Source organism: Dendrobates tinctorius, unplaced genomic scaffold (assembly GCF_039654945.1).
Source record: "Dendrobates tinctorius isolate UK_male_01 unplaced genomic scaffold, ASM3965494v1 ptg000008l, whole genome shotgun sequence".
Taxonomy (NCBI): Eukaryota; Metazoa; Chordata; class Amphibia; order Anura; family Dendrobatidae; genus Dendrobates; species Dendrobates tinctorius.
Genome location: NW_027361676.1, coordinates 50178662 through 50322840, shown reverse-complemented (window position 1 = coordinate 50322840; position 144179 = coordinate 50178662). Strand labels below are relative to the sequence as shown.

The 144179-nt window shown below is 45.1% G+C and overlaps 1 protein-coding gene across 1 annotated transcript; it reads right to left on the bottom strand.

Moving 5' to 3' along the window:
* Window positions 1-47676: 47676 nt before the first annotated feature.
* LOC141089299 (ecto-ADP-ribosyltransferase 5-like) lies at window positions 47677-111301 on the bottom strand. The gene is made up of 4 exons (XM_073575623.1): window positions 111121-111301; window positions 109956-110176; window positions 94769-95456; window positions 47677-47837 (listed from the first exon to the last, which is right to left on the bottom strand). The coding sequence occupies exons 1-4, from the start codon at window positions 111299-111301 to the stop codon at window positions 47677-47679; spliced, it is 1251 nt and encodes a 416-aa protein (XP_073431724.1).
* Window positions 111302-144179: the final 32878 nt, after the last annotated feature.

Below are 144179 nucleotides of genomic sequence, written 5' to 3'. Positions count from 1 at the left end.
AATTTACTGCGGAGGAGATAGAAAATGCCATAACAGACATGGCCTCCGGGAAGGCCCCTGGGCCGGATGGATTCCCTATAGAATTGTTCAGGAAATATAGGGATATATTAACGCCACTTTTGGTTAAAGTATTTCAGGGAATTTGGGAAGGGAAATCTATGCCTGAAACCTTTTACGAAGCTAATATCATAGTGCTTAAGAAGGAGGAGAAGGACCCTTTGGAATGTGGATTCTACCGCCCTATCTCGCTAGTAAATGCGGACTATAAAATTTTTACTGAGATTCTAGCTACCAGACTGAATTCGATTATATTGAGCCTTATACATTCTGATCAAACAGGTTTTATGCCTGGTAAGAGCACTTCCATTAACATCAGACGGGTCCAGTTAATAGCCCGATATAGCTCTCTAATGCCAGACAACAAGTGGGCACTGGCATCGTTAGATGCTGCCAAAGCTTTTGACTCTCTTGAGTGGCCTTTCCTCTCCGCGTGCTTACAAAGATATGGCTTTGGGGATAAATTTATAAAAAGGATCAAAATACTATATATGAAGCCCAAAACCCGTATTATAGTGAACAACTCCGTGTCTGAGTCTTTTCCATTGCATAAGGGGACTCGTCAAGGGTGCCCCCTCTCCCCGGCCCTATTTGCCCTTGCGATTGAGGCATTGGCAATACGTATTAGATCTTCCCCTGGTATTAAAGGTATAAATATAGCGGGTCGGGTAGATACCATTGGTCTATATGCTGACGATATGATGATATTCATGGATGAAGCGGAGGAGACTCTACCACAAGTAACAGCCATTATAGATAGATTCAGCAAATACTCAGGTTTATATATAAATTGGGAGAAGTCCGCTTTGCTACCTCTTTCTCACACCCCAATGCCCCAGCTAGAAGCTCTCTCCTCGCTGCCTATTGTATCTAGTTTTAAATATTTGGGTATATATATATCTCAAAATAGTACGCTTGACTCACAACTCAATATTCACCCACTGCTGGAACTAGTTAAAATGAAATTCACAACTTGGAGCAAACTCCCGCTGTCTGTGGCCGGACGTATAAACCTAATTAAAATGATATTACTCCCCAAACTTAGCTACTCCCTTCAGCATAGTGCTGTAATAGTACCCAAATCCTTCTTTATAAATCTCAAATCCCAGATCATATCTTTCATCTGGGGCAAAACTAGGCCCAAACTTAAATTGACCACCCTGCAGAGACCAAAAAAGGGAGGTGGGGCAGCGTTACCAGATTTTTTCTTATACTATTTGGCTGGGCAAGCTAAAGCTTTAAATAAATGGATGCCAGGTGGTTGCCACCCCAATTCGGAAAGCCACCTACTTGATGCTGCGCAAACTGACTGCCCGCTAGGTTTTCTTGAGTTGGAGAGGACTAATGTCCCTCGTCTACTACCCTTGCTCCGAGTGGCGCGATTAGTATGGAGACAGATTAAGAAAGCGTTTGGGTTTAAAGATTTTATAGCGGAAATGCCCCTATGGAATAATGACTATTTCCCAGAACTACTGAACTACCCATCCACTGTTTTCTGGATGCAACATAATGTTTCATAGATGGGAGATTTATATAACCAGGGGACCTTGGTGTCTTTTGAGCAATTACAGGTTGCACATGATATCCCGAGATCCCAGTTTTTCCGTTATTTATAGCTGAGATCGGCTCTTCAATCATACATGAGATGTGGGGGTGTGGACCGTACTAGTTCATCTCTGCCTCTGATAGGAATCTTTAATTTGCAGGGTCCCCAGGGTCTCATCTCCTCTCTATACCCGTACATGCTGTTGGTGGGAACGGAATCTGCTATAAGCTCTATTAAAAGGAAATAGGAAGGACTCAGCCCTGATGCTCAGGGAGAGGAGTGGGAGGAGATCCTGGAATCTCCAATCGGAGTATCACCATCTATTAATAATAGAATGATATAGCTATATATAATTAATCAATCATACTTAACTCCGACACGACTTTTCAGGATGGGTCGACTTCAATCATCAGAATGTCTGCGACATCATTCACCAGATGCAGATTTTGTTCAAATGATCTGGCAATGTCCCATTATTTTACAGTACTGGAAAGAGGTGACCCTGCTTTTGTCATCCTTGATGCAGGCCCCAGTTCCTCTTGTACTACTGGTCTGCTTGTTTGTGGTATGGGATGAGGAGAATTGGGGTCATTATGACGGGATTTTTCTGCGTGAAACACTATTTATGGCACGGAAGGTGTTGGCACTATGGTGGATGGGGGGTTCATGTCCCTCCCTTAGAATGTGGATTGACCTGGTGAACTCGATTATTCCATGCGAACGCATGCTTTATCAAAATAGGAGATGCCCGGGCAAATTTGATCTGGGAGAGGTGGAATTTCTCTCACCTTACTTTGCAAAATTACATCATATGTGAGATAACATGACATAAGATATTAGGCTGCGCAGTAGTAGGCACCAGTTGATATAGTTGTAGTTGTAGTTTAGGAATGTTCTTTATTATCTGAATGAATAATATGATAACAGCTGGTGAAAGTCAACTGATATGCATGCTTCACAATGTATAACCGGTTGGCTGTTTTCTGTATACTTGAAAGGCTAATGTTCTTTATTATCTGCATGAACAATATGATAAAAGCCTGTGAAAGTCAACTGATATACAGTGGGGCAAAAAAGTATTTAGTCAGTCAGCAATAGTGCAAGTTCCACCACTTAAAAAGATGAGAGGCGTCTGTAATTTACATCATAGGTAGACCTCAACTATGGGAGACAAACTGAGAAAAAAAAATCCAGAAAATCACATTGTCTGTTTTTTTTTCATTTTATTTGCATATTATGGTGGAAAATAAGTATTTGGTCAGAAACAAAATTTCATCTCAATACTTTGTGATATATCCTTTGTTGGCAATGACAGAGGTCAAACGTTTTCTGTAAGTCTTCACAAGGTTGCCACACACTGTTGTTGGTATGTTGGCCCATTCCTCCATGCAGATCTTCTCTAGAGCAGTGATGTTTTTGGCTTTTCGCTTGGCAACACGGACTTTCAACTCCCTCCAAAGGTTTTCTATAGGGTTGAGATCTGGAGACTGGCTAGGCCACTCCAGGACCTTGAAATGCTTCTTACGAAGCCACTCCTTCGTTGCCCTGGCGGTGTGCTTTGGATCATTGTCATGTTGAAAGACCCAGCCACGTTTCATATTCAATGCCCTTGCTGATGGAAGGAGGTTTGCACTCAAAATCTCACGATACATGGCCCCATTCATTCTTTCATGTACCCGGATCAGTCGTCCTGGCCCCTTTGCAGAGAAACAGCCCCAAAGCATGATGTTTCCACCACCATGCTTTACAGTAGGTATGGTGTTTGATGGATGCAACTCAGTATTCTTTTTCCTCCAAACACGACAAGTTGTGTTTCTACCAAACAGTTCCAGTTTGGTTTCATCAGACCATAGGACATTCTCCCAAAACTCCTCTGGATCATCCAAATGCTCTCTAGCAAACTTCAGACGGGCCCAGACATGTACAGGCTTAAGCAGTGGGACACGTCTGGCACTGAAAGATCTGAGTCCATGGTGGCGTAGTGTGTTACTTATGGTAGGCCTTGTTACATTGGTCCCAGCTCTCTGCAGTTCATTCACTAGGTCCCCCCGCGTGGTTCTGGGATTTTTGCTCACCGTTCTTGTGATCATTCTGACCCCACGGGGTGGGATTTTGCGTGGAGCACCAGATCGAGGGAGATTACCAGTGGTCTTGTATGTCTTCCATTTTCTAATTATTGTTCCCACAGTTGATTTCTTCACTCCAAGCTGGTTGGCTATTGCAGATTCAGTCTTCCCAGCCTGGTGCAGGGCTACAATTTTGTTTCTGGTGTCCTTTGACAGCTCTTTGGTCTTCACCATAGTGGAGTTTGGAGTCAGACTGTTTGAGGGTGTGCACAGGTGTCTTTTTATACTGATAACAAGTTTAAACAGGTGCCATTACTACAGGTAATGAGTGGAGGAAAGAGGAGACTCTTATAGAAGAAGTTACAGGTCTGTGAGAGCCAGAAATCTTGATTGCTTGTTTCTGACCAAATACTTATTTTCCACCATAATATGCAAATAAAATGAAAAAAAAAAACAGACAATGTGATTTTCTGGATTTTTTTTTCTCAGTTTGTCTCCCATAGTTGAGGTCTACCTATGATGTAAATTACAGACGCCTCTCATCTTTTTAAGTGGTGGAACTTGCACTATTGCTGACTGACTAAATACTTTTTTGCCCCACTGTACATGCTTCACAATATGTAACCGGCTGTTTTCTGTATATTTGTAAGGGCTATGCGTGTATTTTATTTTCATAAGCCAATATGTATGTTGTTCTCCTTTTTGTTCAAAAAACTAATTTAAAAAAGAAAAAGACAGAGAGTAGGACTGCCCCTTATGAGAATGCCTTGACATGGCGGGGTGGCTCAAAAAATTGATCAATTATTTGCTAAATGTCTCATTTTAAAGTACAGTTAGAAATTCATATGTGTATATGCACTTTATGTATTGCGTTCTTACCTTAGGCAGCGCTGGCTTCTCTCTCTTTTTTATTTAAAGCTCAACACAGCAGCCAGTTTCTCCAGACCTTAGTGGAAAAAGTTCTGCAACATTATCAACTCACAAAAGAACAGGTTCTTGCTATTGTAACTGATAATGCTTCAAACATAAGTACAATTAAACTGATGAATGAGATTAAAGAAGATGAACAGCAGCTAGAAAAACATTTCACATTCAGTATGTTGGAGATGGAAGGTATGACGAATCTCACAGGGGAAGGGAGGTCGACGTCGCTCACATCGGGGGAGGGGAGAGAATGACTTAGCAGGGGTTGGCTCTCTGGCACCACCACTTGCCCCAGGCCAGTCAGGGAACTTCACAAGGTCAAATAGTTGCCAGAAAGTCTTCCCTTATAGGTGCGAGTTATTGAGGTGCTCCCAGTGAGGGGAGATATATATAACCAGTCTAGGCTGAGGATATATATATAAACCTCCCAGCCATCACTGCCAGTTCCTCAGTAACACAGTATGGTATTCTGCCACCAGTTCCTCGTTCAAAATAAGAACCCATCCGCAACAGGCTTATATCAGGTCAGAAACCAACATGGGTAGTAGCGTATAATGTAACCAGTCGAGCGTGTGGACGTGGGGGTTCGTGTATCGAGATAAAAGAGAAGCCCAGGATTAATTTTATATTAGATTGCCGAAAAGGTGCACTAGAAATGTATAGGCATATATATACAGAACAATATACAAGTTTACAGTCAAGAGTGCAGAACACAGGTAGGGTATAGATAGGTTTCAATTACCATCTTATGTAGCATGTGACCACAGGGAGGTGCTGATGGATCACAGGTCCAAATCGTAGTTACGTGGTTTTCCTGGCTGCATCAGCTAACGTATTCTCCTGCCAGTAGAAAAGTAAGTCTAAAATGAGGAACTGCCTTATATCTCCTAGGCTGTTCCCTCCCACACAGTGCTGCCACCCCTGGGTTGGGCTGCTTCCCTCCTTCCATGTCTGAGAATATGATTTTCTGTCTAGAATCATGGATGGCCCATAACTTTCCGCCCAAAGCTCTGAATGGGTCTACAGCGATGTTGCCACTGGGTTTCTCGAGCAGCGCCTGTTGACCATCTGCTGAAAAGTGGCAGGGGCATTATTCATGTCGAATGGCATCACAGTGGACTCGTACAGTCCAAATGAAGTGATAAAGGCAGTGTGCACCCAGGCCTCGTGGGTCAGAGGGAACTGCCAATATCCTCAGCTCAGATCCATGAAGGTCAGGTACTTAGCCCTGGTCAACTGATCGAGCAGGTCATCGGTGCGTGGCATAAGGAAGACATTGGTGACTGTAACAGCATTGAGCCAGCGGTAGTCCACGCAGAACCGGGTTGTTCGGTCCTTTTTGGGGATGAGGACTATGGGTGACACCCACGCGCTGTTGGATGCCTGGATCACCCCCAGATTCAGCATTTCGTCAATCTCCTGGCAAATCTGCTACTGCACCTCGAGAGAAACCTGATTTGCTGACCGCCGATTGGGGTGGTGATCCCCAGTGTCCATACGATGGACAGCCAACTCGGTCCTTCTGGGAAGGCTGCTGAATAGCTCTTGGAAGGGGCAAAGAGTATACATAAGCTGAGACCGTTGGTCCTTGGTGAGCTGGTGGACAACCTCTACATCCTCATGGATCCGCCCGCCTTCACTTGGATGAGCAGATCCAAGAGGGTTTCAGCCTCTTCTTCCTCAGGAAGGTTACACACGGAGGTCGCAGACTTCCCGCTCATCATGGGCCTTCTGTTGTGAGTTCATTTTTCGGTCCACCAGTTGTGAGTTCTCCTTCCAGGCTCCCTCTGGTGGTAACTGGAGGTAGTGAGGCTGATTTAATCAGTGAGAAATTTGCCACCTGATAATGAGGATGACGATTGGACCTTAGGAATCTCAGACTGGATTTAAGACAGCTGACGCCCTAGTCTGGTGCCGGTGATTCCTTCTGGCTTGTCAGGTCCTGGTTTTCAGCTCTGTTCCAGTCATCTAAAGCTAAGTTTTTCTGCTAATGTTCACACTTGATTTTGTGGGTCTATTCAGTTTTTTGTGTGGTCAGCCAGCCCTGTCTGGGGCTGCGCTGAATTTCCACTCTTATTTATCTGTATTTGCCAATTTGCTTTTTGTCCCTTATTAGATTGGCCTTTTTTGCTCTGTCTCAGAATATTTCAGAGTGCTGATATAGTGGGAGAAGTCTACTGACTTCAGGGTTAATTTTGCTATCAGAAGTGTTGGACTTTATTTTTGTAGGGTTTTTTGCAGACTGCAGACAGTGTCTTTCCTTTCCTATCCTTTCTAGTTAGTTTGGGCCCCATTGTTTGCTCAGCCTATTTTCCTGCCTGTGTTTGAGCTTTCATCTTGCTTCACCGTCAATACGTGTGTGGGGGCTGTCTTTCCTTTGGGGTCTGCTCTGGGGCAGTTAGTTTTCCCCTTTTCTTGCTTCAGGCTTATTTAGTCCTCCGGCTGTGACGAAGCGTCTAGGACCATCGTAGGTACGCTCCACGGCTGCTGCTAGTTGTGTGGTTAGGATCAGGGATCTGCAATCTGCATAGTCTCCAACCACTCTGGTTTTCTGTGACTTAGCTTGTTTTGTTTTTTTTTTCTCCTCGGTGACCCATTCATAACAGAATCACCAGCCATGCCGCAGATTCTAGGGTACTCAAAAGCAGGAAAAGGTTGTTAAAAAAAAAGTGTCAGAATTTTTTTTTCTTTTATATTTTTTCCTCTTTTTTTTTCTGGGGCCGTAGGAGGATTTTTTTTTCTATTTCCTAATGGAGATTAAGCAATTGTCTGATTGTGTGGAGCAGCTTGCTGCTGAAGTGCAGGGAATTTCCACCTACCTCATTCAGTCACATGCTGCTGAACCTAAGATCCCTACTCCTGATGTGTTTTCTGGGGATCGGTCTAAATTTCTGAATTTTATGAATAATTGTAAATTATTTCTTGCCTTGAAGCCTAACTCATCGGGGAGCTCTGTGAAGCAGGTTAAAATTGTCATCTCCTTGCTGCGCGGCGATCCCCAGGATTGGGCTTTTTCTCTGACACCTGAAAATCCTGTTCTGACTAATGTGGATGTATTTTTTCAGGCCTTGGGGTTGTTGTATGATGAACCTAATGCTGTTGATCAAGCTGAGAGAACCCTGTTGGCATTAAACCAGGGTCAGGATTCTGCAGAGTTATACTGTCAAAAATTCTGAAAGTGGGCAGTGTACAACCTAAGTTCCTTTTGGCAATTACCGACACCCGGTACAGCCGTCCCTGGTCCCAGACCACCCGCTCAAGGTCTGAGTCTGTGAAAGGCTGTGGCATCTGCTCCTTAAGGGCCTTCAGGCTGTCATTGGCCTCCAATGCTGCCTGAAACCCCTGACTAGATGTGTCCAGAATAGACGAAACTGCCACCTCTTCTGTCAGTTCTCCGGGACTCGTCTCCATGCCTCCCTCTGGCTCAGCCGCCACTTGGTCGGAAGGGAGAAGTGTTGTGAGTTCATTCTCTGGTCCACCAGTAGTGAGTTCTCCTTCCAGACTCCCTCTGGTGGTAACAGGAGGTAGTGAGGCTGATTTAATACCACCTGATAATAAGGATGACGATTGGACCTCAGGAATCTTAGGCTGGATTTAAGACAGCCGACGCCCTAAGTCAGTGCTGGTGATTGCTTCTGAGGTCTTGGTTTTCAGCTCTGTTCCAGCCTTCTCAAAGCTAAGTGTTTTTGCTAATGTTCACACTTGATTTTGTTTGTCTATTCAGTATTTTGTGTGTTCAGCCAGTCCCAGCTGGGGCTGTGCTGAATTTCCACTCTTATTTATCTGTATTTGCCAATTTGCTTTTTAGTCCCTTATTAGATTGGCCTCTTTTTTGCTCTGTCTCAGAATATTTCAGAGTGCTGATATAGTGGGAGAAGTGTAGTGACTTCAGGGTTAATTTTCAGAAGTGTTGGACATTATTTTTGTAGGGTTTTTGGCAGATTGCAGACAGTGTCTTTCCTTTCCTATCCTTTATAGTTAGTTTGGGCCCCATCGTTTGCTCAGCCTATTTTCCTGCCTGTGTTTGTGTTTTCATCTTGTTTCACCGTCAATACATATGTGGGGGCTGTCTATTCCTTTGGGGTCTGCTCTGGGGCAGTTAGTTTTCCCCTTTTCTTGCTTTAGGCTTATGTAGTCCTCTGGCGGTGACGAGGCGTCTAGGTCATCATAGGAACGCTCCACTGCTACTGCTAGTTGGGTGGATAGGATCAGGGATCTGCAATCTGCATAGTTACCAACCTCTCTGGTTTTCTGGGACTTGGCTTTTTGTTGTCCTCCTCGGTGACCCATTCATAACAGAGAAGGCCGTCAGACCTCCGTGAGGCCTTGGGCTACAGCACTCCCACTCCTGGTGACAGAGGCCACGACCGCTGTAACCCTGGGTAGTGCCTGCCTCCCCTTGACTTCCACACAAGTCACCGAGTCAGTTGGACCAACCTGGTCTCCTGGCATCCCGGGTGTGGGGACTTTCTGCCCTGGGGCCTTACCTGGACTCTCCACCTCTCCTGTGACAGCCCCAACCCCATTGGCATGTTCCCCTTCTTGCAGCTGCGCAGAACCCAGCAGTTTGGACTCATCTAGGGCCCCTACAATCCCTGCGGCAGCCCCTCCCACCAACTCTGGTTCTGGCCTTGCAGCTACCTGCCCCCCACCTGTCCCTCCAGAGCACACTGTCTCATCACACCTGGGGGCATTCTCAAACCTTCCTGTGTCTTCTGGTTCTGTCTCATCTGCACGTGTTGCATGTGTCCTGCCAGCACAGGAGTGACTCTCAGCTCCCACCTCAACCCCTTGATGCAGAGGGAACAGGCAACACACTTAAAACATTACTAGCAGTAGACAAATCAAGAAAAAGTGGAGGACCAGAACTTGGGGTCTCAGTAGCTACATACTGTGACACTAGCCGCCCCAAATCAGTCGCAAGTAAAACATTCTTGGGAATATTTGCCAACACTCCCACCTCCCTCATTCCCCTCCCAGCACCCCAGCCCGGATGAACCCCGGCGCTACCTCCCAGGATGAAGCTAAGGCGAAACGCGCGTCGGGGACTGCGGTATCTCAGGTCATATGTGCTTTTCACTCAGGGGGGTTGCTCTGCATCTCAAATGGGGGCTTATATGCCATGGACACACTTGTGTCATTTATTGCACCCATGTTTTTGACATGACAGTGTGGGTATATACTACCTTCTGAACCCTAATTTGGTGTCTAAGATTGCTAATACCAGCATATTCATAAATATTTAATATTTTGGCCATTTTTTATGCACGTTTGCTTAACGTTACAGCTATGACAACAGGTCAATATGTGTACCATTAGCACTTTTTTAGGACACGGTTTTTGTCCAAATTATTATAGCAGTGTTGTATTATAACAGTATGCACGTTTGCTTAACGTTATAGCTGTGACAACAGGTCAATATGTGTACCATTAGCACTTTTTTAGGACACGGTTTTTGTCCAAACTATTATAGCAGTGTCGTGCATCTAATTTGACCATATTATTACATTAGCTGCTGAGAGCTCCTTTCTGCCATGTGGGGCATATATTTTTGGTGGTGGCTATCTCACTGTCATGTCATATTGGATGCCTTCAGTTCTTTCTCTTGCTAGTACCGCTACTACAGCATCCTACAATCTAGCCGCTTAGGAATGCACATGTGTTGCATACCCCTTATACCTCATACTGATACGCTTTGTTATGATTTTTTTGATATCTCATTATTAGGTGTACCATTTTCTGTGTATCTGTATACGTTTAGCACATTTGTACCAGTGATATCCATTGATACATCCATCTCTTTTATTATGTCTATGTTTGTTGTACGTATTTCAATAAAGTAATTTATATTTTATGGCATTATGCTTCCTTGATCTTTTTGGTACGACTGGATATAAGGCAGCCGACGCCCTTCTGAGTGGCTGGTGATTTCTCTGCTGGATTCTTTGAGACCAGTCTGATTCCTGCTTCCCAAAGATAAGTTTTTGCTCTGCTATTGAACTTATTAGTTTTGGTTTTGTTTACCTTGTTTTGGAGTTCAGCCATCCCCAGCTGGGGGTGTGCTGGATTCTTATTCCTTGATCAGTGTTCTCTTTTGCTCTGCTTTCAGAATATTCTGAGTGTTGATATAGGGTTTGAAGTCTAGTGACTTCAGGGTCCTTTTTGCTTATCAGTTGTGTTGGTAATATTTTTAGCAGGATTTTCTCGGATTGCAGACAGCAGCTTTTCTGTCCTGTCCTTTTTAGTTAGCTTGGGCCCCATCGTTTGCCCATCCTATCTTTCTGTCTGTGTTAGTGTTTTCATCTTGCTTCACCGTCATTATATGTTGGGGGCTGCCTATTGCTTTGGGGTCTGCTCTGGGGCAGTCAGTTTTTCCTTTTTCTCTCTTTAGGCTTATTTAGATCTCCGGCTGTGTCGAGGTGTCTAGGATCACCATAGGAACACTCCACGGCTACTGCTAGTTGTGTGATAGGATTAGGGGTCTGCAATCCACTAGTTTCCAACATCTCAGATTTTCTGGGCTGAGCTTGCATTTTTGTTTTTTCCTCCTCGGTGACTCAATCATAACACTGTTGCATTTTTGGGTCCGTCCAATGGCGTAAAAAAACGCATGCGCACGCTTGCGCACAGAATGCGCAAAAATAACATATTGCAGTCTATGGGAACGCAGGCGTGCGCATGGACATGCGCACGCCTGCGTTTGAAATCGCATGCGTTTTAAGAGTTAACATGGCTACAAACTGGTTAAAACGCATGTGCCTAAAAAACGCAAACGCTTGCAAACACATGATGCTTTTTTTGCATGTGTTTCTATTGCGCACGAAAATATTTGGACGGAGAGCATAGCCAAATTGATGATAAACACCAATGGGTTCACCAAAGATATATTCAAAAATGTCATGCAAAAAACAAAATGGAAAGCAATATATCTAAATATGGGAACTCCACAATATATGAGAAAAGGTAAATTTTAATGATTCATAAATACCTGACACATACACAAAACAGCAAAGAGGACATTAAAAACAGTTAAAAGATGCAAAAAGATGCAATCATGTCAAATCATGAGATAATGATATGATGATACTCCCACAACAGGGGATCCCCACATGACAATAATAGCATAAAAATGAGTATCAAGCAAACCACCTCAACATATTAGATATCACAAGCAATATATATAAGACAGTATAGTCATGCATAGACCAGAAGGTCTGTATATAAGAGATGCAGAAAACCGCTATTCACAGCGCCATGTAAACCAAAAAGGGGGAGGCAAAGAAATAGGCCCAAAAATAAATCCCTAGATGGAACACACAATAGCCCAAAAAAAGTCAAATACCTGACCCACAATGAGAGGCAAAAAACCTTGGACCCTGTAGGTGCACAGGGACCAAAAGGTATTCAACATGCAGATGTATAATGCCAAGAAAGTGCTGGGAGTAGCTAGTGGGGTAAAGAAGTGGGGGGAGCAAAGCCCCATGCGTATCACCACACGCTGTGTGGCTTCTCCAGGGGTGGATGGAGCGCTGAGAGAGTTTATGTGCCACATGTTTATATAGTACAATCACACATGATGCATAATTAATTGAATAAACCAAGAGCCGATACTGACCCACGAGGCGGAAGAACGCTGCATGGCCGCTGCCATCTTGTCAGTGTTGCTCACAGGATAATAAAGTTGTTGAAAATCAATGATATCACCGGGCGAGATGAGCGCCTGCGCAATGGAGACAAGGAAAAACAGGCAGACACAGCGCATGCGTCCAGGATATACCAGACGTAGTATAGTAAATAACATCACCGAGCGGAGTTAGCGCCTGCGCAGTGGAAGCAAATAAACAAATGGACACAGCGCACGCGAACCCGGATATACCAGACGTGATGTAATCATTGCTAACTTAATCGCATGTTTAAGTAGCAAGTGTGGTACGATAGCACTATCAGATAGGGGACTCCCACGCAGTAAAGGCACAGAGGATGAGTGCGTGCATTTAAAATATAAAGGAGCCACAAATAGCACTGGCCAACCTATTGGCATGGTAAAGCACAGATGAGATAATTAATAAGATCCATGGAGTGCCCCCAGTGCCACATATGAGGGAGGCACCTATCTGAAAGAAGTGCCTGTATAGACCTGAAGCATGTGTAATCGCATGAAGTGTGTATGAGATCCAAAGGATACGCTGAGGAAGTCATGTCCAAAAAAGACCATTGCAAAAAATAATATAATACAAATAGTGTTGAGCGTTACCACCCGATATTGAAAAATATCGGAAAGGATTGGATCGGCTAATATAAAAAAAGTATCGGGTATCGCCGATTCCGATCCCGGAAGTCCCATTCAAGTCAATATAAAGGATGGAATCTCCAGCGCTGGACTTCAGTTAAAAATACATCATTTATTGTAAATTCTTAAAATCGAACAGAAAAAAGTGTGGATAAGGACATACAGGCAGATGGGGTCTCTGTTCGATTTTAAGAATTTACAATAAATGATGTATTTTTAACTGAAGTCCAGCGCTGGAGATTCCATCCTTTATTTTGCTTCAGTCAACACCCCTGATCAAGGTGACTCCGTGCGCAGGAGGATTATGGATCGCAACCGAGACTGGTGAGCTGACCTCCCTTCATTTTCCCTATCCTTCTATAATTACATTCAAGTCAATGGAACAGAAATATCGGAATACAAAAAAACCCTTTCTTTCCTTGTAGTTTAATTCTACATGAAGAAAAACAACTAAGAATAATGTAGAATGTATAGGAGGAGGTGGAGGAGACATTAAAGGCATAGAGGTTTAGCCCAATCAAATGGAATAGCAGGAATAAAAATTTTTTTTAAAGATGTTCGGAGTTACAAAGATATTGACTATGTTAACCTTTTGTATATTTTGTTAGATATGTATGTTTCACTACTTCCATGCTCTTCACCTTCTTTTTTACTTCTCCAACACTTTCTCCTTCATCATCCTCAGCAGCAGCATCTTTTTCATCAACTTCTTCGTCACCTTATTCATCTTCTTCTTCTTCACCTTCTTCCTATTATTCTTTTCTTTTACATTCTTCATATTCTTCTTATTCAACTATTATTCTTCTTCATATTCTACTTCTTCATCTTCTTCCTATTCTTCTTCTTCATCATCATATTCTTATTTGTGACAGGCATTCCTGTACTTGTTATCTATAAAAGTTTGAAGATTACACCTTCCGTTCTGCCTGTCACAAAAGATTTACAACAGGATTTGACCGCGTTCAGTTTGGCCTGCAGCAGCAGGCATTTTCCAGGGGCACCATGAGGAGGAACGGACTCACGCCCATACACTGCTTAGTCTTCTTTTGCTTAGAATTTAGATAATATCTTTTGCTCTGATTTTTAGTCTTATGCTTAATGTTCTTCTGCTTTTGGTCCTTCTGCTTCTTGGTCTTCTGTCTCTTGTTGTTCTGCATCTTGGTGGTTGTCTTCATGGTTCTTTGTCCTCTTGGTCATCTTCTTCAGGGTCATCTTTTTGGTCTTCTTCGGTGTGGTCTTCAGGGTCGTCGTCTTCATTGTCGTCGTCAGGGAGATCCAGAGTGAGAACCAAAAAACCAAAAACCATTTCCACAAGCGTGAACTTTGAAAAGTAGCAGAAGGTACAAGAAGGCTGAGGAACTGTCGAGAACCAGCTGATGGTACTGGAACCTGGATGGGCAGCAGAAGGAACAAGAGCCAATGGCACAACCGTGGACCAGCTGACGATGCTGGAACCCGGTTACTAAGCAGGAGGTACCTGTGCTATAAAGCACTACCAAGGACCAGCAGACGTTGCTGGAACTCGGATACCGAGAAGAAGGCACCTCAGCCAAAGGCACTGCCGAGAACCAGCTGACGGTACTGGAACCTGGATGGGTAGCAGAAGGAACAAGAGCAAATGGAACTCGCGAAGACCAGCTGATGGTGCTGGAACCTGGATGGGCAGCAGAAGGAACAAGAGCCAATGGCACAACCGTGGACCAGCTGACGGTGCTGGAACACGGTTACTAAGCAGGAGGTACCTGTGCTACAAAGCACTACCAAGGACCAGCAGACGTTGCTGGAACTCAGATACCGAGAAGGAGGCACCTAGGCCAAAGGCACTGCCGAGAACCAGCTGACGGTACTGGAACCCGGATGGATAGCAGAAGCTACCCCTGAAACAACGTTGCAAGGCCGCGAGCCGGCCGCAGTCACCGAAACACACAGTCCAACAGGGGGTGCTTGTCCTATTGGCACTACGGAACCAGCCTTTATTACCAGAACCCGCAGCCCACATAGGAATCACCTAAACTGCAGGCATCATAGACTTGGCAAACCCCACCGTAACACGACTGGACTATGTATTGGTGGCAAAGTGACGTTGACAATCCCCGGAAACAGCAGGCGTGCTGGAACCAGGCTGGGCAGGAGGGAGTACCCATGCCAAAGACACTTCTGATCAGCAACTGGCGATGTTGGAGCCCAGGGTCAATCATGTAGCAGGCTGAGGCCTACTTGGAGCGAGTAGTAAATAAGATGTAGTGTGATTTTGGAGGCAGCAGGAGACTTTGTCGTCCACACAGCAGGGGAGCAGCTGGCGTTACTGAACCCCACTAACACTGGAGCATGTGTTTTTCTCTGTGCAGACGGCACTTCCGAGCAACAACTGGCTGTGTTGAAGCCCAGGATCAATCATGGAGCAGGCTGAGGCCTACTTGAAGCAAGTTTTATATCGGTTGTACACTACTACTAATTGTAACCGTGCTCCAATTAGGCCTCTGGCACTACAGTCTCTAGTATTTCCCCTGGCCTCCAACCCCGCCAGTTGCTACTCTGAAGTGGCATCTGCACAATACACACTTGTTCCTGCGTTACAGGGGCTCAGTCACATCAATTGATCCCCTGATGTGTGTCCGGCAAGGTCTCCTGCTCTGTCCACATTCCCACTACTAGTAATGGGAATGTGGACAGAGCAGGAGACATTGCCCGACACACATCAGGGGATCAACTGACATGACTGAGCCCCAGTAACGCAGGAACAAGTGTGGATTGTGCAGACTCCACTTCAGAGCAGCAACTGGCGAGGTTGGAGGCCAGGGGAAATACTAGAGACAGTGGAGCCAGAGGCCTACGTGGAGCGCAGTTAAAAATCAGTAGAAGTGTGATTGTGTAGGCAGCAGGAGACTTTGCCATCCACACAGCAGGGGAGCAGCTGGCGTTACTGAACCCCACTGACACAGGAGCTAGTATTTCTCTCTGTGCGGATGGCACTTCCAAGCAACAACTGGCTGTGTTGAAGCCCAGGATCAATCATGGAGCAGGCTGAGGCCTACTTGGAGCGAGTAGTAAATAAGATGTAGTGTGATTTTGGAGGCAGCAAGAGACTTTGTCATGCACACACAAGGGGAGCAGCTGGCGTTACTGAACCCCACTAACACTGGAGCATGTGTTTTTCTCTGTGCAGACGGCACATCCGAGCAACAACTGGCTGTGTTGAAGCCCAGGATCAATCATGGAGCAGGCTGAGGCCTACTTGAAGCAAGTTTTATATCGGTTGTACACTACTACTAATTGTAACCGTGCTCCAATTAGGCCTCTGGCTCTACAGTCTCTAGTATTTCCCCTGGCCTCCAACCCCGCCAGTTGCTACTCTGAAGTGGCATCTGCACAATACACACTTGTTCCTGCGTTACAGGGGCTCAGTCACGTCAATTGATCCCCTGATGTGTGTCCGGCAAGGTCTCCTGCTCTGTCCACATTCCCACTACTAGTAATGGGAATGTGGACAGAGCAGGAGACATTGCCCGACACACATCAGGGGATCCACTGACATGACTGAGCCCCAGTAACGCAGGAACAAGTGTGGATTGTGCAGACTCCACTTCAGAGCAGCAACTGGCGAGGTTGGAGGCCAGGGGAAATACTAGAGACAGTGGAGCCAGAGGCCTACGTGGAGCGCAGTTAAAAATCAGTAGAAGTGTGATTGTGTAGGCAGCAGGAGACTTTGCCATCCACACAGCAGGGGAGCAGCTGGCGTTACTGAACCCCACTGACACAGGAGCTAGTATTTCTCTCTGTGCGGATGGCACTTCCAAGCAACAACTGGCTGTGTTGAAGCCCAGGATCAATCATGGAGCAGGCTGAGGCCTACTTGGAGCGAGTAGTAAATAAGATGTAGTGTGATTTTGGAGGCAGCAAGAGACTTTGTCATGCACACACAAGGGGAGCAGCTGGCGTTACTGAACCCCACTAACACTGGAGCATGTGTTTTTCTCTGTGCAGACGGCACATCCGAGCAACAACTGGCTGTGTTGAAGCCCAGGATCAATCATGGAGCAGGCTGAGGCCTACTTGAAGCAAGTTTTATATTGGTTGTACACTACTACTGATTGTAACCGTGCTCCACTTAGGCCTCTGGCTCTACAGTCTCTTGTATTTCCCCTGGCCTCCAACCCCGCCAGTTGCTGCTCTGAAATGGCGTCTGCACAATCCACACTTGTTCCTGGGTTACAGGGGCTCAGTCACGTCAGTCGATCCCTTGATGTGTGTCCGGCAAGGTCTCCTGCTCTGTCCACATTCCCACTACTAGTAATGGGAACGTGGACAGAGCAGGAGACATTGCCGGACACACATCAGGGGATCAACTGACGTGACCGAGCCCCAGTAACACAGGAACAAGTGTGGATTGTGCAGACGCCACTTCAGAGCAGCAACTGGCGGGGTTGGAGGCCAGGGGAAATACTAGAGACAGTGGAGCCAGAGGCCTAAGTAGAGCGCGGTTAAAAATCAGTAGTAGTGTGACTGTGTAGGCAGCAGGAGACTTTGCCATCCACACAGCAGGGGAGCAGCTGGCATTACTGAACCCCACTGACACAGGAGCTAGTGTTTCTCTCTGTGCGGACGGCACTTCCAAGCAACAACTGGTTGTGTTGAAGCCCAGGATCAATCATGGAGCAGGCTGAGGCCTACTTGGAGCGAGTAGAAAGTAAGATGTAGTGTGATTTTGGAGGCAGCAGGAGACTTTGTTGTCCACACAGCAGGGGAACAGCTGACGTTACTGAACCCCACTAACACAGGAGCTAGTGTGTTTTTCTCTGTGAAGACGGCACTTCTGAACACCAACTGGCATTGATGGAGCCCAGGATCAAGCATGGAGCAGGCTGAGGCCTGATGGTTTTTGAATGTGGAGGCAGCAGGAGACTTTGTCGTCCACACAGCAGGGGAACAGCTGAAGTTACTGAACCCCACCAACACAGAAGCTAGTGTGTTTTTCTCTGTGAAGACGGCACTTCTGAACACCAACTGGTGTTGTTGGAGCCCAGGATCAAGCATGGAGCAGGCTGAGGCCTGATGGTTTTTGAATGTGGAAGCAGCAGGAGACTTTGTCATCCACACAGCAGGGGAACAGCTGACGTTACTGAACCCCACTAACACAGAAGCTAGTGTGTTTTTCTCTGTGAAGACGGCACTTCTGAACACCAACTGGCGTTGTTGGAGCCCATGATCAAGCATGGAGCAGGCTGAGGCCTGATGGTTTTTGAATGTGGAGGCAGCAGGAGACTTTGTCATCCACACAGCAGGGGAACAGCTGACGTTACTGAACCCCACTAACACAGAAGCTAGTGTGTTTTTTTCTCTGTGAAGACGGCACTTCTGAACACCAACTGGCGTTGTTGGCGCCCAGGATCAAGCATGGAGCAGGCTGAGGCCCGATGGTTTTTGAATGTGGAAGCAGTAGGAGACTTTGTCGTCTACACAGCAGGGGAACAGCTGACGTTACTGAACCCCACTAACACAGAAGCTAGTGTGTTTTTCTCTGTGAAGACGGCACTTCTGAACACCAACTGGCGTTGTTGGAGCCCAGGATCAAGCATGGAGCAGGCTGAGGCCTGATGGTTTTTGAATGTGGAGGCAGCAGGAGACTTTGTCGTCCACACAGCAGGGGAACAGCTGTCATTACTGAACCCCACTAACACAGAAGCTAGTGTGTTTTTCTCTGTGAAGACGGCACTTCTGAACACCAACTGGCGTTGTTGGAGCCCAGGATCAAACATGGAGCAGGCTGAGGCCTGATGGTTTTTGAATGTGGAGGCAGCAGGAGACTTTGTCGTCCACACAGCAGGGGAACAGCTGATGTTACTGAACCCCACTAACACAGAAGCTAGTGTGTTTTTCTCTGTGAAGACGGCACTTCTGAACACCAACTGGCGTTGTTGGAGCCCAGGATCAAGCGTGGAGCAGGCTGAGGCCTGATGGTTTTTGAATGTGGAGGCAGCAGGAGACTTTGTCGTCCACACAGCCGGGGAACAGCAATTGTTACTGAACCCCACTAACACAGGAGCTGGTGTTTTTCTCTGTGCGGACAGCACTTCCGAGCGACAACTGGCTGTGTTGAAGCCCAGGATCAATCATGCAGCAGGCGGAGGCCAACTTGCAGCAAGTTTGATATAGGTTGTAGAATACTACTGATTGTAACCGTGCTCCACTATGGCCTCTGGCTCCACTGTCTCTAGTATTTCGCCTGGCCTGCAAGCTCGCCAGTTGCTGCTCTGTAGTGGCATCTGCACAATCCACACTTGTTCCTTGGTTACTGAGGCTCTGTCAAGTCAGTTGATCCCCTGATGTGTGTCCAGCAAGGTCTCCTGCTCTGTCCACATTCCCAGTACTAGTAATGGGAATGTGGACAGAGCAGGACACCTTTCCGGACACACATCAGGGGATCAACTGACGTGACTGAGCCCCAGTAACACAGGAACAAATGTGGATTGTGCAGATGCCACTTCAGAGCAGCAACTGGCGGGGTTGGAGGCCAGGGGAAATACTAGAGACAGTGGAGCCAGAGGCCATAGTGGAGCACGGTTACATATCAGTAGTAGTTCGATTGTGGAGGGAGCAGGAGACTTTGCCGTTCACACAGCAGGGGTGCAGATGGCATTACTGAACCCCACTAACACAGGAGCTAGTGTTTTTCTCTGTGCAGACGGCACTTCTGAGTGACAACTGGCTGTGTTGAAGCCCAGGGATTACAGTTCAGGTGGTAGAAACATGAACACAGCAGGAGACCTGGATACTGTTGCCAACCAATTATTTATTCTGGAAGAGGACTGGCAAATTCTGGCGAGATCCAGGCCTTGTTCATTTTCAGAAAAGTAAGCCGGTCAACGTTATCGGAGGATGGTCGCGTGCGACGGTCTGTTAGTACACCACCTGCGGCACTAAAGACGCGTTCCGATAATACACTGGCAGCAGGGCAAGCCAGCACCTCCAATGCATACTGGCTAAGCTCTGGCCATGTATCCAGCTTAGAGACCCAAAACTTGAAGGGGGAAGAGCCATCTGGGAGTACACTGACAGGGCAAGACATGTAGTTTGTCACCATCTGACGGAAACGTTGCCTCCTGCTGAGTGGCGCCATCTGTGATGGTGTAGACATTTGTGGTGGACACACAAAACTTTGCCACATTTGGTACATAGTGGTCTTGCCTTGTGCTGAGGTGCTACCTCTGCTCCCTCTTTGTGCCGAGCTTCCTCCACTGCCTCAACGCACAGAGCTGCTTTGTAAAGCACTAGCAGCACTGCTGTTGGGTGGAATGGAGAACATGATGGACTGCACCAGTGTGTCTTGGTACTCCCGCAGTTTACGCTCCTGGTTCAACGGTGGTATGAGGCTTTGTAAGTTGTCCCGGTAGCGAGGATCTAGGAGGGTGTACACCCAATAACCAGTTGTGTTGAGAATGTGGGCGATGCGGCGGTCCTTTCTCAGGCACTGCGGCATGAAATCAACCACGTGCTGCAGACTCCAACGTGCCAAAGAAACGCTGTCCCCTGCTTGAGTCGTCATCTCTGCCTGCTCTGCATCACCCCACCCTCGCTGTACATACTGACTAGAGCATTGTGTACCTCCCTCCTCTGGAGAGATGTCTTCCTTCTCCACTGACTCCTCCTCATCCTCCTCACAAAGTGTCCCCTGCGTAGGCCTTTGTGAGGAACCACGTAGCGCAGACTGTCCAGAAGCAGATGGCATTTGTGACTCCTCATCCTCCACCTCTTCCAAAACCTTCTCCCTTAGTGCTTGCAGTGTTTTTTGAAGCAGGCAGATAAGGGGGACAGTCATGCTGACTAGTGCATCATCTGCACTCGCCATCCGCATGGAATCATCGAAGGCACGCAAAACGATGAAGATGTCCTTCATAGAGGCCCACTCAGTGGTGCTGAAGTGTGACCGGCGCACAGTGCGACTTGTTTGCGCCTGATGCAGCTGGTACTCCATTACTGCTGCCTGCAGAGCAGCAAGGCGTGATCTTGCCGTGCTGGAACGCCGCAAGTGAGTGCACTCTATGCGGACCTTGTGCAGTAGTGCATCAAGATCCGGATAGTCCCTCAGAAAGCTCTGCACGACCAAGTTCAGCACATGTGCCAGACATGGGATGTGAGTGAGGTTGCCTAGGCCCAGAGCTGCCACCAGATTTCGGCCATTGTCACACACTACCAAGCCCGGCTGGAGATTCGCTGGCACAAACCACAAGTCGCTCTCCTGCTTGATGGCATTCCAGAGCTCCTGCGCTGTGTGGCTTCGATTCCCCAAAGAAATTAATTTGAGTACGGCCTGTTGACGTTTGGCCACGGCTGTGCTCATATCGGTCGTAACAGGCTCCTGCAGCGCTGTTTCTGAGGAACTTGAGTAGGAGGAGGAGTCAATGTGTAGAGACTGGATTCCTGCAATCCGTGGAGTTGGCAGAACGCGTACAGCGCCACTCACCAGATCTGTACTCGACTCTACAACATTGACCCAATGGGCAGTGAGGGAAAGGTATCGGCCCTGTCCATGGTTACTGGTCCACGCATTGGTGGTCAGGTGGACCTTGTTTCTGACGGCGTTTAGTAGCGCATGTTTTATTTTTCCCTCCACATGTTTTTGCAGGGCAGGGACGGCTTGCCTGCTGAAATAAAAGCGGCTGGGCACGGTGTATTGTGGGACTGCCAGTGCCATGAAGTTCCGGAAGGTGTCAGTCTCCACCAGCCTGAATGAGAGCATTTCAAGGGCCAGTAGTTTGGCAATGCCAGCATTCAGAGCCTGTGCTCAGGGATGGTTTGCCGAGTATGGCCGCCTTTTATCCCATGCCTGTGCTACCGATGGCTGTAGAGTGGCCTGGGAGTGTGAGGATGACTGGGAACATGGTGCTGTGGGTGGAATGTCACTGGGTCTCCGGACAACAGTGCCAGAGGTTCTTCCTTGGCGATCCTGTGAGGAAGCCGAACCAGCTGTGTGTGAGCTGGAGCAAGAGGCCCCAACACGAGCTGAAGAGGTGGTAGGTGGTGCTGCACGTTGGCCTACGTCTTCAGTGTGTCTGTGTAACTCCACCTCGTGCTTGGTCCGCACATGTTTCCACATATTTGTGGTATTGAGGTTGCTGACATTTTTCCCTCTTTTGACTTTCTGATGACACAGCTTGCATTTGACAAAGCAAATGTCATCTGCAACTGTGTCAAAAAAGGACCACGCACTGCAAGTCTTGGGAGCGCCCGTTTTGGCTTTTGAAAGAGGAATGCTCCTAACGGGTGCCGAAGTGGAGGCTACAGGCAACCAAGTCTGCCCCCTCCCTCTCCCTCCTGTTTTGGCTGTTCGGGGAATCTCTTCCTCAGAGCTGCTCCCACCACCTTCCTGTTCCTCACGCCATGATGGGTCAAGGACCTCATCATCTACACTCCCCTCTTCAAACACCTGCTTCTCCTGGGTTGTCTCGCCAGCACCGTATGCACCAGAAAGTGGCACCTGAGTCTCGTCATCATCTGATGCTTACTGAGGTGTGCTGACCATCGGCACTGGCCCACCCGCCTCTTCATATTCCGAGGGACAAAGAAGTTGCGCATCACTGCATACTCCCTCTTCTTCACATTCTTGAATGCTGCTTGGCTGGCCCCATCTTTTCAAGCCAACAGAATCAGAGAACAGAAGTAGAGACTGTGATGGCTCCTGTCCAGGGCTCTCTGACTGCCTGGGCACTTTGGCAGGTGGTGAAGAGACAGATGGTTGCTCTTCAGTGCTCTGGCCCTGAGAGGACGTGGAAGTCATTGAAGTCGATGCGTTAGCTGCCATCCATCCGACAACGGCTTCAATTTGTTCCTACCGCAGCAGTGGGGTACGGCGAGGTCCTACAAAGCTGCGCATAAAGGACTGTTGCCTGCTAAAACTGGGGGATGCTGACTCACTGGTGCCCGCAGCAGGCACAGTATCCCCACATCCTCTCCCTGCAGAATCCCCACGTGCTCTCCCTGCAGAATCCCCACGTCCTCTCCCTGCTGAAACTCCACGCCCACGCCCACGTGCCGTACTCCCTGCCTTCTTCATCTTGGTAGACTGATAAAGATAGGCAGAAAAGTACACAGGGGGGGCTTAGTGTGCTTATTCCTGAACAGCTGGTAACAGGTATAAGAAACACTAATTTTACGAAGTGTGTGTGTGGACTACACTTTAATAGGAGCTAATGTAGCCTACACAACTGTGAAATGGAGTGTTTGGTGAACTTTATTTTGTTTGTTTTTTTTGAAAAAAAACGAAAAGGATGTGACCAAAGATTTGAAAGCGATAGTATCACTAACTTTTTGGAGCTATTACAATGCAGGAAGGTAACCTGCAATGCAAAAGATGAGGCTCCAAAAAATAGGGTAATACTTATCTGGCTGCAGCTGAAGGGCACAAGCCAGAATAAAGGCTCCTCTATCTGCTCCTATATAGTGTTTGCAACCAACCAATGTAGATGGATACGGATGGATGCACACTAATAGGAGAATAAAAAATGAGCTGCAATAAAAGAAAAATATGTGTGAGGCAGTGACGCACGCTGAGCGGCCTACAAACAGACGTAGCTGCAGGACACACTACTCAGCGTGAGCTGCACTCAAACACAGTCAGAGACCTCTCAGACAGCCGTGAACAGTGCAGCAAACTGGGCACTAGCACTGAAAGGCTGCAGAGAGGGTCCGCTGTCTACTCCTATAGTGTTTGCAACCACCGTATATGGATACGGATGGATGCACACTAATAGGAGAATAAAAAATGAGCTGCAATAAAAGAAAAATATGTGTGAGACAGTGACGCACGCTGAGCGACCTACAACCAGACGTAACTGAAGGACACACTACTCAGCGTGAGGTGCTCTCACACACAGTCAGAGACCTCTCAGACAGCCGTGAACAGTGCAGCAAACTGGGCACTAGCACTGAAAGGCTGCAGAGAGGCTCTGCTGTCTAGTCCTATAGTGTTTGCAACCAACGTATATGGATACAGATGGATGCACAGTGCACACTAATAGGAGAATGAAAAATGAGCAGCAAAAAAAGAAAAGTATGTATGAGGCAGGGACACACGCTGAGTGGCCTACAACCAGACGTGGCTGCAGGACACACTACTTAGCCTGAGCTGCACTCACACAGACCTTGCAGACAGCTGTGAACACTGCTGCAAGGCAAAAGAAAGCTACAGTGGTGGATTATGTAGCCTGGGTAAAGCACACTATGATTGTGAAAATCGCTATCTCTAACTGTCCCTCACAGTCTTGAACAGCAGCCTGTCCCTAACTTAATTCATAGCAGAGTGAACCAGAAATGGCGGCTGCGGCGGCTTTTATAGTGCATCAAGACATCATTTCAGCAGCCAATCACAGCCATGCCATTAGGTAAAATGCCTACATGCCTAACAGGATGTGCCCACACTTCTGAGGATTGTCATTGGCTGAATCAAATCAAACTGGCTCATAGCATTATGGGAACTTCTGATTCCAGTATTCGATATGCTAAAAGTATCGGAACTCAGTTTCGGAATTCCGATACAGTGAATATCGGCCGATACCCGCCACTTGCGGTATCGGAATGCTCAACACTAAATACAAATAAACTCAAAAAATGATTTAATCCACCATATTAAAAAGGGAAAATAAATGAATTTAAATATAAATAGTGCCTCAGAATATAATCAGGCATTTGACACATGTACGATAAGCTTAGAGTTGAACACATAAAAGCAACTGTGAGTAGACAAACTGCTGCCAGATAATGTGAAATAAAGTCGCATATGTATACACAATTTAATAATAAATCTAAGATGTTACATCCTGTTTACAGTTGAAACACATATTTGTGAATGGCACATGGGAACACCATGTCCATGGGCAGCGCATATCACAAAATAAAGGCAAGTTTCCATGGGCACAAAACATTGAGTCATTTTGAGGTGAGTGCCCATGGTATATCTAAATGGTGCCATAGAAAGCAGGTTGTTGACACATGCAGAGTATGAATGGGGTCTAAGTAAAAAGTATGAATTCTATCTAACAAGGTAAGAACACAGACTTATAAATGACACACATAGGTATCTTGTCCTTGACAATGCATGTATTTTAGAGTAAAAACACATATCCATATTACATTTTGTGCTTTCCAATAGTTATTTCACATTTGACCGGGTGTTCTACAAACAGGTCTCTGGCACCGCTATGGGTGCGCGCTGTGCACCCTCCTATGCCAACCTCTTCTTGGGTTGGTGGGAGGAGACACAGGTGCACCCCCTGGCGGCTTTTCATACCAACATTTTCTGTTGATTCAGATATATTGACGATATTCTGTTTTTTTGGATCTGCTCTAAGATCGATTGTCAGTCTTTTGTGGACCAATTAAACAATAACAGTTTGAATATCTCTCTAACAGCCTCCTTTTCAGATGAATCAGTGGACTTCTTGGACTTGAAAATTGTGAAAATTGGTACTGGGATTCAGACCAAATTATTTTGCAAATCCACTGCAATGAACAGTTTGCTCCACTATTCAAGCTTTCATCCCCAACATCTATGGAACAACATACCCAAGGGACAGTTTTTGCAGGTAAGGTGCAACTGTAGCACTGACTTAGACTTCCGAGAGGAGGCTAAGGATCTCTCTTGCCACTTTGGTGATAGGGGTTATCCAGGGAGGGTCATTTCTAAAGCTTTTCAGAATTCCTTGAGCAGTGACAGACTATCCCTCCTACAGCCTAAGGCTCGGGCCATGTCCAATACCATGAATCTTATCACGCCATATAACAATCAATGGTGGGAGATCCACAATGTGTTGGAAATACATTGGGGGGATCCTATTAAATGAGCCAAAATTAAAACCTTTCCTGTCCGAGAGACCTCGATTGGTCGCCAGGCGTGCAAAAAATCTAAAGGACCACCTTACTGCGAGTCATTTCAAGAGACCTACAGTTAGAATTGGTTCTGGCCATTGTCTGCAGGGCTCCTATGCTTGTGGGAACTGTACTATATGCCCCTTTTTGATTGCCTCTGACACTGTCACTCTTCCTGTGCTCCCAGGTTCCATTAAGTAAAAACATTACTCTAACTGCAAATCTAGAAATGGTATCTACGTTTTGATTTGTCAATGCCCGAAGCTCTACGTAGGCCAGACTGGCCAAGAACTCAGAGGCAGAATTCAACAGCACATGTTATGATGAGTCACCGAAGGGGGAAAAAACAAAATACCAGCTAAGTCCAGAAAAACCAGAGAGGTTGGAAGCTATCGGATTGCAGACCCCTGAACCTATCCACAACAACTAGCAGTAGCCGTGGGGGGTTCCTACGGTGCCCTAGACCCCTCGATCACAGCCGGAGAGCTACATAGCCTAAAGACAGAAAGGGGAAAAACTAAACTGCCCCAGAGCAGACCCCAAAGCAATAGGCAGCCCCCAACATATAATGACGGTGAAGCAAGATGAAAACACTAACACAGATAGAAAGATAGGTTGAGCAAATGATGGGGCCCAAGCTAACTACATAGGACAGGATAGGAAAGCTGCTGTCTGCCATCCGCAAAAACCCTATCAAGATGAGCCAACCGACTGATAGGAAAAACAGGCCCTGAAGTCGCTAGGCTTCAAAAGACTATATTAGCACTCAGGTATATTCTGAAGACAGAGCAAAAGATCAACAGATCAGAGACAAAAATGGAATTCAGCTCACCCCCGGCCGGGGATGGCAGAACTCCCAAAAAACAAGGCAAAACTAAAACCAAAACTGAAGAGTACAAAGCAGAGCAGAAAAACTTAGCTTTGAGATGCAGGAATCAGACTGGTCTCCAAGAATCCAGCAGGAAAATCACCAGCCAGGAAGAAGGGCATCGGCAGCCTTATATCCAGTCCTCAATTCCAGCCACCCAGTTATCATCTAGCTGCCCAGGTGTTTGGTAATCAGTCTCACTACCTTCCTTCACCAGAGGAGGGAGTTCATCAGACCTCAATGATGAAGGGAAAAATGAACTCACAACAGTACCTCCCCCTTGAGGAGGGGTCACCGAACCCTCATCCATGCCACCAGGGCGATCCGGGTGAGCCCGATGAAAGGCACGCACCAATCTTTCGGCATGAATATCAGAGACAGAGACCCAGGAATTATCCTCCTGACCATAACCCTTCCACTTAACCAAATACTGGAGTCTCTGTCTAGCCAGACGGGAATCCAGTATCTTCTCTACCTCATATTCCATGTTACCTTCAACCAATATAGGGTCAGGAGGTGCCACCACAGGAACTACTGGTTCAACAAACCTCTTCAACAAGGACTTATGAAACACATTATGAATTTTAAATGTGACAGGAAGAGCCAACCGAAAAGAGACTGGATTAATAATCTCCAAATTCTTGTAAGGTTCAATAAATCTAGGCTTAAACTTAGGAGAAGCCACCTTCATAGCGATATTTTTTGATGACAACCAAACCATATCGCCCACCTTAAACTGGGGACCAACGGTCCTACGCCGGTTGGAAAACTGCTGGGCCTTTTCCTGGGAGAGAGACAACTTATCCACTACTTGGTCCCAGATCTGGTGCATTCTCTCCACCACAGTGTCAACACCTGGGCAGGCAGAAAGCTCCACCTGCCCTGAAGAAAATCGAGGGTGAAAACCAAAGTTACAAAAAAAAGGTGACATCAAAGTGGCAGAACTAGCTCTATTATTTAAAGCAAATTCGGCCAAGGGCAAAAATGAAACCCAATCCTCCTGATCGGCAGAAATAAAACATCTCAAATACGACTCCAAAGTGTGGTTTGTTCTCTCCGTCTGCCCATTGGTCTGAGGGTGAAACGCAGAGGAGAAGGACAACTGAATTCCCAGCTTGGAACAGAAAGTCCTCCAAAATCTAGACACAAACTGAACTCCTCTGTCAGATACAATGTTCTCAGGAATCCCGTGCAAGCGAACCACCTGCTGCAAAAAACAAGGGCACCAACTCAGAGGAAGATGGCAACTTAGGGCGTGGTACAAGATGGACCATCTTAGAGAATCTATCACAAATCACCCAAATAACAGTCATTCTCTGAGAGACAGGCATATCAGAAATAAAATCCATTGAAATATGGGTCCATGGCCTCCTGGGCACCGGCAAAGGCATCAACAAGCCACTAGAGTGAGAACAAGGTTTAGACCGGGAGCAAGTCCCACAGGACTGCACAAAATTCCTGACCTCACGAGACAAGGCGGGCCACCAAAAAGACCGACTCACCAGATCTCTAGTACCAAAAATACCTGGATGACCAGCCAATGCAGAGCAATGAACTTCAGACATCACTCTCTTCCTCCACTGGTCAGGAACATACAACTTTCCACTGGGACAACGCTCAGGTTTGTCCTCCTGAAACTCTTCCAGAGCACATCTCAAATTGGGCGAGATGGCAGAAAGAACTACCCCCTCGCCTAAGATGGTAGCAGGCTTAGTCACAACAGGAGAATCAGCAAGGAAACTCCTAGAGAGGGCGTCTGCCTTGACATTCTTAGTGCCCGGAAGAAAAGAGATCACAAAATCAAAACGTGTGAAAAACAAGGCCCACCTGGCCTGTCTAGGATTCAAGCGCTTGGCCGACTCCAGGTTAATCAAATTCTTGTGGTCAGTGAGGACCACAACTTGATGTCTAGTTCCCTCCAACCAATGTCTCCACTCCTCAAATGCCCATTTCATGGCTAGCAGTTCCCGATTCCCCACATCATAGTTGCATTCAGATGGGGAGAACTTTCAGGAAAAAGAAAGCACAGGGATTCATTTTAGATGTTACCGGATCTCTTTGGGACAAAACAGCTCCTGCACCAATCTCAGAAGCGTCCACCTCCACCTGAAACGGGAGTGAGACATCAGGTTGCCGCAAAACCGGAGCAGAAGTGAATCTTCGCTTCAGCTCCTGAAAGGAAGAAACAGCCTCCGGAGACCAGTTCAGCACATCAGCACCCTTCCTAGTCAAATCCGTCAATGGCTGGGCAATACCAGAAAAATTAGCTATAAATTTCCGATAAAAATTAGCAAAACCCAAAAACTTCTGGAGGGCCTTCAAAGAAGTGGGCTGAACCCAATCATAAATGGCCTGTACCTTGGCCGGGTCCATTTCAATAGTTGACGGAGACAAAATAAATCCCAAAAATGAAACCCTCTGTACCCAAAAAGGCATTTCGATCCCTTGACATACAGGGAATTCTCCCTCAAAATCCGGAACACAGTCCGAACATGTTCCACATGAGAGTCCCAATTCTTGGAGAAGATCAAAATATCAGCCAGATAGATAATCAAAAATTTATCTAACAAGTCTCGGAATATATCGTTCATGAAGCACTGGAAGACAGAAGGGGCATTAGTGAGCCCAAAAGGCATCACCAGGTACTCAAAATGTCCCTCCGGAGTATTAAACGTCGTCTTCCATTCATCTCCATGCTTAATGCGAATAAGATTATACGCCCCCTGAGGTCAAGCTTGGTAAACCAGCAAGCACCTTTAACTCTGGAGAATAGATCAGAAATCAGGGGTAATGGATACTGATATTTAACAGTAATTTTGTTGAGGGCACGATAGTCAATGCAAGGCCTTAATGAACCATCCTTTTTAGCCACGAAAAAAAACCCAGCACCTAAGGGTGAAGAGGATGGTCTAATATGACCCTTCTCCAATGCCTCCTTAATATAAGATCGCATAGCCTCGTGCTCGGGTACAGATAAATTGAAAAGCCGACTCTTGGGGAATTTACACCCCGGGTTCAGCTCAATTGCACAGTCATAACTCCTATGAGGAGGCAAAGACGCAGACTCATTCTCACTAAATACATCATAAAAGTCAGCCAAATAGTCAGGAACATCATGCGACTGGGGAGAGGTGGAGAAAACAGGAGCATCACTAAGGGCACACCGACAACCCCAACTCACCACAGACAAAGATTTCCAATCCAGAACTGGATTATGGATTTGCAACCAGGGAAACCCCAGAACAATGGTATCATGCAAATTATGCAACACCAAAAATCTGCAATTTTCTTGATGGTCTGGGGCGACCCACATTACAACCTGGGTCCAAAACTGAGGTTTATTCTTCACCAAAGGAGTAGCATCAATACCCCTCAAAGGGATAGGCGTCCGCAGAGGTGTCATAGGAAATCCACAACGTTTAGCAAAATCCAAGTCCATCAGGTTCAGAGCTGCTCCTGAATCCACAAAAGCCTTGGCGGAAAATGTGGACAGGGAGCAGATCAGAGTAATTGCCAGAAGAAACTTAGGTTGAACACCACCCACTGAAAACGTGTGTACACAACGTTTCTCTCGTTTAGGGCAGACAGAAATAATATGCGAGGCATCTCCTCAAAAAAAACACAGCTTATTACGCCTTCTGAACTCCTGACGTTGCACCCTAGACAAAACTCTTCCGAAAGAGGGCTGCCAAGGCACCATCATTCCAGATAGTAAGGACCGCCCACTTTCGGAATTTTTGACAGTACAACTCTGCCGAATCCCGACCCTGGCTTAATGCCAACAGGGTCTTTTCAGCCTGATCAATAGCATTAGGTTCATCATACAACAACCCCAAGGCTTGAAAAAATGCGCTCACATTATTCAGAATAGGATCATCAGGTATCAAAGAAAACGCCCAATCCTGGGGATCGCCGCGCAGCAAAGAGATGACAATTTTAACCTGCTGCGCGGAGTTCCCCGACGAGTTAGGCTTCAAGGCAAAAAATAATTTACAATTATTCTTGAAATTCAAGAATTTAGACCGATCCCCAAAAAACACATCAGGAGTAGGAATCTTTGGTTCAGCAGCATGTGAATGAGCAAGATAGGCGGAAATTCCCCACACTTCAGCAACGAGCTGCTCCACACGATCAGACAATTGCTTCATCTCCATTGAGAGAAAAATTCCCCCTACGGCCTCTGAGATATAGAGGAAAAAATATGCACACAAAAAAAAAAAATTCTGACACTTTTTTTTTTTTTTTACAATTCTCTCCTGCTATTGAGTACCCTAGGATCTGCGGTATGGCTGGTGATTCTGTTATGATGAGTCACCGAAGGGGGAAAAAACAAAATACCAGCTAAGTCCAGAAAAACCAGAGAGGTTGGCAGCTATCGGATTGCAGACCCCTGAACATATCCACAACAACTAGCAGTAGCCGTGGGGGGTTCCTACGGTGCCCTAGACCCCTCGATCACAGCCGAAGAGCTACATAGCCTAAAGACAGAAAGGGGAAAAACTAAACTGCCCCAGAGCAGACCCCAAAGCAATAGGCAGCCCCCAACATATAATGACGGTGAAACAAGATGAAAACACTAACACAGATAGAAAGATAGGTTGAGCAAATGATGGGGCCCAAGCTAACTACATAGGACAGGATAGGAAAGCTGCTGTCTGCCATCCGCAAAAACCCTATCAAAATGAGCCAACCGACTGATAGGAAAAAGAGGCCCTGAAGTCGCTAGGCTTCAAAAGACTATATCAGCACTCAGGTATATTCTGAAGACAGAGCAAAAGATCAACAGATCAGAGACAAAAATGGAATTCAGCTCACCCCCGGCCGGGGATGGCAGAACTCCCAAAAAACAAGGCAAAACTAAAACCAAAACTGAAGAGTACAAAGCAGAGCAGAAAAACTTAGCTTTGAGATGCAGGAATCAGACTGGTCTCCAAGAATCCAGCAGGAAAATCACCAGCCAGGAAGAAGGGCGTCGGAAGCTTTATATCCAGTCCTCAATTCCAGCCACCCAGTTATCATCTAGCTGCCCAGGTGTTTGGTAATCAGTCTCCCTACCTTCCTTCACCAGAGGAGGGAGTTCATCAGACCTCAATGATGAAGGAAAAAATAAACTCACAACAAGCACATTTCCAACATCAACAAAGCTAAGACGGATTGAGAGAAAGGTAAGCCTATCACTTCGGTAAAAAACCACTTTCTCGACCATCAAGCAAGTAAATATCATGATCTACGTGTCTTAGTAGTTGATCAAGTGCTGGGCAATATCCGGGGTGGAAATCTTACCAAGGAACTCCTCCGTAGATAATCACGATGGATCTTTAATCTAAAAAGCATGGCTCCACATGGCCTAAATGAGGAAGTTTTGTTCCCGGTTTTTATGGCTAATCTGAGGATTTTCTTCTTTTTTCTTCTTTCATAGGTGCTTCTTTGTGCCCATTTGGAAAGTGAGCAATTGGTCATTGCATTTTCGGACCTTCATTTCAACTTCCTCCTCCATTTATGGCTTAATGATGTTTCTTTGGACTTTCTTATGGCTTCATCATGGCCCAGCGATATCTCTTGGACTCTCATATTTAATTGATTAAATCACCAAGTGTCTACTCCTTGAATATTTATAGGACTATGTTATCTCTTGATTGGTGCATCACCGTGCCGCTTTGGAAGCATCACTAGATGTACCATGGTGCTATCTTTGGAGTGTGCATGGTTGGCCCTTTGTAATTTTGGATCATCAGTATGACATTTGCTTTCATCCATGGCTCATTAATGTCACTTCGGCCATCCTTTGGGTACGGCACCCATTTTAGGGTGGTTTTTGCATCTACACCTTTATGTGCACTTTCATCTTTTTGAGACGGCATTAATTGAATATAGCAACATGCGCTTTTGTTTGACTATTCACAGCATCATGTTATTTTTTGTTTGCTGTATTTTTCAAAATAAATAATCGTTATCATGGAAATGGAAATTTATTTTTTTGCTCTATGGAAATTCTTCTCCACTTCAGAATTCCGTATTGTTCATGACAGTTTCCACTTTTAGGTGATTCTACATATCGTCTTATGCCTGGACGAACTAGCAGTCATTTGTATGTTACATACAAATGTGCTCTATTTCTAAAATTTTGCAATACATCGCTTTTGAGTTAACAGCTTATTTAATAACTGTTATTGGGATTTATGTCCGCTGTTCCTTATTGTACGTGTATCAAGTCCTGCATATTTTTATAGACACTATCTCTATACTTCATGTGCTTGGTTCTTAACAACAGTGCAGCATCTCAGATACGTTTATCTCGTATGTTGCCTATGGATATGTGTTTTTACTCTAAAATACATGCATTGTCAAGGACAAGATACCTATGTGTGTCGTTTATAAGTCTGTGTTCTTACCTTGTTAGATAGAATGCATACTTTTTACTTAGACCCCATTCATACTCTGCATGTGTCAACAACCTGCTTTCTATGGCACCATTTAGATATACCATGGGCACTCACCTCAAAATGACACAATGTTTTATGCCCATGGAAACTTGCCTTTATTTTGTGATATGCGCTGCCTCATGGACATGGTGTTCCCATGTGCCATTCACAAATATGTGTTTCAACTGTAAACAGGACGTAACATCTTAGATTTTTTATTAAATTGTGTATACATATGCGGCTTTATTTCACATTATCTGGCAGCAGTTTGTATACTCGCAGTTGCTTTTATGTGTTCAACTCTAAGCTTACCGTGCATGTGTCAAAAGCCTGATTATATTCTGAGGCACTATTTATATTTAAATTCATTTTATTTCCCTTTTTAATATGGGGGATGAAATCATTTTTTGAGTTTATTTGTATTATTTATATTATTTATTTTTTGCAATATGTCTTTTTTGGACATGACTTCCTCAGCATATTCTTTGGATCTCATACACACTTCATGTAATTACACATACGTCAGGTCTACACAGGCACTTCTTTCAGATAGGCGCCTCCCTCATATGCGGCGCTGGGGGCACTCCATGGGTCTTATTAATTATCTCAGCTGTGCTTTACCATGCCAATAGGTTGGCCATTGCTATATGTGGCTCCTTTATATTTTAAATGCACGCACTCATCCTCTGTGCCTTTACTGCGTGGGCGTCCCCTATCTGTTAGTGCTATCGTACCACACTTGCTACTTAAACATGCGATTAAGTTTGGAATGTTTACATCACGTCTGGTATATCTGGGTCGCGTGCGCTGTGTCCGTTTGCTTATTTGCTTCCACTGCGCAGGTGCTAACTCCGCTCGGTGATGTTATTTACTATACTACGTCTGGTATATCCTGGACCCATGCGCTGTGTCTGCCTGTTTTTCTTTGTCTCCATTGCACAGGCGCTTATCTCGCCCGGTGATATCATTGATTTTCAACAACTTTATTGTCCTGTGAGCAACACTGACAAGATGGCCGCGGCCATGCAGCGTTCTTCCGCCTCGTGGGTCAGTATTGGCTCTTGGTTTATTCAATTAATTATGCATCTTGTGTGATTGTACTATATAGACATGTGGCACATAAACTCTCTCAGCGCTCCATCCTCCCCTGAAGAAGCCACACAGCGTGTGGCGATACGCGTGGGGCTTTGCTCCCCCCCACTCCTTTTCCCCACTAGCTACTCCCAGCACTTTCTTGGCATTATACATCTGCATGCTGAATACCTTTTGGTCCCTGTGCACCTACAGGGTCCAACGTTTTTTGCCTCTCATTGTGGATCAGGTATTTGACATTTTTTTTGGCTATTGTGTGTTCCATCTAGGGATTTATTATTGGGCCTATTTCTCTGCCTCCCACCTTTTTGGGTTTACATGGTGCTGTGAATAGCGGTTTTCTGCATCGCTTATATACAGACTTTCTGGTCTATGCATGACTATACTGTCTTATATATATTGCTTGTGATATCTAATATGTTGAGGTGGTCTGAATGATACACATTTTATGCTATTATTGTCATGTGGGGATCCTCTGTTATGGGAGTATCATCATATCATTATCTCATGATTTGACATGATTGCATCTTTTTTCATCTTTTAACTGTTTTTAATGTCCTCTTTGCTGTTTTGTGTATGTGTCAGGTATTTATGAATAAATAAAATGTACCTTTTCTCATATAATAATAATAATAATAAATTTTATTTTTATAGCGCCGACATATTCCGCAGCACTTTACATTTCATATATTGTGGATATTTAGATATATTGCTTTCCCTTTTGTTTTTTCTATTGCGCACGAAGCGCAGCGCTAAAAAACGCTAATTTGAAACTAGCCTAAGTCCTGGGAAGACACCATCTCAGGCCACACCATGGTCATCTTGGTGCCAGTGTCCCGCAGTCCCATAGCAGTGGCATGGTTTATGGTGACGGGCTGGTAATTGTCACAGGACCTCTCACCCCCCACCTACACACATGACAGGGTATGGCTTTGGAAATGAGGATGGGGCATTGGGGTACTGGGGACACATGACCTTGAAGTGTCTGGGTTGTTTGCAGAGGTGACACCACCTTGGTTTTACCCTTGGCCTGGAGAGTGAAGCAGAGTCTAGGGGCTGGGGAAACAGGGGCAGGATGAGTCATACCCCTCTCCAGGTGCTATGGGCAGCCCACTTGGCTTCAGGGGCCCGGTTATTGGCATAGTCATATGGCAGGGTGGCTGTAGCAGCTGCCCCCTGTGGTTTCCGGTCACGGAGGTACTGCTGAAGATCCTCTGGGCAGTTCTACAACAACTGCTCTATGACAAACTCTTCCCGGATCTCCTGGCCAGTGGTGGGCTCCAGACTCTTGGTCCAGTGCTCTGCAGCTCGCATAAGGGCCCACATGTGGTTGGCCCACGTGTCCTTGGGGCCTTTTTGCAGGCTTCAGAACTTCCTGCGGTAAGACTCCGGGGTGAGGTTGAACTGCTGGATCAGGGCCTGTTTGATCCTGTCATAGTCCTGTTCCTCCCCAGCAGATAAGTCCCCCAAAACTTCCAGGAACTTACCTCTCAAGCTGGGGATCAGGTTCTTGGCCCACTCATCCAAGGCCAGATGGTGCTGTCGGCAGGTCCTCTCAAAGGCCTACAGAAAGGAATCCAGGTCTCCGTCCTTCTCCAGCAAGGGGATGTCCTTGGCTCAGACCTTGGCTGTCTTGGATTCCAGAGATGCTGTGGTGGGCGGTAGGAGACCCTGTTGAGTAGAGTTGAGCGACTTTTGGTTTTTTAGGGTCGCGTTTCGTTTCGTGAAACCCGACTTTTCCAAAAGTCGGGTCGAGCAAGATCGTCCGATTATAGGGAAAAGTCGGGGTCGTCCCGAAACACGAAACCCAATGTAAGTCAATGGGGAATAAAAGTCGGCAGTGAGAGGAGGACAGGAAACACACCTACAGTGCCCATTTGAATGCCAAAAGCATCAATTCTTCTTACTTAAGCTTGTCAACCTTAATTAACTTCATAATACAAGTTACGCACTGAGAAATGGGGGTTATTTGGCTAGAGTTGTGGGGGGGGGCTGGCTCCAGGTTTTCATGTGCCCTGGGCGAAAGAGCGCCCCTTTAACACATACCACAACTCATCATGCTCCGATACGGCAGAGAAATAGCGGTATAGTACAATGAAAAATACTTCACTTTTTACATCTCATGACAAGGCCCATCTATTTCTCCATACAGAATCATTGGTCCCATATAATGTTTGAAACAGTATATGATGAGCTCCACATAATGATACAGTATATGTTGGTCCCCATGGATGAAGCTCCACTGTCTTATGGGCCCAAATAATGCTCCAAACATAATGGGCCCCATTTCTAATGCTCTAGTGTATAATGGGCCCTGTAAATGCTGCTCCAGTGTCTGATGTCCACCTTTGGAATGTTCCAGTGTATGGTGGGCCCCATCTATCATTCTCCAGAGTATAGTGCTCCCCAAAAATTGCTGTCCCAACATTGAAAACAATCAAATAAGTCTCCTCGCTAGGGAATCCCTGTACTAGTTTGGACTCCTCGTCGTCCCCATCTTCCATCTCACTGCACAGTATTTCAACCTTGCAAGTGCTGTGATCCTGAGCAAGCAGGGCGGGCACACTCGTTGGCGACGGCACTGGCACATGGCCTCTGATAGTACGGTGGTGTGTCTGATGGCGGGTGGGCCGAACCTGCACTTTCATCTGCAGCTTCCTCTTTGTCACCGTGTAAGATGGTACTGTATATGGGAATGGTAACCTGAGTTTCATCAGGGTCAGATTCAGGCCGTGTAGCATCGAGCAGTGGCTGGGCATCAGTGCACTTGTGTCGCCCCCAGGAGTACGGTCGCCACAGTGGCATTACCTTCTTCCTAGGGAGTGTGATGTCATGCTTGGGAGCAACGAACGATCTCTCTAGCAGGTTAACTGATTGGGCGGCGTTATTCCCACGAGTCATGACCCTCCAAACAGCGTTCATGAAGGCAAAGTGTTTGTTTTACGTGGGCAGTATGGTTGCAAAGCTGAACCTTAAAGGAATGTCCAGAAGGGCACCACCAGGAGTGGAGCCTACGGTTAAATTCAACTCCACCTGGGAAACCTCAACCATGCCAGCTACAGAACAGATGCACACATTGCAAGCTTAATTCCGTTAACGAACGAGACTCCGTCATGCCCCGCGGTCCGAGTCCGGCTTACTAGAGGGACACGTGAGGCTCTGGAACATGAGATTGGCCAATAACTGGTGTGTCATGCCCTTACATGTCCGTGGCTGCATGTGCGCTACACTGAAAAGGCCAGCGTTTGTCGCTTACAGGTGCAGATAACCCGCTGAACAACGTTAGTGATGGGGATCACTGATTACAATTATTACCCGCGAACAATGATTTCCCAGTAAGTGCAGGTCAACTGCAGTTCCGGAATTAGGCCTAACCGTCATTCCTGAATAAATGAAAAACTTACGTGTGCAAACCACAGGTGCTGTAGCTTGCTTAACAGCTCGCCAGCCGTTCTCACGCCCAGTATGGATTACACGTGATTGCACAAAGGTTAGAAAGGGTACCGTATCCCCAGATAACATGTATGGATAGCGTACACATTCAAAATATATGTCTCAGGAGGCAGGCTCAGACGGTGTTAGGCCCAGTATGGATTGCACGTGATTGCACAAAGGTTAGAAAGGGTACCGTTTCCCCGGATAACATGTATGGATAGCGTACACATTCAAAATATATGTCTCAGGAGGCAGGCTCAGACGGTGTTAGGCCCAGTATGGATTGCACGTGATTGCACAAAGGTTAGAAAGGGTACCGTATCCCCGGATAACATGTATGGATAGAGTACACATTCAAAATATATGTCTCAGGAGGCAGGCTCAGACGGTGTTAGGCCCAGTATGGATTGCACGTGATTGCACAAAGGTTAGAAAGGGTACCGTATCCCCGGATAACATGTATGGATAGCGTACACATTCAAAATATGTCTCAGGAGGCAGGCTCAGACGGTGTTAGGCCCAGTATGGATTGCACGTGATTGCACAAAGGTTAGAAAGGGTACCGTATCCCCGGATAACATGTATGGATAGCGTACACATTCAAAATATATGTCTCAGGAGGCAGGCTCAGACGGTGTTAGGCCCAGTATGGATTGCACGTGATTGCACAAAGGTTAGAAAGGGTACCGTATCCCCGGATAACATGTATGGATAGCGTACACATTCAAAATATATGTCTCAGGAGGCAGGCTCAGACGGTGTTAGGCCCAGTATGGATTGCACGTGATTGCACAAAGGTTAGAAAGGGTACCGTATCCCCGGATAACATGTATGGATAGCGTACACATTCAAAATATATGTCTCAGGAGGCAGGCTCAGACGGTGTTAGGCCCAGTATGGATTGCACGTGATTGCACAAAGGTTAGAAAGGGTACCGTATCCCCGGATAACATGTATGGATAGCGTACACATTCAAAATATATGTCTCAGGAGGCAGGCTCAGACGGTGTTAGGCCCAGTATGGATTGCACGTGATTGCACAAAGGTTAGAAAGGGTACCGTATCCCCGGATAACATGTATGGATAGCGTACACATTCAAAATATATGTCTCAGGAGGCAGGCTCAGACGGTGTTAGGCCCAGTATGGATTGCACGTGATTGCACAAAGGTTAGAAAGGGTACCGTATCCCCGGATAACATGTATGGATAGCGTACACATTCAAAATATATGTCTCAGGAGGCAGGCTCAGACGGTGTTAGGCCCAGTATGGATTGCACGTGATTGCACAAAGGTTAGAAAGGGTACCGTATTACACGGATAACATGTACGGATAGCGTACACATTCAAAATATATGTCTCAGGAGGCAGGCTCAGACGGTGTTAGGCCCAGTATGGATTGTAAGTGATTGCACAAAGGTTAGAAAGGGTACCGTATCCCCGGATAACATGTATGGATAGCGTACACATTCAAAATATATGTCTCAGGAGGCAGGCTCAGACGGTGTTAGGCCCAGTATGGATTGCACGTGATTGCACAAAGGTTAGAAAGGGTACCGTATCCCCGGATAACATGTATGGATAGCGTACACATTCAAAATATATGTCTCAGGAGGCAGGCTCAGACGGTGTTAGGCCCAGTATGGATTGCACGTGATTGCACAAAGGTTAGAAAGGATACCGTATCCCCGGATAACATGTATGGATAGCGTACACATTCAAAATATATGTCTCAGGAGGCAGGCTCAGACGGTGTTAGGCCCAGTATGGATTGCACGTGATTGCACAAAGGTTAGAAAGGGTACCGTATCCCCGGATAACATGTATGGATAGCGTACACATTCAAAATATATGTCTCAGGAGGCAGGCTCAGACGGTGTTAGGCCCAGTATGGATTGCACGTGATTGCACAAAGGTTAGAAAGGGTACCGTATCCCCGGATAACATGTATGGATAGCGTACACATTCAAAATATATGTCTCAGGAGGCAGGCTCAGACGGTGTTAGGCCCAGTATGGATTGCACGTGATTGCACAAAGGTTAGAAAGGGTACCATATCCCCGGATAACATGTACAGTGGGGCAAAAAAGTATTTAGTCAGTCAGCAATAGTGCAAGTTCCACCACTTAAAAAGATGAGAGGCGTCTGTAATTTACATCATAGGTAGACCTCAACTATGGGAGACAAACTGAGAAAAAAAAATCCAGAAAATCACATTGTCTGTTTTTTTTTTCATTTTATTTGCATATTATGGTGGAAAATAAGTATTTGGTCAGAAACAAGCAATCAAGATTTCTGGCTCTCACAGACCTGTAACTTCTTCTTTAAGAGTCTCCTCTTTCCTCCACTCATTACCTGTAGTAATGGCACCTGTTTAAACTTGTTATCAGTATAAAAAGACACCTGTGCACACCCTCAAACAGTCTGACTCCAAACTCCACTGTGGTGAAGACCAAAGAGCTGTCAAAGGACACCAGAAACAAAATTGTAGCCCTGCACCAGGCTGGCAAGACTGAATCTGCAATAGCCAACCAGCTTGGAGTGAAGAAATCAACTGTGGGAGCAATAATTAGAAAATGGAAGACATACAAGACCACTGATAATCTCCCTCGATCTGGTGCTCCACGCAAAATCCCACCCCGTGGGGTCAGAATGATCACAAGAACGGTGAGCAAAAATCCCAGAACCACGCGGGGGGACCTAGTGAATGAACTGCAGAGAGCTGGGACCAATGTAACAAGGCCTACCATAAGTAACACACTACGCCACCATGGACTCAGATCCTGCAGTGCCAGACGTGTCCCACTGCTTAAGCCTGTACATGTCTGGGCCCGTCTGAAGTTTGCTAGAGAGCATTTGGATGATCCAGAGGAGTTTTGGGAGAATGTCCTATGGTCTGATGAAACCAAACTGGAACTGTTTGGTAGAAACACAACTTGTCGTGTTTGGAGGAAAAAGAATACTGAGTTGCATCCATCAAACACCATACCTACTGTAAAGCATGGTGGTGGAAACATCATGCTTTGGGGCTGTTTCTCTGCAAAGGGGCCAGGACGACTGATCCGGGTACATGAAAGAATGAATGGGGCCATGTATCGTGAGATTTTGAGTGCAAACCTCCTTCCATCAGCAAGGGCATTGAAGATGAAACGTGGCTGGGTCTTTCAACATGACAATGATCCAAAGCACACCACCAGGGCAACGAAGGAGTGGCTTCGTAAGAAGCATTTCAAGGTCCTGGAGTGGCCTAGCCAGTCTCCAGATCTCAACCCTATAGAAAACCTTTGGAGGGAGTTGAAAGTCCGTGTTGCCAAGCGAAAAGCCAAAAACATCACTGCTCTAGAGGAGATCTGCATGGAGGAATGGGCCAACATACCAACAACAGTGTGTGGCAACCTTGTGAAGACTTTGCCAACAAAGGATATATCACAAAGTATTGAGATGAAATTTTGTTTCTGACCAAATACTTATTTTCCACCATAATATGCAAATAAAATGAAAAAAAACAGACAATGTGATTTTCTGGATTTTTTTTTCTCAGTTTGTCTCCCATAGTCGAGGTCTACCTATGATGTAAATTACAGACGCCTCTCATCTTTTTAAGTGGTGGAACTTGCACTATTGCTGACTGACTAAATACTTTTTTGCCCCACTGTATGGATAGTGTACACATTCAAAATATATGTCTCAGGAGGCAGGCTCAGACGGTGTTAGGCCCAGTATGGATTGCACGTGATTGCACAAAGGTTAGAAAGGGTACCGTGTTACCCGGATAACATGTATGGATAGCGTACACATTCAAAATATATGTCTCAGGAGGCAGGCTCAGACGGTGTTAGGCCCAGTATGGATTGCACGTGATTGCACAAAGGTTAGAAAGGGTACCGTATCCCCGGATAACATGTATGGATAGCGTACACATTCAAAATATATGTCTCAGGAGGCAGGCTCAGACGGTGTTAGGCCCAGTATGGATTGCACGTGATTGCACAAAGGTTAGAAAGGGTACCGTATCCCCGGATAACATGTATGGATAGCGTACACATTCAAAATATATGTCTCAGGAGGCAGGCTCAGACGGTGTTAGGCCCAGTATGGATTGCACGTGATTGCACAAAGTTTAGAAAGGGTACCGTATCCCCGGATAACATGTATGGATAGCGTACACATTCAAAATATATGTCTCAGGAGGCAGGCTCAGACGGTGTTAGGCCCAGTATGGATTGCACGTGATTGCACAAAGGTTAGAAAGGGTACCGTATCCCCGGATAACATGTATGGATAGCGTACACATTCAAAATATATGTCTCAGGAGGCAGGCTCAGACGGTGTCAGGCACAGTATGGATTTGACGGCCCAGATTACACAGCGGAGGAGCAGGGAGAGGTAAAGATTGCAAATGCTGGGGCCCTGCCCAAGCAAGGGGGGCCCACTCGTGGGCGTCGGTACTGGCACTGGGCCCCTCATAGTTCAGCGGTGTGTCTGACGGCGGGTGTGCACCACCACCGTAAGAGACACTTGATTGCACTATGAGGGACCCTGTGCCAGTGCCCGCGCCCAAGAGTCGGCCTACCCACCTGTCCAGGGCAACGGCACTCGCACGGTGTCGTGCGCTAGGTGGTGACCCCGGCCATGGGGGGGAGGCAGCACAGTTAGGGAGTTTTAGAAAGTGGCATATGTTGATGTTGGACATTCAGCTGATGCAAAAGGCGAAATAGGTCAAGTCCCAGGAAGAGGTGGACCAAAGCAAGCCATTTTTCTGTCACCCTATGTGTCATCAGGGGAAGGTGGGACAAAATCCTTGGAAACCCATGCATGGTTCATTTTAATGAAGGTTAGATCATCCACATTTTGGGTAGACAGACGGGTCCTTTTTTCTGTCATGATTTATCCAGCTGCACTGAAGACTCTTTCCGATAGCACACTTGCAGCTGGGCAAGCGAGCTCCTGAAAGGCATATTGTGCCAATTCAGGCCAGGTGTCCAGTTTAGCGGCCCAATAGTCAAAGGGGAATGACCTGTGTGGGAGAACATCGATATGGGAGGAAAAGTAGTTTGTAACCATGGTTGACAACTGCTGTCTCCTGTCACTTTCCATCGATGCAGTATTACCAGTTGTGTGAGCGGTATTTGAAAAATCAGTCCACAACATTGTCATGAAACCCCTGTCTCCAACGCCACTTCTGCTGTGTGCACCATGAACACCTCTGCCAAGCTGCCCCCGGCCCGTACGGCTCGTGTGAGAACCATCACCGCTGCTGTGTGCTGGGAATGCCTCAAGCAACCGATTTACCAGAGTTGCTTGTTTATTAGCCAATATTAGGTCAAGGTTCTCCTGTGGCATGATGTTTTGTAATTTGCCTTTATAGCGTGGATCCAGGATGCTGGCCAACCAGTAGTCGTCATCGTTCATCATTTTGGCAATGCGGGGGTCCCTTTTTAGGATCCGCAAGGCATAATCTGACATGTGGGCCAATGTTCCCGGTGTCAACGATGCACTGCGAGTGCTGGTTGGAGGAGCACTTTCTGGCAAATCCACATCCCTCCAGTCACGCACAAACCCTGTACCAGACCTTGCCATGCCAACATTTTCACTTGCCCCACGAGATGCATCCTCCTCCCCTAAGTAATCATCCCCATCATCATCCTCCTCCTCCTCTTCTTCCTCCACATCGTCCAGGAGAGGTCCCTGAGCAGACAATGGCTGAATGTCATCAAGGATTCCCTCCTCCTCTTCCTCCTCATCAACATTGGCTGCAGACGCCTGCTCCTTAAGGTGCGTCAAAGTTTGCATGAGCAGACGCATAAGTGGGATGCTCATGCTTAGGATGGCGTCGTCTGCGCTTACCAGCCGTGTGCATTCCTCAAAACACTGAAGGACTTTACAGAGGTCTTTCAGCTTCGACCACTGCACACCTGTCAACTCCATGTCTGCTCTCAAAGTGCCTGGCCGTGTATCCTCCCACAAATGCATTATGGCCTGCCTCTGCTCGCACAGCTGCTCCACCATGTGCAGGGTGGAGTTCCACCTTGTTGCAATGTCGATAATGAGGCGGTGGTTGGGAAGGTGGAGCAATCGCTGCAGCTTCTGCATACGAACGGAGTGTACAGGCGACCGGCGGATGTGCGCGCACAGTCTTCGCACCTTCTGGAGCAGGGCTGTTAACTCCGGATAATTTTTGAGGAAGCACTGCACCACCAGGTTCAAGGTGTGAGCCAAGCAAGGTATGTGGCTGAGTTTTGAAAGGGCTATGGCTGCCACAAAATTACGGCCGTTATCACTAACTACCTTGCCTGCCTCAAGATGTACACTGCCCAGCCATGACTCAGTTTGTCGCTTCAAGTACTCGACCAGCACCTCGGCGGTATGTCTGTCGCCCAAACACATCATCTGCAACACAGCCTGCTGACGCTTTCCACTAGCTGCTCGATAGGGGGACACATCGTGTGCAACAGTGGCAGCTGCAGATGGAGTGCTCGTACGACTGCGCTCTGTGGACGAGCTTTCGCTTCTGGAGGAGGAGGAGGAGGGTGGAACGCCTACAGCCAACTGTTTCCTATACCGTGGGCTAGGCAGCACTGTCCCACCACCGCTGTCCCCTGTGGACCCTGCATCCACCACATTAACCCAGTGCGCAGTGATGGACACGTAACGGCCCTGGCCATGCCGACTGGACCATGCATCAGTTGTGAGGTGCACCTTTCCGCTCACTGACTGCTTGAGTGCATGGACAATGCGGTCTTTCACATGATGGTGGAGGGCTGGGATGGCTTTGCGAGAGAAGAAGTGGCGACTGGGTAGGTCATAGCGTGGTACTGCATAGGCCATGAGTTCGCGGAAAGCTGTGCTTTCCACCAACTGAAAGGGCATCATCTCAAACGAGATTAGTTTGGCAATGTGGGCGTTCAAACCCAGTGTACGCGGATGAGAGACTGAGTACTTTCTTGACCTACTCATAGTGTCTGGGAGGGTAAGCTGGACTTGAGAGCTGCATATGGTGGAAGTAGCGGTGGACAGGGCGGACTGAGAGAGGGTTGATGATGGTGATGGAGTTGGTGTTCTTTCTGATGGCCTAGAATCAGTCTTTCGTTGATATAACAGTGGGATTCCCTGACTGCTGTGGCCTTGCAACGACACCTCAACATTTGCTGCTGTGCTAACCGGTGGGCTTACAGTGGGGGAAACAATGTAGCGTTGCTGACTATCTTCGTTGTGATCAGTTGCACATGTGGCACTTGAGGTTTGGTGTTGTGTCCACGCTTGCAAGTGCATGCTGGTTAAATGTCTAAGCATGCAACTGGTATTCAAATTTTTCAGATTTTTCCCTCGGCTAAAGGTCTTTGCGCACTTCTTACAGATAACCTTGGCCTGATCATGAGGATTTTGTTCAAAAAAGTGCCACACTGCACTCTTCCTACTTTGGCAGACATTTTGCGGCCTAGCACGCTGTGATCTTTTGACCCTCTGGACAAGCTGTCCAGCAACTCTTTTGATGTTTGTAACCTGTCTTTGGAGTGCTCCGGGCCTGCCAGATAACAGCTGTTGCGATGTCGATGTCTGCTGTGGATGCTCCTCATCTGAGCTATTGGAAGCAGCACCCTCTTCCCCCAATGGATGCCAATCTGGGTCAACAACTGGGTCATCCATCACCTCCTCTTCTATGTCATGTGCACCTTCCTCTGTGTCACCGTGTATGGTGGTATAGTGTGCGGGAAGGGGCACCTGAGTCTCATCAGGGTCAGAATCTGGCTCTGTACACTGCGAGGACAATGTAGTGCTCTGAGTGAATGTACCAGCAGAATCATCCATCAGCGGCTGTGCATCAGTGCACTCCATGTCAGATTCATCTTGGCCTGGGTAATTCACCATTTCACTTGATAATCCAGGCATGGTATGTGAAAACAGCTCCATGGAGTAATCAGTAGTATGGCCTGCGTCATCCTTCAATCTTGGTTGGGGTGAAGGACACAAGGAAAGGTGTGGTTCATGAACATGAGCCTCCAATGACGACTCAGTGCTTTTAATTTTTACAACTGAAGAAGAGGAGGCGATAGAGCTGGAGGCTGAGTCAGCAATGTAAGACAAAACTTTTTCCTGATGCTCTGGCTTTAAAAGGGGTTTGCCAACTCCTAGAAAACTAAGCGTTCGAGGCCTTATGTAGCCAGATGATGACGCAGGCTCAACACCTCCTGCATTCGGTCCTATTTTGCTCTTGCCACTACCATCAGATCCACCACCAACACCATCATTACCAGCTGCCAACCCCCGCCCAATTCCACGGCCTCTTCCACCAGCCTTCCTCATTTTTGGTAGAAATGTAGACAAAATCCAACAAACTATATAGTAATGTAAAACAAGGTACAAGGTGTCTATAGGACAGGGGAGATTTTGAATTTCTGCAGACACTTGTGGACACTGGACACTTTTGGATTGTGTGAGGCCCAATGAATATCTGAGCGCTATGTGACAGGCTCGATGGCACAGCTGTGACCTAAGTGACTAGAGGATAAGTGAGATTTTGAATCTCTGCACACACTTTTGGACACTGGACACTTTTGGATTGTGTGAGGACCACTGATATCTGAGCGCTATGTGACAGGCTCGATGGCACAGCTGTGACCTAAGTGACTAGAGGATAAGTGAGATTTTGAATCTCTGCACACACTTTTGGACACTGGACACTTTTGGATTGTGTGAGGCCCACTGATATCTGAGCGCTATGTGACAGGCTCGATGGCACAGCTGTGACCTAAGTGACTAGAGGATAAGTGAGATTTTGAATCTCTGCACACACTTTTGGACACTGGACACTTTTGGATTGTGTGAGGCCCACTGATATCTGAGCGCTATGTGACAGGCTTGATGGCACAGCTGTGACCTAAGTGACTAGAGGATAAGTGAGATTTTGAATCTCTGCACACACTTTTGGACACTGGACACTTTTGGATTGTGTGAGGCCCAATGAATATCTGAGCGCTATGTGACAGGCTCGATGGCACAGCTGTGACCTAAGTGACTAGAGGATAAGTGAGATTTTGAATCTCTGCACACACTTTTGGACACTGGACACTTTTGGATTGTGTGAGGCCCACTGATATCTGAGCGCTATGTGACAGGCTCGATGGCACAGCTTTGACCTAAGTGACTAGAGGATAAGGGAGATTGGATTGCTTTTAAAAAAGCAGTTTGCGGAGCAGTGGGTAAACAGCAATGCCAGCCTGTCAGGAAGCCTTAAAAGGCAGCCCAACAACCAACACCACTGATACACCACAATATAGCCTCCCCTTGCACTGCACACACAGTGACTGGTGTGTTGTGCAGGCCAAATTGCTATCAGCAGCAGAAGCAGTTTTTTTTTCTTCTCAGCAGGACAAAAAAAAAATATTGGGATTGCTTTTAAAAAAGCAGTTTGAGGCCCAATGAATATCTGAGCGCAATGTGACAGGCTCGATGGCACAGCTGTGACCAAAGTGACTAGAGGATAAGGGAGATTGGATTGCTTTTAAAAAAGAAGTTTGCGGAGCAGTGGGTAAACAGCAATGCCAGCCTGTCAGGAAGCCTTAGAAGGCAGCCCAACAACCAACACCACTGATACACCACTATATAGCCTCCCCTTGCACTGCACACACAGTGACTGGTGTGTTGTGCAGGCCAAATCGCTAGCAGCAGAAGCAGTTTTTTGGTCTTCTTCCCTGCCTAACGCTCTCCCTACAGAATCAGCAGCAACCTCTCCCTATACTGAGATCGGCAGAAGTAAGATGGCGGTCGGCGTGCACGCCCTTTTATACCCCCTGTGACGCCCACCAAAGCAAGCCAATCACTTGCATGCCCTTCTGAAAGATGGTGGTGACCCGTGCCTATGTCATCACGTTGCCCACAGTGTCCGTGGATCCTGATTGGCTGAAAAAGAGCGCAAAACAAACTTTTGAAACGTGACTTTGGCGCGTAAGTCGTCGACCTCGTGGCTGACCTCATCCTAGGGTCGGGTTTCGTTTCATGAAACCCGACTTTGCCAAAAGTCGGCGACTTTTGAATTTTTTCAACCCGTTTCGCTCAACTCTACTGTTGAGCCAACTCCAGCTAATGCTCTCGCTCTGCTTGGCATTCTGCCCCCTCTCACTCCTGCTCTGCTTGGCATTCTGCCGCCTCGCGCTTCTGCTCTGCTTGTGCCGCCTCTCGATCTGCCTGGCGCTCTGCTGCTTTCAGGAGGGCTGTGTAGGCTTCCTCGTGCCCTCGAGACTCGCCAGGGCAGCTTGAAAGAGGGCCTCTGATCTGAGCTGTCAGGGGAGAAGGGCAGCATGAGGGCAGGGTAATGCACTGGCAGTGAGACACTTGGGGAGCCTGGGCGGGACTCCCCCTGGTTTACCCATTCTTCAGAACTAGTACAGTCATTCTCCTAATTATGGGCTAGCTCCTCGGCCATCATTCTTGTCTGGCTTCAAGTGCTTGAATCCAGTCTTTTCAGCCCTCAGTCACGGACACAGCGGCACCCCGAGCACCCACACACCTCCAGTTCTTTGCACTCGGACTGTCTAGTGCTGAGCTGATCTTAAGACCCCAGCAGTAAAAGATACTGCTGCTAGTCCTTAGTGTCTGGGAGTAGGGATCCCATGCACACTATTATCTCAATCCCACTGCTCTGCCACCAATCTGTGACAGATCTCACAGGGGAAGGGGGTGTCAACTTAGCTCACCTCAGGGGAGGGGAGAGAAGGACTTAGCAGGGGTCAGCTCTCTGGAGCCACCACTTGCCCCAGGTCAGTCAGTGAAATGCACCGAGGGCAAATAGTCACCGGAAAGGCTTCCCTTATAGGTACGAGTTATTAAGGCGCTCCCAGTGAGGGTGGATATATATCACCAATCCAGTCTGGGGATCTATACATAAACCTCCCGGCCATCACTGCCAGAGTTCCTCACTTGCAAAGTACGGTGTTCTGCTACCAGTTCTTCGCTCGAAATAAGCCCTGTCTGACAACAGGCTTATATCAGGTCAGAATCCAACCCGAGTAGTAGCGTATAATATGACTAATCAAGCATTGCAGACGTGGGGGTTCATGTATCAAGATAAAAGAGCAGCCCAAGATTAATTTTATATTTAATCACCGATAATGCGCACTAGAAATATACAGGCATATACTGTAGATACAGAACAATATACAAGTATATAGTTAAGAGTGCACTACACAGGTAGGGTATAGATAGGTTTCAATTACTGTGTTATGTAGCATGTGACCACAGGGAGGTGATGCTAGATAAGTGGCCCAAATCTTAGTTACATGGTTTTACTGGCTGCGTCAGCTAACGTATCCTCCTGCCAGTAGAAAACTAAGTCCAAAATGAGGGACTGCCTTATATCTCCTAGGCTGTTCCCTCCCACACTGTGCTGTCACCCCTGAACTGGGCTGCCTCCCTCCTCACTAATCTGAGAATATGATTTTCTTTCCAGAATCGTGGATGACCAATAACTTTCTGCCCGAAGCTCTGAATGGGTCAGCGGCGCTGCCACTGGGTTTCGCTGGATTTTATCTGTGCATAGAGACTAAATATTCCTACCATATGTAATTCCTGGTAGCTATGCTTTATAACTCAATAAAGCAAAGTGCTACAGTTGGCTGCCGGGCAAGAATTCAATTTGACTGTAGCTGCAGAGAGCTCACACCCAGGTGCTAATTGGTGGGGACAGAGCTTCAAAGAGCTTTTTCCTGGATTTTTAATTAAAGAAAAGCATTGCGTTGCTTTTTATGACCTTGGGAAATGCATGCCAAGGGAGGGGGCCATTCCAGGAGTGCACGGAGATGTCCTGAACCTACAATCCAAAATGGATTCTCCCTCGTCCCTTACAGAAGGCCACAGCCCTGTTCCCATAATGGAGGAACAAACAGATATTACTACAGAACAGCAAAATGATTCTTTACAATTTGATGATCTTGTTGAAGCTGCTTCACACCTCTTTCCTATTCATCACATGCAATGTGTTGTGCACACGCTGCAGCTGGCAATAAGAGACAGTCTTCAAAAGGAACATGCTGGAACTCTGATTAGCAAAGTGAGGAAATTGGCTATTGCTGCAAGAACCTCTAAAATTGATTCGATCTTGAAGTGATGTACTGGAAAATGGACAATTGTGGTTCAAGCCACTCGGTGGGGCAGCACCTATTTAATGATTGAGCAATTGCTTGAGCTGAAACCTTTCCTTATAGATATGGCCAACCCTCAGGTAACACTACATGAAGGTCAATGGACACAGGTGGCTGAATTGAAGGAATTGCTTGATTACCCATTTACAGTGACTAAAAAGTTACAAGCTGAGGATTTAACTCCCAGATGGCCAACCCTCAGGTAACACTACATGAAGGTCAATGGACACAGGTGGCTGAATTGAAGGAATTGCTTGATCACCCATTTACAGTGACTAAAAAGTTACAAGCTGAGGATTTAACTCATGGCATTTTTATAAAGGAGTGGAAGAACTTGTTGTTTTGCCTGTCCCAAACAGGAGGTTTAATCGCAGATGGCATTGCTACCTCAATGAAATGGAGAGAGACACTGCTATTAGAAAATAAAATTCTTCTGGAAGCTGTTTATGTGGACCCGAGTCATCGTATATTGCAGGATGATCAACAGCTTACTAAAGGAAAAGAAGCTCTGATTGAGCAGTTAGGATGAGTGGGCAACAGGACGACCAAAAGAAAGAGGACTTGGGTCCTGCCCATGCTGCTGCTGCCGTTTCTTCATCCTCATCAGATGAGGAGTTTGAGTTCGAAAAGTATTTGGATGACATGGGGATTCCACTCCCATAGAAAACAGATTGACCATATTTCAGCAAGATTTTTCAATTGCTCTTAAAGAAGTAGAAGAGTTCAATTGTTCATCAAAACTGACTGTGCATGAGGCAATTCCTTTACACCCTGAAATGTTAGAGATGTTGCCCATGTGGTTACTGCTTTGCCACCAACTTAAGTTAGTGTAGCGAGGTTGTTCTCTAGCCTTAACATAATTAGGTCAAATTTGAGGTCATCTATGAAGAAGGATCTAATAGAGACGATACTATTTCTCAGAACAAATTCATAGACCGCACAAATGTTATTAAGTATGTTTTTGTTGAAAACTGTTTTTTTTCCACTTACTGCATAGTGTATAATAAATTGTAAATATGCAAAAAAATTGTGTTCTAAAGTTGTATTCCTATAAATATATTTTTTGTAAATGGATTGATTATTGTATCATAATAATTATTAAAAGCCTGATGTTACCATTTTACTACAGTAAATTAATCACTTAAACTTAAACATGAACCATGTATGAGCGAGTCGGAGTTGTGGAGTCGGAGTTGGCGTCGGAGTCTTTGTCATGGAAATTGAGGAGTCAGAGTAGGAGTCGGAGGATTGGCTTACCAACTCCACAGCCCTGTTGCGCAGTACACACTTGATTTCGTTTGGAACTTGTTTGTGCAGGGCAGGGATAGCCCACATGGAAAAGTTGTGGTGGCTGGAAACAATATACTGAGGGACAGTTACCGACATCAGTTTTTTAAAACTGTCTGTCTATATAAGCCAGAATGGCAGCATTTCAAAGGCACCTCTTTTTTTTAAGAATTTGGGGAATGGAAAGCTGAACACTACCAGCTACACTACACTAGGAGGAGGTTCAGATATTTCATGCTTTTCAAGGTGTGTACTTCACTGCACCTCGTGCCTGGAATTCAAATGACTCATCATACAAGTGGTGCTCAGGTTCAGAACATTTATGCCTCGCTTCAAGGTTTGATGACACAGAGTGCAAACCACCTGTCGCTTGTCGGCAGCACATTCCCTGAAGAAATGCCCTGCCAGGGAGCTTATTTGAGCTGTCTTTGGTAAACTTATTTCAGAGGTGCGGTGGGCAGTAGCAGCCGACGTACTGGCTAGGGACTGCCCGCTGTGCCTTTGCACCCTGTTCCCGCTTTTGCTGTGCTACTGTGACAGGATGACCAGCTCCTCTTCCTCCAAACTGCGCATGTCACATGGATGGCCTCTGCGCCATGTGGGGTCTAGGACCTCATCATACTACGCATAATCTTCCACTGACTCCTTAACACTTCCCTCCTTGCCAGTCTACACACTGCAGAAAGACGTTATGGTTGGCAACTGAGTTTCGTCATCATATGACATGTGCTGTGGTTGTCCACTGACCATGTGCACCAACCCTCCCACGTACTCATCTTCCAACTTAACAAGTGCTTGGGCATCAGTGCATGCAGTCTCTCCCACTTCTGTAGCATCAGGTATATGGGCCGTGGAACCCCCAGCCATTGAAGTAATCAAAAAGCAAAAGAGACTGCTGCATGACTAAGGATTCCGACTGCTTGGCTGATTTGCAAGGGGGTGAGGTGGAAGTTGGATGACCATGGTCCTCCCGTTCCAACTGTGCAGTTTCTGCACTGGACTGGAAGATAATGCAAAGGAAATAGAGCTACTCTCAGCCATCTAATATAACACCTTTATTATATCTTGTGGCTTCATCATTCGTGCAGCGGTATTCAGGCCAGCAAAAATACGCACCAGAGGAAGGTGTTGTATTTGAGCATGTAGCAGGTGCAGAACAACTATGTACTCTCCTTGCATCAGCTACACCACCACCATGATCAGCAAGTACATGAGCACAAACACAGGCATGTCCATTATTTGATGATCTCCTCATTTTTGGAAGTTTATTTTCTAAACACTACTTGCAAAGAGATGGTAGCAGAGTAGATTTATTTATTTGCAACAGTACTAGAAAAAATACAGAGTTCCTGAAAATTTACTTCTTTGATCTAGAAATGGCAAATAGATGGCTAGTACCAATTATTTATTTCTCAGACTACTAGAAAACACACACCAGTCCAGAGAAATTATTTTTGGGACCTAGAAATGGCAACTAGACGGCTAATGCGATATATTGATTTGCAAAACTACTAGAAAACACTTGAGCTTGTGGTACAATGTAAGGCTGCTGGCTGCTGTCTCCAGAGTGGAGCTATCACAAGGGGGCATTCTCTGCATCTGAAGGAGAGAAGGTTTTTCCACCAACATAGAAGAGGATTCTTTACTGTTAGGGCAGTGAGAATCTGGAATTCCTTGTCTGAGGAGGTGGTGATGGCGAACTCAGTCAAGGGGTTCAAGAGAGGCCTGGATATCTTCCTGAAGCATAACAATATTGTATCTTACAGTGATTAGGTTCATTAGAAGGATGTAGATCTGGGGATTTATTTTGACGGAATATAGGCTGAACTGGATGGACAAATGTCTTTTTTCGGCCATGCTAACTATGTTACTATGTAACACACACCGATCCTGAAAAATTATTTATTTGGCCTACTAATAAATGAGATGGCTAATGCCACGTATTCATTTCTCAAGCTACTAGAAAACACACATTGTTCCGGAAAAAATATTTCTTTGACCTACTAATGGCAATGAGATGGCTGATGCCAATTGTTTATTTCTCAGACTACTTAAAAACGCACACCATTCCTGAAAAATTATTTATTTGGCCTACTAATAGCAATGAGATGGGTAATGCAAATTATTTGTTTTTCAGACTACTAGATAACACACACCATTCCTGAAAAAATATTTTTTGGGTCTAGAAATGGCAAAGGGATGGCTGATGCCAATTGTTTATTTCCAAGACTACTAAAAAACACACACCAATCAAAAAAAAATATATCTTTGGCCTACAATTTTCAACGAGAGAGTTGAGTGATGACAATTATTTTTTCACCAGACTACTAGAAAACACACACCGGTAATGAAAAATTATTAATTTGGCCTGCTAATGACAATGAGATGGCTGATGCCAATTATTTATTTCTAAGACTGCTAGAAAACGTACAGTGGCTTAAAGTAACCGAACTCCCACAGGTGGAGGTTGCTGAGCACACACAGTGGCTTAAAGTACAGTATTCCCACAGGCAACGGGTGCAAACTACACACATCTGCTTAAAGGACTGTATTCCCACACACAGGGGTTTGCAGAGTTCACACAGTGGCTTAAAAGGACAGTACTCCCACAGGCAGGGGGGTGCAGAGTTCACACAGCAGCTTTTAGCACACTACTATCAAAGATATGTGTTGAAGAGTACACACAGGAATTTTTTGTAAAGTGTGCAGTCACTATCTGTCCCTCACTCCAGCTGCATCCTATCCATAGACTAATCATAGTGTAGTGGTGGCCGGCCTTTATACAATACCTGGCATGGATGTGATGGCTCCAGAAGTACCCACAATCTAAAAGCTTCAACAAGCTTTATTAGACTGGCGAACCCGAACAGGAATACAGACTTGCAAAAAAAGTTTGTGTTCAGGGTTCGGTACCGGAGACTAGGTGTCCGGTACGAACCCCAAACTTTTCAGTTCGGGTTCTCTCGTCCGTAATCAGGGTCACTGTATGTCTATAGAGTAGATAGGTAATTGTCCTGAACTGCAGATAAGAAGTTGCAGCTTTTAGCACAACCAGAAGATTCTATGTCTTACTGAATGTCTGGATAATTAAAATCCGCCATAATAAGGACAATATTATTATTTGCTACCTTTTTCATTTGTTGCACCATTTCATCCACTACCTATTTAGCTATATTAGGAGACTTGTAGCAAACTCCAATTAGCAGCTTTCCATTATTTCTATCCCCATGCATCTGCTGACTACATTGTCGCAGCATCCTCCAATGTCGTCATTGAGCACAGGTCTTAAATTGGATTTAACAAAAATACACACCCCTCCACCTGTAGTGCGAATATAAAAATGACTATTTTGAGTCCATATTGAAATATACAGAATGCATTCAAACCATTGCTTAGCTGCATTTCTGGTCAAACAGTTACAAACAAGACAATGCTCACAGTGACACAATCTTGAGAACTGTTGTTTCACAAACAGTTCTATGTTTATCTATGTTTGTTTGTCATTGTAAAACATTAAGGTTTACTTAACCTCTGTCTGTGGTGGGTTTATCTAAATCCTTGTGACTTTTATATTCTAAGGGTTTACGACTCATTGTCTGATGATTCCATGGTATCTGTTTCATCCAACCTTGAAATCTGGCCACTTGAAGGGTGGGATGAAACTAGAATTACACATAAGTGTAAATTACTATATAAGATCAGAGAAACATGAAGACAGAAGCAAAACTGAATACCTCTATGTGTACAGTGTTGATACCTGCATAACTGGGGACCCCGTGCAGTGTTGTGAATCTTCCAGGGGTTCTCTGTCTTGACGTTGCTTCTCTGATGTTCCAGAAACCACTGGAGCCATAGGCGGAGGAGGATATGACTTGGGGATGGGTGGACCTTTACTCCTGCAGCTTTTTGGTATAGTGGTGTAGATATTAAGCAAGAGTGATGTTGCTTTCAGAGTAAGAAGCACAGTATGTATGTGCCTGGTGGGTTACTGTGAGGAGGGTGGGGCTTATATAGAACAGGAAATCTGTTTCTCTCCCTCTTTCTTACACAGGATGAACAGGAGGAAGCATGTCTGCAGTTTCAGGGAGTATAATACTGGGGTTATCACATCACATTACAGATGATAGAGCACATTCACCTCAGACATCATGTACTAGTGTAGTATCAGCTCCTACATTAACCCCTTCCTGACATCCGACGTACTATCCCGTCCATGGGACCTGGGCCCCTATGCCCATGGATGGGATAGTACGTCTACCGCGATCAGCGGCGCCCACTTGGTGAGCGCCACTAATCGCGGCCTGGTGTCAGCTGATTATCACAGCTGACACCCGGCACAATGTGTCAGGGGCGGTCACGGACCGCCCCCCGACACGTTAACCCCTTCCATACCACGATCAAACATGATCGCGGTGTACCGGGGGTTAAAGGGAAGCATCGGCAGGGAGGGGGCTCCCTCCGTGCTTCCCTGAGCCCCCCACGGCAGCGCAATGTGCAGCGCTGCTGCGGGGGGCTCCTTTCCTGCAGGCCCCCGAATCCAAGATGGCGACGGGGGCCTTCGGGGGCATGCAGGAAGCTGGCTTCCTCAGTGCCTGCAAAGCGCAGGCATGAGGAAGCCTTCTGCACTGCCTGTGACAGATCGCTGATCTGTCACAGTGATCTGTGATGTGACAGATCAGCGATCTGTCACAGGACAGTGATGTCCCACCTGGGACTATTTAATAAAGTTAAAAAAAATAAAAAAAAGTGTTAAAATAATTTTAAAAAAATCGCCAAATAAATTAGGAAAAAAAAAAATATTCCCCCAATAAATCCATTTTTTGGAAATAAAAAAAAACAACAATAAAAGTACACATATTAGGTATCGCCGCATCCGTAACGACCCACCCTATAAAACTGTCCCATTAGTTAACTCCTTTAGTGAACCCTTTAAAAAATAAAAATAAAAAACGAAGCAAAAAATAATGTTTTATTATCATACTGCCAAACAAAAAGTGTAATAACGCATGATCAAAAAGACGCATATAAATATCCATGGTACCGCTGAAAACAACATCTTGTCCCGCAAAAAACGAGCCACCACACAGCATCATCAGCGAAAAAATAAAAAAGTTATAGCTCGCAGAATAAAGTGATGCAAAAATAATTATTTTTTATATAAAATAGTTTTCATTGCATAAAACCGACAAAACATAAAAAACGACCTAAATGAGGCATCGATGTAACCGTACTGACCAGAAGAATAAAACCGCTTTATCAATTTTATCACACGCGGAACGTTGTAAACGCACCCCCCCAAAAGAAATTCATGAAACGCTGGTTTTTGTTCGTTCTGCGTCCCAAAAATTGGAATAAAAAGCGATCAAAAAATGTCACGTGCCCAAAAATGGTACCAATAAAAACATCAACTCGTCCCGCAAATAATAAGACCTCACATGACTCGGTGTGTCAAAATACGGAAAAATTATAGCTCTCAATATGTGGTGATGCAAAAACTATTTTTACAATAAAAAGCGTCTTTTAGCGTGCGACAGCTGCCAAATATAAAAACTGCCATAAATAGTAAATCAAACCCCCCCGTTATCACCCCCTTAGGCTGGTTTCACATTTGCGTTTTTTTGCGCTTGAAAAAAACGCATACGTGCGCATGCGTTTTTCCCCCTATATTTAACATGGGTGCGCATACCTGCGCGCTGGCATGCGCACGTATGCGATTTTCATGCGCTGCGTTTTTTTGGGGTGTGCGTTTGTATTTCACAGACGCTACATGTTGCATTTTTTGGTCCTGGAAAAAAGCGCATGCGCACGTATGCGCACGTTTTGCGCTAAAAATAGCCATTATAGCCTATGGATGCGCATACGTGCGCACTGGCATGCGCATGTATGCGTTTTTTTAGCGCTGCGTTTTTTTGGTGGTGTCCACTTGTTGTACTAGTTCTAAACTTCTAAAGTCAAAAAAAAAAAGTCTATATAAAGGAGGTGCCTGCCAAAACTCTGCCACTACTACACTGACAGATTGGAGAGCAGACAGTCACCAAGGAACACATCTTCTATCAGCGCAAGAATGTGAGTATATTACATTATATGCCTGTCCTTTTAAATTATGTATGTACTAATGATTTTTATTATTTTTACATGCAGTATGTCTTCAGAATCCGAATATTCCCCATCGCGGCAGGAATTGGCGCAAGCAGACCGTGAGGTGATTATTTTCGTGCATCTGGTAAGTATATCTGCTGCTACTCCAAATCTCTTACGTTTTTTTCAACTTTTTTAAGACATCATCATCATCATCTTCTGCGGACGGGACTTCTGAGGGCGAAGAGCAGGAGCAGCGAAGCCAAGTCCCGGTGGTGATACGGAATGTATGTATCAAATGATTTGTAATGTTCTTTATTTTTTATCTTCTATTTTTACTCTTTTTTATGTTTCTTTTTTTTGTAACTTTTTATTCAATTTAAATTTGATTATTCTAATGAATGTGTTTTGTCTAGGTTCCACAACGGGATGAAGACGTCTACCTAGATAATGAGCAGCTCATCAGCCTGGTCCAGGAGCGTGCGCCATTGTGGGACAGCCGTGACCGGCTGTACAAGGACAATGTAGTGACCCGGCGGCTATGGAATGAGGTGGCCGCAGAGTTGATGGATGGCTGGGACAGCGCCACAGCATCCTCCAAAAAAGGCGTTTAGTGAGTATTTCCCTGCTCTGTATTGTGCCGCAGTGACTGTTGTCCTTGACGGCACTGTTGGGTTTCGTGCTAGGTATATTCTAGCAGGAAACCCAACAGTGTCATCGGGCTCTACAGTGACTGCTTTGAGTATTGTATTGCTATATTGTGCCGCAGTGACTGTTGTCCTTGACGGCACTGTTGGGTTTCGTGCTAGGTATATTCTAGCAGGAAACCCAACAGTGTCATCGGGCTCTACAGTGACTGCTTTGAGTATTGTATTGCTATATTGTGCCGCAGTGACTGTTGTCCTTGACGGCACTGTTGGGTTTCATGCTAGGTATATTCTAGCAGGAAACCCAACACTGTCATCGGGCTCTACAGTGACTGCTTTGAGTATTGTATTGCTATATTGTGCCGCAGTGACTGTTGTCCTTGACGGCACTGTTGGGTTTCGTGCTAGGTATATTCTAGCAGGAAACCCAACAGTGTCATCAGGCTCTACAGTGACTGCTTTGAGTATTGTATTGCTATATTGTGCCGCAGTGACTGTTGTCCTTGACGGCACTGTTTTTTTTTTCCCAACAGTGGACAAAGTCCGAACACGTTGGCGTTCGATCAAGGACCGCTTCAACAGTGATGTTCGTGCTGAGGGCCAGGTTCGCAGTGGATCTGCGTCAAGGACCAGAACTAGGTACCGTCACTATCACGCGTTGCAGTTCCTAAGACCGGTCCTTGCCACGAGATCGTAAGTATTATAAATTTTGGGTTTTTATTTTTATTAATCTGTGTTTTTCTAATCCACAGCTGATGCTTCTTGTAAAGGCATGGTAGTAATGATTTTCCTTTCTTCCACAGCACCTGGAGCAGCACCCTGCAACCTGGCCCTGGAGCGGTCCTTCCTCGGACGTCCTCTGACCCGTCCCAGCCATCCGACAGCCAGGAAGCACCTTGCAGGTCAGCCACACACACAGCTGGTGACCAGGAAGCTGGGCCATCAGGTGTTCCCCTGTCCCAGGTCTCTGCCACTGGTTATGCGGGCACTACCCGCCAGCGGCAGAGGGCCTTGGACAGGAATGTCTTGCCCGAGTTTATGCATTTGAGCGAGGCCTTTAATTCCAGCCTCAAGTCGCTGTCCGACAGAGTTGAAAGCGGTTTTGCACTCATGGAACGTGGTTTTAACCACTTTGAACACCGCTTCAATTCTGTAGAACAGCGCCTTGACCGTCTGGAGGCCGACCTCAACAGACCAGCACACCATTTTTTTAGTAAGATTGAAAAGGGCATGGCGGAACACCTTAGTCCTGAGCAACAGCTGAATGTGCTGCAGGCCTGCAACAATGCTTTCTTGCAGGCTATGCAGCATAATCGGTACGGTCAGCAGTCAGTGGTGTCATTTCCACCTGTGCCACCATTGACTCACTTCACCTCACTACCGACTTGTGCTGCATACCACTGCACGGACACCTCTATTCAAAGCCAGGACACCCACCGTTACACCACCACAAGTCTGAGTGCAGCTGGTCACTTCACCGACACCACCATGGCAAGCGCTGCTCCTGTCTGGAGCACCACCGCCACTCCCATGCATGCGTGGAGCTCAGCCACCACAAGGCAAACATGGAACAGCCCTGCCGCTACAACAACATGTAGTAGCCCTGACACCACCACTCCGCAAACCTGGACTATCACTGCAGCCACCAGTCCTCCTGCAAGGACGAGCACTGCCAACCAAGAGCAGCAGCAGCCACCTCAGCAGCAGCAGCCACCTCAGCAGCAGCCACCTCAGCAGCAGCCACCTCAGCAGCAGCAGCAGCCACCTCAGCAGCAGCAGCAGCCACCCCAGCAGACGGGGGACCTACACTCAATATTTGCCCCAAGTTCAAGGCGAAATCAGCCACCTCAGCAGCAGCAGCCACCTCAGCAGCAGCAGCAGCCACCCCAGCAGACGGGGGACCTACACTCAATATTTGCCCCAAGTTCAAGGCGAAATCAATCAAGGCAGGCATTGGGCCAAAGTCGGTCCAGGCACACAAGCCTACGGCGACATGCCATTACAACAAATGTACCTGAACAGATTTCCTCTCCTCCAAGTGTTCCTAGTTTAATTCCCTTAACTGGACTACCTTCCCCCACAAGTTTTGTTGCCCCTTCCCCTCAAACACCGTCTTCAACTGCAAGTGTTGCATATTCCCTGCACACCCCCAAATTGAAACCATCTGCCCCCAAACGCCGGAAAAAATAATTTTTTGGTTTATTTTTGTGATTAAAAATAAATTTACATTTGTGGTTCACCATTACAAAGTTTCATTAATGTTGTTTGCGCCGCTCACACACACTGATGGGTAAATACATGTTAAAAACCAACCCAAGGCCTAGTATAGTCATATGTGAAATAACACGGACTAGTATAGTCATACCAAGGCCTAGTGTAATAACTCGAGTTTTACCAACTTGGATCTGGTTTCATGAAAAACAAACTGTTGAAACTTGTCTAAAAAATAAGTTTCTTTCTTAAAAAGTTTCACCAGTTTGTTTTTTGTGAAACAAGATTCTAGTTGGTAAAAATAGAGTTATTACAGTAGGCCTTGGTATGACTATACTAGGCCGTGGTATTTCACATATGACTATACTAGTAGGCCCAAGGCCTACTATACTCATATTTGAAATACCACGGCCTAGTATAGTCATTCCAAGGCCTAGTGTAATAACTCTAGTTTTACCAACTAGAATCTGGTTTCATGAAAAACAAACTGTTGAAACTTGTCAAGTTTCACCAGTTTGTTTTTCGTGAAACAAGCTCCTAGTTGGTAAATATCGAGTTATTACAGTAGGCCTTGGTATGACTATACTAGGCCGTGGTATTTCACATATGACTATACTAGTAGGCCCAAGGCCTACTATACTCATATTTGAAATACCACGGCCTAGTATAGTCATTCCAAGGCCTAGTGTAATAACTCTAGTTTTACCAACTTGAATCTGGTTTCATGAAAAACAAACTGTTGAAACTTGTCAAGTTTCACCAGTTTGTTTTTCGTGAAACAAGCTCCTAGTTGGTAAAAATCGAGTTATTACAGTAGGCCTTGGTATGACTATACTAGGCCGTGGTATTTCACATATGACTATACTAGTAGGCCCAAGGCCTACTATACTCATATTTGAAATACCATGGCCTAGTATAGTCATTCCAAGGCCTAGTGTAATAACTCTAGAAACTTGTCTATTTCTATACTACAAGTTGGAATTGAGCTGATTACATTCATCCACTCAATGCTGACTTGTATTCCCCATTGACTTTCATTGGGGTTGGGTTTTGAAAAAATCACATACTTTTTTTTCAACTAGTTGGACAATTTTCTCTTGCAAAAAATTGGTTTACTTATTCATGGCCTGCATCTTTGCTCGTTCCAATATATTTCACGCAGACTAGCAATGCTGCATTTTAACTCATATGTGTATTTACCTGCCCAGGTGTGTGAACATCAAAAAATTCAGTTATACATGGGAAGTTTTTTATTTAATTGGAGTTTAAAAAATATAGTGCACTCAGTAATGGTATCAAATAAGGTTTTTTATTACCATAAACAAACAAAAACATTACACCATTTCATCTTGCCAGTGCACCCGTCCTTCATCAGAAATAAAGTAGGCAGCAAATTGGTCCCTCATTTGGCCAACTTCAACGGATGACCTGAGAGTGTGCTGAGTGAATTCAGGCAATGGGTTAGGAGCATCATCGTCCAGTTCAAAGATCGGGTGCTCTTTAGCCATCACAAAGTTATGTAGAACCACACAGGCCTTCACCACCTCATCGACTGTTTCAAGTTTAAGATTAATGGCCGTGCCCAGAATTCGCCATCTGGAGACAAGAATCCCAAAAGCACACTCGACAGTTCTTCTGGCCCTGGTCAGCCTGTAATTAAATATTTTTTTGGTGTGGTCCAAGTCCCGGCTGGAGTAGGGTTTCAGTAAGTTTCCGCACATTTGAAAAGCCTCATCGCCAACCATTACAAAGGGCAGTGGTGGAGCTTCGGTGTGAGGAAGAGGCCGTGGCATAGGGAAATTAAATTGGTTGCCATACAACCTCCGGCCCATGTCTGAGTTTTTAAAAGCCTGTGAGTCATTACCACGGCCAAATGCTCCAATGTCCACTGCTACAAACATACATACGGCATCCGCAATAGCCATGAGTACTATTGAAAAGTACTTTTTGTAATTATAGTACTCAGATCCCATTCTTTTGGGTTTGATGATCCGTATGTGTTTACCATCAACAGCTCCCAAACAGTTGGGAAAATTGCATACTGTCCAGAATTTGTCAGCAATTTCCATCCACTTTTCAGCGGTGGGCAGGGGCATAAATTCTGGACAAAGAACATTCCAGAGAGCCCGGCAGGTGTCAGCAACAATTCCACACAAGGTAGAGATTCCAATACGGTACTGGAAGTGTAGTGAAGATAGGGTTTCTCCAGTCGCCAGGAATCTGTGAACAGACAAAGAAGTAAAATTAATATTTATGTATATTATTTTAAAAAACTATAAAATAAAATATTAGTACATTCACGAAAACTAATTACCCAAGGTTTTGAATACTAAATTTAAAAAAAAAACATCAGACCGCACCCCTTGGTTTTTAAATATTACATACCATAATGTCACCAGTAGCCGTTCCTCAGGAGGAATCGCACGACGGAGCTGTGTGTCCTGTCTCCGGATGGATTGTTGGACACGAGCAAGCAAATCCCTGAAACTTTCTTGGGACATCCGGATATAATCTGTAAATTTCTCCGGGTTTGCCTGGAGCTCGCTGTAGAGGGTGTGGTATGCCCCACGGCTCTCCCGGAGTTCAACAATCGGATGTATCCACATACGCCGCCGCTGCCGTCTTCGCTGCCTCTCTCTCTTCCTTTGTTCATGGCAAGCAACTGCATACGCCTGAGCCATCGCGATGTCCAAATCCAAGTTGAAGTGAAAACTCTTCCAGCGCAGATCCATGGTCACGAGAAGAATCAAGCAAATGTGAAGAATACTGTAGACAGGGTCTATATATTAACATACCACACCCACAATGAAGTCCCATTGGTCTTGTGTGTTGTTGAATGTTTTTTTTTTCTTTTTTGGGGGGTTTTTCAAAAATCTGTAAAAAAACGCAAACGCACAAAAAACGCATACAAACGCACAAAAACGCTGCGTTTTTTTCCTGCATGCGCATAAAAATGCTTGAAAAAAACGCAGCAGTTGTATGCTTTTGTATGCGTTTTTTCAATGCGTTTTTTTGCGGGAAAAACGCGCTGCAAAAAAAAGCAAGTGTGAAACTAGCCTTAGGTAGGGAAAAATAAAAAAAATGTATTTATTTCCATTTTTCCATTAGGGTTAGGGTTAGGGCTAGGGTTAGGGTTAGGGTTAGGGGAGGGTTAGGTGTTGTGAGTTCATTTTCCCCTTCACCACTCAGGCCCGATGAACTCCCTCTGCTGGTTAAGAAAGGTAGTGAGCCTGATTATCAAACATCTGAGACTAATGATGATGACTGGCTGAGTGGAGTTACTGACTGGATATAAGGCCGCCGACGCCCTTCTGCCCTGCGGGTGATTTCTCTGTGGGATCCTTGGAGACCAGTGTGAATTCCTGCTCTTCTAAAGCTAAGTTTTCTGCTATGCCTTTTGCACTTTTGCATTGACTTTGTTTTGCTTTGTTTTTCTGGATTTCTGCTATTCCCTGCTGGGTGAGCTGAATTCCTTTAGCTCTGTCTTCAGAAAATACCTGAGTGCTGATTTAGTTTTTGAAGCCTAGCTGCTTCAGGGCCTTTTTCCATTTCAGCCTGTTGGCTTTGTCTTTTATAGGGTTTTGGCAGATTGCAGACAGCAGCTTTCCTATCCTGTCCTATTTTTAGTTAGCTTGGGCCCCATTGTTTGCTCAGCCTATCTTTCTATCTGTGTGAGTGTTTTTTCATCTTGTTTCACCGTCATTATATGTTGGGGGCTGCCTTTTACTTTGGGGTCTGCTCTGGGGCAGTTTAGATTTCCTTTTCTGTCTTTAGGCTATTTAGTTCCCCGGCTGTGATGGAGGGGTCTAGGGCACCGTAGGAACCCCCCACAGCTACTGCTAGTTGTGTTGTTAGGTTCAGGGGTCTGCAATCTGATAGTTGCCAACTTCTCTGGTTTTCTGGACGTAGCTTCTATTTTTGTGTCTGCCTCCTATGGTGACTCTCTCCATAACAGTTAGGGTTAGGGCTAGGGCTAGGGTTAGGGTTAGGGCTAGGGTTAGGGCTAGGGTTAGGGCTGAGATTAGGGTTAGGGGTGTGTTGGGGTTCGGGTTGGAGTTAGAATTGGGGGTTTCCACTGTTTGGGCACATCAGGGGCTCTCCAAATGCAACATGGCATCTGATCTCAATTCCAGCCAATTCTGAGTTGAAAAAGTCAAATGGTGCACCTTCCCTTCCAAGCTCTGCCATGCGCCCAAACTGTGTTTTACCCCACATGTAGGGTATCAGCCTACTCAGGACAAATTGCAAAACAATTTTTGGGGTCCAATTTCTCCTGTTACCCTTAGGAAAATAAAAAATTGGGGGCAAAAATATCATTTTTGTGGAAAAAAAATGATTTTTTTATTTTCACGTCCGAGCGTTATAAACTTCTGTGAAGCACTTGAGGGTTCAAAGTGCTCACCACACATCTAGATAAGTTCCGTGGGGGGGTCTAGTGTCCAAAATGGGGTCACTTGTGGGGAGTTTCAATAGTTTAGGTACATCAGGGGCTCTCCAAACGGACATGACACCCGCAGACCATTCCATCAAAGTCTGCATTCCAAAACGTCACTGCTTCCCTTCCGAGCCCCGACGTGTGTCCATACAGTAGTTTTCTCCCACATATGGGGTGTCAGCGTACTCAGGACAAATTGGACAACAACTTTTGGGGTCCAATTTCTCCTGTTACCCTTGGGAAAATGAAAAAATTGGGGACTAATTGATCATGTTTGTGGAAAAAATACGATTTTTTTATTTTCATGCCCGGGCATTATAAACTTCTGTGAAGCCCTTGGGGGTTCAAAGTGCTCACCACACATCTAGATAAGTTCCTTAGGGGGTCTCGTTTCCAAAATGGTGTCATTTGTGGGGGGGGGGTTTCCACTGTTTAGGTACATTAGGGGCTCTCCAAAGGCAACATGACACCCGCAGACCATTCCATCAAAGTCTGCATTCCAAAACGTCACTACTTCCCTTCCGAGCCCTGACGTGTGTCCATACAGTAGTTTTCTCCCACATATGGGGTGTCATCGTACTCAGGACAAATTGGACAACAACTTTTGGGGTCCAATTTCTCCTGTTACCCTTGGGAAAATGAAAAAATTGGGGACTAATTGATCATGTTTGTGGAAAAAATACGATTTTTTTATTTTCATGTCCGGGCATTATAAACTTCTGTGAAGCCCTTGGGGGTTCAAAGTGCTCACCACACATCTAGATAAGTTCCTTAGGGGGTCTAGCTTACAAAATGGTGTCATTTGTGGGGGGGGTTCCACTGTTTAGGTACATCAGGGGTTTTCCAATTGCGACATGGTGTCCGATCTCAATTCCAGCCAAAAACGTCAAATGGCGCTGCTTCCCTTCCGAGCTCTGCCATGCGCCCAAATAGTGGTTTACCCCCACATGTGGGGTATCAGCGTACTCAGGACAAATTGCACAATAACTTTTAGGGTCCTGTTACCCTTGGAAAAATAAGAATTGAGGGTGAAAAGATCATTTTTGTGGAAAAAATATGATTTTTTAATTGTACGGCTTTATGTTATAAACTTCTGTGAAGCCCATGGGGGTTCAAAGTTCTCACCACACATCTAGATAAGTTCCTTAGGGGGTCTAGTTTCTAAAATGGTGTCATTTGTGGGGGTTTCCACTGTTTTGGTACATCAGGAGTTTTCCAATCGCGACATGGTGTCCGATCTCAATTCCAGCCAAAAACGTCAAATGGCGCTGCTTCCCTTCCGAGCTCTGCCATGCGCCCAAATAGTGGTTTACCCCCACATGTGGGGTATCAGCGTACTCAGGACAAATTGCACAATAACTTTTAGGTCCTGTTACCCTTGGAAAAATAAGAATTGAGGGTGAAAAGATCATTTTTGTGGAAAAAATATGATTTTTTAATTGTACAGCTGTATGTTATAAACTTCTGTGAAGCCCTTGGGGGTTCAAAGTTCTCACCACACATCTAGATAAGTTCCTTATGGGGTCTAGATTCCTAAATTGTGTCATTTGTGGGGGGTTTCCACTGTTTTGGTACATCAGGGGTTTTCCAATCGCGACATGATGTCCGATCTCAATTCAAGCCAAAAACGTCAAATGGCGCTGCTTCCCTTCCGAGCTCTGCCATGCGCCCAAATAGTGGTTTACCCCCACATGTGGGGTATCAGCGTACTCAGGACAAATTGCACAATAACTTTTAGGGTCCTGTTACCCTTGGGAAAATTAAAATTGGGGTGAAAACATCATTTTTGTGGAAAAAATATGATTTTTTAATTGTACCGCTGTACGTTATAAACTTCTGTAAAGCCCTTGTGGGTTCAAAGTTCTCACCACATATCTAGATAAGTTCCTTGGGTCTAGTTGCCAAAATGGGGTCACTTGTAGGGGGTTTCCACTGTTTAGGTACATCAGGGACTCTCCAAACGTGACATGGCGTCCAATCTGAATTCCAGCCAATTTTGCATTGAAAAAGTCAAACGGCACTCCTTCCATTCTGAGCTCTGCCATGCGCCGAAACAGTCATCCCCCCCCACATATAAGGTATCAGCGTACTCAGGACAAATTGCACAATAACTTTTGCAGTCCAATTTCTCCTGTTACCCTTGGTAAAATAAAAAAAATTGAACCTGAAGTATTTTTTTATGAAAAAAAGTTAGATGTTCATTTTTTTTTAAATATTCAAAAAAATTCCTGTGACGCACCTAAAGGGTTAATAAACTTCTTGAATGTGCTTTTGAGCACCTTAAGGGGTGCAGTTTTTAGAATGGTGTCACTTTTGGGTATTTTCTATTATATAGACCCCTCAAAGTGGCTTCAAATGTGTTGTAAAAATGAGAAATCGCTGGTCAACTTTTAACCCTTATAATTTCCTAACAAAAAAAAATTATGGTTCCAAAATTGTGCTGATGTAAAGTAAACATGTGGGAGATGTTTGTTATCAAGTTTATTGTGTGCCGTATCTCTGTGATTTAAGGGCATAAAAATTAAAAGTTGGAAAATTGCAAAATTTTCAAAATTTTCACCAAATTTCCGTTTTTCTCACAAATAAACGCAAGTTATTTGAATGAAATTTTACCACTAACATGAAGTACAATATGTCACGAGAAAACAATGTCAGAATCACCGGGATCCATGGAAGCGTTCCAGAGTTATGACCTCGTAAAGGTACAGTGGTCAGAATTGTAAAAATTGGCCCGGTCATGAACGTGCAAACCACCCTTGGGGGTGAAGGGGTTAAGTATGGGATCAATATTGCCTCAGAAATTCATGTAGCTGCCATGTCCTTCATGTGCATGCTACATTTTCCTCACAGACTGAGACAACTTCTGTGTGACCTCCCTACAGACATGTTTGATATACTACTCTGCATTCACCTCAGACACTGTGTAGTGTGTACTAGTGTAGTATCAATTCCTACATGATATCTGGGATCAAGATTACCTCAGAAATTCATGTAGCTGCCATGTTCCCTCACTTATTGCAGAGGCAGCTTTTGTGTGTCCTCCCTGCAGACATTTCTGATATACCATATTACTGCTGTATTATACAGAGTCTTCATGAGTTCTGGGTTTATGTATGATAGGACAGAGCAGGGACACATACAGTGTCTTCCATTACTATGGTGGAGCTGGGCAGTCACATGTATTAGTGAGAGGAGCAGTCGGGGGATGGTATATGTATGATGATGAGAGGCTGCACTTCATGTTAGTGCACTGTATATTGACCCTGCTGTGTGCTTATTATCCCCCTTCCCAGTCATGGAGTCTGATGATCTGTATGTGACCTCATCTCTGTTACATACTGTGAGGCTGGGTGTGCAGATCCAGTGTAACCAGGTTACTCACTATATGTGGTATATGTGTAAAGGCTCTATTTCTGTGCTGTATACTTAACCTGTACCACAGGTCTGTATACATGATATCACTCCTCACTCTGCTATATACGGATCATGCTGTGTAAAGACATCCTGTGTCTCCAGGTTATTTTCCTGGCTGTACATATAACCTGGACATGACTTCCAGTTTAGTGCTTTATTTCTGTAGCAATTGCTGCCTTTATTCCTCTTATGTTACATGCTGTCCTGCCGGATATATCCATCCTCTTTCTGTATATTGTCTCCCTCGTATGTTGCAAGATCAGAGTATACCTACCAAGAGCTTATTTTATATTACCTAAGATGGTTGATAGCACAGGCCTGAATGGATTATGTTTTATTGTGTGTAAAATAAATAATCGTGGAGTAACTCGGCACATTTGAGTGGGCACTAATAACAGCACATGGCGGCCAGTGAGTGGGCACTCCTAGTGTGAGGCTGCACATTGCTCTGGAGGACACATCATGGGCCCAGTTTTCAGCCCTGTCTCTCGTCTATTGTAAGTGTATGTAGTAGAGTGACTGACTGGGATACAGAACTTGCAGTTTTCTGCTCACACACCTATGGCTGCAGGCAGCTTATATTAGACCTACATATTTCTTACCATTTATGCGCAGCTGGTGATTAGAGTCTGTCTGTATCTGCTGTAGAGGAGCAGGCGGCTTCTCATTTATTGTTACAGCATATAACACAGCATTGCCATCTCTGTCTATTTCTGGACCTTACAATGGGATATTTTCCATTATTAACCTGTTGTATACCTTGGTTGTAAACCTGCATGGTTTTCACCCTCACTTATCCGACATCTTGTGCGCTTGGAGGGGTCCTTGAAGTTGGTTAAGTATGGTCTGGGGGATCCAATGGAATATGGTTTCCTCCTTTTGGAATTTAATATGGTTCTGGATCTGGTGAAAGGTGGAGGGGAGTTTCGGTAAGGGTTTGCCGGATCCCCAGGAAATTCAAGTGAACATTGGAACCCTTGTGGTTATGGTGCTCCTGAGCTAGTGGGGTAATGGCTGGGAGTAATTGTTGGTACATTTTATGTTCACTTTATGTTTGGTAATCACCAGATTTTGGGAGCTTCAAGGACTCCTACCAGCGTGCTAATATTATTTATGCTTTGATTTTTTATTGTATGTTTGTTTTAATAAAGGAGTGAATAATAATAATAAAAAAAAAAAAAAAAAAAGGGATCGGTGTATACCCACCAAGTGCTTATTTTATATTACTTAAGATGGCGGATAGCACAGGCCTGAGTGGATTACCTGGAGCTTGGTGGTTGGGGGGCTCCTTGAAGTTGGTTAGAAATTGTTCTGGGGGATCCAGTGGGACATGGATTCCTCTTTTTGGAAGTTAATATCGTTCTGGACCTGGTGAAATGTGGAGGGGAGTTTTGGCAAGGGTTTGTTGGATCCCCAGGAAATTCAAGTGAACATTGGAACCCTTGTGGCTATGGTGCTCCCAAGCTAGTGGGGTAATGGCTGGGAGTAATTGTTGGTTCATTTTATGTTTGGTAATCACCAGATTTGGGTGCTTCAAGGACTCCCCCCAGTGTGTTAATGTTATTTATGCTTTGATGTTTATTTTATGTTTATTTTAATAAGAACATGAATTAAAAATGTAAAAAACAAAAAAATAAAAAAACAAAACAAAACAGTTAATTGTTTTCCTTTTAGTGGGTCCTTGAAGTTACATATAAATTGGTCAGTAGGGGTAACCATATCAAGTATGGACCTCTGGTTTGGGGTGGGGGTGTTCATCACAGTATGACCCCCTGGGTTTGGAAGGGTAACCATTTCAGGTATGGCACCCTGGTTTTGAGGGGTAATCGTCTCAGGTATGGCCCCCTGGTGTGGAGGGTAACCATCTCGTGTATGGCCACCTGGTGTGGAGCGGGTAACCATCTCGGGTATGGCCCCCTGGTATGGACGGGTGACCATCACGGTAAGACCCCCTGGTCTCCAGAAGCATTTATATTTTATAGGACCCTGTTAGGGTAAAGTCATGGCAATCATATTTTGCATGCTACAGAATAAATTGGCTCCTCTGAGCCAGGAACAGCGGCTGGAGGGGAGAAGAGAACAAAGTAGGCATGCTTTTCAATATAATCTATAGCCTCAAGGACCCTCTCTTATTTTTTCATATGACTTAAGAATGCCGAGGCATGGTTTTTGACTGTTTATATTGACCAAACCATGTTTCTTTCTAGGTTGTCATCTGGACAATGCAGTTATCTAGTGCATGAAACTGAAGAGCAATGTACCTAATCTGTGTGCACTTGAGTCAGTGGGAGTGACTAAGGGTAAATCAAGTCAATTGCATTAACATGAAGTGCATTAACATGAAGGGCAATATGCCTATTCCCAATGCCCTTGAGCTGGTGGGAGCGCCTAAGGGTGTAATCTAGTGCATTAACACAAAGGGCAGTATGCCTATTCCTGATGCCCTTGAGCCAATGGGAGCGGCAAGGGTATAATCAAGTGCATTAACACAAAGGGCAGTATGCCTACTCCTAGTGCCCTTGAGCCAGTGGGAGCAGCTAAGGGTAAAGTAATCAAGTACATTAACACGAAGTGCAATATGCCTATTCCCAATGCCTTTGACCCAGTTGGAGGGGTCAACCGTAAATGTTATCAAGTGCATGAAAAACAATTAACAATGGCGTGGCAGGGTTATTAATAATGCCTTTGTAGACTTTTTCTTCTTTAGGTTTATTTAAATTACTACTTCAAGATATTCTGAATGTTATTTTATGGTCGGTTATAATGTTGATGTTATATTGTGTATAGTTTTTAATTACTCCCTATTTATAATATCTTTCTATTGATATGTTCATCACTTTTCGGGTAGTGATAGTAAGTGGGTTTAAGAAATTTTACTGCACAGCTACTGTAAACAATGGTGGATTCTAGAACTAAAATCTGTGAATTGGTGAATTATTAGAGCTGGCTACAATACATGCAGTATAATAGTTTTTGAGGCATGACAGATGTCATTATACAGGTATTCAGATTGTGGCTACGACCTTAATTATGGTTTACTTTCCACATTCCCCATTATGGGATCCTCATTGCAGGATGTTTAGCAACTGTTATTTTGCTGTAGTTACCGTATTATCGATCATAACTTGGTAGCATGGCATTGATAAAATTAATCTGTCGGAGATCTGGAGTTTTATTTATTTATTTATTTTACTTGTGTGCACAGTCTTTCCATAGCATGTAGAAATGGTTGATGGCTTTATTAGGCATGGTTGATGGGGGTCGAGTCCATTTAAGGTGTCAAATGGCCTCTCTGGTGGCGGTTTAGGAGTCAAGTGGAAGTTGCAGACAAGTTAAGGAGGACTCATTTTAACTAATAGAGGATGTAAAACCTCATGGTGGTGAACAGGCTCGGCTTTGGTGGCCAGCCTCAAGGACGTTGTAATGGTAGCGTCAATCAGGGGCGGGCACAGTGGTTAAGCACAGGAGTGATGATAATAGGGTCAATGGTGCCCTGAAAGTTTACTGGCTCTGCTTGAATGGCAAGCCAGTGCGTGCCGCCCCTTTATGGCTGTCTGTCCTGGTTCTGTATGTCGGACAGCTGGGGATATCACAGTACTTGTGAATCCCAATGTACTAGCACTTCACCTGACTCCTACTGTGATTGTTTTAATCCTGTGATTTAAATAAAGCTGTGGCCATTTTGACAACCAAAATAATGTGTTGTGTATTTATTCTAGTGCCTAGGTTTACTGCAGCTATGGTGGTTGTAAGATGGAGTAGGGGTCCGTCCCATGTCCATAAGTCAAGAAACCACTGGAGCCATAGGCGGAGGAGGACATGACTTGGGGATGGGTTGACCTTTACTCCTGCAGCTTTTTGGTATAGTGGTGTAGATGTTAAGCAAGAGTGATGTTGCTTTCAGAGTAAGAAGCACAGTATGTATGTGCCTGGTGGGTTACTGTGAGGAGGGTGGGGCTTATATAGAACAGGAAATCTGTCTCTCTCCCTCTGTCTTACATAGGATGAACAGGAGGAAGCATTTCCCGCCCTCCCACCCTGTTTATAATCATTGTCCTAAAACGTTTTAATTATTGCTTGTATGATGAATGCTTTATTGTATTTTTGAAATTACCATTGTATATTTTGTTCCAGGTTCAATTTTATCATGGCTATAAAGAGTTAACAGCATTAACCTTCTAAGCCCAAGGGAAGGGCCAATCTTCAGCCATGGTTCCCTAGAGGTTTCCTCCACGGGGGTTTTTTCCTCTCCTGAGCGCTGTAGGATGACTCTTTGTGAGTCGGAGGTTTGCCAAGTTAGTCCCCTTAATGCTTTTGCAGGGAATTCTAGTTTATAAGTTTACTAAAGTGATTTATTAAAGAAAGAAAAAGTGTCAAATGTGAATTTATAACCCGTCACAGCTTTGTTTTTTAGGAGTCAGGTGGAAGTTGCAGACAAGTTAAGGTGGACTCATTTTAACTAATAGAGGATGTAAAACCTCATGGTGGTGAACAGGCTCGGCTTTGGTGGCCAGCCTCAAGGACGTTGTAATGGTAACGTCAATCAGGGGCGGGCACAGTGGTTAAGCACAGGAGTGAGGATAATAGGGTCATGGGTGCCCTGAAAGTTTACTTGCTCTGCTTGAATGACAACCCAGTGCGTGCCGCCCCTTTATGGCTGTCTGTCCTGGTTCTGTATGTCAGACAGCTGGGGATATCACAGTACTTGTGAATCCCAATGCTCTAGCACTTCACCTGACTCCTACTGCGATTGTTTTAATCCTGTGATTTAAATAAAGCTGTGGCCATTTTGACAACCAAAATAATGTGTTGTGTATTTATTCTAGTGCCTAGGTTTACTGTAGTTATTGTGGTTTTAAGATGGAGTAGGGGTCCGTCCCATATCCATAAGTCAAGACGGATGATGTTTAAAAGCCTCTTGGTGATTGATGATGTGAGTATACTGTATATAGTTAATCTTTATACAGTGGGGCAAAAAGTATTTAGTCAGTCAGCAATAGTGCAAGTTCCACCACTTAAAAAGATGAGAGGCGTCTGTAATTTACATCATAGGTAGACCTCAACTATGGGAGACAAACTGAGAAAAAAAAATCCAGAAAATCACATTGTCTGTTTTTTTTTCATTTTATTTGCATATTATGGTGGAAAATAAGTATTTGGTCAGAAACAAAATTTCATCTCAATACTTTGTGATATATCCTTTGTTGGCAATGACAGAGGTCAAACGTTTTCTGTAAGTCTTCACAAGGTTGCCACACACTGTTGTTGGTATGTTGGCCCATTCCTCCATGCAGATCTCCTCTAGAGCAGTGATGTTTTTGGCTTTTCGCTTGGCAACACGGACTTTCAACTCCCTCCAAAGGTTTTCTATAGGGTTGAGATCTGGAGACTGGCTAGGCCACTCCAGGACCTTGAAATGCTTCTTACGAAGCCACTCCTTTGTTGTCCTGGCGGTGTGCTTTGGATTATTGTCATGTTGAAAGACCCAGCCACGTTTCATCACCAATGCCCTTGCTGATGGAAGGAGGTTTGCACTCAAAATCTCACGATACATGGCCCCATTCATTCTTTCATGTACCCGGATCAGTCGTCCTGGCCCCTTTGCAGAGAAACAGCCCCAAAGCATGATGTTTCCACCACCATGCTTTACAGTAGGTATGGTGTTTGATGGATGCAACTCAGCATTCTTTTTCCTCCAAACACGACAAGTTGTGTTTCTACCAAACAGTTCCAGTTTGGTTTCATCAGACCATAGGACATTCTCCCAAAACTCCTCTGGATCATCCAAATGCTCTCTAGCAAACTTCAGACGGGCCCGGACATGTACAGGCTTAAGCAGTGGGACACGTCTGGCACTGCAGGATCTGAGTCCATGGTGGCGTAGTGTGTTACTTATGGTAGGCCTTGTTACATTGGTCCCAGCTCTCTGCAGTTCATTCACTAGGTCCCCCCGCGTGGTTCTGGGATTTTTGCTCACCGTTCTTGTGATCATTCTGACCCCACGGGGTGGGATTTTGCGTGGAGCATCAGATCGAGGGAGATTATCAGTGGTCTTGTATGTCTTCCATTTTCTAATTATTGCTCCCACAGTTGATTTCTTCACTCCAAGCTGGTTGGCTATTGCAGATTCAGTCTTCCCAGCCTGGTGCAGGGCTACAATTTTGTTTCTGGTGTCCTTTGACAGCTCTTTGGTCTTCACCATAGTGGAGTTTGGAGTCAGACTGTTTGAGTGTGTGCACAGGTGTCTTTTTATACTGATAACAAGTTTAAACAGGTGCCATTACTACAGGTAATGAGTGGAGGAAAGAGGACACTCTTAAAGAAGAAGTTACAGGTCTGTGAGAGCCAGAAATCTTGATTGCTTGTTTCTGACCAAATACTTATTTTCCACCATAATATGCAAATAAAATGAAAAAAAAACAGACAATGTGATTTTCTGGATTTTTTTTTCTCAGTTTGTCTCCCATAGTTGAGGTCTACCTATGATGTAAATTACAGACGCCTCTCATCTTTTTAAGTGGTGGAACTTGCACTATTGCTGACTGACTAAATACTTTTTTGCCCCACTGTATATACTTAATCATTATATGTATTCAATCTTTATATGTACTTAACCTTTGTATCTTAAAATATACAAAAGTGTACACAAGCATACTATTCAATCATACTATTTCTTTAATTTTGTACTTTGAAATAAAATTGCGTTATATCGCAAGTAGTAGCCTTCTTTAAAGCCGTATCCGAACCTTAGCGTTAAAAACTTGGCAATAGACCACCTTTTTTGTCTTTTTTGTCCTTTCTGAATGTAGTGTAACCCTCTACATTTGTCACCCAGCCATGGCTTTTGTCAAGCCAGGCTTTCATAATGCTCACCACATCATATTTTGTGCCTGACATACTGTAAGTCTCCAATTTGCAAGACTTCTTGCGTTTGCCAGCAGACATTTAATGTTGTTAACACATATATTACTCCTGCTCATCTCACTATTTTACTTGCATATCCCAGCACTCGCTAAATAGACCCATACTGTCTGTCTTTCGGTCTACTCTCTATATCCCTTTATTTGCCCAGCTACCCTTCTTCCTCCGGGATTTTAATTTAAAAGCTTAGCCATCTGTCTGACCAATTTTCCTACACACAGCGCTGCATACCCCCATTGGGGTGTAGCCCAATCCTACCTTAGAGCCTGTAGCCGACAGAAAAGTCAACAGAGTTTTCCATTAACCCAAACCCTTCCTTCCTGCACTAATTTCTAAGACACTTATTTATCTCTCTAAGCATCCACTGTCTTTCTAGTGATGCTCGTGGCATTGGCAGTATTTCTGAAAACACCACCTTGGATGTCCTGGTCTTTAACTTTTTCTTCTTGTTTCTGTAATCATTTTTAAAGACCTTCCACCATCCTCTAACTTTGTCACTGGTACCGATGTGTACCATGACCGCTGTGTTTTCCTTAGCCCCACCCAGCAATCTGTCTCTCCGATCTGGAATATGTCAAACCTGAGTACCCAGCAGACAAAACAGTGTTTGGCATTCACAGTCTCGGCTGCAGATGACCTTGTCTGTCCACTTAATTATAGAGTCCCCTACTACCAACATGTGTCTGGATTTTTATGCACTCCTATTTCCCTCCTTCCTATAGGAGTCACTTTCCTGGTTCCTAGGAGCAATGCCCTGCTGTAGTGATCCCAGTCCTGGGCTCGCATTCCTAATATCAGCCAAGAAGGCATTTATACTAGGTTGTGCCAGATCAGGACTGGGCTCCCTAGCACTTTTCCCCCTACCTCTTCTTCTGTTACCCAGCTGTCTACTTCTGGGTCTTGATCTTCCCCACCTCCACCCTCCTCAATATCACTGGATCCAACCAGTGCATGCTCAGTGAGTGCTAGACTCCTTCAGGTTTGCAATGCTACTGAATGTTGCAAGCTGCATATTTACATCCATTACCTGAACGTCCAAACATATAACATGCTGACAGCTGTGAGGAAGTGACTGGTTTTGTTTGTGAGGGTCGCTATGTGTCCTCCAGGAGGCGCTCAGAAGCATATTAGACCCATTGGAGTGCCTTGTGGTCACAGCAGAGTGATTCCTGGCACCCCACAGCGGGATACGGTTGTGCAATTGCCCTCGGTAACCGGTCGCATTTATGGACTGTCTTGTTTCCCGGCTGCGATCCGGAGGATACTGAGTGCTGTACACTTGTGAGAGTTTGTGACATTAAACATGTTTTGCTGTGAACTTCCCTGTGGTCCCTGCCTGTCCCACTGCACCCACCCCGCTGCACTACACAGCGATATATTCACCCTCAAATGGTTGCTCAAGGCGTGCACACCTAGTAGCACTGTCCATGGAGCACAAAATATATGGGGATAAACAGCACAGATAAAAGCAGAAAAACAATTAAAAACTAGTAAGGAAAACACTAAACTATGATAATGTGTTAAGCTATATTATTGTGTTTAACTTTGCGCTTGTCTGCAGCTCCATACTTAAAATGCAGCCCTCGCTCAGCAACTATACTTAGTGTTAGGCGTCGGGTTTCTTCCCCTGCACAGGAGCAATCCCGAGCCTTGCCTTCTGCAGTCTCCTATTTACTCCTGGCCGCAGAGTAGGCTGCTCAGCAGAGATGTTGATCCTGGCGTCTTGCTCCGTCTAGTATTGTCGGTTTGGTTGCTACTGCCACCCCTGGTTCAGCTATGGCAACCCACACTAGCCAGCAGTGAGCAGCTCCTTCTTTCGGCCTACTGAGCATGCCCGTGGGACCACCTCTCATTGGAGGCTGGAGGTCACATGCTTAGGTCCTGTTGCGGATCCGATTGGATCACTAAGGAAGGTCCCGGAAGGCTGCAACTATAAAAGGTTCGCATGGCTCCCGGCCATGCGCTAGTATAAAAAACTATACTTGTGTGTGTGATGATGGATGCATGTTTCTGGTGACTGACTCCTTATGACTCCCTCCCTCTGGTTGTGCATGCAATAGGGTCTTCAGCTGTCTAGCGCCAGACTGAACCATCCAGTACTTGGCACGAGCATACTGCATTGAGTAGCAGCAATCGCCAGTGCGGCGCCATGCGCAATTAGTGCGCTTTTCTAGCCCCACTTAGAGCAGTACTGTACGCAAGCAGCGCGCTAATCTATTAGCGCAGTTGGCACCACAGTTGTGGCGCCGTGCGCTGGTGGGTCAAGAGGGACTCCAGCCCCGTGTCTTTGGAGCAGAGTCCTGTGACTGCACACCAGTGCTCTCTCCACCGAGGTCTGTGAGTCTGAAACAGGCTACGATATTTATGTTCCACTTCAGGCATACTCTGTGAAGTAACAGAGTCCACCTCAGTACACTCTGGGTGACGATAACCCACGTGCGGTCTACTATTACACCGCCATATAGTGTCCGCTATTACCTGGCAGCAGGTAACATCTCTGCGTGGTGGACCCCGGGCTGCAAACGCACCCTGTCGCTATGTTTTTATTATTTGGTGCGTTCCGTCATCCCCCTAACACTTAAAGCCTTGGAACTTGTAGTCCTCCAATCAGCAAAGAACAAATGATTGCAGGTCACATGAAGAGTACGTGTTATGCCTACACTGATGTGATGGTGAGCAATCTGGCAATAAGATGCTGCCAATTGTGTGTGTGAGGTGCATGGCCTGAAGAAAAACATACTGCATGTGTGCAGAAGTCTAGGCCTGAGCCATCCAGCAGCATGTCAGTGGGCTGTAAGAGTGTGACGGAGAGAAAGACATCAGAGAGCAGTCGAGGTCCAGAAAACAGCTGTGGTGACACACAATGTACGCTGTCATGGGGTTTTATGGCTCTGGAGAGATCATGAGTGACCGTGAGTATGTGTGACTTTGGATAAGTTACTGAAGGAGATCTAAGAACTTGTAAACCTGAAGGAGAGACTGTGTCATACAGAGACGAATGGTTCTGTAGTGTGGGCACATGGTATCACAACATTGGAAAGAAGTACAGTTCATACCGAGGACTGGTTGCCTAATGGATTGACGAAGGGTCATAATATACAGCTCTTGAAGCTTATGTGTAAGGACTGCAGCGCTAAATATGAAAGGATTTATAACTGACTGAACCAGAAACCAGAGTCCATATTGATTATACTCTTATGTCTCACCAAGTGTGGAGGATACTGGAATCTCCTGGATCCAGATGAGCATTAGTTACACAACATGAACAGATGTTGGGGCAGCATGGTGACACAGAAGGAACAATTAGGACTTTTATAGTAGGATGGCAAGAAAAGGAGCAGAACTAGAACCTATGAACCGATTAAGCAGAGCTGAAGCAATTGCAACCAATGTAGGGAAGGCTATGTGATGTAGAGGAAAACTCAATTCCTCTACATCACTGAGCCTTCCCTACAAAGTCCAATGTGTAGTTGATGCGGTAACATATCATCATATCAGCTGAGATAATTAGGGAGACCTTGTGCAGAACTGGTTGACCAATAATACTCCACAGTATTGATGTGGGCACCAACTACCTCAATTCTCAGGCGCCATTAGGCCACCTTAGCCAGCCTTAATAACCCAGGATGAGTAAGGAGAGCATGACACTGGATCCAACAGTAAGGCTAGGTTCACATAGCGTTAATGTAGTCCGTTCAACGCATAGCATTAACGGACTGCATTAACGCTACTCCCTAACGCTCCATCTGTGCTAGCAGTGACGGACCCCCAGACTCTGCAGACCGTGTGTCTAGGGTCTGTCATAGAATGACGGCACATCGCTAACGCAAGCCGATTATGACATGCTTTAGCGATGCGCTCGTCTATAGCAAGTCTATGGGTGCGTTAACGCATCCGTTACATAGCGTTAATGCCGCTATGTAACAGATGCGTTTAATGCACCCCTCTAATGCAATGTGGACCCAGCCTAACACCTACTGCAAGCTGTATAAGGTGTAAACGTTACTGATAGAGATGAGTGAGCACTAAAATGCTCGGATGCTCATTACTCTAATCAAGCAATCTCCAATGCTTGGTTGCTCATTTTGAGTAACGAGTATAATGGGAGTCAATGGGAAATTTGGGCATTTTTCGTGCAAGGAGGTCTGGAGGTCAGTGAAAATGTTGAAATGGATGGAAAAAGTGCTGAATGGAATGAGAACAGCATGGGGAAGATCCCTGAAAGCGTCTCTGATTCCCAGATCATTAACAGCAATGGTGCCACACTTTTACTCCACGTTCAGGACTGACATTAAAACATTCAAAATTGATGAGAAATTGGAGTTTACAGGAAAAAAAATATGTTGAGAAACATTTTTTCCAGTATAATGACTTGTATGAAATGCAAAATTTTAAAAGGATTTAAGAAAAATTTAATTACTTCAAAATTTCATTGTAATTTATGAAGGAAGCAAGAAGTGACAAGATTAGGGACTAAGATGGACTCAGAATACACCGTGTAATAGATATAAATTAGGGCCTCATATACATTCTGTTCAAATTGTAATGTAGTGGTACTTCTAGACTCATATAGGCCAAAAATTACAAGCAAAGTTATCCATACACCTTTTAAGGCACCAACTGTAGTGCCTTATTCAAATATTGTGAATAAAATGTAGTTATGCTACTCCTACACTCATAAAAGCTGTACACAGAGTGCAAAGCCTGCCAATAATTACAAGCAGGGTCATCCATACACCCTTAAAGGCACCAACTGGAGTGCCTCATACAAAGTTGCAAAAGTGTGGTTGTGGTACATCTACACTCTTAAAGGCTTTGCACAAAGTGCAAAGCTGGGAAAAAATTATAAGTAGGGTCATCTAGTCATCCATAGACCATAGAAGGCAACAACTGGCAGGCCTCATTCAAAAATTGAACATTAAAATCATTTTATGTGCTGCTGTCATCTTGTGGTGTGGAAAAGTTGAGTCATATCCTGGCTTTGTTTATTGTTATCAGAGTGCACCTATCAGCACTTTCTGTTGACAGGCGAAAGCAACTGTCTGGTATGATCCTCACGGTGGTACTAAAAGCCGGGCAAACAAGACAATAGCTACAGAGCAACACAACACCTCCAAGGCATAGAGGGACAGCTCATGCAAGGTGTCTAGCTTTCAGAGCCAATAGCTGAAGATAGCAGAGGAATTAGGGAGTGTGCTCGTTTTGTCGGCCAGGTATTGCTTGACCAGCTTTAAAAACTTTTCCTTCCTTGTCAAAAATGCTTTGTCATCAGGGCATGGATGCTAGGAGGGTGTCATGAAAATGGCCCAGGCCTTTGATAGTGGACCCCTGTCTCTGTTGTACTTGGTGTGTGTCTCCCTCGCTTCTCCTCCTTGGTTGAGCAAGCAAGGAAGCTTGTCCCCTGCCGCCAGCATTGTCTAATGGAATTTTTTCAACATATTTTCCATAATGGACTTATTGTATAGCACCATTTTAGAAGACCTCTTCGCCTCAGGAAGAAGAGATGCAAAATTCTCCTTGTAGCGTGGGTCTAGCAGTGTAAACAACCAGTACTCTAGATGAATGTAACGTGAGGGTTATGGGAAAGGCAGCGCTACATAAAGTCTGCCATATGTGCCAAGGTCCCTACAGCCAACACTCCACTGTCTTCACCATGATGACTACTTTCCATGTCCTCCTCCATCTCTTCCTCCTCATTCCCCTCCTCAGCCCATCCACATAGAAGACACAGGACACAGCTTGTGTGGGTACTAGCCTCTTTTGCCCTATCAGCGAGCTCCTGTTCCTACTCCTCCTCAGTCTCCACCTCCTCATTGTTACCCAATCTGTGCTGAGCAGATGAGATGATGATGGGCTGGGTAGTACCTACCTGTCTCATGTATTCGTCCGTCTCCACATGGTCCACATGCAAAGGTTCATGTTTAATTGTCAGCAGCAACTGTTTAAGTAGGCACAGAAATGGTATTCTTGTGCTGATGATGGTGTCATCACCGCTCGCCACCTTTGTGGAGTACTCAAAGTCTTGGAGAACTGCTCAAGTGTCAGACATCCATGCCCACTCTTCAGTTGTTATGTGTGGTGACTGACCAGAATACTGAGGACGTGTTGGAGCTGGTATTCCACATCTTGTCTCTGCTGCTCACATACCTTGCCAGCATGTGCAGTGTGGAGTTCCAGTGCATGGTCACATCACTTGGCGAGCTGGCACTTACATGCGCTGTTGCAGCTCTGTCAGCTGTAGCTGACTTGCAGAAATGTGTGATGCAACATATCTTGGCCAGAAGCTCTGTCAAATCTGGGTAGATTTTAAGAAACCACTGAACTTCCAAGTTGAGCATGTGGGCCAAGTATGGTACGTGTGTGAGTTTGCCAAGCTTCACAGCTGACACAAGGTTACGCCCATTACCAAAAACGACCATACCTGGTTGTAGATTCAGCGGTAAGAGCCACAGATCTGTCTGGTCTATTATTCCTTTCAATAACTCTGCCGTGATGTGCAGCTTGTCTCCTAGAAACATTAGCTTCAACAGAGGCTGTTGACGCTTCGCTGAGGCAGTGCTGCAGAGCTTGCGGTTTTCGGCTGATGTGGATCACGTGCTCTGAGATATTACCTCGGAGATGGACGATGAAGTGAAGCAAGAGGGGGTGCAGGAACTGGTGTAGGAGGTAGAGGAAACAATGATAGAAGTTGGTGCAGCAAACCTCTGCATTGGTAGCACATATGCCATGCCAGAGTGGGCCTCAACACTGTTCACCCAATGTACCATAAAGGAAATGTAGCATCTCTGGCCACAACCGCTTATCCACGGGTCGGTCAATAACTGGACAATCCCAGTAACCACATTGGTAAGAGCACAAGTGTTCCTGGACACGTGCTGTTACAAGGCGGGGATGACACAATGGTAGAAATAGTGATGCCCTGGGGACTGAGTACCGAGGAATCAAATTTGTAAACCTGTAGCAGGACATTTTTTGCTTTTTATTCCAAATCAATGAAATTTAACACAAAGCAAATTCAAAAGTATATTTGACAATAGTCAATTTTCGAACAGCCAAATTTCTACACCTGTAGCAGGCCAATTTAGGTTTTTATTTCAAACCAACGAAATTTCACACAAACCAAGTTTTAGAGGATATATGACAATAGTTAATTTTTGAACAACCAAATTTTTACACCTGTAGCTGGACAATTTTTGGTTTTATTTCAAACCAACGAAATTTCACACAAACCAAGTTTTAGAGGCTATATGACAATAGTTAATTTTTGAACAAACAAATTTTTACACCTGCAGCTGGACAATTTTTGGTTTTATTTCAAACCAACAAAATTTGACACAAACCAAATTCTACAGTATACAGTGGGGAAAAAAGTATTTAGTCAGACACCAATTGTGCAAGTTCTCCCACTTAAAAAGGAGAGAGGCCTGTAATTGATATCCTAGGTAGACCACAACTATGAGAGTCAAAATGAGAAAACAAATCCAGAAAATCACCTTGTCTGATTTGGCAATAGTTGTGGTCTACCTATGATGTCAAATACAGGCCTCTCTCATCTTTTTAAGTTGGAGAACTTGCACAATTGGTGGCTGACTAAATACTTTTTCCCCACTGTTAATGACAACTGACCCATCTTTTTTATCTTTTACTGAAAATATTGTTAACTAATAGAAAATTGTGTGACAAAAGATCTTTGTTGTAAAAAATAAACTAATTAACCATCTTCATGGTAATAGTGAATTTTTGAATGAACAAATTTCAACACCTGTAGCAGGTCAATTTTCTTTTTTGTTTCAAACAAACAAAATATCACACAAATCAAGTTCCAGAGTATATATGACAATAGTAAATTTTTGGGCAACCAAATTTATACACCTGTAGCAGGCCATTTTTGGTTTATATTTTAAAGCAGTGAAATTTCACATGAAGCAGGGTCTGCAGTATATATGACAATAGTCAATTTTTGGAAAAAAAATATTTTGTGAATTGTACCATGCCACGTGGTTTTTAAAAATTTTAACCCACCGTAAATTTACACAAAGCACGTTAAACTTAATGGATGACTAATTGAATCCAGAAAATGTTTTGGACTCATAAACGCATTGTATAAAATGCAAAGCCAGGAAAAAATTATAAGTAGGGTAATACAGTAATCCTGTTCAGGTTTCCACTTCTTGTTTCCATTCCTTTGGAAGGCAGGGGGAACTGCTTACAGCTGCTTCCTGCAGCCAGATTCCCAGTGCCTGGGCTGTAAGTGACTTGGCTTTGGGTAGTGCCAGAGCCTCCGACATGTAGAAATGGGTGACATCCCCCTGTGTCACCTGCACCATCACCTGCTCCTGCATAGAAGGTGAGGAACCCCTAGGACAGTATGATCACTCGATAGTAGCAGCCCCATTTTGAGCTCCCTCGAGGAGCCTCTCCCAGGCCTGGTCATTTGTCAAGAAAGGTTCATCCTGCTCACTTGCTTCTCAGATCACACCCACCGCATACCAGCGATGTTTACCCTCCATTTTGAGGAACGTGACCTTGGTTCCTGCCTTGAGCTCTTGCAGTAAGTGCTCTGTCTCTACTGCTTGCTGGCTGAATGAGATGTGATGACGGATCCCAAACTTTTCGATGGACCCCATTTCTGCTGCCAGTCGTGCGTAACGACCTCCCCCCGGGATACCAACTGATGGCACCTTACAGCTAGAAGGTCCCCTAGCATTTCTCCAGCCCTGGTCCCCTCACTTCTGAACAGCCTAGGCCTCGCAGACTACTCACTAGTTGCTGGATCCTAGCTCTCCCATCTGCAGTCCGCAAGAACCCCAGTGGTAAAGGCTGCTGCCTGGGTTCGGGCCTTGGTGGCTCTGGGAAAGATGCTGGTTCTGGACCACAGGCTACTGCCACCTCTGGTCTCATGTCAGCTTGGTCTGGCAAAGATATTCCTTCAGTCGCTTTTGCCATCTTTGTTGCCTTTTCACCAATTAAGCACATTACATTGGAAGGATTACTAATTCAATCCAGAAAAAATTTTGAATGCTTTTTTGGAGTGTTATACACAGTGGGAAAAGTATTTAGTCAGCCACCAATTGTGCAAGTCCTCCCATTAAAAAAGATGAGAGAGGCCTTTAATTGACATCATAGGTAGACCACAACTATGAGAGTCAAAATGAGAAAACAAATCCAGAAAATCACCTTGTCTGATTTGGCAAGATTTATTTTGCAAATTATGGTGGAAAATAAGTATTTGGTCACCGAAACACATACAAGATTTCTGTATTCTAATTGAATACTGAAAAAAATTTAAACACTTTCTTGAACTGTTTTGTAACACTGAAATGTATAAGGATGAGTAAAAGATTTTTGGGAGTGTTATATGACAGTGAATTGTGCCACAGAGAATGTAATAGTACAGTATATAGATGAGTAACTAACTACAAAAATTTTTTACAATGATTTTTTGAACTGTTATATAACACTGAAATGTACAACAGAGCATCTAATAGTATATGGATGATTAATTGAATGCAGAAATATTTTACAATTGTAGTGTTGCATGCCACCAAAATGTACCACAGAGAACTTAATAGTATATGGATGAGGAATTGAATACAGAAAAAGTTTTCAACACTTTTTGGACTTTTGTATAACTCTGTAATGTACCATAGAACAGGTAGAAGTATATGGATGAGTAATGGAATTCAGAAAAATGTTTTAACACTGCCTCCTTTTTAAAATTCTGTGCCTCTGCAATCGTTATGTGGGCGGCATGTGCGCAGTGGGAGCCGGCATTCTGTGTGCAGGACTTCAATAAAATGGCACCAGAGGAAGCACATGCGCATATTGAGATTTTGACTCTAAAATGAATGCCCTCACAATAATGGCGGCAGTGTGGAGTTTTAAAAAGGAGGCAGGTCACTGAATAATCAGTGACCTGCACAAGAAACAGAGGAGGCTGGTGGGGGGGCGGAGAATTAGAAGAAGAACCTGCTCCTATGTCCTGTCCTGAAGGAAACTGGAGCACAGAAGACATAATTTTCTGAAAACTTCAGAAGGTATTCAGCAGCTATGAGCGGATCCCTTCACATCAGATATCATATTAATCAGAATCACAGTGCCATTATTGCCATGCCTTTAGTCTATAAGGCTAAAGCCTACTGACAGGTTCTCTTTAATAAAGAGACCTTCTTTTTCAAAACTGAGGTATATGTGTGTTCTACCACTGATTCCTCAATTGCAATTTACCACAAAGTGTTTGTAACTAGTTTCACTTAAAGTGACAGTAGCCACTATCTGGTTGTGTCTTTGTATGAGGAAAAAAAACTTGTTCTGCAACAAAAAGAGTCTCTGACATTCCATTTTAAATTAAAATTTGTATGAGTGTTTAAACAGAAGTGATGGTATTAGCATTGCTTCTTATTTCTTGAATGTTATGTACACTTATGACACAATTCACAAAGTAATTTTGTACGAAATCTGACTTAAATTGTATTGAAAAGTTGGAAAATCTTTAAAATTTGGAGTTTTGCAAAAATGTTGCGACTTTTGGTATTCTTACACCAGTTTCTCCCAGCTCTGTTAACAAGGGCAGAACTGGAGCAGGATGTGGGCACAGCAGAGATGTGATGCCACAGCTCATCTAATTCATGACAAGCTGTGGTGTTACTTATGCCAGAAATATTACACTAGATTCCTGGTGTGGCACACAGAGGCGCTTCTCAATGGTGAGACGCTCCTGATTTATTAAGAGGCGTGCATCTGTTTATGAATCAAGAGCATCTGACTCCTTCATGCCCCCTGATCAAGACTGGAGAGAAAACTGCTGGTCTTGATGAATCTGGGCCTTATTTGTTAATAATTTTGATAATACTGGAATTATTCTATTCAGTGTCCTTTTTGGTTCACTTACTCCTGGTCCAGAATGAATGATATGAACATGTATTTATTGCAAATGTTTTAATGGCATCACTATATGAGATTTTAAAAATAAAGCTTTTGCACAGCGCTAAAAAGCTTGGCAAAATATTGCATTTATTTATAATAGTTTTATGTGAAATAAAAACTTGGAATATTTCTAAAGTAACAATCTGCAACTTTCTAAAATACTTTATGATTTAATTTCACACCATTTTAGGATCTCTGTTTCCTGCCTTAGAATTGGAACAGCCATATTGCTACTATCCATAGGCTAAAAGACAGCACAGAATTAAAGCACCAATCCAGTTTTTTTTTTTATTTCACTGGTGCTTCTAATGTAAGTTCCCTGTCCCTACACTCATACTTACCACCCTGTCCACACACTCATACTTACCAGCCACCATCTTCACCTTTTATCTACGCCACACCAGTCGGTTTTCAGCAGTTTCGGGGTAAGTGGGAGATCCCTTTTAGGACCCGAAGGTAAGCCTTGTTCTGGTTCTCTTAGACTTGCAGTAAGAGCTTGTGATCGTTACTTCTGACTTCTTGTCTTGGTGGTGTGGGACCAAAGCTGCGCCAGGAAGAGCTGAAGACAACATCTGGTAAGTATAATACTACAGGCAGGAATCTTTTGTTAGCAGCACTTTTCCAGTGCTGAATAAAAAACCCCACTGGAGTGGTGCTTTAAAACTGAGTTCACAATACTGTCTGTATTAATGAATTCCTGATGAGTTTTGATGTATTTACTTTGAAAATTTACATTGAAATTGCTGTTTAATCCTGATACTAATGTCCGCTAGATTTGGACTCATAACTAGAGATGAGTGAACCCAATCTGTAAAGAGAAACATGGAATGAATTTTACATCACCAAAGTTCGGGTGCCCATTGACTTCAATGCGGTTCATCAGGTTTAAGGTCAGGTGGATACCAAGCTTTCAAATAAAGTTCACTCGAACCCAACGAACATCCACGGGTCCACTCATCCCTACTCAACATGATCATTTTAATATGAGACAGATCAAATTTTAGTAGCTGACATCACTAAAATAAACATCTAGCCTGGGCAAACCCCTGAGAGTTATCACACAGGCGTAACTATAGATACACTATAATTTGCATTACTGATTTATTTTGTTCATACAATCCCTACAGTGTAGAATATTCTCAGCTACGAGAAGTAGGACTTACTGAAACAGATGAAATGAGACTGTAATGATTCCCTGACATCAAGCAGAGATCTTAAAATGGGTGAGAAATCAAAATATTTGGATAAGAAATTATCAAAGGCTTTGTGTCACTAGCGGCATAGAAAAGATGGAAATTATGGGGCAGGCTATATATGCACTAACATTTGCTTTTGGAAAATGATCGTGCAAGTACAGTCAAAGATGCGCCAAATGTATTAGAAGTGCAGCTCTGAAACATCTCTCTATATAAATTCCTCCAAAGTATATTGGAAAGTTATATGTTTGCAACCAGAAACCCCCATTAATGACAAGGATTCAAAATTAGAAAGCAAGTATGCAGGCGTACACTGAAAGCTTGCTTGGATTGTTCTTATGCTTTTCTCGTCATGCATTTTGCAGGCGTTCAGCTTTTCACGGACTATTGCTCTAGCGGCATGGGCAAGGTGACATTATACAGTTGCTCTTCCATTTGTGCTGCAGATTAAAAACAGAGTGATAGTGTCATCTACCATTAAGGTTGTATCACATATACCGTCAAATTTCAAGTGTTATTCAGTATTAGCACAATTTGACAGGATAATCTGATAATGTCAGCGAATCTTTCATGTACAGTAAATTCTGAATCTTTTGAAATTTAAATTTTTGCACCCCTTCAAAGAAGCAGCACGCGAAACGTGCGTCAGGGGTGCTTATGTGGCTACCACACAGGTTGTACTACATGTTATATTAACTACTTTGCTTTTCATATATAACAGAATAGGCATGGTTCTCTTGATTCTTATGTCCATCTATATTCATTTTTACATTCTGCACTAATGAGAGATATGTTAGGGAGCTCTATAATTATAATTATCTAGTATTTATTTGTATACTTTTAAGCTCTTACTCCTCTCCTTTAGTTCCATTGTTTGCAGAATCTTAATCCATAATATTGTCATTCAATTTTGGTGTATTACCCCTTTTTCCATGCCTATGCAATTCTAACTTTATTATTATCATTACTTGTCTATGTCAATTTAGCTCTATTTATTGTTGTGGTATACAGTGTGGTTATGCCTGTGCTTGACATTTACTTTTAATGTGATTTTAAAGTTTCTTTAACCTTTTTTAAATCAATAAAATAAGAATTTTGTATACCCATGGCCATCACTCCCTTCTTTATCGGTTTTCTGTTTGATTAGGGGAGAGCCCTTTATTTTTGGTCCATCTGAATCAAATTTTAACTAGAGATGAGCGATTCTTTTGAAATTTAAGTTTTTCCAACTTCTCCAAATTTTTTCCCAAAATTTGATTCGCCCCTAATTGAAAGTGTCTACCTTGAAAATAAATAGTAATGTAACATGAAATAGTTCATAATTAATATTTCCCATATGTCTACTTTATGATGACATTGCATTTTAAAAGTCTATTTAGTTTATAAGTTTATCAGCAATTTTTCAAGAAACTTTCAGAAATGTGTTTTTAAGAATCGATTCGGCACTGAGATGCCAATGAATTGCCGATATATTACTGCAGAAGCCCCAAAAAACAGATCATTTTAAAAAGTGCACTCTTTATAGTTTTCAAAATAGTATTTAGAAAGTGTTTTTAAACTCTTCAGGTGCTTCTTATGAACTATTGCAAAGTGAAAATTGCATGTTTTTCATTGAGATATAGTTCCTGCAATTTGCTGAAATGGTTTCCTATCATCATATTGAATTGGCAATACAGGGAAAACCTCCAGAAGTGACCCCATTTTGGAAATCATCCCCATCAAGGACATTTTCATAGGTGTAATAACTATTTAACTCTAAAGTGTCTTCGGGAAAATAATGTGCTGTAGATGGCAAAAAAAGAAATCTGTCATATAATTCCCAATTGGGATTTGTTTCTTTACATTGATTGTGCAGCATTAGTGAGATGCAAATTTTATTACGTGGATACACAATTTATATAGTTTTAGCTAAAATATAAAAATATTTTGTAAAAAACTAAAATATTTCTCTGTTCTCCTATTCTGAGACACATGACCTTGTTATTTTTCTGTTGATGTGAGTTGTATGAGGTCTTATTGTTTGAAGGAAAAGTTGTAGCTTTTATTGCTTTTGTATGCACGTGGTCAATTTTATTTTAATCTTTTGTGAGACTATGTTACTATGTAAAACAGCAATTCTAAAATTGTTTTTTAATTTTGTTATGGTGTGCACTGAGTAGGATAAATAGTTTACTCATTTTTATAGTTTTGGTTGTTGTAGACACAGTGATCCCAAACATGTACAGTTTATCACTTTTTTTACAATAAAATCGGACGGGGTGTATGAGTGTATGAAGGCTTGTTTTTGTGACAGTTTTGTTTTTTTTTTTAATTTTTTTCAATGTGAAGTAACAAAAAATACAACAATTTTAGCTATTTTTAACGGTGTTTACACAGCAATGCAAGTGACAACCTAATTTTATAGTTCGACTAGTTGCAGACCCAACAATTACAAATACATGTTGCTTTTTTTCTTTATAAATTGTTATTTTTTGTTTGTTAGAGTTTTTTATTTTCGTTTAATTTTTCAGTGTTTTTTTTTACTGTACAGGTAATAGGAATAGCTCACACCTCATCTTTTGTTACTGCAGCCGGTCAGCTCTCCCACAATCTACCCACTCCTCATTCACACTAGGTAAAGTCAGCAGGATCATTTTGAAGTTGAGATTCTCAGCTTTAGGGTTCAGTCATATGACCATAGATTCTCTCATCTGAGAGAATCGGGTTGATTATGCTAATGACACTCTGATCAAACTCTGATCAGAGTTTGATCAGAGTGTCCCCATATTGTTATCCGATTCTCTTGGATGAGGACAAGATGGATAACAAAACTTCTCCATCTTCTCCATTCTATGAGTCCATTGATATAAGACTACACACAGATTTGAATGCGCGACTGGCATCATATTTCAAAATCCTCCGATTTTTTTCACTGCCATCAGCACTGCCCCATGGAATAACATTGGTCCTAGTCTATTCAATAAAACATTGTTTAGCACTTGTCTGATGTATACACTTGTGTGAGTGAGCACTTAAGATGAATCTCAGAAGTGCAAGCTGCCATACAATCAAAAACTCATATGTTATCCATAATGATACCAAGAAAAATGACAGCTCATCCCACACAAAAAATATGAACTTAAAGGGAACCTGTCACCCAACGCAGGCGTTTTTAAGTAAAACAGCCACCTTCTGCAGCACTAATGCTGCATTCTGTCAAGGTGGCTCTTTTATTTAGCGTCCCTTCCACCACCGAAATAATCGTTTTTAAAATTGGTTAAACATACCTGATATTTGTCAGGGGTCAGGGCTTAGAAGAAGACCTAGTAAGGTCGAAACGCGTAGTCTGCACGCATAAAGCAGCAGTGTGCCCTTTTTTCTTCTGACCCCCTGTATATATTTGGGTTTCTGCCACATGGAACTATTTTCAAAGATAAAAATAAAATGGATTTTATGGCCAAGTAGGAAGCATCCACTGGAATTATTTGCTGGTTTTTGTTTCTTACCGCGCAAAGACGTACAGAGACACCTAAAGGCCATTTTCGGGTACAACAGGTCCAAGTTTATTTAGCTGCCGTCTGCCTGATGGCCACAGAAGTACACCGCACTTCACTTCACGGCCCTCCGTTCCTCGGGCCCGCTATGCACACCGCACTGTTACACCAGGGATGTATTAATACGTACCGTCCCTTTTTACACTTGTGACGCACTGACCGCTCGGTCACTGTGGCTGCTGTAGGCCTGAACACCAACAGTACTTTCACTGGTCAAATGTCATCCTTAACACGGTATGCGTACTCTCTTTGTCTCGTCTCTGTTGCGGTATTCCTGTCAGGACCACCCCCTAGACGTTCTCTCTCCTCAGTCCCCCTGGTTTGGTTTTCCTCAGAGTGCACAAACTGTCACAGTTTTCCTGTCACTTGGGCTCCCCCTGAGGACTGGAACTTTCTGGAACCCTCCTTCAAATTTATATCTTTCCCGATTCCCTGTAACTCCGCCCCCATTACCAACGGTTTCCTAAGCCCTAAGCTGATGTCAAGTCTTTTGCTCACACTCCTCCCTGTCCTCTAATGGTCGACCCAAGGTACTGCACGTCCACTACACTTTCTCAGCTGTTTCCCCACTGTAGTAACTGACACCTATCTAAACTGTGCAACCCTATCTCTCTCTATTCTAACATGTCCGTCCGTCCGTCAGGTCACCTTCCCTTCACTCCCCCTTCCTTTATCTATTGTCGTCCTCGACAATCGTAATCCCTGCCTTCGTCGTTCTGAAGCTTCACCTACACTCTGTTGTCGGACCAGCTGTTGGGCCAAACCCACTACCTGCGGGGGCCGAACCAAACTGGGAGCACCATGCTCTGAGCAGCCTACTGCTACTCACCAGTGCGCACGCCACGTGACAACATCTTTCAAATTGGCTAGGTACACCCATATTCTCTCTATGGCGTGTACCTTCCCCTACTCTCCCCCACCGTCACCTTCCACTGTCTGGCACGCCATGATCGAGGTCTCACACCTACCAGATTATTGCCGGCGTCTGCCTTCTTCCTTCAGGGGTGTCCGTAGTGTCGGGGACCTGACCTAGGACGGCTGTCTTTCTCACGTCTTCCATCTCTTTTTCCTTTCTTTCAGTTATAGGTCATGGTCGGCATCTCGGTCTCCCAGACCCTCTCAACTCATAGACCCCTTCGGTCTCACGCTTCCTTCGGTCACACAGACCTTCCCTTACCCGGACCTCTTGCATTTTACTTTGGCATATTATACATTAAGCAACTTTATAATAGCGCAAGTACCCCATTTTTATATATATTTTTTTCATTTTCTTTTGGTTTTATAACCAACACATGACATAACATTGCATATTTTCCTTCTTCCCCCCTTCCTTTAACATATACACTCCCTCCATCATGACATCCCCGCTTTGCCAGGCTTAATTCAACCAAAAACTTTAACTTCTTATATCAAACTTTTTCATTAACGTATACATCAACTGTCCTTATGCTTTGCACAACGGTGCGACGAAATTTCGAGAGTTCAAACCACTCCCAGGCGGCCGGCAGCGAGGGGCCCCACAGCCGTGAAGCTCCCGGGATGTAGGGAGTGTCCTAGGGGTTCTCACTACGGGGGCTCATGGTCCTCTGGCTCAGCAACCACAGCTACCGCGTAGTAGCCACGGGGGCAGTACTCTTTGTAGTACGTCACCCAGTCCCCCTCATGCAGAGCCCGACCGTGATGAATAGATGCCACATTAATATAGACCTTTTGTCCAGTCTCATCCCGGATGAAACCGTATCCTCTATCGATGATGGTGTATACCAGCCATCCCCGTGATCTCTTCACCGCCATGCCGGCCTCCCCTTTTGAGTGGAGCAGACTCCATACCTCCTGCTCCCGAGCCTTCTTCTGCTTGATCACCTCCGCGACCCAAACGGAGGGTGTCGCGCCAGTCCCAGAGTCCGGTGGGCGGGACTCAGCCAAAAAAGAGTGTGGGGCAGAGGCGGCCGATGAGGTCAGCGGCCCAGCAGCCGCTGGGGCCGGATGGTGGATGGAAACAGCCATATCTCCAGGAGTCTGAATAGCCAGGTTCGCCATGGAGGCCGCAGCCAGCTCCAATGCAGGCATAGCCACGGCTGTAGAACAGGCCGCACCCATGTTTCAACTGGAGTCGGAGCAGCAGCCGCTTTAGACGAAGAGAACACCAGCGGCGGGGAAAGCGTATCAGCGCCTTCTAAAGTTAGGCTCTGTTCCGGTGACATCAGGCGGGATGGTTCAGGAGCTGGAGTGGAGGCCCTGCTTAATTCTGTGTAGATGGTCGGGCGCTCTTTAGCCGGGCCCTGGGGAACACAGGATGCCGCGCGCTGTGGCTGTATGGTGGGAGCCGCCTGCGGAGCTGCCAACAGGGCCGGGGGAACTCTCACCTTCCCCGGCGCAGCAGCCTCCGTCACCACGCGGCTCCTCCCGCAGTCTCCGCTCCTCAATCCGCTGTTCAGCGGTCCCAGCCTCCAGGCTCAGGGACTCCGTGGGGAAGTCCTACGCCGGTATCAGTGGCGGTCGCTCCTTCTGGCTCCACACAGGCTCCACTCCCCCGCTCAGTATTCTGCTTTCTTCCCGTGATCCTGAGGGTGACGTCTTCTGGCGTAGCTCGGTCTCCTGCCGCCATTGCCACTCCAGGCGGCCGATGCCCCAACACCTGCAGCGTCTCATGCCGTCCGATGGGCAGCAATCGAATGGTGCCAAGCAGCCGCACCCAAGCTTTTGCTCTGTGCCACTCCCTCTGCTGGGTGGGGCATTGGCAGGCCTTTCCACCCATTTGTCAGGGTCCAGTATGGGGGCGCATCGGCCTCCCGGGACACAGCGCTGGTCCCCGGGGTATGTAGGAGGGGGCCCCAGTCCATTGGGAACAACAGCATACACCTGGATCTCTCCTCTGCACTGATGCATCACCGCCATCTTGCACCAGTCCTGGTACCTCCCCTGATCTTCTGCTGGTGACGCAGATACGCCACAGTGCTCCCAAATTGTAATCCACAGGTGAGTAATTTGTATTCCACAGGTATTTGTAATCCAAGCAGTATAGTCCAAGTCTTTTTCCATCCCTTGAGGCAGGTCTGCCGCAGAAGATGACGTATTAGCGGCGGCGATCCTGCCGACTACGCCAAGTGTAGGGTTCGTGGGTCGGACTGGGGGGTGGTCCCTCTCCTTACCGCGCAAAGACATACAGAGACACGTAAAGGCCATTTTCAGGTACAACAGGTCCAAGTTTATTTAGCCGCCGTCCGCCTGATGGCCACAGAAGTACACCGCACTTCACTTCACGGCCCTCCGTTCCTCGGGCCCGCTATGCACATCGCACTGTTACACCAGGGACGTATTAATACGTACTGTCCCTTTTTACACTTGTGACGCACTGACCGCTCCGTCACTGTGGCTGCCGTAGGCCTGAACAGTACTTTCACTTTCTCTTTGCCTCGTCTCTGTTGCGGTATTCCTGTCAGGACCACCCCCCTGACGTTCTCTCTCCTCAGTCCCCTGGTTTGGTTTTCCTCAGAGTGCACAAACTGTCGCAGTTCTCCTGTTACTTGGGCTCCCCCTGGGGACTGGAACTTTCTGGAACCCTCCTTCAAATTTATATCTTTCCCGGTTCCCTGTAACTCCGCCCCCATGACCAACGGTTTCCTAAGCCCTAAGCTGATGTCAAGTCCTTTGCTCACACTCCTCCCTGCCCTCTAATGGTCAACCCAAGGTACTGCACATCCACTACACTTTCTCAGCTGTTTTCCCACTGTAGTAACTGACACCTATCTAAACTGTGCAACCTATCTTTCTCTATTCTAACATGTCCGTCCGTCTGTCAGGTCACCTTCCCTACACAGATGCCTCACATACGTCAGTCATGTCCAGTGATCATTTCTTTTTCTCGGGCTTGCTGCACTGCTGCCCTTCTTAGCACCGCCCCCACTGGTCACATGGTGCTGACATCATCACAGGTCCTGCTGGCACCCACTGCTCTGCTGAGCTCTGCCCCTACTGGTCACATGGTGCTGACATCATCACAGGCCCTGCTGGCACCAGTGCTTGCTGAGCTCCGCCCCTACTGGTCACATGGTGCTGACATCATCACAGGTCCTGTTGCACCACTGAAAGAATATTACAGCACAGGTGCGAAAAAAAGAAATGAATGCTGAGGAGGCGGTGCCAAATTCAAAAGCTGGACATGACTGACGTATGTGAGGCTATGTGTCCTGGGGGGAAAGCCCTGCCCCCCTGACAAATATCAGGTATGTATGACCAATTTTAAAAACAATTATTTTGGCGGTGGAAGGGACGCTAAATAAAGAGCCACCTTGACAGAATGCAGCATTAGTGCTGCACAAGATGGCTTTTTTACTTAAAAACACCTGCGGGGGGTGACAGGTTCCCTTTAACACCTACAAAAACATTAAAATGAGTATGATGTTATCCCCATACGTCTTACCTTTAAAATAGGCACACTCAAATAGATTTTTAGTTTCTCCGGTACTCTCCAGGGTGAATTCGTGAGTTTGTTCTTTGAACGATTTTATCTTGAATATCTCATATCCAGGGATTAATAACTCTTTTTCAGATTGATAATTTGAGAGCTTCCTTATGTTAGCGCCATAACGTGTTTGCATTATGAAGAATGACGCGGTGCCAAATTGTTTCGCTACCTTTATATCTTCAGAGCTTGAGGTAAACTGGCCAAATCGGATGAAACCACTTGAATTTTTAGAAGGTACAAAATGTATGCTTTTCACGCCTCTATATACCAGTGTGGATTTTTCCTTGTTACCTAACATGTCCACAGCCATAGTCAAGTAGTAGTGCAATGCCTTAAAATGGTAATCGTTCTTGTAATTTGTTAATGAAGCACCGACAGCTCTTGTTGCGTCATTGAAAGACTCATACATATCACCTGTATAAACAATCACTGCAATTCCATATTCATCTTTAAATTTTTCTGGGAGCTCCATAGTTGGTTTGATTCCTTTCCAACGATTTGTTGCATCCTCCCAGGATTTTTTAAATTCCTTATTGGATTGCATTTCAGATTTTAATATGTCTGGGATGACCTTATCCATTTTCAGTCTGCAATCTTTATATCGATCATCAAATATCTCAGGATTGTCATCCAGTGGTTTCTCCTAGACAGAAGAAAAAGGCTCTTTAATTTTTCAATGTGATTATCTACCTCTACTAACAGGTGTACCTTAGGATCTGTGTTTAAAACATAGAACAATCTTGTTTTATAGAAATTTTAGAGTAATAAAATCAAAATGAAAAAAGGTCTACAAGAGAAATAAAATAATAAAGTAAAGAAGAACGGCATAGGTGTAAAATAAGTACCCTGCCTATGCTAGTTAACAATAATAGATCATGCTAATTTTCACAACACCAATGACATCAACCAAACTGGAATACCCCTCTAAAGATTGTCTAAACGCTGTGTCTAATATCATGTCCTCACTATATCTGAAACTGAACCTGTCAAAGACTGAACTCCTGGTGTTTCCTCCCTCTTCTAATGTACCTATACCCGACATTGCCATTTCTGTGTGTGGTTCCACTATTACTCCCCAACAACTGGCCCGCTGTCTTGGGGTCATACTTGATTCCGAGCTTTCCTTTGCCCCCCACATTCGATCACTGGCTCGCTCTTGTCATCTGCACCTCAAAAACATTTCTAGAATCCGACCTTTTCTTACTTTTGACTCTGCAAAAACTCTTACTGTTTCTCTTATTCACTCTCGTCTCGACTATTGTAATTCTCTTCTAATCGGTCTCCCTCTTACCAAACTCTCCCCTCTCCAATCTGTCTTGAATGCTGCAGCCAGGATCATATTCCTCACCAATCGTTACACCGATGCCTCTACCTTGTGCCAGTCATTACACTGGCTACCCATCCACTCCAGAATCCAGTACAAACTTATTGCCCTCACCCACAAAGCCCTCCATAGCTCAGCACCTCCTTACATCTCCTCCCTTGTTTCAGTATACCACCCTACCCGCACCCTCCGTTCTGCTGATGACCTGAGGTTAGCATCCTCAATAGTCAGAACCTCCCACTCCCGTCTCCAAGACTTTACACGTGCTGCGCCAATTCTTTGGAATGCACTTCCCAGGTCAATACGATTAGTCCCCAATCCCCACAATTTTAAGCGTGCCCTGAAAACGCATTTATTCAGACTGGCCTATCGCCTCAACACATTAACCTAATCTATCCCTGTGTGGCACAGCCAAAAGTTTTACCATAACCAGGTTCCCCGCATCATGTTCCCACATGCTTTATGCATCCATCAGCCCACTGTGTCTGTACTGTTACACACTTAACATTATGGCTGGTCCAAACAATCAGGGCAGCTGTTACCACCCACCTTTCGTGTCTCCCTTTTTCCCCTATAGACTGTAAGCTTGCAAGCAGGGCCCTCATTCCTCTTGGTATTTTGTTATAATCTACTGTATGTGATTATTGTTATGCTGTAATGTCTATTGTCTGTACAAACCCACTCTGAAATGTAAAGTGCTGCGGAATATGTCAGCGCTATAGAAATAAAATTTATTATTATTATTAAAGGTTGTAAAGATGCAACTATCTTCCAATAGGACAGCATCAGCTGGACATACCCATGAGATTGCTGTTGGCCAAAGTACTGCCCAACAGACAGTTCTCTCTCCGAACTAGTCATTACATCGGAGCACCCATCTCAGCCAAATGTACTTATGCTCTGTATGAGAGATCTGCTGCTAGAATTATCTGGCAGTGGCAGAGGTAATACACAATAGTGCAGCAGTACCGGAGCAATATTATATCTGTACAACATTTACAATATATTTATATTAGAACTCTTTAAAGAGAAGGTGACATTAAAGGGAAGTCTTACTTCACTCCCTTACATCCCCTTTCCTAGAATTTGGTTGTCTCAGCTAAACAAACTACAATATTTACACATACAAAAGGGAATACAATACTGCACCGCGGTCCGTGCTTAAAAAGTGCAAACCTGGCTCACAGTCCTCCAGGTTATGTCCAATGAAAAATATATTTTTTTATATACTACCTATTTACAACATATGGCTTGTTGTTTTTATGAGCCTCAGTCTCTCTGAGGTAGGGCTCCCTCCTTTCCTTAAGGGGAGCAGGCTTTCCCATCAATAAGGAAAGCATCATGAAGAAATATATCAGGATAAGACTTTGCCCACAAACAGCAACCTTGTACGCCTTCAGAGTCCTCCTGGATGGAGAAAGAAAAATGTTGTGAAGAAGAAACTGAGAGTGGTGGTCATGGGGGATTCCCTGTTGAGAGGAACAGAGGCAGCTATCTGCAGACCGGATATAACTTCAAGAGAAATGTGCTGTCTTCCAGGTGCAAAAATTAAAGATGTGTCTGACAGTTTATCAGGACTCTTCAGACCTACAGATGACTACCCATTCCTGCTACTACATGTGGGGACAAATGACACCGCAAGAAACGACCTGGAAACCATCTGCAGAGACTTTGAAAACTTAGGCAATAAAGTGAAAGAACTGGGAGCGCAGGTGGTCTTCTCTTCCATCCTCCCAGTGGATGGCCATGGAACAAGGAGGTGGAATAAGATTCTGCAGGTGAACAACTGGCTACATCGATGGTGCCGTCAGCAACGATTTGGATTTCTGGATCACGGAGTGAATTACTTTTACGATGGACTACTTGCTAGAGATGGGGTGCACCTTACGAAGACTGGAAAACAAGTATTTGGAAGTCACCTTGCTACACTTGTAAGGAGAGCTTTAAACTAGAACAACGTGGGAAGGGAAGCAAAAGACCAGAAAAAGCCATACACCTGACAAATGCTATTGAGAACTCTGCTATTAGAAGTGGAAAGGACAAAGACAAAAGAATCTAAATAATAAAAATATTGGAGAAAGAGAAAACAATCACTAACTAAAATGCTTCTATACTAATGCACAAAGCATGGGCAACAAACAAGGAGAATTGGAACTACTAACGCAGGAAAAGAAATATGATGTCATTGGAATCACTGAAACTTGGTGGGATGATACCCATGATTGGAATACAAGACTAGAAGGATACAACTTCTTTGCAAGAAACAGACTTGATAAACGAGGAGGAGGTGTCGCATTGTATGTTAGAAACGCGTATATCTGCACAGAGATTGAAGCTTCAGAGACTGGAAGTTCTGTGGAAACTGTTTGGGTAAGAATACAAGGACAGAACAATGGAAAGGACACCATTGTAGGCATTTACTACGGGCCACCTGTGCAAGCTGAAGATATGGATGAACTCTTTATGCATCAAATGGCCAAGTTCTCCAAAAAATATGACATAGTTGTCATGGGAGATTTCAACTATCCAGACATTTGTTGGGAATCTCTCTCAGGCAAAACTAACAGGTCAAGGAAATTCTTAGCCTCTCTTGCTGACAACTTTATCTTTCAAAAGGTAGGGGAGAAAATAAGGGGAACTGCTACCTTGGATCTAATCCTTATAAACAGGGAGGAAATGGTTGAGGAGGTAAAAGTGGCTGGGACCCTAGGAGGTAGCGACCATGCTATTTTAGAATTTTGGATAACTAGAGGAGGAAGACCTGTGAAGACTCAGACTTCAAGGTTAGATTTCAGAAAGGCAGATTTTAAGGGATTCAGAAAGAGAATTGGAGGGATCCAATGGCTGGATATCCTTAAAGACAAAAATGTCCAGGAAGGATGGGAAATCTTGAAAAATGAAATTCTCAAAGCACAATTGTTAACAATTCCGAAAAGAGGGAAGAATAGGAAGCATTTAAGGAAATCAGGATGGATGAACACAGAACTTAAGCACATGCTAAAAAGGAAGAAAGAAATGTTTATAAAATGGAAAGAGGGAGTCATATCTAAAGAAGAATATAATGATGTCTGCAGAACCTGCAGGGCAACTAACAGAATGGTTTTTAACAGGGAAAAATGCAAAGTACTACATCGGGGCAATAAAAATGAAAAAAGCATATACAGAACGGGAGGAATAGGGCTAAGCAACAGCACATGTGAAAAAGACTTGGGTATACTAATAGATCACAGACTGAATATGAGTCAACAGTGTGATGCAGCAGCAAAAAAGGCAAATGCAATTCTAGGATGTATTAACAGAAGCATACAGTCTAGATCACGTGAAGTCATTATTGCCCTCTACTCCTCTTTGGTCAGACCTCATCTGGAATATTGTGTCCAGTTTTGGGCACCACATTTTAAAAAGACATCAACAAACTGGAGCAAGCTCAGAAAAGAGCGACCAGAATGGTGACCGGTCTGCAAACCCTGTCTTATGAGGAAAGGTTGCAGGATTTGGGAATGTTTAGTTTGCAAAAGAGAAGACTGAGAGGAGACTTAATAGCTGTCTACAAATATCTAAAGGGTTGTCACATTGTAGAAGGATCATCTTTATTCTCATTTGCACAAGGAAAGACTAGAAGCAATGGGATGAAACTGAATGGGAGGAGACATAGATTAGATATTAGAAAAAACTTTTTGACAGTTAGAGTGATCAATGAGTGGAACAGGCTGCCATGACAAGTGGTGAGTTATCCTTCAATGGAAGTCTTCAAACAGAGGCTGGACAGACATCTGACTGGGATGATTTAGCGAATCCTGCTTTGAGCAGGGGGTTGGACCAGATGGCCCAGGAGGTCCCTTCCAACTCTACGATTCTATGATTCTATGATTCTATGATCATTTTCAAACATACGGACTGTGGTTCAGTTTAATAGCTTTCAAGCAGTATCTGCTTTTCCAGCAGAAGGGGCACAACAGGTGCAACAAAACGAAAAATTATTTTTATCGTTCACATTGGCTGTCCGGCCCTGTCCTTCCCATAGAGTGGACAAATGGCGCACTACAAATACCAATGGGTACAATAGGTGAGTGCAATGGCAATAGCGAACACAGAACTGGAAACCAAGAGAAAAGATGCCACTGAAGGATATGCACACCACAATATATATAAGCTTGCCAGTATTTTTCAGGAAGATTTGAATGAAAATTGTCCTGTTGTTTAAAGTACTAACTCCATATTAAATAAATTGGAGCAATCCTTACGTAAGGAGCAAAAGCTCTGGTGGGACCACAACTCCCTTAATGGATATTTGGAGAGGAAAATGATACCGCGTGGTCTCAGACTGAAAAAACAATCCACCACTGCTTATGGAGCGGACTTTCAAAAAAACTGGGACATTATTCTGAGTGAGTGTTCACTTAAATTGATTAAACTGATTATAGAGGAGGAGGATAAGGAACTTGTTAAAATTAATAATGAAATTGAGCTTATCAAAAATTCTGTTAAAAATCTGGAGACTTCAGATACCATCACTAAATTCCAGGACCGTATGTATAATAATCTAAAAAGAAGGGAGCATTCTATCATAGCTATAAAGAAAAGAAAATTTCAGAGAGATCTTGATGATTATAAGAATGACAAAATATATAATTGGGCTAGTAATCCTCCCTCTATTTTGAGAAAACATAAGTCCTGGTATAAGAAACCTAAAGTATCTTTTAATTCCACGGCCAATTATGATACCTCTTTTGGGGAAACATCGGATGAATTAACAGACTCCTCAGTTGCTTCAGTAGCCAGTATTCAGACTGGTGGCAAAAAACACCAAAAAAGGAACTTTCAACAAGAAGGTGCCTTGCCAAAAAACGAATATGCAAGAGGGGAGGAAGGAAACATAAGTCCAAAAGGTTTTCATATGACGTTTCGCAAGCGCCATTAATGGAGATTCCTGTATTTAATCTTTCTAGTTATATTTTGACAGACTCACAGATTGGACTCTTGTCTAAAGGACTAGGTTTTTCTCCAGTTAAAAAATTCAGTTTATTCTACACTATTGTTGATATCAATAGATTTGCACGTAATTTGACCCTTAAAGTTCATTATAATGAGGATAATACTCATGTGTATAATGATTTATCATCTGTCAGTATATCATCTGATAATAATTGTATTCATTTTAGTGAACAGGTAGCTGTCTCTAATTTAAGACAACTAGAGGGGGAGACAGAGTTGAAGGATAGGGTTAATTTAAATGACAGGTTTCAGACTCGTAATCCCATGTTCTACCCAGTAAAATCGAGACCTCCTTTCCTTGATTTTTTTCAGGAAACAATTGAAAGTGAGCTTGTGTCTCTTCATAATCAAGTAGAACATCAAAAGGTTAAATTTAATCTGAGTATTTTTGAACATAGGGCAATTGATGAACTGAGAGCTAATGGCGATCTCCTTGTTGTCCAGGCAGACAAGGGGGGCGCTATTGTGGCTCTCAATGCTGGTTTATACAAGAAAATAAACTTGCTGGATCTAGAAAACAGTAGCACCTATATTGAATTGCCATATAATCCAACTAATTCATTTAATTCTGAATTATTACATCTATTACAGGTGGGAATTAGTATGGGTGCTATTTCAGACAGAATTAAAAAATATATTTTTTGTGAAACACCAATTGTCCCAATATACCACTCACTCTCTAAAGTTCATAAAGAGGTTTTTCCTCCCCCTCTCAGACCCATCGTGTCTGGGATCGGATCATTTAGTGAGAAACTAGGGGAGTGGGTGGATTTTTATCTTCAACCCTTAGTGCCATTAACACCAAGTCATCTTAAAGATTCCAAAAGTATAATACAGATTATGGAAAAATTTCACTGGCAATCTGATTATGTGTGGTTATCTTGCGATGTGGTGGGGTTATATCCTTCTATCCCCCATCACGTCGCGATACGATGCATCACATATTACTTGTCCAGATACAGTAATTATGATGATTCCATTCAGAGGTTTATTGTTTCCTCAATTCAATTTCTTTTAAGCCACAACTATTTTGTGTTTGATGAGAGATATTTCCTCCAGACGCAGGGTGTGAGCATGGGCGCCAAGTTTTCACCTTCCCTAGCTAACCTGGTTATGTCTGTGTGGGAAGAAAATGATATCTTCAATATTGATAACCCATACAAGGATAATATTATTTGGCTGGGGAGATTTATTGATGATCTGATATTTGTCTGGAGGGGTAGTCTCTCGTCTGCAAAAAGTTTTTTCTCTTATTTGGATTTGAATGATTTCAATCTAAAATTTACTAGTAGTGGTCATGAGGTATCAATTAACTTCTTGGAATTGAAACTGACCACAGATTTGGACAATGATGGGGTTCTGATATCTCCCTATAAAAAATCCATTGCATGCAATAGTATTTTAATGGCTTCCTCTAATCACCCCAAACATGTCATTCAGAATATTCCTGTGGGGGAGCTTATTAGACTAAAAAGGAATACCACATCTAGTGATAAATTGGAGGAAGGAACTGAAATGACCTGTAATAATTTAAAAAAAAGGGGTATTCTAATTGGTCTTTGGAGAGAGCCAAGAAAGTGGTAGCAAGCATGGATAGGGTTAAGCTGTTGGAATCTACTGAGAAAAAAAGACTGTTTGACTCTAAAAAATCTAGGGTGGTTTTCAGTACCAATTATAGTCCTCAGTTTAATTCTATTGTTAAAATCATCAAAAAATATCTCCCTTTGTTGTCTCAGAATGATATTTTGAAAAATATTGTGGAAAATAATGATAATGCCTTTGTGGCAAGAAGAGCCCCGACTTTAGCTACACTATTACCACCCAGCATGTTCAAAGATCCGGATAAAATTTCCCCTAGCAATTGGTTAAAAACATCAGGATTTTTTAAATGCGGTGCCAATATCTGTAAGTGCTGCGGTTTTGCTAATAAATCCAAAATATTTACATCTATCTCCAATAAAAAACAGTTTAATGTTTGTTCTTTTATAAACTGTAATACGGAGAATGTAGTGTATCTAATTAATTGCAATATATGCCGTATGCAATATGTAGGTTGCACGATGAACCCCCTTAAAACTAGAATCCGCAAACACCTATCAGACGCTAGTAATTTGCCTATGGTTGGTGCATCAGAAGTATCCCGACATTTTTCAAAAAAACCTAATGGGGAGTTACGCGGTTTCTCCTTTATGGGCATAGAGCATGTAAAAAAACCATTGAGGGGGGGAGATTTTCATAAAAAAGTGCTTGCAAGAGAGAGTAGGTGGATATTTGAGTTGGGGACTCGCATGCCACAGGGCTTTAATAACCGCCTGGATATCATTATGCACTATTGATATATTTGCACTATATAATACTGGTTAATATTATTGTTCTATGTTTTTGTACCACTCAAATTTTATGGTCAGGTTATTGGCTATTCCGATTGTATTTTTCTCCAACATGTTGAATCCTTTCTTTATAATCTTCATGCATGTTGTATACTGATCAATATGTGGATAGTTTATATGTTTGATCTGCTTTTTTAGCTCATGATTTTAAGTCTCTCACATATGTTTATAATTACCCTGATGGGAGTGGGATGTATATAAGGTTCCATGTTTGGAAAGCAGATTAGATTCTGGACCGTGAAGAAGGCGGGTTTTACCGCTGAAACGCGTAGTCCTATCTGCACTACTTTCCTGCGTTATTGCTGTTTTGAACTGCTTGGACCATTGCATTTTAATGGATTTATGAATAAAAAGAAAGAAAAATGTTTTAACAGCATCCTGGATTGCTCACGTTATTGCTGGACCTTGCTTTGCCGTTGTTCACATTTGTATGGATGGACTCCTACATCCTGATCCGGGCACAACGGAGTTAACCAGGTTAGCTGAGGTTCCAGGTGGTTCACAGGAGTGAGCTGGTCTACATTGTTGGACTTATATATACAGTATATATACAGTATATGGACAAATTTTATAAACAACTGAAGATTAAAAACAATTAAAACCAAACCATTCTCCCCCTCATGCAAAATTACATAATATAGATGTACAAATCAAAAAGGACTCTGATGAAGTCCAGGCAGATCCCGAACCCTCATTTCATAAACAACAGTATACAAGCGAAAAAAATGTATATATAAATAGCATACATATAAATGCTGGGTATAAATAACCCCCAAAATGTAAAATGTATACACAGTATGCTGATGAAACAACAACCTGGGAGACCCTAAGTGCCACAAAGATATATATAATATATGATCAAAAAGTACTGTCCCTTTAAATGCTATTGTTAGATGGATGATGCAAAACACCCCAACAATGTATCCAAAATAAGCGAGGCAACTTATCCTAAGAGGTGGATCCAGGAACAGGTTATGCAACCTGCATAAATGAATCAGACAGTGCTGTTCCTGAAAAAAATCTAATCACATGAATAGATACCAGAACAATAATGCAGCTACAACATAAAACAAAAGGCACCTAACCTGGAAAAGAGTGCTGCTAAGGGTATGTGCACAAGGAGTTTTTTGGTGGTGTGGATTTTGTAGTAAAATCCGCAGATAAAGTCTTGCGGTTTATCTGCGGATTTGCCTGCGGTTTTGCTCTGCGGTTTCACACCTCATAATGGATGAGGTGTGAAACCGCAGCATTTCTGCACAAAAGAATTGACATGCTGCGGAATGTAAACCGCAGCAAAACCGCATGGAAAAATCCGCAGCATGTGCACAGCGTTTTCCAGTTTACCATTGAAAACAATGGTACTGTACAACTCACCTAAATCTGCTGCGGACCCGCAGCTGCAGAAACGCTGCGGTTCCGCAGCAGAATCCGCACAGTGTGAACATACCCTTAGGCCCCTTTCACATATCAGTTTTTGCCATCAGTCACAATCCGTCAAATTTTGAAAAAAACAGATCCGGCGACTGATGCCGCTGGATCCGTTTTTTCTCATAGACTTGTATTAGCGACTGATTGCGACGGATGGCCAACGGATCTGTCGGAAATTCTTTGTCCATCAGCCGGAGGCAACGGACATAGGAACGTTTTTTGTCTACGTCAAATTTTTGCTAGAATGGAAGCCTATAGTCGCTGTCCGACAAATGATGGAATCCGGCGACGGATTACGTTTTTTTAACTGCACATGCGCCGACACTGTGTGCCTGTATGGTGTGTGTGGGCTATGTGTGTGCGTGCGTGTGGTGGGCCTGTGCGGGGGGCTGTGCGGAGGTATGCAGGGCTGTGCGGGGGTATGCGGTGGGGTATGCGGGTCTGTGTGGGGATCTGTGTGTGGGTATGTGGGGGTCTGTGCGAGGGTATGCGGGTCTGTACTGGGGTCTGTGCAGGGCTGTGTGGGGATCTGTACGGTGCTGTGCGTGGGTCTGTGTGTGGGTCTTTGCAGGGGTATGCGGGGCTGTTGGGGTCTGTGCAGGGTTATGGGGGTCTGTGCGGGGGTCTATGCGGGGTCTGTGTGGGTCTGTGCGGGGGTATGCGGGTCTGTGCAGGGGTCTGTGTGGGGGTATGCGGGGCTGTACAGGGGTATGCACAGGGGTATGCGGGGTTGTGCATGGGTATGTGGGGCTGTGCGGGGATCTGTGTGGGGGTATGTGGTGCTGTGTGGGGATCTGTGCGGGGGTATGCGGGTCTGTGCGGGACTATGCGGGGGTCTGAGCGGGGGGCTGTGCAGGGTTATGCGGGGCTGTGCGGGGGTATGTGGGGGTCTGTGCGGGGCAGTGCGGGGGTATGCGGGTCTGTGCTGAAGTCTGTGCGGGGGTATGGGGGTCTTGTGGGGGTCTGTGTGGGGCTGTGCTGGCGTCTGTGTGAGGGTATGCGGGGCTGTGCAGGGGTCTGTGCGGCGGTATGCAGGGCTGTGCGGGGGTATGCGGTGGGGTATGCGGGTCTGTGTGGGGATCTGTGTGTGGGTATGTGGGGGTCTGTGCGAGGGTATGCGGGTCTGTACTGGGGTCTGTGCAGGGCTGTGTGGGGATCTGTACGGTGCTGTGCGTGGGTCTGTGTGTGGGTCTTTGCAGGGGTATGCGGGGCTGTTGGGGTCTGTGCAGGGTTATGGGGGTCTGTGCGGGGGTCTATGCGGGGTCTGTGTGGGTCTGTGCGGGGGTATGCGGGTCTGTGCAGGGGTCTGTGTGGGGGTATGCGGGGCTGTACAGGGGTATGCACAGGGGTATGCGGGGTTGTGCATGGGTATGTGGGGCTGTGCGGGGATCTGTGTGGGGGTATGTGGTGCTGTGTGGGGATCTGTGCGGGGGTATGCGGGTCTGTGCGGGACTATGCGGGGGTCTGAGCGGGGGGCTGTGCAGGGTTATGCGGGGCTGTGCGGGGGTATGTGGGGGTCTGTGCGGGGCAGTGCGGGGGTATGCGGGTCTGTGCTGAAGTCTGTGCGGGGGTATGGGGGTCTTGTGGGGGTCTGTGTGGGGCTGTGCTGGCGTCTGTGTGAGGGTATGCGGGGCTGTGCAGGGGTCTGTGCGGCGGTATGCAGGGTTGTGCAGGGGTCTGTGCAGGGGTCTGTGTGGGGCTGTGTGTGGGTATATTTCTTACAATATGCTGTATGCCATGTGGGGCTGTGCTATATACCATGTGGTGCTGTGCTGTATACCATGTGATGCTGTGCTATATACTATGTGGTGCTGTGCTATATACCATGTGGGGCTGTGCTGTATACCATGTGGGGCTGTGCTGTATACCATGTGGTGCTGTGCTGTAAACCATGTGGGCTGTGCTATATACCATGTGGTGCTGTGCTATATACCATGTGGTGCAGTGGTATATACCATGTAGTGCTGTGCTGTATACCATGTGGGGCTGTGCTGTATACCATGTGGTGCGGTGCTGTATACCTTGTGGGGCTGTGCTGTATACCATGTGGGGCTGTGCTATCTACCATGTGGGGCTGTGCTATATATCATGATCCTGCGCTGTATACCATGTGGGGCTATTCTATATATCATGTGAGGCTGTGCTATATACCATGTGGGACTGTGCTGTATACCATGTGGTGTGGTGCTGTATACCATGTCATGCTGTGCTGTATACCATGTGGGGCTGTGCTATATATCATGGGGCTGCACTGTATACCATGTGGGGCTGTGCTATATGCCATGTGGGGCTGTGCTATATGCTATGAGGTTCTGTGCCATATACCATGGTGCTGTGCTATGTACCATGTGGGGCTGTGCTGTATACCATGTGATGCGGTGCTGTATACCATGTGGTGCTGTGCTGTATGCCATGTGGGGCTGTGCTATATACCATGTAGGGCTGTGCTATATATCATGGTGCTGTGCTGTATACCATGTGGGGCTGTGCTATATACCATGTGTGGCTGTGCTATACACCATGTGGTGCTGTGCTATATACCATGGTGCTGTGCTATTTACTATGTGGTGCGGTGCTATATACCATGTGGGGATGTGCTATATATCATGTGGGGAGATGCTGTATATAATGTGGTGCTGTGCTATATAACATATGGACTGTGCTATATACCATGTGGTGCTGTGCTGTATACCATGTGGGGCTGTGGTATATACCATGTGGGGCTGTGCCATATACCATGTGGTGCTGTGCTGTATACTATATGGGGCTATGCTGTATACCATGTGGGGTTGTGCTGTATACCATGTCGTGCGGTGCTGTATACCATGTGTTGTTGTGCTATATACCATGTGGTGCTGTGCTGTATACCATGTGGAGCTGTGCTATATACCATGTGGGGCTGTGCTATATACCATGTGGTGCTGTGCTATATACCACGGTGCTGTGCTATATACCATGTTGTGCAGGGCTATATACCATGTGGGCTGTGCTATATACCATGTGGGGCTCTGTTATGTACTATGTGGGCTGTGTTATATACTATTTTGGCTGTGTTTTATACTATGCGGCTGTGCTATATACTATGCGGCTGTGTTTAAACTTTGTGGCTGTGCTATATTCTATGTGGCTGTTATATGCCATGGGGGTATATTATACATTATATTCTATGGGGGAGACCGTTTTATTTAATATGGGGGGCTACATTATATTCTATGGGGAGGTGGGCCATAATAAATTCTATTCGGGGCTAGATTATATTCTATGGGGGCTGTTTTATATTATATTCTATGGGAGGTGATCACATCATACTCTTTGAGAGGGCTACATTATACTAACTGAGGAGGTTACATTGTATTCTATGGGGGCTAGATTATATTGTATGGGGGCTTCATTATACTTTATGAGGGGGCTACATTATATTCTATTGGGGCTGCAATATACTATATGAGGAGGGCTACATTGTATTCTATAGAGGGGCTATATTATACTATATAAGGGGCTGCATTATACTCTATGAGGGGGCTGCCATATATTCTATGGAGGGGCTGCATTATACTATATGAGGGGGCTGCATTATATTCTATGGGGGTACATTATATTCTGTGGGGTGGCTGCATTATGCTCTAAGGGGTGGTTGCAGTAAACTATAAGAGGGGGGGCTGCATTATATTCTATGGGGGGTTACATTATATTGTATGGCAGGGTTGCATTATACTCTGTGGGGTGGCTGCATTATGCTCCATGGGGTGGCTGCATTATACTATATGTGGGTTGCATTGTACTGTATCGAGGACTATGGGGAATACATTATACTATATGAAGAACTATGGGGTTCATTTTACTATGGGAAGTGAATTGTACTACTGTACATGGATGACTGGCAGTGTATTATACTATATGGAGCACTATGAGGAGTGCATTATACTATATGGAGGACTGAGCAGTGTGTTTCAATATATGGAGTAGTGTACTATATTATATGGAGGACTGAGTAGTGTATTATACTATATGGAGGACTGAATGTATTTTAATATATGGAGGGCTATGAGGAGTGTATTACACTATCCAGGGAGCTAGTCTGATTGCCGTATGTGAAGTCGGGAAGGAATTTTTTTCCCCAAAATGAAGCTTACTGATTGCCACAGGTTAGGATAGGATATGGATTGAAGTAGATGGACTTAAAGTCTTCCATCAACCTTACTATGTTACTATGTATATGGAGGACCTCTCTGACCTTTCCCGGCGCCTGCGCACTGCACTACTCTGCTCTGCCCCCAACAGGGCAGATATAGTACACCTGCGCAGGAGCCACAGCAGAAGTAAGGAGGAGGACGTCATTGCTAGAAGATGGGAGGCGCCGGACCGGACTGCGACACCTATCAGACCGAACCGGACCCCTGGGTGAGTATAATCTAACTCGTTTTTCTTATCTTTCAGGTTACATTGGGGCTTACCTACAGCATTACAGAATGCTCTAGATAAGCCCCTGATGGCGGTGGCCGCATCTCATATCGGAAAAATGAGGTAACAGATTCCTTTAAAGGGACAGCACTTTTGGATCATATATTATATACAGTATATCTTTGTGGCACCTAGGGTCTTCCAGGTTGTTGTTTCATCAGCAATCAGCATACTGTGTATACATTTTACATTTTGGGGGTTATTTATACCCAGCATTTATGCAGTGCAAACCAAAAATTTAAAATTAGGTACATTTATGTTTGAAGCAAGATATGTGGGAAAAGGTTGAAAAGTTCCAGGGGGGCCGAATACTTTCGCAAGGCACTGTATGTATGCTATTTATATATTTTTTTTCGCCTGTATGCTGATGTATGATATGAGGGTTCGGAGTCTGTCTGGACTTCATCAGAGTCCTTTTTGATTTGTACATGTAATTTTGCATGTATATATATATATATATATATATATATAGTGGTGTGCATTTCCTTCAGCGGCATCTTTTCTCTTGGTTTCCACTTCTCATAGGGTGGGGCATTTTCATTACAGGGACACGGAACAGTCCCTCCATAGCATACTTTTCAGGCGCAACTTGTGCAACTTTTAAAGAGACAGTATTAAGCGGCGGACGTTTCTGTTTGCCGCATCCGTAGCCGAATTCCACTGTCGGGGGGTACTGATGTACGACTCTGCAGCCGCAGAGTCGTATGCCATCCCGAGGAGAGATGCAGCGCGGGACATAGATGGATGTGGGGCAGCCTGCTCCGACTGAGGGAAAAGACCCATGTCATCATCACTTAAGAGGGTTACCGCGACCGCATATTACCCCCGTGGACAGTCTTCTTTGAAGATGGACACTTCGTCACCCTCTTCCAGGGCCCTGCCAAATTTTATTTAGGCTGCATTTACATAGACCTTTGCATTGGTCCCATCTTCTCTGATGAAGCCGTACCCCCGCTCAATGTATTCCAGCCAGCCTCGGGTACTCCGACCTGCCAGGGCGCTTCCACCCTGCTGCAGCTTGGCCCACACCTCCTTCTCTCATTGCTTCTTTTTCTGTATCACATCTTCCACCAAGGCCACCTGCCTGGGGCTGCGGAAGGGCCCCTCTGGTGTTAGGGGAAAGTGGGGAGCGCCCAGGCCTGCAGTGGCGGAGGGTGCAATGGAAGCCACCGGGTATGGATATGCGGCTGCACCCACCTCGGGGACACTCTGATAGGAGACAGCGGCTGAGTTTGGGGGCTGTGAGTGGGACAATCCCTCAGGGGCAAGGGGTCGAGGCTCACTCACCCTCTCCGGATGCTGGATGGTGGTTGCGCCTGGGCTGGGCTCGCTAGATGCTTTGGTCACCGCTCCTTCTGGTGTTAGCTCCACTGGCCTTCAGTTTTCCAGCTGCAGTTCCTCTCGGGTGGGTGCTGTTTCCGGTCCCCGAAGAATCAACGACAAGGGTTCCAGCACACGGGGTTCCTCCTGTCGGCATCGGCCCTGAAGTTCTGCATGCTGCTCCACCATCCAGCTTTGTCCAGTCGGGAATTCCGCACTCCTGGCCTCCGTTTTTCCGGCTGCGGTTCCTCTCAGGTGGGCAGTTTCCGGTCCCCGACGAATCAACGACAAGGGTTCTGGCACACAGGGTTCCTCCTGTCGGTGTCCGCCCAGAAGTTTTGCATGCTGCGCCGCCATCCAGCTTTGTCCAGCCGGGGATTCTGCACTACCAGAGCCCATGGTCTTCACCGGACACTGACTTTGCAGTCGGGACAGCTCTGTGGAATGGTCCGCCGGAGTTTCTGCCAGTTCTTCCCAAGGGTTGCTGGACTGCTTCCTTTCATCCTCCTTCCTCCAGTGCCACTCTATCTGGCTCACGCCTTGACAACTCCGGGTGCAGGAGTGCTCCATCGTGCCCAAGTTGCCGTCACTTACTGGTACCGCAGCACGGCTTCCAGATTCTTCTGGGAGGCCACACCCATTTCCAGGTGGCCACTCCCTCGTCATCTAAACCCAGGTGCAGGAATTCTATAGTGGAGGGCGAGGTTTTCTTCCTGTCAATCACTCTCACCAGGGAAGGGTCAGGGTGCAATGACAGGCAACTTTTGGTGCCAAGAGGGCACAGAAACACCCACGAAGGGTGAGGGCTGTGTCTTCTCCTTGATCTTCGACTCCATTTCCAGCCAACTCCATGGCCGCCATCTTGGTCAACATCAAATCAGGTTGAGGCACAGTGTCAGTCCAATCCATTAGGTCAGTCACATCCAGTGGTACACAATTTTGCACAGTTTCTTCTTTACTATGCTTCAGGGGCTCAACTTCCAACCCCACTTCACTTGTCATCTTTCCCTTTGCGGGTTGTCCACTCTGCATGGTAGTCGCATCCTGCTGACTATGCCAAATGTAAGAAGGGGCCAGGATGGTAGTCGTGGCCGAGGACACCAGGACCTTGGTGTCCCGGCCTCTTCCTACAGAAAAACTGTCAGCTTCTTCCGACGTACCTGTTCGGCGTTCTGGTTCACCATCAGGACTTCCACTGCAGTGCGACACAGCTCCTGCACACTCAGCTCCGGTGCACAGGTTAGAAATAACGGACACAGATACCGGTTCAGATGCCAACCAAACGATTTTAATCTTTTGCTCAACGGTCCCGGACACATCAGTTACATTACAGTTCACACAGCATTCCTCCTGCACTTTTCCTTTCCTGCTTTTTTTGTCATCACGCACATTACAGGGTAGTAGCACCCTTGGCAGTACTGCAGCATCACTCCTGTAGGACTTCAGGACATAGGGGATCCCATTCATCCATTTCACACCAGATTTGCGAGCTTCAACCCTGTTTAAGATCTGCAACATGGTGAATACACTGCGCCCTGCACGACTTTTGGACCATGTATTCCTTCCTGTTCCTGCTGCTGTCATGAACTGCAATCTCCCGAGTGCTCAGGTCTTATCCAGTACCTATCTGACTGTGCCCATGCTTTTCTTCTTATAATGTTGCGTTGCTGCTATGGCGTCCTGGCCTTAGAACCCTTCTGGACACTTTGAACTGTTCCTATCACTTACACTTGCTTAACCCAAAGCAGCTCCTCATACAGTTAACCCGTATGTGAACTTCCTATAACTATACCTAATAGGACCCACTAGTGTACCCCGATCTAGTGGCCCACTACAGAACTAGGCTTACCCATGTCTCAGAACTCTATACTAATAGTGACCTCCAATATTGAACCCGAAGGATGCACTAGCGTACCCTAATCTATGCATTTGTATGTAGAACATAATACAACACAATACATTACGATATGTACAACATGGTGACACATATAATGTGGAAATACCAATGAGAATGGAGGTAATACACAATTGTGTAGCATTACCGGAGAAATATATCTGTATAACATTTACAATATATTAATATTAGATCTCCTTAAAGGGGAGCTGGCATTAAAGGAAAGTCTTACTTCACTCCCTTACATCCATCTTTAGCTGAACCACCTTCAATAACAATAATACACATGCCACTCACGTGCAGGCATCCTCCAGGCTCTACATTCTCATAACTAAGATAATTCTTGATAAAAGCCAATAAAGGTCGAAATATTGGGCTTATTTGTTCATGCCAAAGTGTGCCTGCTATAAATAAATCACATCATTTACTGCAAATTTACGTATTGTACCAAAGATTCTTCTTCTACTTACGTCCTTTTCTGATGGCACTCCCAGTTGATTAGTGGTTGCATATCTCTTAGACTCTACTAAATTTTTATAATGTTTATGATGGCCTTTACTTTATAATAAGGTGCAATTCTCTTTATACTCTGATTAGCTAAATATCTCATTCCCTTTAAAAGGGTTAGCTCACAATAGAAAATTATCACCTTTCCACAGTATAAGTCTGAATGTAGTTACCCTACCATTGGGACCCAACAATCACTACAATATGAACCACATTCTTTGCAAATACAATGATCACATTGAAGATCAGATTAAATGGAGTAATGGTCACTCATGTAACCATCTGCACCAACATCAAAGGGAGACATTAGATTGCTGTACTCAATAGAGTACATGCCACATGAATCATGTATTAAACATGTACCGATGACTTAAGACACCAATTCTTGTGACTGGAAGGAGTCTCAGCCATGGGACCTACAACCATCAGACATTTATCAACTATTTTTTCAGTATTTAGTTGAAGAAATGCGTGATTTATGTTCTTGTATGTGAATTATACATTAATATAGTTTTCTATCAAATTTTGTAACACATGTTTGCATAATTTTATTAGAGGCTGCATTGTGATGGCCTCATACACTCATCCGTCATAACATTAGAACCACTAACAGATGAGATGAATAACATTGATTACCAGTGTAGCGAGCAGTTCAGAAATTCCTTGACAATCCATAAAATGTGACACTTTTTTCCCATCCATAAAAAAAATTTGATGCATCCATGATTTTTTCAAAGCTGAAGAAACTTATACAGATTATGGTGACTATTCACATTTTGCAGAGAATGTGTCATATCAGAACTATGGGTTGTACACATATATCACTTAAAACTTTAATGATTTGCTATGGTTTTCTGTCTACAACCTTTATTTATCGTCTGTACTGATGCTTATTCTGGTCCTGTAGATTTGTACTGATGATGATTTTGGAGATGTATTCCTGTTATGCTGGTGGTTTTGGTGATGTGTTTTTGTACTGATGTAGTTTTGGTAATGTATTTCTGTACTGAAGATGGTTGTTAGGTGTCGGGTTCCTGCAAATGCACAGCAGGGATCCAGAGCCTTACATTCAGTGGTCTCCCATTCTCCATCGACCGCAGAGGAGCCTGGTCAGCAGTCCCGCCGCTCCCGACGCTCTGCTCAGATCAGCTCTGTGGGTCTGGCTGTTGCTGCCACCTCTGGGCCAGCAATAGCAACGCTGGCTGCTCAGCAGCAAGCCACTCCAGAGGCTAAGTCCTTCCGTTGCTCCACTGAGCATGCTCACGAGACGATCTCCCATTGGGGATCAGGAGTCACATGCTCAGGTCCTTCTCCAGATCTGATTGGTCCATCTCAGGGATCTGGAAGCTTCCGGAACATCCCGGCTATAAAAGGGTAGCATGGCCGCTAGGCTATCTGTGTGAATTATGACGGATGTATGGACTTGCAAATGACTCATTAAGATTCCCCTCCCTCTGATATTACATGTGTGGATAGGGACTAGAGTTAGAGTCAGCGCCAGTCTGTGGCAAGCTACAGGCCACAATACGCATCCTCCACAGTGCTAGCGTCCGACAGTGCACCCGCTACCCGGCATTGTCGTATAGCGGCAGTGCCTGTCGCCGCACTGCAGTCAGCAGTGCTCCTTGGCATCCACGGTTGCGTGCATTCTGCTGAGTCCTGTGACGTCAACAGGCTCAGCCTTTGTATTTAACGCCTCGGCGTCACTCCGGGTGACGTTCAACCTGCGTGCGTAATACCACCATATAGTGCCTCTGCCAATACATAGCAGCAGTATAACATCTCCTGCATGGTGGACCCCGGGTAGTGAACGCACTTATTGTTTATTATTTAGTGCGTTCCGCCGTCCCTAACATTATACTAGCGCCAGGGTCTGGCTAGTAATGGCGGACCAGCAGCAGCTACTGCAGTACATTTGCCAGCTGGAGGGCAGGTTGGCGGCTCTCGAGAGTCCCACCTCAGCTGCGAAGGTTACTGCGGCCGCTGTCCAGGCAGTCGCAGAGGCTGTCTCTCGTATGCCCACATCCAAGCCTGCGCTGACATTATCCCATCTCCCGTTGCCCGACAAGTTTTCGGGTGACAGCGCCATCTGTAGGGGTTTCGTGAGCCAGTGCTCTGTCCAGCTTGAGTTACTGGCCACACGGTTCCCTACAGAGCGGGCTTAGGCTACTTTCACACATCAGGTTTTCGGCGTCAGGCGCGTTCCGGCGTCGTGCCGGAGCGCCGGATCCGGCAAATGTTTTGTAAAACCAGATGCGACGGATCCGTTTTTCTGCCGGATCCGTCTTGCGCTTGACAGCCAAAACCGGATCCGTCTCATCCGGTTCATCCGGTTTTCGATCCGTTTTTCGACGGATTACGCCGGATCCGGTTTTTAAAAACGCCCCTTGTGGCCTTCCGAACGAGATTGGCTACTGAAAAACTATATATAGCGTGTTCCTACAGCCCTTCTTTGACAGGTTGTAGAGGAGAAAGTGCAGGTTGGAGAGAAGAGCAAGTTACTGGCGAAGATGGATGTTGTGATTGGAAATATTTTGAAGAATTTGGCGGATTTTACAGCGGAGGCAAATCGTTTGAGGGTGATTGTTCTGGAGAAGGAGAGAGCGAGACAGCAGCGTAGACGATGTTTGTGGATCCACCCCATCACAGCTAAGAGAATGACGCGTGGGGTCTATTCTACACTCTGCATGGACCTTAGGCGAAACCCGGATACATTTTTTGGATATGTTCGCATGAAAATGGAGAATTTTGATTAATTGGTGGAGCGCATTGGACACCTCATAAGAAAATCGGACACCTATTGCCGCTTCTCCGTTTCACCCGCAGAGCGTCTGATGGTGACTTTAAGGTAAGCCACATTTATTGGATATGCCTCGCATCAGAGCACACTTTCACTGCAATCTTGTTGGTGGTAGCTGAGTTTTGGTATGTAATGCTGTGATTTTAAACTAATTGATTGTTTTTTAATTCCCCACTGATTTCTTGCAACTGGAGAATCCCTTTCGTCACTGCATTTCCAGTACAGACTCGGGATTTCCACCATATCTGGAATAGTGAAGTACACATGCCGTGCACTGTGGGACTCCTTAGCTGAAGAGTTTTTACCAGAGCCCACAACAGAGAGGTGGCTTGAAATTTCAGAAAAGTTTCAACAGATATGTCAGTTTCCGAACTGCTTGGGCGCTGTGGACGGGAAACATATCCGCATTGTAAAGCCAGCCGGATCGGGATCGGAATATTTCAATTACAAGAAATATTTTTCAATTGTCCTCATGGCCATCGCTGACACGAAATACAAATTTATTGCTGTTGATATTGGGGCCTATGGCCGCTCCAATGACTCTCAAGTTTTCAAACTGTCTGCCATGGGGCGTAAACTGTATGGAAACACCTTCCAGTTCCCATCCCCTAGACCGCTGCCGCAAACATCTGGTCCACCTATGCCATTTGTCTGTGTAGGGGATGAAGCCTTCCAGCTGTCAGAACACCTTTTGAAACTGTACGGTAGCAGAGGATTGTCAAGAACAAAACGCATTTTTAATTACCGCCTCACAAGAGCAAGAAGAATGGTTGAATGTACCTTTGGTATTCTAACAGCCAAATGGCGGGTCCTATTGACTGCGATCAACCTCAAGACAGAAACTGTGGACGAGGTGATCAAAGCTTGCGTGGTACTACACAATTTTGTTATCTGCAAGGAACCCATTTCCATTGAGGACACCTCTGAAGAATCCACCTTGCAAGATTACCAGGACATTACCACTAGAAGTTCTGTGACGGTTTCAGTAATGAGGGACAATTTTGCACTATACTTTATGTCACCTCAAGGCAGAGTACACTGGCAGGATGACAGAGTGTGAAAGATTTGTGCCCTACTTGTGTACGTACCTTCTGTACCAACAGTATATACCTTTGCCAACCAAAGTTGGTTATCTTGTCATGGTCTTAATATTTTTACCTTTAGGCCACAGGTGTGTACCTGGTTGTGTTTTATGCAAAGTATTTCACCTTTTAACAAAAGTTGTGTACATTGTTAGGAAATCACCAACAATAAACACAACTTTTTAGGTGAAATAATTTGCTTCAAACACAACCAGGAACACAACAGTGGCAAAAAGGTAAAATTTATTTACCTTTTACCCACAGTTATATACCTGGTTTTGTAAACCTTTTTACCTTTTAAATACCCAGTGTTTAATCTTTTTTTACCATGTTTCGCCGCAGAAAAATGACAGACAACCAGTGTAAAACCAATATTTAACTTTTATTGAAAAATTTTTTTTTTAGTAAACTGTTTTTTAGTTAAATAAACTCTTTTTTAATAAAGTTTTTGAACCATAAAATTTGTCATATTTATGAAAATACACACATTTATAAATTTGTGTACTGTGGGGTTGAAATACTGCTGGAGGGGCTGCGGGACACTTCGACACTGGGAGTGTGGAGAGAGGACTGGGATCGTGGTGGGGAAGACACACTTAGAGGTGAAGGTGTGGAAAAAGATACAGAATGGGTGGATATGTGGGAGGCAGAACTGGTGGTGGGTGGTGGAGTGGAGGATTGGGCAGGGACTGTAGGAGCAGATGATGTGGATGGAAACTGGTACGGGGAAGGAGTTTGGTACGGGGCAGGTTGCTGGAAGTGGGGAGATGTCTGGTACTGGGGAGGTTGCTGGTACTGGGGAGGTTGCTGGTACTGGGGAGGTTGCTGGTATGTAATAGGAGGGGGAGGATGGAAAGTGGGTGGAGGGGGTGCAGGTGGAGGAACTACTGGAGTGGGAGGAGGAGGTTGGGAGGTAACTTGCTGGAGAGCACCGTGGCACGAATGCATTACATGCATCTGCTGGGTAGGAGATAGCGTTGCCATGCGCTCCACCACAGACCTGAAAAAGGTGTGGTTTGGCGAAGATCTTGCTTCTGAATGCATGGTTTGCAGAAGTGTCTTTAACTCCAGAATGCCGGAGTTGATCTGCTGAAAGCCTGTGGACATTTGCTCTGACAAGACTTTTAGACAGTTCTGGAAAGATGCATTCAGATGCAAGAACTCTGGCGCATACGTCTTTTCCTGACCCCTCTGCCACTGCCGCCCAGTACCCGCAGGTGTACTAGAGGTGGCAGGGGCAGAAGGGTGGGGTAAAGGGAAAGCGATCTCCTCACCAGCAGCTTCATGTAATGTAGGCGGCCACGATGCTCCTGTGCTGGTGGATGGGACAGATGGGTCGAATGTGTGGGAAGGTGCAGATGTACCGGGGCGGTCGAAGTGTCCCTCGGTGCCGGTCTCCTCAGGGATCGCCTCAGAAGGGTCCAACCATGCAGGCTCCTGAGTGCTGCTCACCGTGCTGTGGAATAAAGAGAAAAAAAAACAATTAAAATAGTGACATGGCATGGCCCTGGCTGAAAAAAATTTTTTACATCTAAACATTTTTTTTTTACATGTGGTGTGTAATATTTACCTTCTGGTGACCATTGTATCCCGGAGGAACGACAGGGCTCGTGCGTACTTGTACTTGCTCCTGCGTCCTCCAGATCCACTCGGGGCCCGCATCTCTTTATTGAACTCCTTCTTGAAACGATCCCTCACAGACCGCCACCGCTTCACAATTCTCTCCCCTGAAAAGAGAAAGGTCAAAGTGGTTAGTATACAACATCAGTGTTTCCCGAACTCCAGTCCTCGTGGTCCCCAGGGGTCATGTTTTCAGGATTTCCATACTAAATAGAAATCCTGAACACATGATCCGTGGGGACCACGAGGACTGGAGTTCGGGAAACACTGGTTTACATCAAGCAACCGGTACTGTATATACTTACGCTCTTTAATCTGGGCCCGAGCATCGAGGTCCTCCCAGCGGTCCACAAGGAGCGAACAGATTTCCTCCCAGAGCCATCGGGTAACGATCAGGTCAGCATGGCGGCAGTCAGCCATATTCCATAGCGGCTCCCTTTCTCTGACGAGATCGATTAGCTGGTCCACATCGATTCCTCCATCCTCCCCGTCGGGAGCACGCTGTGAAGGCTGTTAAAGTAAAAGAGAAAAATAGCAAAATTAGGCACCACACTACATGAAATAAAAAGTGTACCAAAATTAACAAAAATATTATACTTACACGCTGGTGACCGCCGCGTTGCTGTCGCCGACGACCCTGGGAGGCACTGCGAGGACCTCTTGGCCGAGCACCAGATTGGGAAGACTAGAGAAGAAAAGAAAAAAAATTATGTCTTTGGATGTTGGCATATTTGTTTGCTGTGTGATGTCTGCGGTACATTGTTTTCTATGTGTTGTGTGTAGTGTGATGTTGTGTTTCTGCGTTTGATGAAAAATCTTACCAATTGTGAGCCCACTCCAGGTGTCTGTCCACCCCTTCCTTCTTCTTCTGGGAGCTCCTCTTCAGCTTGTGATTCCTGTTTTGAAATAAAAGCCAATGAATAAACATATATTACAACAGAGATGATGGATTTTGGAAATAAAAACTTACCGTCAAATGCCAACGATGCGAGGGAGGACTCCCAGAAGAAGATGTGCTGTCCTCCTGCTGGCCAGACTGCACTCCTGTGGGTGGTGGTGCTGCTGCTGCCGCCAGTGCTGCCAGTGCTGCTACTGCTGCTGCTGTGGCACCTCTTGGGCTGCTGTTGAATAAAGAGAAACAAAGGGCCAATGAATATCTTGATATTCCATGGCCCTAGTTTTGAGGAATGGGGGATTTGATAATTACCATCTGTCATCTGCAGGTGGACTCCCCTCAGGTTGTTCTGCCTGGTCATGCTCCATTTGGGGTGGTGGTGCTGGTGGTGGTGGTGGTCCAGGTGTCTGCTGCCTTCTACTGCGGCTGGTTGCTGTCTTGGGTGGCATGTTGGGTGTGACTGAGGGTCCCACTGTCATGGTTTTATATATGTGTACTGTGGGCAGGGCTACTGAGCATGCTCAGACACAAAAAACCGGATCCAGCCGCTGGATCCGGCATTTGCCGGATCAGGCACATTGCGGCGCTCAAAGACTTTCATTGTGTGAAAAAGCCGGACGCACCGGATCCGGCGAGTCCGGCTTTTTCGCCGGAGACAAAAAACTTTACAGTAGACGTTTTTTCCAGATGCCGGATTGCAACAGTTTGTCGGATCCGGTGAAAACCGGATGAAACGCATGGCCATCCAGCGCGATCCGGCGCTAATGCAATTCAATGGGTGAGAAACCGGATCTGGCATTGCATTTTGCGGTTTTCGTCAAAAGAGCCGGATCGCGCCTGACGGCGGAAAAATGATGTGTGAAAGAGGCCTTAGGTGGGGTTTATTGTCTCCCTCCTGTCGCGCAGGGCGTTGGAATGGGCTGCGCTACTGTAGGAGCGTGATGATCCCGTGGTTCTTAGCGCTGCTCAGTTTATAATGTCCTTAGAGCAAGTCTTTTTGGGACCACGAGTCACTCATGACACCTCTCTACAGCTATTAGCCCTAACACAGGGATCCCTATCGGTCAGCCATTATGCCGTCCATTTCCGGACACTGGCTTCCAAGCTGGAGTGGCCTGATAAGACACTCATACCTGTGTTCAGAAGAGGGTTGGCGGAGCATGTCAAAGATGCTCTAGCTACCAGAGAGGTCCCCGTAAGTCTGGAGGAGTTGATTGCCATTTCCACCCACATTGATCTCTGGTTTACAGAGTGCAGGCTGGAGCGTGCGCAATCCAGACAAAGGGTTAAGTTGGCTCCCACTTTCTCCGAACCGCTTGAGCTTCCCGCTCAGGAGATTATACCTTCCGAACCCATGGAGGTTTCTCGCACCGGTCCCAAGCCGCGTCCGGTGCGAAGCTCTGCACGCTGTTACCAGTGCCAACAGTTTGGTCACTCGGCTAACACGTTTGCACAGCGGTAAAAAAAACAATCACGTCCAGTGGTCGTAGGTGGGGGTCTATCTGATGTGAAACCTTTCTCCCCCAAACCGGTATTGCGAGGGACGTTAGATAGCGGAGCTTCCACCTGGTAGGTAGAGGTCACGGTGGACTCCGGGGTGGAGGGGAACTTTATGTCCTCGGCCTTTGCCCAAAAGCAGGCTATCCCGCTGGTGCTACTGCCTCACCCCGTGACCATCAGGGTGGTCAACGGTTCGGCCTTACCATCTCAGATTACCCACCAGACAGCACCCCTTGGGCTCTCAATCCCACCAGCTCACCACGAGACGTTGTCCCTGCTCATTATGCCAGAGGGCATCGACCAGGTGCTTCTTGGAGTTCCATGGCTCCGTTGCCATTCCCCTCATATAGAGTGGTCCTCGGGGAGTATCTTGGGTTGGAGCAAGGACTGTGAAGGAAGGTGCATGAGGGGCAATGTCCAAGTGGCTTCCACGGAGGTGCCGGCGGATCTCTCGGCGCCTCCCAGACAGTACCACCAGTAAGCGGACATCTTCTCCAAAAAATCAGCAGAGACGCTTCTTCCGCACCGCCCTTACGACTGTCCGATAGACCTTTTGCCAGGCGCAGAACGTCATAGAGGCCGCGTGTATCCTCTATCTCTCCCGGAGACTGAGGCCATGTCACAGTTCATTCGAGAGAACCTGGCAAGAGGGTTTATCAGAAAGTCGGTGTCGCCAGCTGTGGTGGGGTTCTTCTTCATGCAGAAGAAGAGTGGAGAGCTGTGACCCTGCATTGATTACAGAGGTCTCAATGCGATTGCTGTAAAAAAAAAATACCAATCTCCCTTTGATTTCGGAGTTGTTTGACAGGTTGCGAGGGGCCCGGATCTTCACTAAGTTGGATCTAAGGGGGGCTTACAACCTGATCTGCATACGCGAGGGAGACGAGTGGAAGACAGCCTTTAATACCAGAGATGGCCACTATGAGTATATGGTCATGCCCTTCGGCCTCTGTAACGCACCGTTGTCTTCCAAGACTTCGTAAATGACATCTTTCGCGATATGCTCTCCTCCTCGGTGGTGGTCTATCTGGATGACATTTTCATCTTTTCTCCAGATTTGGCCTCTCACCAGAGAGACGTCTGCAGGGTCTTCGACCGTTTGCGGGCGAATTCTCTCTCTGCCAAGTAAGAGAAGTGCCAGTTTGAGCAGGAGTCCTTGCCATTCCTGGGCTATATCATCTCGGCCCAGGGGTTGGCTATGGATCCTGCCAAGCTGCAGGTGGTAATGGACTGGCAGGAGCCCCATTCTCTCAAAGCGATGCAGCGCTTTTTGGGGTTCGCTAATTACTACCGTCAGTTTATTCCCCACTTCTCCACACTGGTAGATCCTTTGGTTGCCCTCACAAAAAAAGGAGCTAATCCCAAGGTTTGGTCCGAACAGGTCTCCAAGGCCTTCTCATCTCTAAAAACCCATTTTGCTGGTGCTCCTATCCTACACCGTCCCGATGTGGATAAACCTTTTATCCTAGAGGTGGATGCCTCATCCGTCGGTGCAGGAGCTGTCCTTTTCCAGAAGGATGCTCAAGGTCAGAAGCACCCTTGCTTCTTCTTCTCTAAGACCTTCTCACCGGCGGAGAAAAACTACTCCATCGGGGACAGGGAGTTGCTGGCAATGAAGTTGGCCTTTTCCGAGTGGAGACATCTCCTGGAGGGAGCCCGGTTCCCCTTCCAGGTGTACACTGACCATAAAAACTTGGTCTATTTACAATTTGCCCAGCGCTTGAAGTCTCGTCAAGCTAGGTGGTCGCTCTTCTTCTCCCACTTCCGCTTCACCTTGCACTATCTGTCTGGTGTGAAGAACGTCCATGCTGATGCTCTCTCTCGCTCAGTGGTCTCGGCGGAGGAGGAGGCTGAGCCTCGGCTAATCATCCCCGCTGAGAGTCTGAGGACGGTAGCCCCGGTTGCTCTCGAGTCAGTGCCGCCGGGCAAGACCTTTGTCCCTTCTCGCCTGCGGCTGGAGGTTCTCACGTGGGCACACGTGTCCAGGGTGGGTGGTCACTTTGGCAATAAGTGGACCACAGAACTCCTGGCAAGGTCTTATTGGTGGCCACACATGGCCCGGGACACGAAAGAATACATTCAGGTATGTGTCTCATGTGTTCGGATCAGGTCCTCTAGGCAGAGGCCGGCTGGGTTACTGTATCCCCTGCCGGTGGCAGACAGATCCTGGGAGATGGTTGGCATGGATTTTGTGGTCGGCCGGCCCAAGTCTGGTGGCAGTACGGTCATCTGAGTGGTCACCGATCATTTTTCTAAAATGGTGCATCTGGTGCCACTCGCGCGGCTGCCTTCCGCTCGTGGTCTCGCCACACTGTTCATTAAGCACGTATTTCGTTTGCACGGCATGCCGGACAAAATTGTTAATGACCAAGGTCCCCAATTTACGTCTCGGTTTTGGAGGGAGCTCTGCAGCATCGAGCTGAATTTGTCCTCCGCCTATCATCCCGAGACGAACGGGTTGGTTGAGAGAGCCAACCAAACTCTGGTCACCTACAGTTGTGGCCAAAAGTATTGACACCCCTGCAATTCTGTCAGATAATACTTGGTTTCTTCCTGAAAATGATTGCAAACACAAATTCTTTGGTATTATTATCTTCATTTAATTTGTCTTAAATGAAAAAACACAAAAAGAATTGTCCTAAAGCCAAATTGGATATAATTCCACACCAAACATAAAAAAGAGGGTGGACAAAAGTATTGACACTGTTCGAAAAATCATGTGATGCTTCTCTAATTTGTGTAATTAACAGCACCTGTAACTTACCTGTGGCACCTAACAGGTGTTGGCAATAACTAAATCACACTTGCAGCCAGTTGACATGGATTAAAGTTGACTCAACCTCTGTCCTGTGTCCTTGTGTGTACCACATTGAGCATGGAGAAAAGAAAGAAGACCAAAGAACTGTCTGAGGACTTGAGAAACCAAATTGTGAGGAAGCATGAGCAATCTCAAGGTTACATGTCCATCTTCAAAGACCTGAATGTTCCTGTGTCTACCGTGTGCAGTGTCATCAAGAAGTTTAAAGCCCATGGCACTGTGGCTAACCTCCCTAGATGTGGCCGGAAAAGAAAAATTGACAAGAGATTTCAATGCAAGATTGTGCGGATGTTGGATAAAGAACCTCGACTAACATCCAAACAAGTTCAAGCTGCCCTGCAGTCCGAGGGTACAACAGTGTCAACCCGTACTATCCGTCGGCGTCTGAATGAAAAGGGACTGTATGGTAGGAGACCCAGGAAGACCCCACTTCTTACCCCGAGACATAAAAAAGCCAGGCTGGAGTTTGCCAAAACTTACCCGAAAAAGCCTAAAACGTTTTGGAAGAATGTTCTCTGGTCAGATGAGACAAAAGTAGAGCTTTTTGGGCAAAGGCATCAACATAGAGTTTACAGGAGAAAAAAAGGCATTGAAAGAAAAGAACACGGTCCCTACAGTCAAACATGGCGGAAGATCCCAGATGTTTTGGGGTTGCTTTGCTGTCTCTGGCACTGGACTGCTTGACCGTGTGCATGGCATTATGAAGTCTGAAGACTACCAACAAATTTTGAAGCATAATGTAGGGCCCGGTGTGAGAAAGCTGGGTCTCCCTCAGAGGTCATGGCTCTTCCAGCAGGACAATGACCCAAAACACACTTCAAAAAGCACTAGAAAATGGTTTGAGAGAAAGCACTGGAGACTTCTAAGGTGGCCAGACCTGAATCCCATAGAACACCTGTGGAGAGATCTAAAAATGGCAGTTTGGAGAAGGCACCCTTCAAATATCAGGGACCTGGAGCAGTTTGCCAAAGAAGAATGGTCAAAAATTCCAGCAGAGCATTGTAAGAAACTCATTGATGGTTACCGGAAGCGGTTGGTCGCAGTTATTTTGGCTAAAGGTTGTGCAACCAAGTATTAGGCTGAGGGTGCCAATACTTTTGTCTGGACCATTTTTGGAGTTTTGTGTGAAATGATCAATGTTTTGCTTCATTCTCTTTTGTGTTTTTTCATTTAAGACAAATTAAATGAAGATAATAATACCAAAAAATTTGTGTTTGCAATCATTTTCAGGAAGAAACTGAGTATTATCTGACAGAATTGCAGGGGTGTCAATACTTTTGGCCACAACTGTATATATATATATATATATACACTCACTGGCCACTTTATTAGGTACACCATGCTAGTAAGGGGTTGGACCCCCTTTTGCCTTCAGAACTGCCTCAATTCTTCGTGGCAGAGATTCAACAAGGTGCTGGAAGCATTCCTCAGAGATTTTGGACCATATTGACATGATGGCATCACACAGTTGGCGCAGATTTGTCGGCTGCACATCCCTGATGCGAATCTCCCGTTCCACCACATCCCAAAGATGCTCTATTGGATTGAGATCTGGTGACTGAGGAGGCCATTTGAGTACAGTAAACTCATTGTCATGTTCAAGAAACCAATCTGAGATGATTCGAGCTTTATGACATGGCGCATTATCCTGCTGAAAGTAGCCATCAGATGTTGGGTACATTGTGGTCATAAAGGGATGGACATGGTCAGCAACAATACTCAGGTAGGCTGTGGCGTTGCAACGATGCTCAATTGGTACCAAGGGGCCCAAAGAGTGCCCAGAAAAAATTCCCCACACCATGACACCACCACCACCAGCCTGAACCGTTGATACAAGGCAGGATGGATCCATGCTTTCATGTTGTTTACGCCAAATTCTGACCCTACCATCCGAATGTCGCAGCAGAAATCGAGACTCATCAGACCAGGCAACGTTTTTCCAATCTTCTACTGTCCAATTTCGATGAGCTTGTGCAAATTGTAGCCTCAGTTTCCTGTTCTTAGCTGAGAGGAGTGGTACCCAGTGTGGTCTTCTGCTGCTGTAGCCCATCTGCCTCAAAGTTCGACGCACTGTGCGTTCAGAGATGCTCTTCTGCCTACCTTGGTTGTAACGGGTGGCAATTTGAGTCACTGTTGCCTTTCTATCAGCTTGAACCAGTCTGCCCATTCTCCTCTGACCTCTGGCATCAACATGGCATTTCCGGCCACAGAACTCCCGCTCACTGGATTTTTTTTCTTTTTCGGACCATTCTCTGTAAACCCTAGAGATGGTTGTGCGTGAAAATCCCAGTAGATCAGCAGTTTCTGAAATTCTCAGACCAGCCCTTCTGGCACCAACAATCATGCCACGTTCAAAGGCACTCAAATCACCTTTCTTCCCCATACTGATGCTCGGTTTGAACTGCAGGAGATTGTCTTGACCATGTCTACATGCCTAAATGCACTGAGTTGCCGCCATGTGATTGGCTGATTAGAAATTAAGTCTTAACACACAGTTGGACAGGTGTACCTAATAAAGTGGCCAGTGAGTGTATATATACATATCTTCATATATCATATCCTAAACAAAAGGATGGGTGTAGACACAGTATGGTGAGTGTGGAGAAGGGTGTTAACACAGTATGGTGAGTGGGGTCCTGTGTGCAGACACAGTATGAGAAGCAAGGGGGAGAATGTATGCAGACACAGTATGGGGAGTTAGGTTGATGGGATGGATGCAGACACAGTATAGGGAGTAGGGGGGATGTGTGAGGAAGAAATATGGAGAGTGAGGAGGTAAATATATGAGGAGATAGTATGTTAGCAGGGGAATGTGAGAGGAGACAGTTTAAAGAGGGAGAGGGAAACTTGTGAGAAAACTATTGAAGGGAATAATGTGAGGAGACATATTGGACAAGGAAAAGTGTAAGTGGGCACAGAATAGATAGAGTATTGTGGGAGTAGCACGGGGACAGTGTAAGGGCACAGCTAGGAGGGCACAGTAGGCCAAGGAGGGAGAGGGTGATGGGAGAGCACAGTATATTGATTGGGTCCTATAGGGGGGACTTAGTGTGAGAAGACAGTGTGAAGAGGGGGCCCAGTATGGAAAGAAGGAGGCAGTGTGAAGGGCATGTACCATAAGAGAAACAATGTGTGGGTCATATTTTGAGCAGTGAATATAGTGAGGGAAAATTATTTATTTATTCAGGGGCTCAACGTAGGGCAGATATTTTTATTTAGGTGCCTTATAGTGACACATTTATTTTTAAGGGCATTATGTGGGGATGTGCTGCATAAGATCGGAGAAGATAGACAGCTAAAAAGATGAATTGTGGCTGTGAAAAGTCATCATTCTGTCTGGACAAGATGAAGCAAAGAAGAAGATTGACTCCAATCAGAGACAACTTCATCTATAAGGTACCTGGATGTAAAAAAAATGTTGTGATACTGTCTAATTCTCATACTTTTATTAATGTTAGGAGCATTAAAGTGGTTTGTCCAAGTTAGTGATGAGTGACTATTTTTACGCATGTTACTGCAGACTTCTGAATTTTCCCAGTGTGCACTGCACACTGTCAGCATTCTCTGATGCTGGCAATTTGCATACATGTGGTCACGTGCTGAGTGGACATGCGTGGCATCACTTAATGAAAATGAATTAAGCAAGGTCTGACACATCTAGTCAGAATGTGGCCAAAAGTATACATATTGCATAATTGTGTGATATGTATACTGGGGCCTCAAATGCTCTCATATTGCACCATCACACAAAGACATTTTGGTTGCATTTACATGCACTGAATTTAGACAGTTAAATGAGTGCGATTGACAATATTGAAGTCGTTCGATACTTGTCTCTCAGATTTTTTACATTGACCGAGGAAGAATGATGGATACAGAATTATCACTAGTAGATCGATCTGTCCTCATACAGTACCATGTTATCAGCAGCATATCTGCAGTTTTCATTGGGCGATGTGCTGTTGAGAACAATGATTTTTGTTCCGGCACAAATAGTCCAATCGCTCAGTGAATAGGCAGCTTGTTTAGTATAATACACCCCATAGTTCTCCATATAGTATAATGTACTCTAAGTCCAGAGATCACTCTACTGAGCTTGCTCGTGTGGTGACCTCTCATTGGCAGCTGGTCATCAGCTGCTCTGGTGATGCGGAAGCTCCAGATAGGCCCACGGGCAAGGTCCTTTCTGACTGGATTTGAGCAGAACATATAAAAGTTTCTGCTACTATAACGACGATTGATTGTCTTGGCAGGCAGTGTAGGGTGGGAACTCTTGCTTGGCTTAGCATCTGACTCCGAGTCATGTGTGAGGTTAGCACAGCTGAGTGTCAGAGCAAGCACAACCACCAACCTAGACTTCCCTGGGGGGTTAAGTGATAGGTGTCACGGTATGTCTGGCTCTGCGTGACGTGACCCAACGATCGGTCAGTCAAAAAACAACAAGACAGACAAGGGGACACCTGGGAAACAATTACAACGGTGGGCCCTATAATAGGGAACGGGGAAGAGGACACCTCATGCACTCTCCTAAGGAAGAGCCCTGAACTCTCCTCATGTTCCGTATGTAGATTCTTTCAACCTGTTGCCAACCAGGATACCTCAGTCCCTCACTTGCCCTGCACCTACCCTTACTAGGGATCTGGCAAGTGCAGACACTGGTCCTCACCGCTGTACTAATAACACACCAGGGAAAATAACAGACAGGGAAAAATCAACAAACTTAGCTTGCACTGCAGTCATGCACCGGACCGCAGAGAAAGGCACCCGGACACAGCTTCCAGCAGGAAAACCACTTCTCCAGATAAGCTGCAAACGCCACTGCTCAAGATAGCTTATCTCATCTGAATGGTTGGCTTCCAAATGACCAGTATTACCAACAGGGAGCTACAGCAGCTGATGACCTTTTATGCGTAGGAGGGGGGAGGTCACCACCTGCTGACTAATTAAAACTGTAGTAACACCAGCGGCTACCGGAGGGGGAAAAACCCAGCAGCCGACAAACTACAGTTGTAGTAACACCAGCGGCCTCCGGGGGCAAAAACTCATATTAACCCCAGAGGCCTGAAAGAAAAAAGGTTTATAAAAGAGAATCCAGACTCTGCTACAGGTCCAAGAATGGATCGTGACAAAAGGGACCCCAACTAGCGTCACAATTGCTCTACTCCTGTTTTGTCTAACAGGGTAGAGCTTTAGAAGTTATGTTGTACACTGCTGTTCTGCAGAGTAACAGAGCTAGGTACTCTGCACTCTCTCTACTTTGAGTGACGTTAAACTCAGTGTGATTGAAGTGCTTTCTCACAGCTTCCCTCTGCCATTATTCACTAACTGCGGCTTAACATCACTGCACGGTGGATCCCAGGTTGCGATCACACTTCATCATAATTTATATTTAGTGCGATCTGCAAACCGTAACACGGTGATAGCCAAGTTATTGACACCAGTTTTCTGTTAAAAATAGTTACCTACAGGCCAGCTATTTAAAACTGTGGTTTGTTCATCACACGGATCACATATATAGTAAGTGCGCTCATAATTCTGCCATTTCTGGCCTCCATTTAAATTTTGTTGCAGTGTGTTAGCAAAGTTATTGACACCAGTTTGCTGTTAAAAATAGTTACCTACATGCCAGCTATTTAAAACTGTGGTTTTCCGTCACACGGATCACATATAAGTTCTCTCCAAATTCAGCCATTTGTAGTGAATGTCGAAAATATTGTCCTCCCTTTAAAAGGGGCAAGGTGCGTGGCAAGGGACGGGGAACTGGATGTGATAGTGATGGTGCATGCAGAGGCCGAGGCTTGGGCAAGCTGAAATTGTGCCACAACAAACACCCACATCTTCCCACCCGACCTTCCTGTCCCAATTACTAGGGGACCACAGCACACCACTATTGAACCCAGAGCAGTGTCAAAAGGTTGTTCGTTGAATAGGGATAATGCTTCCAGTCACTTTGCCACCACCACCCTGTCTTCCATAAGGTCAATTCTCAGTAGCTTTGAGTCTGGACCGCATATTCCTCACCCTGATCCTCATTTCTTCCACCCTGCCAAGTGCCCAGAGACAACTGATCCTATGCATGGACACTCCAAAGAGCTGTTGACTTTTCCATTTATAGATTCGGGCCATTCGCCCAGTCCACTTGAAGCGGGGCAAGAGGAGATCGCATGTAGCAATGTCCAAATATTTGAGCAGCCACTGTCAAACAAAGGCGACTGTGGGAAAGTGTCACAAGAGGTGGACAATGATGAGACATAATTGCCAGAAAGTCAGGAGGAGGACCAGGGTGCGGAAGTGGAAGACACGGTGATGAATGATATAGTTACTGACCCAACCTGCAGGAGGACATGCAGAGCGAGGACAACAGCACACGGGGAGGGAGGCATAGCACCCCAACAGGCAGGAAGAAGCAGTGTGGTGGCCGCAGACAGAAGGCGGGCAACCGTTCCCCGTAACACCAACACTATGGAAGTTGCCAGTATAACTGTTAGGTATTCTCGAGTCTGGTTGTATTTTAAAGACTCTGACTAAAACTCCAAACAGGCCACTTGCACTACCTGCCAGGCCAGCATCAGCCGGGGTAGCAAAACTACAAGCCTGACCACCACCAGCATGATCAGGCACATGGCAGCAAAGCACCCTACTTTGTGGGCCGAACCACAGGGTCCAGAAACTGTCTGCGGGTGACACAACTTCTTCTTCCACTGTTGTGCATGCAAACCAATCCCCTGTCCATGGTGCATGTGAAGATGCTTCCTACCCTGCACCAGTTGTTGCACACACTTAACAAGCAAAATCATCAAGCATGTCCACGTCCTTGTCCTAGCACAGCATTTAGTTGTCCACACCCCAGTCCTTAGAATGCAAGCGGAAATAAGCAGCCAACGCCCCACAGGCCACACTACTAAATTCCCACATTTTGCGACTGCTTGAGCTTGAAATGTTGCCTTTTAGGCTCGTGGAGATGAAAGCTTTCCACAACCTGATGGCGGCAGCCATCCCTCGGTACTCAGTCCCCAGCCGCCACTATATCTCATGGTGTGCTGTCCCAACATTACACAATCATGTGTCCCACAACATTAGCCATGCCTTCATCAGTGCAGTTACTGGGAAAGTCCACCTAACTATGGCCATATGGACAAGTGGTTGTGGGCAGGGATGGTACATATCGCTGGCAGCACACTTGGTTTACATAGTGAAAGCCGGAACCCAGTCGGACCATGAGATGGAACACGTCCTCCCGATGCCAAGGATTGTGGGCCCTAGGTCAATCGGGGTTGCCCCCACAGTCTACAGCTCCTGCACCTCCTCCTCTTCTTCAGCCTCTATCTCCGAAATGACCACATCAGTCACAAGCTGCAACAGGCTGTGCTGAAGCTAATATGCTTAGGTGACAAACCGCACAATGCTGAATAGTTGTGGACAGCTCTGAAAGAGCAGGCAGATCTGTGGCTCACAGACTTACCATGCCTGGCCCATGTGCTTAACCTCTAGGTTCAGCGATTTCTCAAAACCTACCCGGGAGCTGCCGGTTCTGCTTGTCAAAGTTTGCGACCTGTGTGCCCATTTTAGAAAGTCAGCTACAGCTTCTGCCGCCCTTGCCGTGCTTCAGCAGCATTTGCAGCTTCCGGCTCACCAATTGGTGTGTGATGTCCCCACTCATTGGAACTCTACACTGCAGATGTTGGGAAGGATTTGTGAGCAGAAGAGAACAGTTGTTGACTACCAGCATCAACAAGGCCATTGGTATTCAATTTAGACTTCACACATAAGACATTAGGAGTGGACATGGATGGCAGACATATGTACCATGCTCTAAAACTTTGACTCAGCGATGACACTATAATTAGCATCACCATCCCGCTTATCCATGTTCTGAAACATTCTCTTCTCACAATAAAAGAGGATGCATTGCAGGCATAGCACGATGAGATGGAGCAAGGAATCACACAGGGTGATTACACATAACCCAGCCTCATCTCATCCCAATATGGATTGGGTGACAATGAGGAAGAGGAGGAGGAGAAGGAGGAAGAACAGGTGCTAGTGTAATAATTATAGGGGATAACTCAGGAGACTCTGTGCGTGGAACAAGATGACTACAGGACACAGCTTTATAAGTGGTAAAGTCTATATTAACACACGGTGATACAACAGATGCAGAAAGAAACTCAAGTCCACAACACTTGGAGCAAATATAAGAAGCAGCTTAGCAGTCTATAGGAAACTTCAGAGAAAAATGCAATCAAGCAGAAAGTCTATGAAGCACAGTTATTCTTGAGGATACTTGGCATGAATAAATCCTTGTCAGTCCAGACACAGATAGGTAAGCTTAAAAGGCAGTTCAAATCTTATCTTAGCTTGACCAGGGAGGCCTGGAAAATAGTCTCAGGCTCTTGCAGAGCAGCAACAGCTTACATGTCCAGCAAATGCAGATGGAAGTGAAACACGAGCAGCAGAGGAAGAAGAGTTCTGGAAACTGGAGTATGCAGCAGGAACTCAGAGCAGAGCAGCAGGATCACCACACAGGTTCACAGGAGCCGGTATATAGCCAGGGAGCAATCAGAGGTCAGGAGCTGGATGCAAGGCAGAATACTCAAGCACAGACTGAAAGCTGGGATGGAGTTTTATAGCAGGAGGACACAATGCACATGAGACCAAGGACACCATCTTGGAAAAGGGCAGTAATGCAAAAAGGTAAAAATGTTCAGAGTCCTGACAGCTAGGTTCATGCGCTATAGACGGTACTACCTGCACAACTGTCATACCATCAGTGTGGATGGCCTGAGGACAGGAGCAGGAGGAGGAGGATTAGAGCATGGTCAGTCATACTCTAGGTGAGGGCATTGGAGTCTTGCCTGTTAGCAGCCTGGCACACATGTCCATAGAGAAGAAAGTGGATAGGCTCAATTCATCCTGTGCAAAAAATATCCTTTATTGTGGCATCAAGTTACCAACAGCAGGCAGCTAAAACAATGGAGCAAGTACAGATGACGATCGTTTCGCGATTACATTGCACTTCAACAGGTCATATCCATGGTTTTATCTGCCTGCTGTTGGTAACTTGATGCCACAATAAAGGATATTTTTTGCATGGGACGGATTGTGCCAATCCACTTTCTTCTCTATGGATATACAGACTATTTAACCTTGGAAGTGGCACCCGTATTCCCTGATGTGTGTGCAGCTTCATTAACCTGAGGTCAGAGAGCTGTGCCTTTGTCCTGCTTTTTTTCAACTATGGTATGCAGTCTGGCACGCATGGCTGAGTTCATATTACGCAGCCTTGACCATGACCCTCGTGTTCTCAAAATTTTGGGTGACAGTCATTACTGGTTGGTGACACTTCTAGACCCAAACTACAAGGAGAACTTTCTATCTCTTATTCCCAAGGTGGACAGGTCTATTAAAATGGAGCAGTACCAGAAGGCCCTTGTTGCAAAATTATTTAAAAAATTCCCATCTGAAAACGCTGGCGGCAGAGGTCACAGTTCGTTGGGCAACCAAGGCGTACAGGTGAGAGAGACACAACTCCAATTCAGCAGAAGTAGGGGAACACTGTTAAAGTTCTGGGAGAGTTTTCTCAGACCCTCCCATCGCAAAGGCCATGGGGTGCGGTGTACTCTCACATGGGGTGCTGTTATGAATGAGTCACCAAGGAGAAAAAAACAAAAAGCAAGCTATGCCCAGAAAGCCAGAGAGGTTGGTAACTAGCGGATTGCAGACCCCTGATCCTATCCACAACAACTAGCAGTAGCAGTGGAGCGTGCCTACGGTGGTCCTAGACGCCTCGTCATGGCCGGAGAACTAAATAAGCCTAAAGAAAGGGAAAATCTAAACTGCCCCAGAGCAGACCCCAAAGCAATAGACAGCCCCCAACATGTATTGTCGGTGAAACAAGATGAAAACACAAACACAGATAGAAAGATAGGCTGAGAAAACGATGGGGCCCTCACTTACTAGAAAGGACAGGAAAGAAAAGCTGCTGTCTGCAATCACGCAAAAAACCCTGCCAAAAAAAATGTCCAACACGTCTGATAGAAAAAGGCCCTGAAGTCGCTAGACTTCAAATCACTATATCAGCACTCAGGTATATTCTGAAGACAGAGCAAAAGAGATCAACTGATCAGAGACAAAATGGGAATTCAGCCCAGTCCCAGCCAGGGCTGGCTGAACACAAAAACTAAGTAAACCAGACAAAAACTCATATGAACAATAGCAGAGAAAACTTAGCTTTAGGAAGGCAGGAACCAAACTGGAAACCAGAAGCCACAGTCAGGAAAAATCACCAGCAAGAAACTAGGGAGTCGGCTGCCTTAAATCCAATCAGAAACTCCTGATGTTCAATCGCAGTCCTCTTCCTCAGGTGGCCGGTCTCTGCCATTTAGATCAGCTTCATTACCTCCCTTCACCAACAGAGGGAGTCCAGACACAGAACTCACTACTCCTCTGTCAGCACAGCCAGCTCCATAACCCTCACCAGAAGCCAAAGGCAAACCCGAAAATGAGCTCACAACAGTACCCCCCCCCATGAGGAGGGGTCACCGAACCCTCATCCACGCCACCGGGCCGATCAGGATGGGCCCCATGAAAAGCACGAACCAATCTATCGGCATGAATATCAGAGGCAGAGACCCAAGAATTGTCCTCCTGGCCATAACCTTTCCACTTGACCAAATACTGGAGTCTCCGTCTAGCCAGACGAGAATCCAGTATTTTCTCTACCTCATATTCCACATTACCTTCAACCAATACAGGGTCAAGAGGTGCAGCCATAAGAACGACTGGCTCAACATATCTCTTCAACAGCAACTTATGAAACACGTTATGGATCTTAAACGTAACAGGAAGGGCCAATCGAAAAGAAACCGGATTAAGAATCTCCAAAATCTTGTAAAGTCCAATAAATCTTGGCTTGAATTTTGGAGAAGCCACCTTCATAGAGATATTCTTTGATGACAACCAAACCATATCACCCACTTTAAACCGGGGACCAATGGTCCTATGCCGGTTAGAAAACCGCTAGGCCATTTCCTGGGAGAGAGACAACTTATCCACTACTTGGTCCCAAATCTGCTGCATTCTCTCTACCACAGTGTCAACACCTGGGCAGGCTGAAGATTCCACTTGCCCTGAAGAAAATCGAGGATGAAACCCAAAGTTACAGAAAAAGGGTGACATCAAGGTGGCAGAACTAGCTCTATTATTTAAAGCGAATTCGGCCAAGGGCAAAAATGAAACGAAATCATCCTGATCAGCAGATATAAAACATCTCAAATAGGACTCCAAAGTCTGGTTTGTTCTCTCCGTCTGCCGATTGGTCTGAGGGTGAAACGCAGAGGAGAAGGACAACTGAATTACCAGCTTGGAACAAAAGGCTTTCCAGAATCTGGAAACAAACTGAACTCCTCTGTCCGATACAATATTCTCAGGAATCCCATGCAACCGAACCACCTGTTTTAAAAACAAGGGTACCAACTCTGAGGAAGATGGCAACTTTGGGAGTGGTACAAGATGGACCATCTTAGAGAATCTATCACAAATCACCCAGATAACAGTCATTCTCCGAGAGACAGGAACATCAGAAATAAAATCCATTGAAATATGGATCCATGGCCTCTTAGGCACCGGCAAAGGCATCAACAACCCACTAGAACGAGAACAGGGTTTAGACCGGGAACAAGTCCCACAGGACTGCACAAAATTCCTGACATCACGAGATAAGGCGGGCCATCAAAAAGACCAACTCACCAAATCTCTGGTACCAAAAATACCTGGATGACCAGCCCATGCGGAGCAATGAACTTCAGACATCACTCTCTTCCTCCACTGGTCAAGAACATACAATTTTCCCATAGGAGAACGCTCAGGTTTGTCCTCCTGGAATTCTTCCAGAGCACGTCTCAAATCGGGCGAGATGGCAGAAAGAACTACACCCTCACCTAGGATGGTAGTAGGCTTGGTCACAATAGGAGAATCTGCAAAGAAACTCCTAGAAAGGGCGTCTGCCTTAACATTCTTAGTGCCTGGAAGAAAGGAGACCACAAAATCAGAACGCGTAAAAAACAAGGCCCACCTAGCCTGTCTAGGATTCAAGCATTTGGCCGACTCAAGGTAAATCAAATTCTTGTGGTCAGTGAGGACCACAACTTGATGTCTAGCTCCCTCCAAGCAATGTCTCCACTCCTCAAATGCCCATTTCATGGCTAACAATTCCCGATTCCCCACATCATAGTTGCATTCAGATGGGGAGAACTTTCGGGAAAAGAAGGCACAGGGATTCATTTTAGACGTCACCGGATCTTTTTGGGACAAAATAGCTCCTGCACCAATCTCTGAAGCGTCTACCTCCAACTGAAAAGGAAGTGAGACATCAGGTTGCCGCAAAACCGGAGCAGAAGTGAACCTTCGCTTCAGCTCCTGAAAGGCCGAAACAGCCTCTGAAGACCAATTCAGCACATCAGCACCCTTCTTAGTTAAATCAGTCAGTGGTTTAGCAATACCAGAAAAATTAGCTATAAATTTACGATAAAAATTAGCAAAACCCAAAAACTTCTGGAGAGCCTTCAAAGACGTGGGTTGAACCCAATCATAAATGGCCTGTACCTTGGCCGGGTCCATTTCAATAGTTGACGGAGACAAAATAAATCCCAAAAATGAAATCCTCTGTACACCAAAAAGGCACTTCAATCCCTTAACATACAAGGAATTCTCCCTTAAAATCCGGAACACAGTCCGAACATGTTCCACATGAGAATCCCAATCCCTGGAAAAGATCAAAATATCATCCAGATAGATGATCAAAAACTTATCCACAAAGTCCCGGAAAATATCATTCATGAAGGATTGGAAGATAGAAGGGGCATTAGTGAGCCCAAAAGGCATCACCAGGTACTCAAAATGTCCCTCCGAAGTATTAAACGCCATCTTCCATTCATCCCCATGCTTGATGCGAATAAGATTATACGCCCCCCTGAGGTCAAGCTTAGTAAACCAGCAAGCACCTTTAACTCTGGAGAATAAATCAGAAATCAGGGGTAACGGATACTGAAATTTAACAGTAATTTTGTTGAGGGAACGATAGTCAATACAAGGCCTTAATGAACCATCTTTCTTGGCCACGAAAAAAAAACCCAGCACCTAAGGGCGAAGAGGATGGTCTAATATGTCCCTTCTCCAACAACTCCTTAATATAAGATCGCATAGCCTCATGTTCGGGTACAGATAAATTGAAAAGTCGACCCTTGGGAAATTTACACCCAGGTCTCAACTCAATTGCACAGTCATAACTCCTATGAGGAGGCAAAGACGCAGACTTGCTCTCACTAAATACATCATAAAAATCAGCCAAATAGTCAGGAGCATCATGCGACTGGGGAGAGGTGGAGAAAACAGGAGTGTTGCCAAGAGCACACCATCAACCCCAACTCACCACAGACACAGATTTCCAATCCAAAACCGGATTATGGATTTGCAACCAGGGAAAACCCAGAACAATGGTATCATGCAAATTATTTTCTTGGTGGTCTGGGGCAACTCGCATTATCACCTGGGTCCAAAACTGAGGTTTATTCTTCACCAAAGGAGTAGCATCAATACCCCTCAAAGGAATAGGCGTCCGCAGAGGTGTCATAAGAAAACCACAACGTTTAGCAAAATCCAAGTCCATTAGATTCAAGGCCGCTCCTGAATCCACAAAAGCCTTCGCGGAAAATGTGGATAAGGAGCAGATCAGAGTAATTGCCAAAAGAAACTTAGGTTGTACACCACCCACAGCAAATGTGTGTGCAAAACGTTTCTCTTGTTTATGGCAGACAGAAATAACATGAGAGACATCTCCACAGAAAAAAACACAGCCTATTACGCCTTTTAAACTCCTGACGTTGCGCCCTAGACAAAACTCCATGACATTGCATAGGTTCAGACATTTGTTCAAAATGTGGCAGCGCCTCCCGTGTAGGCTTGCGTTCACGTAAACGCCGATCAACTTGAATGGCTAATGACATAGAATCGTCAAGACCAGAGGGAACAGGAAATCTCACCATAGTATCTTTTAAAGTCTCAGACAAACCCTTCTGAAAGAGAGCTGCCAATGCACTCTCATTCCATGTTGTAAGGACCGCCCACTTTTGGAATTTCTGACAGTATAACTCTGCAGGATCCTGACCCTGGTTCAATGCCAATAGGGCTCTCTCAGCTTGATCAATAGCATTAGGTTCATCATATAACAACCCCAAGGCTTGAAAAAATGCATCCACATTAGTCAAAACAGGATCTTCAGGTGTCAAAGAAAACGCCCAATCCTGGGGATCGCCGCGCAGCAAGGAGATGACAATTTTAACCTGCTGCACAGAGCTCCCCAATGAGTTAGGCTTCAAAGCAAGAAATAATTTACAATTATTCTTAAAATTCAGAAATTTAGACCGATCCCCAGAAAACACATCAGGAGTAGGAATCTTGGGTTCAGCAGCATGTGACTGAATAAGGTAGGTGGAAATTCCCTGTACTTCAGCAGCAAGCTGCTCCACACGATCAGACAGTTGCTTAACCTCCATTAGGAAAAAAATCCTCCTACGGCCCCGGAGAAAAAGAGGAAAAAATACATAATAATAAAAAAAAATTCTGACCCTTTTTTTTTTCTTTCTCTAACAATTCTTTCCTGCTTTTGAGTACCCTAGAATCTGCGGTATGGCTGGCGATTCTCTTATGAATGGGAAACCGAGGAGGAAAAAAAGACAACAAGCTAAGTCTCAGAAAACCAGAGAAGTTGGTAACTATGCAGATTGCAGATCCCTGATCTTACCCACACAACTAGCAGCAGTCGTGGAGCGTTCCTACGTTGGTCCTAGACGCCTCGTCACAACCAGAGAACTACATAAGCCTAAAGCAGGAAAAGAGGAAAACTAACTGCCCCAGAGCAGACCCCAAAGGAAAGACAGCCCCCCACATGTATTGACGGTGAAACAAGATGTAAATACAAACAAAGGCAGGAAAATAGGCTGAGCAAACGATGGGGCCCGGCTAACTAAAAAGGATAGAAAAGGAAAGACACTGTCTGCAATCTGCCAAAAAAACCTACAAAAATATTGTCCAACACTTCTGATAGCAAAATTAACCCTGAAGTCACTAGACTTCTAAACCTATATCAGCACTCTGAAGTATTCTGAGACAGAGCAAAAAAGAGGCCAATCTAATAAGGGACAAAAAGCAGATTGGCAAATACTGATTAATAGGAGTGGAATTTCAGCATAGCCCCATCAGTGGCAGGCTGATTACACAAAAAACTGAATTGACTAACAAGAGCAAGTGTGAACATTAGCAAAAAGCAAACAACTTGAGAAGACTGGAAGAGAGCTGAAGTCCAGGACCTGAGAAGAAGACTGAATCACTAGCACCCGGATTGGGCGTCGGCTGTCTTATATCCAGTCTGATACTCCAGAGATCCAATCGTTATCTTCCTCATCAGGTGGCAGATCACTACCACTTAAACCAACCGCACTACCTCCTGTCACCACCAGAGGGAGAACGGAAGGGGAACTCTCAACTGGTGGAGCAGAAAATGAGTTCATGACAGGGTGCAAAGATTGGGAAGATGCTGAGGGAGTACCTTGCTGACTGTACTAACGTCCTCCGTGATACCTCTGTGCCTTTTAATTATTCTGTATCCAAGCTGGACACGTGGCATGAACTGGCTCTCTATGCCTTGGAGGTCCTGGACCGGCCCTACCGCTAGCGTTTTGTTAGAGCGGGTTTTTCGTGCCGCTGGTGGAATTATAACTGATAAGTGCATCTGCCTGTCAACTAGAAATGCTGACAGGCTGACTCATATAAAAATAAACAAGGGCTGGATTGGGCCACACCTCAACATCACCAAATGATAGCAGTGTCACAAAAACTCAAATCCAGTGTCTTTTTTTGGGAGGTCTATTCCCATTCACCTCTTCACACCCACACATGGGTATATGCTTCCTGATTTTGGCTATTTGCTGTTGTCCTCCTCCTTCTCATTCTTATTCTCCACCACCATATCACCAGGGTGATCGTGGTCCATGATGCAACACCCACATCATTTTTTAAAGGATGTTTATGATGCCCATAAAAAAAATTGTTATACAGTATGTTCATGTATACCCCCAAGGGTAAATGTTTGTCAGCCCATACACTTAGTGCATGGGAATTACAAGTATAGCAGATGCACTCCTTTCTAATGGGAACATTTTTTGAGTCCCTCTTCCACGTCTCTTCCAAGGGGCATTAGTGTGCCTCCAAATTTTAGGCAGCCCTTGCATTCACTGTATAGGCAAACGGTATGGGAGACACACTTCCTAATAATGGGAACATTGTTTTCAGGAGGCGATCCTGTACGTCTCTTCAAAGGGGTATTGGGGTGCGTCCAAATTTTGGGCAGCCCTGCCACACACTGCGTACATAATAACAGTATAGGAGACCCACTGTTTAATAATGGGAACAACTGAATAACTGGCTGATGGCTCTCTACGAATCATGAGGGCCTACTGCTGGCCCTTTAAGAATAGTAAAGGACGCCTGATGGCTCTATAAAAGTAGGCTTTGTGACTTTCAGAGTCCCTCTATCATAAATGAAACAGGATGTGTCTGATGATGTGTCACACACCACATGGCCAGATAAAGTTGTAAAATGTTAAAATGACATTTTCCAATGAATGCATTTGTCTTCATAGAAAGCAATGCTAAAGTTCAAAAACGCATCAAAAACGCTACGTGTGAACATAGCCCAAGGTGTGGAGGAGCATTTTTGTTTTTGGTTATTTATTTTGCCTTTTATACCAGTCATTACCCTGGAAAGGACTTTCCTTAACATATTTCCCAGGAAAATCCATTTTGGGTTCATTTTTGTATGTTTTAGTGTGAGTCTGTAAAAGTGGGGTAAGACTCTGACAACATTGCTCACAGCAGTGACCTGGGACTCAGAAATGCTTCCAGGGGTCTTTCCCATGCTGTTCACATATCATTTGAGCACTGTTCACATCGATTTCCCCAATTTCCCTCTGCAGACCGCCGGGGGGCCGCCGGAAAAATGCTCGAGTTTACCATATGCTTACATTGGGTTCGTTGCTCGGGTCGAGTACCCGAGCATTCCAATTTGCTCGACCCAAGCAAGGAGCACCCGAGCACTTTAGTGCTCACCCATCACTACTATCTATATGCAAATCCAAACTGTGGGTTTATATTTTTTAGAACAGCCAAATGTTCATTTTTTGTTATTTTCTGTAAAGTAGTTAAAAATTATATACATTTCTCTCGATGTTTTGAATTAGAAAATAGTGTGCAATGTTCCTAAAGCATGGATATAAGAACTAGTAGAAAGATTTTGTGATTAACTCATGTTTTTGAGCACACTGCTATTATTTTAAACACTACTGTAGATGACATTGATGTATGTAGATGCACTGCAGCCTTTCAGCAAGCTTTGTTCAGGCTGCTGAACCCCAACAGTAGCAAAAGGTATCCGGTAAGGACCCTGAACTTTACCATTCAGATTCACCCATCTCTAGTTTCTATGCCCCAAGTGCTCGTTCCCTAGGTGTGTCTATGCCTCTTCAACTCATTTTCTAGGGTTTTATGTGCCTCATTAGCTCTTTCCCTAGTGATTTATTTCCCTAGTGTTTATTTGTCTCCTCTGCTTGTTCCCTAGGGTTTATGTGCCTACTCCTCAGTATGCTTCCTATGTGGTTATGTGCCTCGAATACTCACTATGGGTTTGTGTGCCTTCTCTGCTGATTCCATAAGGGTTTATGTGACTCACAAGCTTGATTTATGTGCCATCTCTGCTCATTCATTAGGGGATAATTTTCCTGCTGTGCTCATTTCCAAGGGATTTCTGTGGCTCCTCTACACATTACTTAGGGGTTTATGCTCCTTCTCTTCTCATTCAGCAGTGGGCTCTGTGCTTTAACTGTTTGTTCCCTATGTGTTTATATGTTTTTGCTAATTCCTTAGGGGTTTCTGTGTCTTCTCTGTTCCTTCCTTAAGGGTTTATGTATCTCCTCTTCTCATCCCCTAGGGAATTCTTTACATCCTCAGCTTGTTCCCTAGTGAGTACTTGTCCATTTTGCTCATTCTCTAGCTGTTTCTGTGCCTCCTCTACTTGTCTCTATGGGTTTACTGTATGTGCCTCATCTGCATCTTTTTAAGGGGTTTATGTGCCTCATCAGCTTGTTCTCTTTAGATTACAGTATTTTTGAGACTATAAGACGCACCGGACCATAAGAGGCACCTCAAATTTTCAGACGGATAATATAAAAAAAAATTAATGTGTCAAATGGGCGTCCATCTTACAGTCCAAATTCAGCTTACCGGGGGGTGGATCGGCAGTGCTGGTGGAGCGTGGTCACAGGGGGTGTTCTGTGGTCCGGCGATATGACTTCCATCCCAGGCTAGTGCATCAGGTGTGGTGGCCTCCAGGAAATCCCATCCAAGGCTGGTGCGGCGGTGGTGTGCTTTGGTGCTGGGGGGCTCCGCTGGCATTTTTGAAAGACCGGAGGCCCCACACATCCATTGCGGTGGCCTCCAGGGTGATGAGATCTCGTTGTCGATATCGCAACCTGAACATGCTCTTCCCCGGTGGCCATTTTCCCTGAGGCAACTGCACCCCTGAAATGGATGTGCCGGGGCCTCCTGGCTTTCACAAATTGCAGACGGAGCCCCCCGCACCACAGAGAACCACCGCTGAACCTCCTGCACCAGCCACACCAGCCTAGGAAGGGAGTGTGTTCATCACCCCGCAGCATCGGACCTGGACCGCCGCATAATTGTCCGACTCCTGCTGCCTCCACAGTATTTGTAAGTATATTTCTACTATAAGATGCACCCCCATTTTCCCCCAAAAAAAAAATTTGGGAAAAAGTGCATCTTATGGTCCGAAAAATATGATATTTGCCACCTCAACTCCTTTGCTAGGAATCTTTGTGCCTTCCCTGCTCATTGGCTCAGGGTTTACGTCTCCTCTGCTCATTTGCTAGGATGTTCTGTGTCTCCTTTGCTCATTTGTAAAAAAATGGGACAGCGCACCCCTTCTGATAAAAAATATTTGTATGAATGTGATTCATTGACCTATTTTAAGTGTAGTTATATACAGTATATATATTCTGTATTGCAATATTGAGTTATTCTGTGTACTGTGTACAGGAATAACTGAAAGAGGTCAGTCCATGGTGGGAGGCATTAAATTGGCATGTAGGAACTTGTTTCTTGTAAGTAGGAGAGTTGGAGACAAGTTATCGAAGAAGGAGGAAGCTTTTCTGTTTAGGAGGAATTAACAAAATTCAGTGGAATTAGGCGTTAGGTGAGTATAACTGTGTTTGTTATTTTTAAATAAAAAAAGTAAAAGTTTTTTGTTTTATGTCAAATAAAAATATTATATTCTGGGTGTGTCTTTATTTACCATATAACTCTAGGATTAGTAATGGATGGGTGTCTTATAGATGTGCCTTTTCTGGGCGGCTGCGGGCTGCTATTTTTAGGTTGAGGTGCCAATATTCATGGCCCCTTAACCGGCCTAAGAATACCAGCCCCCAGCTGTCTGCTTTAGCAAGACCTATTGTCAAAAATCGGGGGACCACATGCCATTTTTTAAAATTATTTATTTAAATAATTAAAAAATATGCACGAGCCATCCACACAAAAGAAAGAGAGGAGGCTGGTGGGAGAGCAGAGAATGAGAAGAAGACCCTGCCCCTATATTCTGACCTGAAGGAAACTGGAGCACAGGAGCCATCTTTTTCTGAAAACTTCAGAAGGTGAGTATTCGGCTGCCACTGAGCGGATCCCTTCACATCAGGTATCATATTACTCAGCATCACAGTGCCATTATAGCCATGCCTTTACTGTATAGGGCTAAATCCTGCTGACAGGTTCTCTTTAATAAAGAGACCTTCTTATTCAGTACTGAGGTATATGTGTGTTCTGCCACTGATTCCTCAGTTGCAAATTTACCACAAAGTGTTTGTAACTAGTTTCACTTAAAGTGACAGTAGCCACTATCCGGTTGTGCCTTTGCATGAAAAAAAACTGACATTCCATTTTAAATTAAACTCTTTTTTATGGGTGTTTACATAGTGATGGTATTAGCAGTGCTTCTTATTTCTAGATTGTTATGTACACTTAGGACCTAATTCATCAAAGTAATTTTGCAAGAATTCTGGCTTAAATTGTATTGAAAAGTTGGAAAATGTTTGCCATTCGAAGTTTTGCAAAAATGTTGTAACTTTTGGTGTTTTTACACCAGATTCTCCCAGCTCTGTCAAAACAGATGGAACTGGGGCAGGATGTGGGCACAGCAAGGATGTGAACCCTC

Bases quoted from the DNA above. Each gene is read 5' to 3' on its own strand.
- LOC141089299 (XM_073575623.1), bottom strand. From the start codon at position 111,301: ATGGAGCACTCCTGCACCCGGAGTTGTCAAGGCGTGAGCCAGATAGAG. The intron at 110,177-111,120 runs GTAGTGCAGAAT...CTTTTCCCTCAG, and splicing joins GGTGAAGACCATGGGCTCTG to TCGGAGCAGGCTGCCCCACA. The intron at 95,457-109,955 runs GTAATGAAAATG...TCTTCTGTCTAG, and splicing joins AGGGACTGTTCCGTGTCCCT to GAGAAACCACTGGATGACAA.